The sequence below is a fragment of the Brachyistius frenatus genome, unplaced genomic scaffold, assembly GCF_029030835.1.
Source record: "Brachyistius frenatus isolate BFR_SWC_R1_liver_20210118 unplaced genomic scaffold, ASM2903083v1 Contig_89, whole genome shotgun sequence".
Taxonomy (NCBI): domain Eukaryota; kingdom Metazoa; phylum Chordata; class Actinopteri; family Embiotocidae; genus Brachyistius; species Brachyistius frenatus.
This window is the reverse complement of record NW_027210688.1, coordinates 1-102,500: the sequence shown is the minus strand read 5'-3', so window position 1 is coordinate 102,500 and position 102,500 is coordinate 1. Positions and strand designations below refer to the sequence as shown.

At 43.4% G+C, this 102,500-nt stretch overlaps 4 protein-coding genes across 7 annotated transcripts; 1 reads left to right on the top strand and 3 right to left on the bottom strand.

The window, feature by feature from the left end:
* Window positions 1-32,363: 32,363 nt before the first annotated feature.
* On the bottom strand, window positions 32,364-53,237 carry arhgef37 (Rho guanine nucleotide exchange factor (GEF) 37). Of its 2 annotated transcripts, none has more exons than XM_069710097.1 (18): window positions 53,212-53,237; window positions 51,293-51,373; window positions 50,492-50,555; window positions 48,432-48,634; window positions 47,827-47,933; window positions 44,408-44,898; window positions 43,369-43,498; window positions 42,229-42,376; window positions 41,942-42,141; window positions 41,698-41,828; window positions 41,174-41,278; window positions 40,118-40,231; window positions 39,779-39,948; window positions 39,040-39,187; window positions 38,814-38,942; window positions 37,631-37,826; window positions 36,981-37,150; window positions 32,364-33,660 (listed from the first exon to the last, which is right to left on the bottom strand). In XM_069710097.1, the coding sequence occupies exons 6-18, from the start codon at window positions 44,885-44,887 to the stop codon at window positions 33,442-33,444; spliced, it is 2,340 nt and encodes a 779-aa protein (XP_069566198.1). In that variant the 5' UTR covers window positions 44,888-44,898; window positions 47,827-47,933; window positions 48,432-48,634; window positions 50,492-50,555; window positions 51,293-51,373; window positions 53,212-53,237; the 3' UTR covers window positions 32,364-33,441. The 2 variants fall into 2 exon arrangements, with proteins under 2 accessions (XP_069566198.1, XP_069566199.1); XM_069710098.1 differs by having other exon boundaries at window positions 47,827-47,930.
* elp1 (elongator acetyltransferase complex subunit 1) lies at window positions 52,431-63,797 on the top strand. Of its 3 annotated transcripts, none has more exons than XM_069710094.1 (36): window positions 52,431-52,522; window positions 53,302-53,476; window positions 53,631-53,783; window positions 53,919-54,000; window positions 54,262-54,342; window positions 54,905-54,990; window positions 55,102-55,292; window positions 55,446-55,569; window positions 55,686-55,779; window positions 55,915-56,145; window positions 56,260-56,430; window positions 57,089-57,134; window positions 57,255-57,410; window positions 57,515-57,618; window positions 57,841-57,950; window positions 58,030-58,083; window positions 58,174-58,279; window positions 58,402-58,517; window positions 58,826-58,899; window positions 59,049-59,127; window positions 59,313-59,392; window positions 59,488-59,622; window positions 59,709-59,794; window positions 59,952-60,100; window positions 60,481-60,604; window positions 60,720-60,817; window positions 60,963-61,164; window positions 61,262-61,323; window positions 61,505-61,567; window positions 61,666-61,726; window positions 61,934-62,041; window positions 62,200-62,299; window positions 62,385-62,512; window positions 62,750-62,901; window positions 63,363-63,441; window positions 63,654-63,797. In XM_069710094.1, exons 2-36 carry the CDS (start codon window positions 53,327-53,329, stop codon window positions 63,719-63,721), a joined length of 3,903 nt encoding a protein of 1,300 aa, XP_069566195.1. In that variant the 5' UTR covers window positions 52,431-52,522; window positions 53,302-53,326; the 3' UTR covers window positions 63,722-63,797. The 3 variants fall into 3 exon arrangements, with proteins under 3 accessions (XP_069566195.1, XP_069566194.1, XP_069566197.1); XM_069710093.1 differs by having other exon boundaries at window positions 53,207-53,476; XM_069710096.1 differs by lacking the exon at window positions 52,431-52,522 and adding an exon at window positions 52,539-52,714 and having other exon boundaries at window positions 53,207-53,476.
* Window positions 63,798-64,317: 520 nt separating this feature from the next.
* LOC138627642 (probable carboxypeptidase X1) lies at window positions 64,318-77,064 on the bottom strand. The gene is made up of 14 exons (XM_069710101.1): window positions 75,849-77,064; window positions 73,234-73,343; window positions 72,992-73,131; window positions 72,698-72,782; window positions 69,154-69,313; window positions 68,966-69,057; window positions 68,674-68,797; window positions 67,172-67,368; window positions 66,885-67,064; window positions 66,511-66,708; window positions 66,326-66,422; window positions 65,609-65,748; window positions 65,366-65,468; window positions 64,318-65,192 (listed from the first exon to the last, which is right to left on the bottom strand). The coding sequence occupies exons 1-14, from the start codon at window positions 76,159-76,161 to the stop codon at window positions 64,879-64,881; spliced, it is 2,253 nt and encodes a 750-aa protein (XP_069566202.1). The 5' UTR covers window positions 76,162-77,064; the 3' UTR covers window positions 64,318-64,878.
* Window positions 77,065-77,147: 83 nt separating this feature from the next.
* Window positions 77,148-82,870, bottom strand: smu1a (SMU1 DNA replication regulator and spliceosomal factor a). The gene is made up of 12 exons (XM_069710099.1): window positions 82,777-82,870; window positions 81,780-81,990; window positions 81,097-81,249; window positions 80,730-80,840; window positions 80,194-80,322; window positions 79,975-80,094; window positions 79,747-79,863; window positions 79,507-79,634; window positions 79,265-79,391; window positions 78,954-79,121; window positions 78,697-78,849; window positions 77,148-78,262 (listed from the first exon to the last, which is right to left on the bottom strand). Exons 1-12 carry the CDS (start codon window positions 82,800-82,802, stop codon window positions 78,164-78,166), a joined length of 1,542 nt encoding a protein of 513 aa, XP_069566200.1. The 5' UTR covers window positions 82,803-82,870; the 3' UTR covers window positions 77,148-78,163.
* Window positions 82,871-102,500: the final 19,630 nt, after the last annotated feature.

The following is a 102,500-nucleotide window of genomic DNA, read 5'->3' as shown; positions in this document are numbered from 1 at the left end:
GGTCACAGTCACGGAGGAGAGCCTCATGAAATACTTTTAAAAAGCAGCTTCTTATCTACTACGAACTAATTTACCCTATTTTTTAAATGGTTTTTTTTTTGTATATATTGAGTGTTTCCTAAAGGAGCAGGATGAAGGCTTTAAATGTTTGGGGGGAATCTACGGTGACATCGGGCCTCCCGAGACAGTGTTTGGTTTGTCCCTTCTGGGCTACTGTAGAAACATGGCGGTGCAATAATGTAATGAAACCTGAATGATTGATTCCCTGCACAACTTAAATATTGCACAAATGCCCAAAATCAAGATAGTAAACGACATTAAAAGCCCTTCTCTTCTCTCTACCGACACAGGAAGACGTAATTCATGTTTTTACTAAACTTCATATAAACACATAACGGGATATTCGCTCGGAAATGTTCTTTAAAAAAAATAGAAATTGGTAAAAAAAAAAGAGTACTTTTTGCGTCCATTTTCAGCAGCTTGTTTTAGTGTGGATTAACAATGTTCGTGAAGTCAATCATTCAGCTCTCGGTCGGTCTAGAGAGTGGAAACCAGCGAAGCCTCACGAGGATGCCTGCGGGACTCCTTGTAGCTCCAGTTTAACCTTCTGGGATTAAAGCAAACAGTCGTATTTCAGTGGTTTACACTGAGGTCACAGATGAACTTAGCGGTTAACTTTTAATGCGCCTTGTCAAGCGGGAAGTCGACACAGCGTCATGACTCGCGTGTTCGCTGACCTCCCTCTGAACACTGGAAACACCTCTTTTCACTTCTCAATGACCTTCTTTCGCCACTCGCAGTTCAGCCGCAACACATGTAATTCCATTTAAAACAGACGGGGCGGGATTGTGTGTGTGTGTGTGTGTGTGTGTGTGTGTGTGTGTGTGTGTGTGTGTGTGTGTGTGTGTGTGTGTGTGTGTGTGTGTGTGTGTGTGTGTGTATCATCTTGTGTGCTAACAAGGGTCATTGTGAGGTCGCCGCTGACCTCCGAGGCTTCCTCTGATGATTTAATGTGCACACCCACGACCAGGAGGGAATTTACTGATGGGGGAAAATAATGATGAGGATATTCGTGTGGGTCCCATCGTCCGTCCCCCCCACCCACCCACCCACCCACCCTCCGTCACCCGTCCCACCCCCTTCCGTCCCCCATCTAATAAAGCCGTGACTCTTATCTCTCCGGAGGTGATTTTAAGGGGCGTGAAGATGACAGCGAAATTATTCTGCAAGAGAAAAGACGAGCGTATTGGACTGCGGAAGCATTTATAATGCGGTTTTTCCGGGTCTGTTCCGTCTGAGGTTAAACCAGGTAAACTTTAATGTGTGAACTGTGGATGGAAATGTTTTTCTTGGATTCTTGGTTTTTTTTAATGCATCTAATTGAACTTAATAAACACCTAAAAGTTGATTCACCAAAAACAAGCCCAAAAAAATCCATAAAAAATGAAAATATTTGTATCTTTTCTGTGTTGTAATTATGCGGACATTTTTTATTATCTCTCTGAAATTTCAGCAAGCGTGCAAAGATAATAAAGGTCAATTAGTTTGTGGTGCTCACATGCTGTCGCCGGACCATACACTGTATGTAAAAGTGTTCGTGGCTTCCCGGTCTATAAAGTGAGGCCGATGCCTGAAGCTGCAATACCACCGAGTGCCACTAGAGGTCGGCTCCAAAAAGCCTCCGGCTTCTCTCATAAAATTGTAAGGCAATAAAACGTATTAAATAAAACAGAGTTATCTCGGTGTTGTTCGTTGAAGTCACTCCTTCTTATTAGTTTTCTGGAGGTCCATCTGAAAATAATCCCTCATTCATTAGAAAAGAAGATTCAAGAAGACCTGTTTTGGGGGTGTGTCTGTTTGATTGACAGGCCTGTTGTTCAGTCAGGTTACAGCTATCGGTGGGCGGGACGTAGTACCGTTGAGTTTCCAATCAGATCGAGTCGGATCCCCCTGCTCGTCCAAATATGGTCACTTCCTGCTCCGAACCGTTAAGAACTAGCAAAGATGGCGACGGCTTAATTCCCAAACCGGAGGCTTCGTAACGGCCGTTTACAAACCAACAGGCGACGTCACTGCTGGTTGCTGCGCAGGACAGATAGACAAAAAAAATCTGCTCTTTAAATCAAATTATTCAACATGTCTTTGCAGAAACAATCGTCTCAGTGATTCAGGAATATGCACAGGTCTCACTCATATTAATTGGAACCAAAAGACAGAGTCCCTTTGCAAACTGCTGCCAGCGTGCTCTCTGGACATCTGTGGATATTGTGTCTGGATGGAGGTGCTGTTGAATTATTCAACTCTTTATTTTTTTTCAATGCTGTGAGCACCTCAGAGAAAATTCCATTTACCTCTTTCATACCGAGGTGGAAGCAACAAAAAAAACATTCAGAGACGGATATCGAAAAAGTAGGACAAATATGTAAATCTAAAACAAATAATGATTCATGGTGTTCACCGTGAATCATACCGTTACGTTACATTTACCATTAACGCCATTTATATTTCATGAACGATGATGTCACAGTGATGTGGTGATATAATTTGCAGCCAATAAACATGAATCATTTTCCAAATCCATTGTCGAAGATCCTCCCCACCCCCCCACCCCCACCCACCCCCACCCATTCCCCCTGCCGCCCCCCCAACACCACCACCAGTGTATTGCTCCCATACAACTCTATTATGACAGTTGGCCTGGAGGAATTCAAAACAAAAACGCCTCCAGTCTTCCCCATGGCCAGCCAACCTTCATACACACACACACACACACACACACACACACACACACACACACACACACACACACACACACACACACGCCCAGACCTATGCCTGCACGAGCTCTTATATACACAGACACACACACACACACATGCATGTAATGGTCACACAGACGTGCAAACACACACACACACACACACACACACACACACACACACACACACACACACACACACACACACACACACACACACACACACACTGCAGTGTTTTCATAACGCGGTGTAAAGGTTAAGTCTGGCTCTGCTTGTTTAACGTGCACACACACACACACACACACACACACACACACACACACACACACACACACACACACACACACACACACACACACACACACACACACACAGACGACGCCTCCGAAGTGGAAAAAAACAAAAATTCCCTGACGCTTCCTTTAACCCATGGCAGGTGTACGAGGGTGGATGTATGGATCCAGGGGGGCCGATAGGCTGCACGAGAGGCTCGGGCCCTCGGGGCGAAGGGGGCCGAACAGCAGAATGAAAGTTGAAGGCGTTCGCTCACTCGGAAAAAGAAAAAGAAAAAAAACCCAACTAAAAACACATTTTCCTGAAGCGCGACATATGCAGATAGTTTAGGAGTTCAGACTTTTACAGACGCAGCAGAGGTGATGGAGGTGAATAATATCTGAAGCTTTCCTTTGATGAAAAAATAAAATAAAACGTCCCAATTACTTTTAGTCTTCTCCAAAATAAAAACAGGAGACGGTTGCAGCAGGAAAAAGAACTGCGAGGTTTCTGCAGACGTTCTTTTATTTTTTTTGTTCCCGTTGTTTCTTGACTTCAATATTTTTATTTTTTTTTATTTCTGCGTCCCTCGTGTCTTCCTCTCCCTGTTTCTGTCTCTCAGCATGTGTCGAGGCCAGCTGGAGTCGCTTCAGAGAACAGCCTGAAGCCAGCTCCCAGGTAACACTACACACACTACACACACTACACACACTACACACTACACACACACACACACACACACACACTACGCAGTCATGAGAAAGTCTTGAGGGTGTGAGCACCTAAAATGTGCGTTGCTACTGTTCTTGAATTATTTGAGTGGAGGTCATGAGAACAGATGGGCGGCGAGGTTTACCTCCCAGTTTCACACCGGTTCTCAACACATCATCTTACTTTTTAACTTAAAATGTTATATCCGATAAAATCTTTACGAACTGCAACCAGCAGCGACGTCACCCGTCGGTTTTGTGAACGGCCGTTGTGAAGCATCGAGTTTGGATTTTGGGCCGCCGCCATCTGTGCTAGGTCGGAGCGGTTTGGAGCAGGAAGTGACCGTATTTGGGCGAGCTGGGGGGAGGAGCCAGCGGTGGATCTGAAAGGTCTGAGATTGGAAACTCAACGATACTACGCCCCGCCCACCGATAGCTGTAACCTGACTGCACCACAGGCCTGTCAATCAAACAGACACGCCCCCAAAACCAGGTCTTCTTGAATCTTCTTTTCTAATGAATGAGGGATTATTTTCAGATGGACCTCCAGAAAACTAAGAAGAAGGAGTGACTTTAGCTCTAGTGGCACTCGGTGGTATTGCAGCTGAAGACACTTCTGCATCCGCCTAATATTTTCAGACCCGGAAGCTACGAACACTTTTAAATACAGTCTGCGTGTTGTTTCACATGCACATAGAAATAGAATAAAATAGAAGCTGAATAGAGCAGAGAAGTGAGTCCCACTAGAAAAACGGGCTGTTACGCATGCTGGTGGCATTTATTTATGGTTTAAACACTGTGTGTGTGTGTGTGTGTGTGTGTGTGTGTGTGTGTGTGTGTGTGTGTGTGTGTGTGTGTGTGTGTGTGTGTGTGTGTGTGTGTGTGTGTGTGTGTGTGTGTGTGTGTGTGTGTGTGTGTGTGTGTGTGCGTTCTGAATACCTCGTTAGACATGTTGTGCCTTTTGTGTGTGCAGCTTTTGTGCGCGCGCAGTGTATTTGTCTGCATAAGCATAAGCAAATTTCAGTATCACAGTCATTGTGTGCGAGTTTTGTGTGAGTGCACAAAACGTGATAATGCATGCATGCATGTGTGTGAAGGTCAACGCGCGTGTGTGTGTGTGTGTGTGTGTGTGTGTGTGTGTGTGTGTGTGTGTGTGTGTGTGTGTGTGTGTGTGTGTGTGTGTGTGTGTGTGTGTCGTATTGCTCATGTGATACACTCTGCAAATAGCAGCGGCCCACAAAAGACAGCGGACACCAGCGGCTGCTCCCTGTGGTATGATAGAAATACAGCACACACATATATATATATACACACATATACACACATATACACACACACGCGCGCGCACACACACACACACACACACACACACACACACACACACACACACACTCATTATTCCCTAACTGAGAATGATAATGCAACTGCCAGACGGAGGGTGGAGATGGGGCAAGGGAAGATAGTGGCGGTGGAGGAAAAGATAATAAAAAAAAAATAAGAAAAAAAGAGAAAAGAAATAAAGTAGAGAAGTAAAAAAGAATCAAGAAAAGAAGCTGAAAAAATGGAAAAAGATGATGAAAGTAAAGCCTCTGTGGTCTCCTGGCTGAAACAAGGTTCTCCCCTGAATCATTTATCACTTGTATTAACAGGAAACCTACATCTGGACCAGGTGCTGTGTACATGGACATTTTACTCGTTCAGCAGCAGCATGAAACACATGAGTGTGTTTCCAAATAAAAACCTAAAGGTGATGAACGTTGTCAGGTTCTCACGTTTGCTGTAACCAGACCTCGCGTCCCAAATTTAAAAGCAATATTAAGGTGGATTTATGCTTGAAAGAAAAAAAAAGTTTTTTCTCATAATTGGACTTTGGTTTTTCTTCTTATAGCTGTCCTAAATTTAAACAACACTAAAAGTCTACAGTGATGACATGAGCTCTGTGAGGCTGTAATTTGACAAGTCCAGTATTACCCCAAAGAGTGTAATACACCCATCAGCCCACTAGAGGGTGGCGTATCGTCTCGTGGACAGAATAGTCATATTATTTTATTTGGCAAATGTAATCTCATGCAAATAGTAGTTAAAGATAAATATTCACATATATGTACTGGATGTTGTTACTGTTTTGTTTTTGTTAGTCCTCCAACCCTGACCTTCTCTTTTCTACATCCCAGTTCAAACTCTGCCGACCAGTCGTTGCCGAGTCTGTCTGGAGCAGGAAGACAGCAGGAGGCCTCCAAATGTCTGGAATGGGCTCCTCTGAATATCTAAGAAAGATATTTCAAATTGGCTTTGAACGTGTGTGTGTGTGTGTGTGTGTGTGTGTGTGTGTGTGTACACACACGTGCATGCCCCCCCACCTGGTGAACAAACTATACCCTACTTCCCACATCTCACTCAGCTCCCACTCTCTCATTATCTGACCTTGGCTCTGACTGCAGCAAACACACCTGTCAATCTAACGGGGGGGAGGGGGGGTGTCTTCTTCTTCTTCTGTGGTTCCCGGGTGACGCCGGGTCGGGATGAGCTCTGTGCAGCAGAGGTTTAATTCCCACTGTCCGATTTCACAGGCTGGTACTTGAATTACTTTGCAGTGTTTATATTCATCTAGTTTAATTAAGTTACTCCCTCGACTCCTTCACGCACATCATTTATTACTGTTACGATACAGATAATCATACCTCAACTTAAAAGTGAGAAGTCCAATTGAAAATAAAGCGATTTTATTTTTCAATTTAAGATGAAATGAAAAACACGAGCACGTCCATGAAAAAAAAAAAAAAAAAAAAAAAACCCACATCTTGCAACGATCGTTCTTTGAGCTCCTGCAAAAATAAACTATTTCATATTTAATGACGATGCTGGAATTCTGAGCCACAAATAAAATCCTCCGTGTGTGTGTGTGTGTGTGTGTGTGTGTGTGTGTGTGTGTGTGTGTGTGTGTGTGTGTGTGTGTGTGTGTGTGTGTGTGTGTGTGTGTGTGTGTGTGTGTGTGTGTGTGTGTGTGTGTGTGTGTGTGTGTGTGTGTGTAAACGCTGCATCGCTGATGGTCACAGTGGTAACTGGTGTTGTAGAAATACTCATCGGATTCTGCTGCAGCACTTCTGCACGAACACACAGAACCAGCGATGGAGGTGCGGTGTGCTGCTGCAGCTGCTCTGCATCCACCACCACCACCACCACCACCATCCACCCACCCACCACCCCCAACCCCCCCCCTCTCCAGAGACTTCATATTTTAGGCATGAAAGACACGAAGATCCCCCTGACCTGACTGCTTTTCCAACGGTGAATCACTGCACACACAAAGCCACCTCTCACCATCTCTTTATCTGCACTGATACCGAGCGGAAGCTCAAATGTTTAGCCCAGTTACCGTAATCCAGAGAGTAGAAAGAAGATTAATGGATGGCAATTTGCATAAATGAATAATCGCGTAAATTCAGGAAGGTGGAAATACTGAAACTTCTTGTTGGAGTTTGAAGCTTCTTCTTCTTTTTTTTTTTACTCTATGCTGTAAATAAAATATGTTTGGAGGCTTTAGCTGTAGGTCAGACTTTAAAAGCAGGTTTCAGACGCTTATTTGGGACATGGAAGGAACTCTGGGAGCATCTCGGAGCTTTGCAATTCAAGTAAAACGAAAGTCTGGGGTTTGAAAACGCTTCCAAAAGCCTGAATTTGCGATGACGGACCTGCGATATGGAGCGACAGGAGGTCCGCAAGAAAGACCAAATCTGGAAAAGCCAAAGGAAATGAACGTGTTGAAATATAAAGGGGAATAAATAAAGTAATTAAAAAAATTGGAAATATTTAGAGAAATAACAGTTTTGTGACGAGCTGTCAACCTGACGTCCGGTTTCTATGCCGGTGCGTAATTGAAGTTTACCGACTGATAGCCGAGCTTATTGTCCGTCTGCCTGACTTCCTTCCAGCGCGAGCACCTGCGTCCGATGAAAGGCCGATAAAACAACGCACCCTCTCTTTGTGATCCACCGCCACTTGGCGAGGCCATTTATTCTTTATCGTGGCGCTGCTATCGCTCCACGCCGTGATGGGCTCCTCATGTACTTTATTTTGCTTTTAGCCGCGTCGGTGACATCTTCGCAGCGTTTACCCGCGTCGAGCCTCCGTCCCTTTATGTACCTCTCCGTCCCCGTCTCCGAGAGCCCTGAACTTTATTGCACTAAATATTTCATCTGCGTCTTCATCTGTCTCTCACCGGCTCGGGATTTTTTCGGCTCGCGAGCGTTTAGGGCGCCGCTCATCTATCCCTTTTTTCCATCGTGTCTCCCGCAGAGTGACTCACGCAGCGAGCAGCAGAACTTCACTGTAAATCTCAGATGACTAATACAACAGCAGCGCCTGCCTTCTCCTCCCTCTTCACCTCCTCCTCCTCCTCCTCCTCCTCTTTCTTCACCTCAGCTTTCCATCACCTGCCTTTACCTTTCCGCTCCTCCTACGCCCCGATTCAGACTGACAGCGACTGGATAGAGATGAACAGCAGCACAAATGTCGATGAGGGAAAAAAAAACCCCCCCCCTTCCTCCCTCCCCCAACCCCCTCAAGCCCCCCCCTTCCTCCCACCACCACCACACACACACACACTTACAAAAGACTCAACTTTCAGCAAACATCTTACCTCATGCAGAAAATTGAGCATCTGATTTTCCACAGGTACTCAAAGCAGCTAAACAGAGAAGCCTCTTTTTCTCACCACGGTCAAATAATCCCGACGGCGTGTTAGTGAGTTAGAAATGACTTTCACACAGACTTGGCAATAATGTGCAGGGACGGAAAAATGAAAAAATAAAATAGGCGCCTCCAGATGCCAGATGCGCTACAAAGACAGCTCATTTAATTTATTTCTTGGAAGCTGCGATTTGTCCTCCAAAGTCATGTCTGTGAAACCGCCAGGAAATACGAGCGAATCAGGACAATTCAGGTTTTCAACCACCTTCTGATATTGATCTCGCTGGAGGCCCGGGACACGCTGGAGGCGGGGCCTGTTTTCAATTTCGAGGTCCGTGTTAACAGATCGGAGAAGCAGCGCCGTTTTAAAGAAAAAAACAAACACTTGAAAGGATCTGTGATCACGAGGCTGTGATTATATCACGGCGATACTTCCCTCCCCTCGCTCTGAACGCGGGTAAACAAAAACACAACACCTGTTCTGGATAATTAAATCGTGAGCTGGGATGGATGGCTCGTTGGGTATTTGTTACACCCCCCCCCCCGCCCCCCACCAAATATCATGAAGCACATCCAGCTCGGGTACGGTAGCCGCGAACTCCCTCCGCAACCTCCTCACTCAACGCTGCAGATGCTGCACACACGCACACACACACACACACACACACACACACACACACACACACACACACACACACACACACACACACACACACACACACGTGTGCAGAGTTTCCCTCCCCATAAGAGCAGTCCAATCTATTATTGAGCAGACGGCCATCATTTCAGGCCCTGAAGGTCACCGGCATCAATAACTCGGCTGGTAGCCACTCGACTACAACATACACACACACACACACACACACACACACACACACACACACACACACACACACACACACACACACACACACACACACACACACACACACACACCAGGCTGATCACATGATGGAAACTCCTCCCAGCGACCAAATCCTGATTTAAACAAAAGCAGCCAATGTAGCAGCAGGAATCGAGGCTTCGCAAGGCAACCGAAGTTTTCTGGAAGTTCAACCAAGACGACCTCGTAAACCAGATTTCCATTTTTTATTTTTAAATTTTAAAGCACGAAAAATCTGCAAGTAAAAATTCCCTTTAAAGCAAGTTTCCCTCAAACATCTTAAAACTGAAATTAGAAGCGAGACTTTAGGTGGACTGCGATTTTACTCGACCGCCCAAGAGACGCGATTGAGATTCAAATTATGTAGGAAGTGGAAAAGACAGAAAACCATTTCACACACACACACACACACACACACACACACACACACACACACACACACACACACACACACACACACACACACACACACACACACACACACTGTATAGCAGATATTACTGGTACTGAAGAACAGATGTTGCTTTAGTTGCCTTTTTTTTTGCATGAAAATATGAACAAAAACGTAATTCAAAAATAATTTACTCAGAAAAACACATTTTATGAGAACAGGTAGTTTGTGTGTTTAAACAAATGAGTTCTGATTGATTTTTTTTAAATACATAATAATAATAATAATAATAATACTGATGGTGTCCTATTGTTCTGTGTTTGTTGTGCTGGTTTTCGGCTCTTGTTTTATGCTGATGATGCTTTAATCTGAGGTGAATGTAGTCCACGTTACTTATCATCGGAGCAACACGACATGTTTGCAGCTTTTCTAAAGTTCATAACTGCGTGTGAATATAATGACTACATGTCAGAGGCTATCTGGATTCATGAAGTGAGTTATAGCTACTCTGTCCATGTTGTGTGGCGCAGTATGTCCATCTGTGTGAGGTCCAGCTTTTTACATCCAAATTTTAGACCAGTGAAGACATTTAAAAATAAATAAATTCAAAAAAGAGGCTAACAAATTTTAGACGGACTTTCAAAAGGCTGTTTGTTTGTGCAGACTTAGTTGTTTTAGGGTTTGCGTTGGCGTGATGGTTAAAGTCAGGTTGACGAGTTCATTATGTCATTCAGGGTCCTCACAAAGATAAAAGCACAAACGTGTGTGTGTGTGTGTTCAGATGTGGGATTAAAGCATTGTCATTGGCTGAAAGGGCTTGAAGGTTCAACATCTGACCGCTGCAGATTAACTGACTGACAGACTGCCCGCTTCGCTTGCATTTAATTCTACTACGACTATAATTACACCGACTGCTGTAGTTCGACGGCTGTTCGTGACGTATTTGAACTTCAGTACGCCGGTTAGCTTACGTAAACAAAAACAACAACAACAACAACTCAAATACGCCTCGAATAAAAACTACGACCAGCGGGGACGGAGGAGTTCCTCACTGGAGGAGACCATTATCACCGTCACGCCATCAGAAGCGGCGCCCGTACGGCCGACCGACAACCTCCCAGTTCATTAGTCTTTGATCCTGACATCCCGCCAGCACACCTATCGGTCATAGCCCCCCCCCCGCCCCCCCTCCCTCCCCCTCCACCCATCTGTCAAGCCTGTCAGGCCGGAGGCTGCACGCCACGCCTGGCCCGAGCTGTCAGCCGGCGTGACCTTTGACCCCCCAAAGTGTCACCCATCATCAGCTCCGCCGTCGCGGGCTTTCACACCTTTTTCATTTCACTTCCTTCTCCTCCGTCACGACCTTTTCAGCTTCACAACACACATTTCCCCCAAACGTTTTCTCCGAACTCAGCATTTCACCGGAATCCGCTCCGTCGTGTTTATTATTTATTTATTGTGTTAATTATTCTCCCTCCCGTATTGCTTATTTATCATTTCTTTGAAAGTTCTTCCTTCTTTTTTTTTTTTTCTCCTCTCTTGCGTCTATAAACTGAGGTTGACCTGCAGTTTGTGGGATGTTTGGTGACAGTTTTATTTCTTTCTTAGCTTTTCCCTCTCTTGGATCGTCTTCACATTTCGCCTCTACTTCTTATCACTCTCTTCTCGTGACAAGTGAAGGGCTGCAGAAAGACACGTTTCACCTTCTCTGCATCGCCTGCGTGGGTAAGAGGGATTCACAGGAAACGACACGCGCACGTAATCCAGCTTCACTGTTTTCAAGTTTATCTCCTGGGTTACAGCCTCTCGGTTTAGTGTTTACTCTCCTGCGGCACACCGTCGCGTTAAGCTGCAGCCAATCCGAACGCAACGCTTCCTGCTGTCCTACTTTCAGATTAAAAGCGCTAAACTGGCCAAATTTGAGGTGGCTTTTACTCTGAAGCGCTCACAGGAAGACCTCGTTTGTCCCGAGGACGACGATCCTTCTTCGGTCATTTTTTTTTTTTTTTTTTTTTCTGACAGCACATCAGCTTTAAATCTGTCGGGGAGTAATGGGAGAAGAAGGAGCAGCTGCAGACGACAGGCGGCAACACCTCAACAACTCCTTTTACTGCTCGGGACAGGAGCAGCATGAAATCACATCACATCATAATCTGGCGCTGACAGTCTGAATTAATTAGAAGTTGTTTTGGCAGCACTGCAAACCGATAAACGAGCTGCTGTCACCTCACGGGACTGATATCTTAAGAGTTATCTCTTTAAAAGACGACAATGACTCTGCAAAACCGAGGTCCTCGCTAAGTCTGCAAGTGAAGAGATTCATTTCATAAAAAAATGTTGTTAAAATTTCAACCGGCTGCAGTGATAAGACCTCGAAATGAAAAGAATACAACCAGTAAAAAGAGCACATACACACACTTAACACACCACAACACAACACGCATGTTCATCCAAACACAGAGATGTCAAATAACACACACACACACACAAATACACACACACACACAATGTAAACACATTAACACGCCCAGTATAAATACAGTAAGTATGTGTTTGTGGATACATGCATACTGAACCAGAGGTCATCGCCCCGCTCACCACTGAAGTGGAGTAGGAAAGCCCTCAAGTCTAATTTCACTATTGATCTGATAGGAAGTGGGGCAGCACGCACACGCACACACACACACACACACACACACACACACACACACACACACACACACACACACACACACACACACACACACACACACACACACACACACACACACACATTTTATATTTAATTTTTTTTTTTACTGCTATTTTATTGCTTTTTATTATTCTATTATTATCTTATTGCTTCCTGTATGCTGCTGTAGCAAACAAATTTCCCCTTGGGGATTAATAAAGTAACTACCTACACACACACACACACACACACACACACACACACACACACACACACACACACACACACACACACACACAAAGAGGGAATACAATTATACCACATCTATATCACTGATAGCTGTGATTATATTGAACATAACATTCACCGTACTCAAGTGTGATAACAAGTGGTCCCAAAATTTGAATATACGTTTGACCAAAAAAAAAAAAAAAAAGAAGACGCTTCCTGTCTAAACTCCACAGAAGATGTAATTTAAATAAGCATTTTAGTTTCAAGAAGGTAAAATTACTGAAAGTTTTTATTAAAAATCATTTGAGAGAAAAGTGGAAAAAGAAATAAATATTATTATTCATCATCTCGTGACTCAACACGCGGAGCCCCTTCGTAGGAGCGAAGGCATCGTCTTCGGAAAAAGGTACTTCTGCTTTTGATTATTTCAAGAGCATTTTGCTGATTTCACAACGTGTACTTAAGTCGAATTTTAAAGATGTTTTAAAAAAATGTAAAACATTGTTGTATGCAGCTGAACAGCTACAATTTAAGCGTATTGTTGAGATCAATAACAACAGTAGCTGCTTGAATTTAGGGGAACAGTTCAGTTGGCTGCAATAAAGTTCGATACCGCAAGAAAACTTATATTAATCACACAACGTCACAGCCAGATTATTAAAACGACATTATTTTGAGGAAAAGCAGGCGAACCTGAAATGTCCATAAAATCCCTCCAAGCAGGAAGGTCAGCTTAACTACGGGAGGAACGAGGGGTCAAAGTTCAACCAGCATGTAAACAGTGATGGACTGTAATTTATTTCCAGTGTTTGCCTGTTTTTTTTGTTTGTTTGTTTTTTAACAGGATGTCTGATCATCTGAGAGCTTTGGTTGTTTGTTTTTGAAGATCCTTTTAGAGATCACCACGTTCCCAAATCTCAGCATTTGACAAAATGTTGTCATCAATGAGCGCTACAACTTTGAAAATGCAAATATCCTTTAAGTAGTTGAGGATGAGACGAAGTAGCAGGTGTAGAGTTCATTAAGACTCTTTCAGCTCACATTTAGGACAAATAGTGAAATATCAGAAATATAAATACTATAAATAGACCTGTGGAATCATTGGCTCCAATTTTGGCACCTGAATGTGCCACAAACAGGAAACACAGTCCGACATTAGCAAAAAAAGTAGAGAAAAGGAAAGTAAAATCTGTTCCTGTTGTTGGTTCTGGCCACTTTGATAAAAAATAAAAAAAAAAAAAAATACACCAGAAAAATCATTTTTCACTCCTCTGAACTCGCTCATCACCAAACCCGGCATGTCTGCAGCTGGCAGCAGCTCGCCAGGCAGTTTAATAGCTGACCGGAGACACACACACACACACACACACACACACACACACACACACACACACACACACACACACACACACACACACACACACACACACACACACACACACACACACACACACTGTGTTGCAGGAATGCAGTGTATTGACTTTGATAAAAATCTTGGTAAAATCACAGCTTGTCCTCACCTGCCAGAATTTATGGTGGATATGCACACAGGTGCACACACACACACACACACACACACACACACACACACACACACACACACACACACACACACACACACACACACACACACACACACACACACATACACACACATACAGATACTCATAATACCCTAACATATCACAGCAAAGATATCAAACAGCATAAATCTTGACAAGGTAGGAGGTGAGATATGCGTACTTTTGACGAACTCTCCCACCGGCCGTGTGCTGATTTACATTTTGCGCTTCCTAAAAAATGAATACCTGAATACACACAAGACGTGCGAACACGTAGTTTGTTGAAACATGTTCATCCCAGATCAAAACGCAAGTTGCAGCCTCAGTGCAGAGCTCGACATCTGCACGCCAACAGCAGCTGACTTCTACTTAAAGCAAAGAATAGCTGAGTCGGTTATTCGTGAATTCGTGAACCAAAGTAATGAAAACAATTACAGTCAGCTGTGTGTGCGTCTATCTCCAAAACATACATTCAGAGACATCACTACACGATCTTTTACACTACTTCAAACTGGATTTCCCATCTTCACTCCACCTAACTGGCACAGGGTCCTGTGTGTGTGTGTGTGTGTGTGTGTGTGTGTGTGTGTGTGTGTGTGTGTGTGTGTGTGTGTGTGTGTGTGTGTGTGTGTGTGTGTGTGTGTGTGTGTGTGTGTGTGTGTGTGTGTGTGTGTGTGTGTGTGTGTGTGTATGTGTGTGTGTAGGCAGGTGTGTTTGTAATGTCTCAACACAGAGTGTTAATTGTCTGTGCCTGAAGACTGAAACATCACAGGATGCTTGCGTGTCTCCCATCAGGGGAAGATAAGACAGTAAGTACAGGATTTTACTGGCACGTGTCAATCTGCCAGAGGGCAGGAATTCTTTACGACTCCTCGGAGCCCCCTAGTGGCGACGGCCGAGCACAGCAAGGGGGACAGAACGGGAGCCGGAGGGAGGACAGCCACACTAACTCAACTAAGAAACAGATCTGATGTTACACTATCTCTAACAATTCGGCAGGTTAGTCGAGTCCTGAACGAGCTCATCCGTCTGTGTCAGAGCACGGAAAACACACACACACACACACACACACACACACACACACACACACACACACACACACACACACACACACACAGAGAGAGAGAGAGAACAGAGGGAGCCAACTGCCTGTTTAAGACCTACCAAGCAAGGAAATGTTTGTCTTGTCTGCTATCTGCTGTGATTCTGTGCGAAAAAGAAAAAAAAACAAGACTGGAAGCACAGGCTCCAAAAAAATAAATAAAAAACATCCCCGGTGTGTTTCCAGAACAACTGCTTTACCCTGCTGGACGACAAAACCACTTATTCACATGTTCACCTCGGATGAACGCCGCAAAAACATACATCTCAGGTATCTGTGGTGACGTCGGGATCTTCGGAAAAATCATTTGAACGGTAAAATGTCCTTATAACTGTTGTTTAGCATAGTCAGCCATGTTTAAAAAAAAAAAAAATTTTAATTATTTTAATTTACCCAGAATTCAAAGCAAATTAGGGGAAATTAAATCCATGACTGAACAGCTTGGTGCAACAGATTCATCATTCTGAAGTGTGAATATTGAACTGAAGCTGCTCACAACATTAGCCAACATGTTGTTTTTATTTGTTTTTAATTACAGGAAATCTTCTAAAATACTGTAACTATATGTAATTATAAGCAGTAAAATAGAAAATAGAAGAGTGCCTGTTGTTTTCATGACTTTCTGTGCAGCGTTTCCAGTCACTCCACCAGAGGAAGCTTCCATATTTCCTCTTGCGCCACGTGCTACAGGTGTGATGAAACACACCTGCTGCAGAACGACGACTCGGCATCACGGAGATACGGCGAAAACATAATAAACTAAAACATAATAAATCCACACAATAACAACGATGATTCACCCTTTCACGTCGAGGTCCTGTTTTTATTTCTTCAGGAAACGTCGGCATCATCATCATTTTTTTTTTTTTGCCGCTTAACCTGTCTGACAGAAGCAGGTGGCATCACGTGACGTTTGCTTGTTTTGCCGTGGATTCAGTTGAGTAAATTGTTGAGTCAATATTGCGGAGCTGCTTCCCACGGACTCCGATTAGATCAGCAGCTCCCCCATCGCAGCTCGGAGCTGTTTGGGGTTTTGCTTGAAATCCTTCATGTTGGCTGCTTTCACTGCAAACAGTTTAGTTGTTTAGTGACAGAGTGTAAGTCGGCGTCGCTGTTGACATGTAAGCTTTATTATAACAGACTCTGAACGGCAACTGTGTGCACAGTGTGTGTGTGTGTGTGTGTGTGTGTGTGTGTGTGTGTGCGTGTGTGTGTGTGTGTGTGTGTGTGTGTGCGTGTGTGTGTGTGTGTCATCACATCTACAGGAAGGTAAACCGATGGAGGGGAAGTGTTTATGTTGGTCAGTGTTCAAGAAGTCGTCCCTGGAAACTCGCTTTATTAATGATATTTTCCACGTGCACGCAATAATCTGCTGGAGTTCATTATTTCTGTATTTCTTATTTTCCCTCTCAGGTGGGCAGAAAAAAGGTGACGTCACTCGTTCTGGAGAAATACTACTTTAGATATTTAATTTCTGAGCTGTGTTTCTTTTAGTTGCTCCCTTTTAAAAATCTTTTATCAGGTTTATACATTTTACACGTCCATGTTTTTTTCTTCTTAGTGTCCTTTGTGTATCATTTAAAGCACTTTAAATCATATTTGTGTCTTAAATTGACTATATCATTACACTTTTACTGCTTTTTTGTTTTTAACCATTTTGTAACAGACGTTTCAGTGTATTGTTCATTTTATTTTGCAGAAGTGCTCAAATGCTATGAATGAGCACGTGTTTATTGTTTATAAAGTTGTGTATCTGCTGGTGTACTTATATCTATTGCATGTGTCTATTTATTTGTGTGTGTGTGTGGAGTCTGGCCGGCAGCCAGAGGAAGCATGTGCCGCGGGCTCGTTCCAAAAAGGCCCTCCGTAAGGAAAGGGCTCAGATTTAAAACACTTTGAGGTCCAGCTCAGAGACTGCAGTCACGCTCTCAGAGCAGTTTACACCTCCGTCACCATCGCAGCCAATAAACACTCGCCGGGAACTAAGAGTGAGACGGAGAAGACTGACCACGTGCTGGGAGGTTATAAAGGAATCTTTTGTTTGGAAAAAAAAACAACAACTAGGAGCTAAGTGCAAGCTGTTGTTTTATATTTTTAGCCGGTGTTGTTCTGCGGAGTCGCGCCTTGTCTGGAAAAGCGCGGCGATGTGGTGGAGGATCCAGGTACGCTGACAGATTGTGCTGACACTCTCGTCTACGGGCGCCGATCTGATAACGTTCTCCAAACGGGTGCGATGAGTTTAAAGAGTGCGATCAAAACTGCACGAGGGGCTGAAAATCCATCTGTCTCGTCAAGATAAAGCTTTACAGAGACGCAGATCCTCTTCGGATTCGACTCGTTGGCCCACATTACGTTTCGATGGCACGTAATGTCGTCTAATGGGTGACGAACCAAACTTTGAGAGCGAACTGCTCCATGAAAACAGCAAGAAGCGGGAGTGAAACCAAGGTTTTCTTCTGTGTTACATTTTCATTTGGTAAATGCCAGCGGTGACGTCACCCGTCCGGCGCCATCTTTGCTAGTTCGGAGCGGTTTGGAGCAGGAAGTGACCATATTTGGACGAGCTGGGGGAGGAGCCAGCTGGTGGATCTGATTCGATCTGATTGGAAACAATACTACGTCCCGCCCACCGATAGCTGTAACCTGACTGCACCACAGGCCTGTCAATCAAACAGACACGCTCCGCCCAGCTGTTTTATTTCACTAGAAATACATGACGTTGTAGAAGCTGTAATGCTTCAGGCCTTTTGTAAAAAGCTTCACAGAGTTAGACCAACTTGGTCATTATAAATGCATTTATAAATGCGTCCATTTGCGTAAAATGAAACAGCAAAAGAAAAAAAGAAAAAAAATAAAGGATGCAAGGTGGAAATAAAAATGCCTGGAAACGCATTTTTACAGTCACATAAATTTAAGATCTAAATATGCACCGAAGGCCACGAGGGAAGGCTTTTATGTACATTTTACGATGGGGCCTGTACTGTAATAACAGTCTGCAAATGATTTTAGATAGGTGGACTCTGACCCAACAACACCGAGGGATAAGTGCCCTCGTCTGGCGCATCTCTCAACGCCGTTTTAATTCGAGTTTTTACAGCCTGGGTTACATCATGAGACATTTCGAGGCTGCTTTATGAAGAAGCTCTGTCTGCCTGACATGAAGGTGCATTGGACCAGTCGTGTCCACCGCTGCGAAGCTGTTACAAGCAGTTTCTTTAATATTCTCACATACGGCTGTTTCTCTGCCTCGTCTTTACGACTTACCTCTCGGAGGCGCAGCGCTGCAGAAGAAACGCGTAATAAACACAACGTTGTAATAGTTATCCAGTGCAGTAGGACAATCTGCAGCTACAGCCCGAGCAGTCTGGGAGTCGGTGTCCTGCTGAAGGGCAGTCCAACAATAGATGCAGGGAAAGGAAGTGTTCCTCCTTTCTGACCTTGGTAGTCAACCCAACAAACTTAAAAGTCGTAAAAGTATTTCCCCAAAACACCTGCCTGCCTGCCGTTGTTTACTGATAAAGATATTCTTTGTCGGAGCGACCGGACGTGTTGAAGCCCCCCCCCCCCCCCCCCCCGTACATGACTGAGGGTCATTATCAGGGTGTCGCCCACTTGGACGCAGAGCCGAAATAAACACAAGTGAAGAGGCGGCTGGTGAAAGGACGCGAATGCCGCTGCCGTGACGGCTTCCTCCACTCGTCCTATCTGCACCTCGACATGCGCGCACGCCTGTCGTCGTACCAGCTGAGGCGGACGCACCAACACGCGTGTGGCGCTGCGATCTCCAGTTATCTGTCCACAGCATTCTCCGTCTCGCAGGCGTCTTAGGGACTCGACCTTCTCCGAGTTATTGACCTCGAAAGACTTCGCCGGCTAATCGCCGAAGCGCCTATCGTGGCTACGTCGGCTTTGCAGGTTGACCGTGTGGTTGCTTGGCAACCGGGAAGCAGCATCGTAGGGAAGACGTGTCACCGACTGCGCTGGCTGTTAACAGCCTGCGTCCTCTCGACTCACAGCGAGTGATTGATGAGATCGGTTGGCACGACGACCGGAGGCCTTGTTTTCCGCGCTGGTTATTTGCGGCGCGGTAGCCTGTCGGGGGCGTGATGTGTGCGGCCCGCCCGCCCGCCCGCCCGCCCGCCCGCCGGCCGGTTGGCGTCCAGCGCGAGGACACGGTGGCGGGCTGGTGGGCTGATGCTCTCAGTCTGACGTCTGCCAGTTTGCCGGGTAACCGACTGGTTGACTAGACGGCCGGATGATTGGACAGCTGGCAGCGGCGGTAGAAGTAATCAGAGAGGGAGGTGGAGGGGGGGGCAGTGGGGGTGGTGGTGGTGGTGGTGGTGGTGGTGGTGGTTCTTGATTGCGGTGATGCAGTTTGACATGTGGAACACTAAGTGTATTAATCCAGCGCACTGCAGCCCTGTCAGCATGCATCTGTCTACTCGCCTGACACAGGGCGCACACGCACACGCACACGCACACGCACACACGCACACACACACACACACACACACACACACACACACACACACACACAACTATATGATTTTCATTGACATCGTCCCCGACTGTGTGTAACGCATGAATTACATGAGGATCAGATTATTGCAGCGCCGTTTGCTAATTTTAGAGTCTTATTCTGAACCCTGCTTGTATTTGTTGTTTCTGCATCTTCACACGCAGTCAATGGAGATTTAAACGCATTCAAAAATGATGAAACGCGTTCTGATCCGGAGAGATTTTGTCTTTAGCGAAGCAATGACGGCAAGAGAAATAAAAATTTAAAAAAACCTGATCCCAAAAATAAACAATTGGCAAAATTGCCAATTATTCTTTAAGATCATTATTTATGAAACACCTTGCGGACCCATTTTTTATTCCTTGGCAGCAACTCAAGTGCCTCTTTTTTAAAAAAAAATTTTTTTTTATGTGGTGTAGACATAAAAGCAGAACGGCGGGCGGTGTTTTTTTTTTTTTTTTTAATGTATTTTATATGCAGTGAAACGGTTTGACCTCCTCCCTCTTCGCTTGCTGTAATTTATCTGCGGCTGGTTAAAGGGACAGCTGCGAGTCAAGGCCGCGAGAAGAACATCTTATTGACGAAATCACTTAAGCTGCCGCTCTCTCCCTCTTTCATATTGATATACTTGAAGAGCTGCTCTCCTCTTTCTTGTCGCCTTGCAGCCTATAACCTTCTTCTTCTTCTTCTTCTTCTTCTTCTTCTTCTTCTTCTTCTTCTTCTTCTTCTTCTTCTTCTTCTTCTTCTTCTTCTTCGTCTTCGTCTTCGTCTTCCCTCCTGCCCTGCGGTCCAGCCTCATCTTTACATCGACAGGGTCTTTAAGGGTTTAGTGATAAATGTGACCTTTTTCTTTCTGCTTCATCTTCTGCCTCTTTTTTTTTTTTCCTCCTCTTCCTTGCATTATTTTACTTTTTTTTTTTTTTATTCCCCCCCTTTTGACTCCATTGTCCTTCAACTCCTTTTTTTTATGTCATCCCTCCTCCTCCTCCTCATTTTACTCTTCCTCTCCTTTTTCCGCATGTTTTTTTTTTAGCCTCCTTTCCTTTTTCTCATACTCCTCATCCTTTTTCTCCTCTTTCTTTTTTCCCCTCCTTCACTTTTTTCCTTCTCAGCCTGCTTTACTGTACCTCCTCATCCACCTCTTCTTCTTCTTCTTCTTCAAAGACAGATGGCCAGTTATCCTATTTTTTTATTTCGGTGTTTTACAGCTCAGGTGGATCTGGGAGGGGAATCGAAGCAGGTGAAGGTCGCCGCTGAGATTTAGCTCTTTCTAGGAAATAAGGGCCGAGAGACTGAGTCCAAGCAAAGGAGGACAGGAGAGAGGGGAAGCGAGGAGGAGGTCGCGACCTCTAGTTATTGCCTCGCTGTCTGTCTGCAGCTCCACGTGTCACAGATTACAGGTAACAAATCATCCGGTGCCGAGAACGACCTGTTGTTTTGGTAAAAGATTAAAAAAAGAAAAAAAAAAAGAAACTTCCTTTTCAATGTATGCGAAAAAAAATAAAATAACAGCTCTTTCTTTTTACGAAGCTCAGGCTCTTATCCGGACAGAGGAAGTAGTAAATAAGGTCAAAGGTCAGAGGTCACATCTCCTTGCCTTTTGCCTATCTTTGTTTCGTCTTGACATGTAAGAAGATTTAACACGTAAACCTCAGGTGTTTTATAGATGCTCAGTTACGATGGGTGCGGTCGCATATAAGACCGCAATAAGGAGATCAAGGTTCAGAAGCCTGGAAATAACCCACATATCATTTCATGGGAAATAAGATCTGTGCAACACAAACAAAAAATGTCATAAATGGAGATTTTTAGCAAGCTACTGTACATGAAATACAAGTTCAACCAGATGCATTTATATGATGTGAAAATGTGGCAGATATTTTTACCCTGATGTTAATCTTTTCTCATCGTCACCCTTTCTGCAAGTTCCCTGTTCGAAGCGCGCAGACAGAAGTGGGTCAAAAACACGAAGTCTGTCTGACATATAGCACGCTGAGGATTTCGAAACCCTAAAACGCCAAACGTAAACAACGACGTCGTCGCCCGATGTTTCTGGCAGATTTGTATGCCGTTGTTTTGAATCGAGTTCAATTCAGCTCAATTGCAAAACTGATTTTCGTCCGTCGAGCTGAAAGTCAACAACGCAACACACGGCGACGACTAAAAATAAAGCCGGCAACGTGACTCACTGCGGCTATTTTGAATATTCATTCAACGATATCAAATAACATAACAGCATTAAACCGGGTCTACATTTAGCTGCCTCCGCCTTTTAACCGAGATGCCACTCATCCGTGCTTAATGTCTGTGTATGTAATGTAACACACACGAGGCGGCCAATGAAGAGTGACAGTTCAGCCTGTAAGATGATAAGGGTGTGCGTGTGTGTGTGTGTGTGTGTGTGTGTGTGTGTGTGTGTGTGTGTGTGTGTGCGTGTGTGTTTGTTTGAGAGACACACACACTCCATACCTAATGTCAAATGCAACAACAACAATCACCTGATGTGTGTGAGATCAGGAGGGTCTGAATATAAATGGCGACACATCACCAGGCTGCAATTTTTTTTTTCGTTGCAGTGTGTGTGTGTGTGTGTGTGTGTGTGTGTGTGTGTGTGTGTGTGTGTGTGTGTGTGTGTGTGTGTCAGAAGTGTAACATAATGAGAAGGTGTTTTTATTTTCTTCATCTTCATTTAATCCTCGTAGCGCTGTACTATGAAAGAGAAAAGTACGCCTCCACGATATGCATAAGGGGGCGGGGCCACCGACGTGAAGACTTTTCAAATTAAACTGCAGCTGTTTGCAGAGAATCTTCACGAAGTGTTTATTTTTCAATAATAATAATTCTGTCCAGCAACGGTAGTGAAAAAAAAAAAACTGTTTCACTGCCTCGATGCCTGTATCCATTTCAAATTAAAAGCCCTCATTTCAAAATAAAAGCCCTAAAGCATTCCATACAAAGTGCAGCAAGGTTTTTACCTTGTTTTTTTTTTCTCATACAAGCAAGTCTTTTATAGTGAAACTTTGAAGCTGCAATAATCCGTTTTCTATCTAAAACTCCACAAAGTTTAACATATGTAGTGACTTTATACGTTTTTCAAACTAAAACGACGAATCAGTGCAGCTTTAAAATATGTATATTGATTGTTATACTTTAAAACTCACGATGGATTTGTGGGTTGATAAAGATGAATTGTGTGAATGACCTGTTAAACTGGGACATATTTCTTGCTATAGGGATTAATATCCCAAAAAATTATGCTTGCAGAATCAGGGAATTATAATTTTTGGGACTGTTTGAATAAATAAATTCATTTTCCAACCAGCCGTGGACGATGCGCTCTCTTTCTTATGCAAATAGTGTGCAAATAATCTCTCCTTTTTATTTTTTAAACCCAAACACAACATTATAAACACGCTGCTGCGGTGCTCCACTTTCAGTCGGGTATTTGTTGCCTCATTTCCTCGTTTGATGACCCCGCGAATACACACAGGAAGCGTTCAAACAGGGTTGGCTTTTCTTTCCACACGTGTCGGCGTCTCGGTCTTGTGTGTGAAAAAAAACAAAAGCGTGTGTTGTTTGTTCTGTACACACACACACACACACACACACACACACACACACACACACACACACACACACACACACACACACAGGATACATAGTGCGCAGGAATGTAGAGTAGGTTCAAACTACTGACCTCGTGCACTTACATTTATAGAGGGAATGTGTAGAAGCCACTTTTAACATGATACCCTCCTCCCTCCCCTCCTCCCTCCCCTCCTCTCTCCCCTCCTCCCTCCCTCTCCCCACCTGACCTCCGCCGAGTGTCACTACAGCTGCTGTGTGGAAACAAACTCGCATCTTGAGTCGGTGCTCTCACGGAAAGCTTCATACCAGCGAGGCTAAATTCGACGAGACAGAATATATAAACGGTCCGATGGGAAGTTTTTCCCAACACAGCGCGTGTAGAACCAGTGACACAACTGGTTATGAAGCCGGTTCGGAGCAGGAAGTGACCATATTTGGACGAGCTGGAGGAGGAGCCAGCAGGTGGATCTGACTCCATCTGATTGGAAACCTCGGCGATACTACGCCCCGCCCACCGATAGCTGTAACCTGACTGCACCGCAGGCCTGTCAATCAAACAGACACTACGTCTCACCAAAAAAACAACAACACGTCTTTTTGGGGCTTATTTTCTAATAATTGACAGATTAGGGAGCTAACGTGTCAAATAGCAGCGCTTGAAAACCAGTAAACCTGAAATAAAAAGCCATATTAAGTGATATTGCAACACCTGGGTGAAGTCATGTATTCTGCTCTATCTTACAAAGATGCCATGACTTCATGATGCACTAGAAAACCTGTCGTGTGGTATTAACTTCAATTTCCTACCTGATGATGAGTTTATAATGAAACTAAAAGCTTTGTGGTGGTGGTGGTGGACAGCGGAGGAGGGACTCTCTTCTTATAAGCTCGGCCTATCGATGGCTAAAGACCAAAAAGAAAACTAACAGGAGACTCACAGAGCTGTCAATCAAGAAAAGACGGTAAATATGCCAATCATCTCTGGGTAACAGAGATGTGCACTGACATTATTGCAAGCAGCGGCTTTAATAAAGGATCGACTGTCTATAAAGCGGTGGATGAAATGCAGGTGTGAGAGGATGACATTCATCGTGTGGAGCGCCGTTTTAAAATGGGACCAGTTTCCCTTCTCGTACGATGACTCATGGAGTTTGGAAATATGAGTTTTTCTTTTGTATATGTTAAAATGTTGCATGAATCATCGTTTTAATCCTGATGACACCAATGTGTGTGTTATATATAAATATTGAGTGTGTGTGTGTGTGTGTGTGTGTGTGTGTGTGTGTGTGTGTGTGTGTGTGTGTGTGTGTGTGTGTGTGTGTGTTTCTATGTGTGCATGTGAGTGTTGTGTCAACTCAACACAGCACCTCTCCAACTCCTCAGGGGGTTTGACTTTGGCTGCTCCTAATTTCAGACATCAGCTGTCTCTCTCACACACACACACACACACACACACACACACACACACACACACACACACACACACACACACACACACACACACACACACACACACACACACACAGTCATGTTTCCACCTAACCGTTGTGAGAACCTTAAACCAGATCTTCACCCTAAAATGTAATAAATTATTTTTTTGGAGATTCACGTAAACAGCTCGATGTCGCTACAACATAAGTAACACACACAAATTACGTGTCACTGTCACAGGTGTGTTTGGATATTTAGATTATGCAGCGTCATAGACAGATGAAAATATGTGTGTGTGTGTGTGTGTGTGTGTGTGTGTGTGTGTGTGTGTGTGTGTGTGTGTGTGTGTGTGTGTGTGTGTGTGTGTGTGTGTGTGTGTTTTCTTTCTTACGTTCCTCTTCTTTGATTATAAATCGTGACTTTTAGGATCAGCTGTAAATAAGGCAGCCACCATGCAACACATACACACACACTCACATACGCACGCACATTTACGCACAAACGCACACACACACACACACACACACACACACACACACACACACACACACACACACACACACACACACACTTCTTGCACGCAGAGGCGCAGATGGCTTGCTCTCAGCCTGAGGCTGCCATTAGCAACATGAACAGTTTGGTTGACCGTTGTTGCTCTGAAAACACACACACACACACACACACACACACACACACACACACACACACACACACACACACACACACACACACACACACACACACACGTGCAGAGACAGGAGGAACGACCACAACGAAGACAATAAGTGGAAACATAGAGTTTCCCGTATACTCCCGTTTAAGGATGCCATTGTGATGTCATATATCGTGTGTGTGTGTGTGTGTGTGTGTGTGTGTGTGTGTGTGTGTGTGTGTGTGTGTGTGTGTGTGTGTGTGTTACATTTCGCCGGCCCAACGGCTGATTTTCGATGCCGAAAGATTCCCGAGAGCCACACGACTAATTCATCGACTTCTCTGCAGCATCAGAACATGACAGCACGTTCAGCTCTCAGCTTTAGTCCATCATCCGCATGTGGAAAAAAAAAAAAAAAAAAAAAAAAAAGACTAGCAAACATCGTTTTTATATAATATATTTCTCCTTCTTGTATCATTTTACGTTATTTTTGTTGTTTTTCCTTGCAGCTTTCATCTCCTTATTGATTCTGCAGACATTCGATATTTTCCGCACCGCCTACCATCTTGATGCCCCCCCTCTCCTCCTTCCTTTATTTTTTAAAAAAAAATTTTCGGGTGAATCATCTTTCAAATCCCGGCAGAGTGCTTTTTACCCTAAACACACACAGGCAGATGCTGGAAGCTCTAATTTATGATTGCGCACAGGAATAAATCAAACACAATCTCTGTGTTGAGACTTCAGGCCCCGCGTGCAGTTCTCCTGTCGTCCTCTAGGCGACAGCGTGAGCCCTGTGTCTATTTTTAGCTCGGCCTCAGCTGGAGGACGAGATATTTATAGCTGGAGATCTGTGCACTGTTACACCGCTGAGGTTCAGCCACACACACACACACACACACACACACACACACACACACACACACACACACACACACACACACACACACACAGGAGGCATCTACATGCACACTGACAGCACACACACACACACACACACACACACACACACACACACACACACACACACACACACACACACACACACACGGTCATTTAGAGGCTATCAGGCGCCTGAAGGAGTTTTCCTGCAACACACAGAAAAAAAAAAGAGGCACGCAGACGTAAGCATGAATCACACGCATGTTCAACGCCACGTTTAAAACCACACGTGAACAAACGCAGGCCATTCTCGAGTATAAGATATTCCTACATACGTACGTCCATTTTTTTTTTTTCTGTTACGCACAAAACAAAACAAATAAATAAATAACTAACACCCGAGCATCTGATCTTTTACTCTCGATGTGAGTTTGTTCACTAAGTGCCGCTTCACAGTCCAGCGCCCGCTGCAGCCGGCTAACGCTCCCCGCGGACACGCTCGCATTCCTCGGGAAGCTCCGGCCTCAAACACATCCGACGACAAAAGTACAAAAAAAAGCAAAAAATATACAAAAGACATTCGATGAACCGAAGTGAACTCCGGTGCTGCGATTTCAAACCACAAAAGCAATAAAAAAAAAAAAAAAAATAAAACCTCTTAGTGACGTTTCTGCTGAAAAAGGCAAGTAAACAAATCAATCAATATCCTATTAAAGACTTCTGGAAAAATCCAGCAACATTTTGTCACGGTTGTGTTTCAATATGAGGAGCAGTGTGTAAATCTCTCTTTCCAACAAAGCAGCTAAAATTGTAGTTTTAATCATCTAACATGCAATCCTTTCAAATATATATATATATTTTTTTTGCACTCGGGTGCACTCATTTCCATAAACAAATCCGCACCAGGATGCAGAATCTGTGGACGGCGTTGGTTTTGTGCGGGTAACAAGTCGGTTTACGGAGGTCAAAGAGGTCATAGAGGTCAAAGAGGTCAAAGAGGTCATCTGTTGTTTCAAACCCTGTTTGCTCATCAGACTGAAAAACAAGGACCGGAGCAGGGAAGAGGAAGTCTTACCCTGCATTACAATATCCATACGGCCGTATCATTTATAGTGTAGTAGTAATAATGCAGTATGTTAAATGTAGTATGTTAAATGCAGTATGTTAAATGCAGTATGTTAAATGTAGTTAAATGTAGTGTTAAATGTAGTATGTTAAACATAGTATGTTAAATGTAGTATGTTAAATGCAGTATGTTAAATGTAGTATGTTAAACATAGTAAGTTAAATGCAGTGTTAAATGTATGTTAAATGTAGTATGTTAAATGTAGTATGTTAAATGCAGTATGTTAAATGCAGTATGTTAAATGTAGTATGTTAAATGTAGTATGTTAAATGCAGTATGTTAAATGCAGTATGTTAAATGTAGTATGTTAAATGCAGTATGTTAAATGTAGTATGTTAAATGTAGTATGTTAAATGTAGTATGTTAAATGTAGTATGTTAAATGCAGTATGTTAAATGCAGTATGTTAAATGTAGTATGTTAAATGTAGTATGTTAAATGTAGTATGTTAAATGCAGTATGTTAAATGTAGTATGTTAAATGTAGTATGTTAAATGTTAAATGCAGTATGTTAAATGTAGTATGTTAAAATGCAGTATGTTAAATGTAGTATGTTAAATGCAGTATGTTAAATGTAGTATGTTAAATGCAGTATGTTAAATGCAGTATGTTAAATGTAGTATGCCAAAAAAAGTACCAGGATGTCCGATTACTACTTTCTGACGACCCACAATCCCCTGCGGCGCCGAGACAGTAGGTGGTGCTGATGCTGACAAAAGAAGATGACAAAACACTTTGATTAAAATGCATTTAAAAAAAAAAAAAAAAAATGCTTTAACCTTCTTCGAGGTCAATACAGTCTAAAATAGTCTGGAAAACTTCTTCCAGTCTGCTGCAGTGCAGAATCCGTCTTTTCTTTCCCCTCCTCGTTTGGGTGTTGGGAGTCATTAATATTTGTCATCTTGTGCTTTCCTCTCCTTCAAGCGCGGATCAATAATGGGAGTTCTTCTGTCTCACTTCATCCATTTAGCGTCTCCTCACCTGCCTCTTTATCAGCAACGTAAACAAAGACTCAGCCGAGGAAACGGCTTAAAGCGACGCTAATGACGGACACGCGAGACATTAAGAGGACACGTGCGTCCTGGATGTCCGCCGTCAGTCTGGCGACAGTAGAGAGACAGCGGAGGTGTCGACCCGGCAGACAGCGTGACGGGCGGGAGGAAAACAGGAAGTGGTTGCGGTGCCTCGCCAAACAAAATACACATTTTGCTGGGAACAGATAAAAAAAATAATAATAAAAAAATAATTAAAAAAATGCTGTCAACACTTTTATTTCTCTGAGAAATATTTGCTGCTTTTCCATTCACGCAGCAGGTGAACGGAGCACTGAAGGCACCGCTGAACTCGCCCTCAAAAACAGACACGCAGCTTAGACAGCCTGGAAATGTGTGTGTGTGTGTGTGTGTGTGTGTGTGTGTGTGTGTGTGTGTGTGTGTGTCCTCTCCCTGCAGCTTTCCATTGTGTTTATTGTACACCCCGCTGAGCTGAAAAGGTGCACGAAGATGAAAGAGGTACCTGTGAGCGGTTAAAAAACTCACACCTGCTGCAGTGGAGGGAAAAAAAACAACAAATACATTTAAAAAAAAAATGTTTGTATCTGTTTTATTCAAAAATAAGAAAAAAGGGAGCAGATCGGTTGTGACGTCAGACAGCTGAGTCAATCTCCGCAACGAGGCAACAAAAAGCCGACAAAACAGGAAGAGTGTGTGTGGGTGGGGGGGGGAGGTGAGGGGGGGGCTACACGTAAACACCACCTTCTCAATGAACTTGCAAGAAGATGTAGTGACAGCTGTTGTGCAAACGTGGCGGGGCGACCCGGCCCGTTCACGCTGCCGAGTCAGAAACCTGCGACGAGGCCGTTGGGTTCCCGAGCCTCGCGGTGGTGGTCGGCGCTGAAGGAGTAAGACGATATCGTCGTCAACATCGGGGTCGTCAGACTTTGGGGTTAAAGAAAAGATGACGGTTTGACCTCCAGAGCATCTTGAGGGGAAAATTAAAAACAAGTTCGATGGGCGGGATCTTAACCAAGAGTTGCGCAATGGAATGAGTTTTAATCGGACATTATGATGGAAAAGCGGTCGTTTTTTTTTTTTTTAAATATGAAGGATATATATTAACGTTATTTCAAAAATATTTAGCATATAGTCGATAGAGTGAAACACAGACGGCGATAAGATTTTATTTCTTTTTTTTTGAGGGGGGGGTCTGTACTCGTGTGAAATGACACAAGGACACATAACAGGTTTCAATTTAGTTATTTTTATTGAAGCCGCACGAACGAGCGTGAATACGCGAGTTCGACATCGTTAAACTTTGTCAACACTTTCAAAAGACTTCATCAAAATAAGTTAAAAACAACAATTGGGACCGAACGCAAATCCCCCCAAAAAACTATAAATTATAAAACAAGAACTACTGCTGCTACACTGTAAAAAAAAAAAAAATCAGGTCGTCAGCGTGTTGGCGTGACGGGAGGTTAATTATAAAAGAAAAGAAAAGAAAAAAAAACAAATAAACAATATTAACAGAATGTACAGAGTTTGGCTTGACTGTTCTCTCAGGGGTTTGTCAGGATCAATACTGACAAAAGGTAATGATGGCGGTCTAACACACACACACACACACACACACACACACACACACACACACACACACACACACACACACACACACACACACACACACACACACACACACACACACTTTTTCAAGTGAAACACAGGCTCTCTCCTCAGCAACAACCAACTGAAGTCTCCAGGTCCCTCTAGTGGTGGAGATGTGAACAACAGCCTCCGCTGGTAATAAATGCAGACACGCTTATAAGGACAGTTTATGGCTCTTAACATTTTTCTGATCAAATACTGGAAGTTTGACTGTTTATCCAATTTTCCTGCAGTCACAGTATCTACATTTTTGGCCAAGTTTTTCTAAGGGGAGCAAGAAATACTTAAAAAAAAAATAGATTAATAAAATCTGCAACTTGCAGCTGTCATGGGGAATTACAAAAAAAAAAATATAAAAAAATATACAGTTGAATAGATCTCAGAATGGGAAGTTTGATGGCGTTGCAGTCGCTGTTCGTGAACACATTTAAACGGCTGAATTGTTCCTTTCACCTCGACGCGGCCGTTGAGGAGGTGAAAGCAGGTGAAATGTTCTCGGGTTGAGGGATTTCTGTGTTCCTCGTCTATCCTCGAGGACATTTGGTATTTCTGACGTGGAAGTACCATCACACACACTCTCTCTCTGTGTGTGTGTGTGTGTGTGTGTGTGTGTGTGTGTGTGTGTGTGTGTGTGTGTGTGTGTGTGTCTCCTGCTGCTCTGCTCCATCCTGACATTCAGACTGATGGCAGCAGCTGAGCTCCAGCTGAGCAGCTGAGTCTCAGCCTCCCTTCACGTCGTCCACAGCAGCTGATGCAGCGCGATCGGACACGGAAGAAAAAAAGAAATAAAAATGCTCGAGACGAGCTGGTGGAACAGGAAGTCTGGTCGTCGACGGGAGGCGTAAAATTGTGTGAACGTACGAGTCTGGTCGCGCTCCACGGAGGATTAATTCCAGTCGTGTCATCCTCGGGTTTAATTTTTGAAACTACTGGAGAAGCTTTAAACCAATCAGCAGTGACCGTTTCTGTTCAGTCTTCTGAGCGAAGACTGAAGCAGCAGATGGGCGGAGCCAAAGCTAGCGCAGGCGGCCCTGTAAACGTAAATATCAACGAGTAAACCGAGTGATCAAAATTAGACGGCCGGTCAGGCGACTGCCTCGACTTCCTGTATCCATTTCAAATTAGAAGCCCTCATTTCAAAATAAAAGCCCTAAAGCATTCCATACAAAGTGCAGCCAGGTTTTCACCTTGTTTTTTTTCACTGCAGCTTTAAAATATGTATGTTGTTATATTTTAAAACTCACGATGGATTTGTGGGTTGATAAAGATGAATTGTGTGAATGACCTGTTAAACTGGGACATATTTCTTGCCGTAAGGATTACTATCCAAAAAAAATGTATGTTTGCAGAATCAGGGAATTATAATTTTTGGGACTGTTTGAATAAATAAATTCAAACTTCCAGGACAATCACGAGCAAGTTTAAAACGCTGCCGCGGCTAAATGTTTTCACGGTCCGGCCGACTTGAAGAAAATGCCACGGAGAGACATGACCTGCATTGACTGAGCTGTCGCCATGGCAACAAGCATCATCAGGTGCTTCGGAATGCAGAAGTAGGTCGCTTCCGAAAAACCTGCCTGTACTATTTCAAAATCTTTGATTTAAATACGTTTCCGGGGGGATAAACAAAATTAAAAAAAACAAACCACAATCGTATTACAAATACGGAGAGATAATATAAGAAGGGACGAGTTGAGCTGATTTAAATTAAGTGCAGAGAGGAGAAAATAACGGGAGAAGAACCGCAAGATTCAAACTAACAAGATAACTAGTGTCTCCTTCCAACTCCTTTACGACTTTGGCGAGTGCCTTCGTCTTCTCCTTACATCCCCTCATCCTCCTCTTCCTCGGCCCCGGAGACATTTTACATTTACATCACATTACACAGTCTGAGATGATGAGAGCGCTGTGTAGCTGTCAGTCTCAATACAGTGCTGCTCCTGCCTCCAGGTGAGGAGGAGGACACACACACACACACACACACACACACACACACACACACACACACACACACACACACACACACACACACACACACACACACACACACACACCATTTTCTCTGTTTCCAAGTGTTGCAGTTACAAAAAGACCCTCTAACGATAGAACATGCAGTCTATTGTTTTGTTTTTTTTCCAATTCGAGTGTTCGTCTTTGCCGCTGAGAATCATGGGAAATCAGTGAAGGGTACGCCCCCTCATCCCTCCACCCGCCCCTCCTCCCCTCACACACCGCCTCCACCTCCAATGAGTCTCTGAAACAATTCCTTCCTCGTCTCCGGAGCTTTTTTTAACAATAGTAATAACAAGTTTTTCAGTGCAACTTTAAGCTCGTCCTTCAGCGTCGGTCCTTCCCGAGAGTCCACGAGCAAGACGCCAACTAATAATCCTTCATTTTGGTTTTTTTTATCCAGTGTGTCCTGGTATTTTATCCTTCGTACAAGTCAACGATTGTGTGGATCAAAGATGATCCACCAAAACTTGCACTTTCTGATTGTTTGATAGATTTACTGTCCATACCAAAAAAAAAGAAAACCGTAGGAACGTAAATATGTCTTGTATTGCACACATTCCCCTCATTTAAACCAGCAGCTTTCAACCAGTAATGATTAGTTGATGGACAGAAAATTAATTTTGACGATCAATTCATCATCGAGTCAAAATTCTTTGATTGCAGCTTCTTAAAAACGGGAATATCTTCCAGTTCCTTCAGTCCTTCATGATAATAATAAAGTGAATATCTTTACCCTCAATAACAAAAATGCACATTAGTCGCAGATCTACCATCTATTCATTATTTATGTTTAGCTAAAGCTAAGGATTCATCTCCACTCATGTCACAGCTTATTAAAGTATGTTTTTGTTGCAAAATGCAGGATTAGATTGTTGTTGTTGTTTTTAAATGTTGGAGCAGAAACAGCCTGAGAAGTCTTTACTTGTAAAAGCTGATGATGTTGAAACTTTTTTTTTTTAGATTTTTTTTTTAGTTTTTTTTAAAACAGGTAGTTTGTGTATGAAGAGAAGTTCAAAAATTCCAGTTGTAAAATTGGATGCAGCAGTTAACTACCAGAATTTAGCATCTTTAGTGGACACACGGTGGCCATCGCATAATTATAGATGAAGAAACTGCTCTGGTGTCTCTTTAAAAACACTGATTTGTAGATATATGCTACTGTAGAAGTTGGGCTTCATGAGAACAACAAAAAAAAAAAAAACGAGCATTTCGAAATGCAGTTTTTGGAAAAAAATCCTCGTCACCCGGCAAATCATGCTGATGTATGTGTTGTTGTTGTTTTTTTTGGGCTACTTCCCTCCTAGCAGCGTGGGTGGTAGCTGCCGGGCGGACCCATCCCCAAAGGCATAATTGCGAGGTAGTTGGAGGGCACGTAGCCCCTCTGCCCCCCCCGCGCCTCCACCAGGCTCCAGTCACGATTCCCTCGTTTGTCGTGGGGCTCCAGGACACGAATTGGCTCCCCGGCCCGAATAGAAACTTCGTGGTTGCCCTTTGCTGTAAAGTCATAGGCGGCCAAAACCTGGAAAAATTAAAACGCTGGATGAAATACAAAAAGTACAAGTCTGCTCGGCTGCTTACGTTTTTTTTTTCATTCCTTGAATGTAAACGGGTATGTTAGCATTGTAGCTTGACAACTTGGTCCTTTAAAGTATCAAATGGAACTTTAAAGTTTTGAACTTCATCTGATGATGTGCTTTATATGCGATTTTACATTAATTCGATTAATACTTATATCAGCAGTAATAATTCAGGATATGATGTCAAGATCATAATTATTTTATCAATATCAGCCGGCCCAGCTGGTGTGCCAACAAGCAAACGTTTCACATTCCAGTGTGACAAGCTGACGTTAATTAAATGTTAATGTGCATCAAGCTGACAAAAAGTCAGAAAGAAAGGAATATTTTCGCAAAGTTGAATTGTAATCCATTCGTTAATAATAGAGATAATGTAAGGTATGAATACTTATTAATATGATACAGGCATGTCCCCTACATTTTTATAACTGCTATTAAAAAGCAAAACGGCCTTAATTCACGTTCACGACTTCGAAAAATGAAAAAAAAAAAAAAAGTCTGCACGCAGGTACAAATGTAGACACACAGACTCACACAGCCACAAATCATTGTAATATTCTCTGAAAAGGTTAAGCCCACTAGTTATGTCTTGACAAATCCCATCTCATCACCCCCCCCCCCCCCCCCCACACAGTCACAGAATGAAGGCTTCCTAATGAGCCTTGTGTTGGTATGACAGAGTGGCCCAGCAGTGCTAATAGCCGAGTTTAGCCGGCTGCTCTGTGTCATTAACAAACCCTTCACCTCGGCTCACCTCTCCGCTCCGACGTCAGCGCTGCCCTAACGGCCTACACCAATTAGCATTTAATTAGCATTTTGCCAGGCGGACACGGAGGAGGAGGAGGAGGAGGAGGAGGAGGAGGAGGAGGAGGAACAAAAAATAAATAAACGTAAAAGTGAAGAGAGTGTGGCCGTCGGCTGAGGAGTGATTCATGTCGGGGAGGCCGAGGAGAGCATTTTCGCTGCGGCTAAGTTCCTGATGGAAATGAGGAAAGAAAAGAAAAGAAAAAGTCCAAGACGAGCGCAGCGTGGCGAATCAGCACCTCTTTGTGTCAGCATATTGTCATGACAACCGTGGTGCTGAAACAGTTAAAAGGAGACCTGACAGGAAATGATGAATACTTGGCTGGGATGTCTAAAAGCTGTAAAGGCCCCCTGCTTTTCTTTTCTAGGAGTTTTGACAGAAATAGGACGGAAATCTAAATGTGCTTCGTCCAACATAAGCGAGAGGATGAAAGTCGGCTGGAGAGCGAGGGCGCTCTTCACAGCCCACCTGTGAAACATCGAGGTTTAACCTGTTCCCGAGCGAGCCGACGGTACAACCACGTCTATCAAAAATGATTTGTCCTTAAATATCCCATTTCTTACACATCGCTTTCATCATTTTCTTAAGGTTACACAGTTGGTGGTGTTGTGGGTTTTTTTTTTACAGCAATATGCTGCTGAAAAGAAACACTCTGCTGCAGGAAGTTTTCTTGTTTTAACACAAAACCTTTCACATCAAGATATTTTTCATTTTATAAACGACGTCACAGATCGCAGAGAAAGTTGCTATGAAGCTTAAATGTTGCTGCTCCACCTTCATGTCTTTTAAGGACAGCCATACATCTCCTCTATTTCTCCCACGAAAGAACAGCATCTGTTTTTCTTCTTTCTTTTGTTGTTGTGTGGAATACCTCCATTTTGTGCAGTGGAGAACATGTGATTTAGTGTGAATGAAAGAACCCAAAGACGTGAACATTTGTGTGTTATCTGCCGTAATGTGGCCGGGGCCTGAGGGAGGTACATTGTTGTGTACGGGAGCAGACTCAGGGTCATGTGGGATGGACACGAGGAGGAGGAGGGGGAGGAAGAGGAGGAGAAAACGATGTGTATAAGGTCAGTGGAGCAATCACTCATTTTAAAAGGCAAGGCCCTGTGAAGGCATATCTCTCACACACACACACACACACACACACACACACACACACACACACACACACACACACACACACACACACACACACACACACACACACATCTCCATCTTTCATGCACAAATACTCACATAAACCATCACAAATTTACAAGCTGCGACACTCCTCTCCCACTCGCATGTTGCAAATGTAAATCAATGTAGCCACGCACGCACGCGCGCGCACACACACACACACACACACACACACACACACACACACACACACACACACACACACACACACACACACACACACACACACACACACTTTATCGCAGCCTGCAGCTCTGCATCGCATAAATTAACTCACGACCCCTCACAGTAACCCACTCATAAGGTTAAGCAGCTATTCATGGACTTTCCCATATAAAAAAAAACACAAAAAAAACGCATGCACACACACAAACACATCTTTCTCTTTGTGAGGACACTCATTGATATAATTCATTGCATAATCTGACATAGCTATAACCTTAACTAGCACAACTTAGTACCAAACCTCAACTCTAGCTCTACCTGACTCTAACCTGTCCAGTCCTCACAGTTCAGAAGGTTCTTAAGGTACAATACTATTGATAGTCCTCACAAAGATAGAAGAACAAGTAACCCCCCCACACACACACACACACACACACACACACACACACACACACACACACACACACAGAGTCAGGCATGTGACAGGCTGACGCTTCCGTCACTGAATCCTGTCACATCGATCAGTCAATTCTTTGGACATGGCAAGTCTGTAGTGTTTAATTAAGGAAATTAAACACACACACACACACACACAGAGAGAGAACACTTGGTACACCTGACATTACAATCAAATAAACCACCAAGATAAACAAGTAAACAAACAAATCGCACGTAAAACCAGGAGGCGAAGAGCCGAAGCAACACGCGTCGAACAAAATGAGACATCCTCGTTTCACTCAGCCAAGTCGTGACGTACTTCACATTTCGAAGTTCATTCTGGAAATGATTCGACCGACTGATGTTGTCACACAAACTTTGAGGTGCTTTTAAAGGAAAACAATTAATCCACTTTCTTGTGGAGTAAAGTGAGATTTAAAAAAAACATGTCTAAAAAAAAAATCAAATATAAATGATATTGTATCCTGAGTTAGGTATCATAATATTATTGTATTATGTTGACTCCCACCCCCGCCCCAAAAAAAAATCAACCATACATTCATTCACAATTACCAATTATTAATTCATTTAGTTATAAATACCCCCAACATGCTGTATTTTTCTACTTTTATCAAGTATAATTTTTCTAACGTTTATTATCTGGATTACCTGGAAACAAGGCTGGCTCATGACTTTGAGCGGCTGGCTCTCCGGGGTGTAGGAGTGTCGTCTGATTCCGGTCACGCCGTCTGGCAGGGTCAGGTGTGGCGAGGGGGGCGGGGCCTCCGTCGGCTGGTGGTAGCGAATGAGCTTCGAGGAAGGAGCGTAGCCTCTTCTGCCTGCGACAAGTTTTTACTGTTTTACGAGCCAATTCCATTTTCACTGTGTGCACTAAATATAAAACACTGGTTGGTTGGTACACTGATCAAATACTGCTCAGTAGTTGGTTCATTGTAATAACATCGATTGGCCGAAAGATGGCAGCGATGAGCTGCATTTAGGACGAGCTGCACTGGAACCGCAGTATTTTGTATTCGGAGATCAACTCCATTGCTTTGGTTTTCCTCCCTAAACTTCGAGCTTCCAGACATCTATTTGTACCTCATACATACTTTAGCTCTAAATCATACACAGCAGGAATTCTTCCTTCTTTTTAGCCATTTTCCCAGATATACTGCTCTTCCTCTAAACTTAAGACATCAGAATAACCTCTGTGCTCATCTGTGAGCCGGCTGAATTATGTGCTGCGTGGTTTAATTTGTCGTTTTGTTAATTAACATGGTAAAAGATGGTGTTTTAGTAAATTAAGCTTTTTCCACCTCCCGCATCAACCAGCCATCTCCGTTTGTCTCCGCGGGTGTCGGCCTCGCTGATGACGGCCACCAGCTCCCCCTTCGCCAGGTTCAGGTCCAGGTCCCGGCTGCCCACCACGGCGCCCATCACCTGGTAGATCTTTCCAGAACCGTGCTTGTCCATCAGCTGCTTCAGGCGGCGCTGAGACGACGGGCTCAGAGGCTGACGGAGGAACAAAAATCACAAGGAACGGGGAAACATAAGGTTAAATACAATAAGCTGGGAAGTCATTAAGAAAGTTGCAGAAGCACATTCTGTATCTCGTCACTGATGACGGATTTGTAATGACACAACGAGTCGGCAAATTCCTCAGTGATCACTGTAACCTCAAACAACACGTCAGTGGAGGATTTATGAAAGTTGCCTGGCGAGTTTGAATGTCAACGTGACCCACTTTAAAGGCACACGACATGCGGTAAAACAGGAAATACGAGCAGCAGTGACACATGTCAAAAGGATTTTTTTTCTTTTTTTTTTTAAATACCAAATCGTAAACACAAACACTCATCACTGCTCACACACTCCAGACGCAACAACAAACAAATGGAAAACACCTGGAGCTGTATTATATTTTTGCATATTGTCAAGTTACATTAGGAAAGTAAAACCAGAAGAAAATGAGTCTTTGAGGTATTTTTATAACAATGATTAAGTCCAAAGTGTCACTAGTAATTTCTGGCTTTTTGTCTATTAAATATTCCAATTTAAAGCGTACATGAAGTGATGTGAGCTGGGTAATAAAATCTGCGTCTATTTTTAGACTGCTGTTATGGAGGACGTGTTTCTACTTTGACATTTTTCCTCTTCACTGCTTGGAACAACTGCGTGTTGGAGAACTCGTGTAAACGTATTTTTTTTCTGGACGTGTCAATGACGAATAGCTCAAATTTGCTCTGCGCTCTAATCTGAGGCAGAAAAGAAATGTGACTGAGCTTATTTTTCTGACTGTCGTGTTAGTGTGTTTGTGAATTTACGGTCTGTTGAACAGCATGTTATCATTTTAGAAACCTTGTATTTGTAGTTAACCTGAGTTTTACAAAAAATTTGAACTAAATTATTGAAACAAAACACACAAGTTCTTCCCAGTGTTCCTGGACAACAACCCAGAAAAACCACAAAGTAAAAAAACAACACTCTCTCAAGTCCAACCTGGACGACCGGTGCGTTGAGTGTGTCCTCCACACTTTGACATAAAGTCTGCAGCCTCCTGGCACCTTCCAGCACGGCAGACTCCGCCCACTCCCAGAATGCACCGGGGTGGAAAGAGCTGTGAGGGAGCTGGAAGGAGACGGATGAAGAGAAAGGTAACAAGACACATTTATCACAACCTGCTATGGAAACTCATCTTCTGCTTGGGCTTATTGTGAGGTCGTACCTGTTGTGCGAAGCTCTGAAACAGCTGCTCCATGTCGGAGGAGAGGTCTTTATGCAGACAGCTGAACGTCCCCAACATGCTCCAGATCATCTGCAGAGCCAGACCGTTGAACTGAGGGAGCTCGTTCAGGAGCAACGTGTTGATCGTCCTGACAAGAGAGGAGGCGAGATGTTCTCAATTCAAAATGGAGGCCGAGCTCAGTCAATCTAAACTGCTCGGTAAAACTAGTAAATGATCTAATCTTGCCCGCTGGATTAAAGTAAAAACCCAAATCTTGAAACTACAACAAAACTTCTTGCCTGGCAATAACTCTGCCGTTTTAAATATCGGTAGAAATTCTAGTTACATAAATAACACAAAGATGCCGCAATACAACAAAGCTAAAAAAAAGAAAAAAAGAAGCGGTTTCTGGTGATCATCTCAATATCAACAGTTTGTTCTTAGCAGCCTGAATTTAGTGTTCACCACCACCAGAAGTTGTTTTTCTTCATGTCAGAACCACTAATTTAGATGTATTTACTGTATGTGACAACATTTCTACCTTGTTTCCCCAATATTGGAACTGCCTTTTGTCATGTCTCTTATGTCCCAGTTGAATTTATGGAGTATTAGATTTGGATTCAGTGTTTTGTCGAGTCCATACTCTTAAAATCTCAAACAAGCAGCCCTTTAATTATTACCCCAGCCTTTCCAACCCATCCAATGACAGTCCTGCCTGTAGTTTTAAATCTCTCTGTACCTGTAGGTGCTCACCACCGCCTGCTCCTCGTAGCTCAGGTTGGATTTGGCTTCCAGCAGTTCGTAGTCGAGCAGCTTGTCCAGTCTCTTTCTGATCAGGTTCCTCGGGCCCACCAGGAGGTCGCGGAGGGCACACAGCGGCTTGTGGATCAGCGTCCTCATCCTCTTCTCCTGGATGGAGGAAGGAAGAGGATCACGTGATCATGGAAGCCCAGCATTACAAAACCGATGTGTTTAACGTATTCATCATTTCTGACAGGTGGGGGTTTTATTGTTGACATTGTTTTTGGTTGTAATGATTTTTGAGAGCATTTGTGGATTGCACATAATGATGACTCACAAATGTAGGAAGGATCCACTGTCTGAGAGCAGTAGTGATCTCCTTGTAGCAGATAGGCGCCTTCTCTCCATCCATATCCAAGTCAAACTCCTCCGTCTTGCAGGCCAGGAACCCCTACAGACCAACGACAAAGAGCCGAGTATCACACGGTCAAAACGTGAGCAGGCTGCGACGGTTCATTTTGATCAACGACCGAGAAAGAAAGAAAAAGAAGGAAAATGTAAAAAAAAAAAAAAAAAGTGGGAAAAGAAGGAGAAAACCAGCTTGGAGAATAATTTTAGGGCAGAAAGTTACATGGAAATTCATGTGTTTAACTTCAGGGACTAAAAGGAGCTCCTGAGTTTACACAGTGTGACTCATAAACATATGACATGTTCAGAAATAAATATCCAGTTATGTTCCACTTCTCCACCAGCGACTGGAAAGACATCAGTCATAGACGGGAGGAATGAATCAGATGTGCTGTTCATCCGTCATTTAAGACATTTAAGTATACGACTGCGGATCTGGCAAATTGTTGGTTGTACTTACAGTGAATATTAAGGATTAAATGAGTGGAAAATGCTGACACGTATAGGTACATGAAGAAAATGAACTCCAGACACGACCACATGTCTCGCAGATTGGATGTTTTTTTTTATTTAGTGTATGTGGCAAATTAAACACTGTTAGGTTTCAATATTCTGTTCGCAACAGACGTTACTTGAAAAAGAAAAACACGTTACATTCATGTTTCTCAGGCCATCTGGGGTTTTACGCATTAAACACGGGCAAATAATTCCTCACAGAGATGTTTATTATGCCAAAGATTCAAACCAGGAATTGCGCAAAGCCTCGAATTCCCATCTTTAGGCGTCTGGAGCCAAAACGTTACGATTCTTCTTCTTATCAAAAACAAAAAGGTCAAAGCTGCCGTTTCATTTAACACTCGACAGGTCTAACGCTCTCTTTTCCTCTTTAATTTAGTTATATTTAATAGAAATAACAGTGTTAGGTTTAAACTCGCAAACAGCAAATCATTACCGGTAAATAAACCCGGGATGTTTTGCAGCGTACCTGTAGGTGGTGCAGGTATGTCTCCACGTTCTCCAGAAGCTCCAGGATCCCGTTCTCCAGGACGTAAAAGAAACCTTCCAGGGCGTCAAACTCCTCGTCCACCAGCTGTGACACCCCGCAAAAATGTTTAAGTACAAACAAATGGCTTTAAATATGTAAAATGAATGCAAAGTCAGATTGTTTTATATCTCGACTACACGCAAATCAGGCCTAAATATGACTGAAGCAAAAGATGGAAGCTACGGGAGACGTGGAAGGACGGACTGGACGTCTTTGATCAGACCTGGAAGACCTCATCAGACTGTAGCCGTGCTTCGGTGTAGCAGAGTGAACAGATCACAACGCTGTCTCTCTCTCTCTGCTGGTTAATCATTGATTACTGAGGTGCAGCTGAAGGAGGTTTTATTTACAGAGGTTGCTTCACCCTGAAACGTCACTATAAATGTGTTGCTTGGTGTCTTGTGGAGCGTTAGGTCCACCTAACCCGGCCGGTCATCTCACAGGGTTACAGGACAGCGTCCTACCTTAGCTGCTATCCCGGTCTCGTGTTTGATCTGCTGGCTGAGCCTCGCCGTCTTCTTGGCGATGCTGTGGCTGTTCAGGCGGTTGATCTTGTCCTTGATGGTCAAGGTTTCCGTCTTCTTGTATTTGTCAGCTGTAACACAAGAAGATTTTATCGACTTTACAGCGGAGCTTCTTTTGTCACAGCTCCCCCCCCCTCTGATGTCGCCACCGCGAGTTAACGTCACGGCAGAAAACCCGTCTTACCGACTTCTCTGAAGCGCTTGTACTCGTTGATGCGACAGTTCAGAGCGATGGAGGTGTGAGCGGTCTGCTCCAGCAGCGGGTACGCCGGGTGAGTCGGCTCCGTGTGTTTCTGGATGGTCTGCAGGAGGAGCGGGTAGCGGGCGATCCGCTGCACCGGCATCACCAAGAAGAAACTCAGAGAGGTGGCGTTGACTTCAGGCCTGGAGGGAAGTGAAAGTAACATGTTGTTTCTGCAGTTTATCCAGTTCGCTTTCTGTTCCAATATGAAAGATGATAAATGAACCCACGCGGAGGCCTTGATGACTCTGACGATCTCGTTCCAGAGGGCCTCCTTCTGCTTGTAGCTGTTCTCCACCACCGTGACGTGATTGTAGTTGGCCAAGTATTCCTTGTAGGCGGCTTCGATGTCCGAGGACAGGCTGAGGAACGAATCACCTGTCAGAAGGAAAGAAATATCGATTTTACTTCTTTACATGCAGGAACAACATTAAATACCGACAAATAATCATACATTATAGATTAATTGTTATTGAGTGACCTGTTCTCTGCATCTATTTGAATTATTAATACGTGCGAGAAAGACAGCTCATGTGAAACACAATTTCGATGATGACTGTGATAGACTGTGTGTAGAAAACAGCCCTCTCTTTTGTCCATTTAATTGTGGGCATGGCCAACAAGCAAATTTAATCAACAGCCTTCCTGCGGAGAAACTATGAATGTTTGTCCTCAGAAGAGACACGTCTCGACATGTCCTGACGGAGGCAACCTGGGATTATGCATTTTATGTTTCTTATGCATTTTATCTGTTTTATCTCATTTCTTTTCTATATTTCTAAATGTTCCTTTATATCTGTTTCTATGTGAAACACTACATGTAATTATCTTGCTGTGAAGCACTTTGAGCTGCATTTCTTATATGAAAGGTGCTATACAAATAAAGTTTATTATTATTATTAAAAACATCCTTTATTTTCACCATCTTACAGGGAGAACAGTGGATGTTGTTTTTAAAAACATTTGAGAAGATTGCTCGTGAGGTGAACACATTATTTTACTCTAACTTTGTTGTAAATAATGTAACAATAAAAATAATCCCAAAATAATATTGTGGCCTCTCAAGTGGCTGTAACACATGCAAATACGGCAAAACAGTATAGCAGATATTTCTGGGTATAGAGCCTTAAGAATGAACTCTCCTACGTGGATCTTGCCTCGACTGAACTTCTCACCTGAACGTGAAAAGCCACAAATCCAACAAACAAAAGGTTGTTGAACGTGAATTGTTTCCTGTCAACGAGTGGGGATCGAGAAAAAAACCAAAACTGATCTGAAACCGACCTGTTGGAAACGTGAACAGACTCGTGTCATCAAATAGAGTTTTGGGGGATTAGACATTGAAGAAATAGGAAAGCGTCGACCCTTACACAGCGTCTCCAGGAAGTCCGGGTCTCCGGACTGAACCTGCTTCTGGTCCAACAGGCTGAGGAGACGGCTCGACACATCGATCACCTCCTCTATGTAGAGGAATATGCTGTCCAGGTTGGCTAGAGGAGGCTGTGGTGGGCATGGAGATGGAAAACAACAGACAAAAGCAAATTCATTTTTCTGTCCTGCAGGAATTTACTGTCCAAATGTAGACTGGATGGAGAATATGTGGGTCAGATATGGCACAATTATTAACCCTTATTAAAAAAGAATATGCAGTCTCTCGTGCAGTGGGTTCTTCTGTGACTGAGTACTGGTGAGAACAATTTTATCATATTCAACCGCCTTGCCTGAATATAATCAATCAATCAATCAATCCAGCCCTTTTATGTAGAGCCCTGTGGAGGTATAGTAGGTCATTTAAAATTAAACAAAATATAGTTGGTCAACTGGAAAGGTAACCAACAAAAAGCAACTTTGGAAATGCGTCCAAATACATAAAAACATGATAAAGCCTACATAACATTGCACATTTTTTCCATAGTCATCACTTAATGCCAAGTTTGAGGTTTATCGCAGTGCATAGCACAAAGTTAGCTATGTATGTGTTTCTGCTACCTATTCCTTTTTTATTTTAAAACAGAAAAAAAAAATGCTAATGCAGCTGATGAACATCCATTTTGTTCTCCTCCATTTTATTCTAATGAGACAATAGTGGGCACACTAACTGGTGGGAGACGGAACAATCTGCACATTAACACTGAAAACAATCCAGCAACTTTTCTGCCTCACAATGCCACTATTCATTCCCATTTATTCTGGGTTTCTCTGCTCGGCCCTCCTTCGCGCTGCTGCTTCTCTCCGTCCGTCCTTCGTCCATCATATTCATTCACACGTATCTCCGATTCACCGCCATCTTTCATCTTATTTTACACATTTGCATGCAATGCCATAGAAAAAAATGTCTGTCCAGAATCATTGTTTGCGCTACACACACACACCAAGGTAATTCCACAAGTGTCCATGGTTGGTTGGTACCTGTAGTTGCTGCAGGTTGTTCCTGATGGTCACCGTGCTGAGCTGCAGCAGTCGGAGGTAGTTCCTCTCCGAGTGGACCAGCTCCTCTATCGCCAGCTGCTGTCTGTGGGCTGCTCTCTCTTTAGCCGCGGCTTCCTCCTTTTCGCACTTCTTCCGGGCCTCCTCGGCCTCCTCCTCGGCCGACACCGACCTCTCCTCCTCCGACACCGACCTCTCCTCCGAGAAACTGTCCTGGGAGGAAAGTCTGGAGATGGCCGGTACGGCTTTTGTATCCAAGAGTTCTGAGGAGTCGGCCGGCGGCTCCGCGATCACGGACACGTCCGACCCGGACGTCTCCGTCTCTTCTCCGACTTGATCGTCCTCCTCCGCCGGAGCTTTCTTGGCGACCTTCTCGACGGCTCCCGCGGGCGACGGAGCGGTCGAGGCCGCTTTAGGGAGAGTCAGGGTGAAGGAGGGCTGCGGCCTCCTCGGCACCTCCATGCTGGAGATCACTGTCCAAGAGAAACACTGTTGTTGGTTTTTCATGTTTAAAACCTTTTTTTGGTTCTAACAAATATCTCTTCATTTGTAATAGCATCTTCATTGACATCTTTCCAATTGATGAAATAATTTCAGTGACATTTAACAGAATTTTTGGAGGGGAAAAGGTTTCCCTTAAACCCATTTGTTTGTCATTTGGAGGAGGTTTTTTTCTTTCTTGAAACCGTTCCAGTCTTAAAATCTAAAATCTTACATTATTGATCATCTGAGTTTTAACTGTGAGCGGCAACAGCTGCGTGGTGTCACGACTTCGCATCCCAACAGTAGACCAGATGGACCACACTGGATGGACGGGGACACTGGAGGACGCAGATGTCATTTGTATTGACTGGTTTCAGCGTGACTGAGCAGCAACAGTGCAAGAACACATATTTGATTTATTGATTCGTTGTTGTTGACTTGACTTGTGTTTCTAAATCAATATACCTTTGATCACAAGACATATTTGTCCGTATTTGTGTTATATCGTTTTTCTTAAGTTTTTTGGGGGATTATACATTCATATTGGGCTCGTGTTGTTCGTCATGATTAAACAGGTGCGTCATTTCTGGTTTTTCCTTTTTGGGATCAAGAAACAGTTGTAATTTACGAAACTTTTTTTTTTTTTAAATTGGGCAGATTATTAAAGCAGTTAAAAAAAAGTTGTTGAGGATTCAAAAAGAAATACCCCAAAACTGAAGTAGTAGTTTATCTTTTGGAAAAACATTGGCTTAGAGTTATGATTTGAATGTAATGAAAACATGTGAGAGGCCGAACTGGGATGCAGCAGTGGAAGTCCTCGCTGTAAGAGTCCATCTTGTATTTGCTCAGCTGTGTTGTCTAAAGAGGACGTGTCAAAAGTTGCACCTCTATCAGGACCGACATCTGGATATCGGTTCTGTTCTGTGTAACCCAGATCATAAAACAATTTTTGAACTAGCAGACAATTGTCGTTTAAAAGGACAGTTTACAACATCTGTTATTCAGACCACAAATGTGAGTAAAGTCAAGAAACTCAGGAAGGAGAAAAAATTCTTTAAACATCTGTAGACAGATGAGGAATCTCCCACAGAAAAACTCCAGGAATGTACAGACTGATAACGTTTCATTCCTGCATTTGATTTAATGTTTCGCTTTAGAGACGGACAATAAAATAAAAAAAAACAACAACAACGGGTGCTTCTTTTAAAAGCCAAAAGAAAAAGAAAGAAGAAAAACATGTTGTGGATTACCCCTCGTGTTAACACGGTCTTTATAACTGCATAAAGCAGCAGATGTGATGGCTTTGTTTATATTGCTTACATCACACTAACACTCAGAGAGGGGAGATGCATTGTTGTGGACCCTCTGAGCTGGAAGGCCACGTGTCGGCCCACCGGGAGGCTGGCAAGCTGCTTACCGACAGACTGCCGCTGTGACGATTAGCCGGTACATGGTTGAGCCTTCTGTGGCTTTAAAGGAATCGACTCTGATGACAAATGTATTTTTGACTCGGTGATTTAATTATAATGCGTGTGTGCGAGGAGTTACTCATCACAACAGGCTCAGAGTTTCTTCAGTGCGTCCTGAGTCCATCGTGTTATTTATATCAGTTGTAATGCCCGGGTTTCATGCCTCATACCAAAAACAAGACATTTTGTGGTGAGAATATTTCATAGTGCTTTTGTAGGTGATGTTTTTGTTGGGTCCAACTATCCGATGACACGTTGCACCGCTTCATTATTAAAGTTTCAGCTGCTGAGGTCTGTCCTCAGCTCTGCCGTTTGTCTTTCACTGTCTGTTTGACTTCGATGTGAAGTCCTGTTGCTGTCCACACCAGATGAACTGATAAATTCCTGCAACAATCTCAAACCTGATCTGACCAACGAGCACGTACGCAGAGTTTCACACGCGTTTGCACATTTTGTGACAACTTCTGTTTGTGCTTTTTGATACTCGCTTCTATGGAGATATTTTCGTCTGTGCTGAAATGTTTTGATATTCACAGCTGTAACTGAATACTGTAACTTTAAATGAGACAAACAGGGTAAATGCACCGAGGTTGACATGACAACAACACCTTGTGTAGCTCTTAAAGTTTGAATTTGTATTTGAGGTGCTGCTTGATATTTCAAATTTCAATCATTTTAGTAGTTTTAGCTCGGTGTACCTAATAAACTGGCCATTGAGTATATATGAAAAGATGTTGCGTGTTTGCAAAACCTTTAAGTGTTTGCCATGTTTTTAAATTTGTTGATAATATTTTCTGGACACCACAGGACTGCATCATATTTCCAGATGTCCACCGACGGTCAATATTAAAGTAGATTACAGTGACTGTGTTCATTTAGTTTGGTCTGATCGTAACTAAAAACCTTCCTTCCAACAAAAGGTTGAGGGTTTTTTTTTTCGCAGCATGTGGCGACCCAGAGTTGGAGATTATTGAGATTTACAAGCTTGACAACCTGACAGAAACCAGAGTGCACCAACAATCACAAACTCTACCAAACATCTGGCATCACACACCTGGTTGAGTCACTGAAAACGCTGCTGGTATTCAGACAGAATTTCACATTTGAAAACTTCAGTTTTTAATAGAAAAAGCAGGTTTTAAAAACTCTAAATGTAAAGTATTGCTACAGCAAAACACGTATTAGGTGCGATTAATAAACTCTAAAGAAATGACTAACTACGGCCCATAAACACATCAGAGAACAGACAAATCTAAGTCACAAACATCGCACAAAAACTATCCATCTCAAAACAACGGTGTCAGAGCTGCAAGCAGAAACCTCAGCGGCTCACGAGCTGAATCACAACTAGTGCAAAGTCACCGCAACCCTGACAACAACAACAACAACAACACCGAGTCGGAGTGACAGAGGAGCATTAAAAAAACATTTAGATGAGGCAGTCGTTACCTCGCGCAGGATCCTGAATTCAGCTGCGGTGAACCTCGAGCTCTCCTCTGTCTGGCTTCTTGTGCTGCGACCCGACTGAAGCAAAATCTGCTGCAGAGGAGACGCTGCTGCATGGAAAACACACACACACACACACACACACACACACACACACACACACACACACACACACACACACACACACACACAGTGTAACTGCTGGGCCTCATGTGGCAGGAGTGTGTGTGTGTGTGTGTGTGTGTGTGTGTGTGTGTGTGTGTGTGTGTGTGTGTGTGTGTGTGTGTGTGTGTGTGTGTGTGTGTGTGTGTGTGTGTGTGTGTGTGTGTGTGTGTGTGTGTGTGTGAGAGAGAGACACACAAGAGTATAAGTGTGTGAGGAAAGGGGGGATGGGAGTGGAAAGGAGGGTGGGATGGCTGTTTTGTAGAGGAAAAAGAGGGGAGGGCAACGGAGGGGAGAGGGTGGCCACACACACACGCACGCACGCACGCACGCACGCACGCACGCACGCACGCACGCACGCACGCACGCACGCACGCACGCACGCACACGCTGCTGAATAAGCTGATTGACTGCAGCAGCTGGTGGGAAGAGGAAGTGGAACTCACCCAGACGGAGGCCGATTGGCTGGCGAGTCTTCACCGTAGACCGACGGACCAATCGGCGCGACACCTCGAGAGGCTTCATCAAACGGTGGACGGACCAATGAGAACGGAGCACTGAAGTGATTGAAGTTTTCCTCCCCCGGGAAACAAAAGCACGGTGGGACGTCCCATCCTCTTTCCAATCGCAAAGGGATTGTCCGGATTTCCTGGCAGACGGCAGCAAAGAAAGAAGATTTACGCCTCATTCCTTCAGGATTGGTTTCAGCCAGCGAGAAAAGATTTACGCGGAGTTGCGTCTCAACTTTACGTCAAAACGATCAAACAAATAATTAAAGCGAGGGCGTGTCCACCGAGCGCTCACTGGTTAGCGCAAAGGAATTCAAATTAAAGTTAAGGAGAGGACCGTGTTGAACATCTGGAGAGTCCACGGCAGAGCAGAAGACATAAAGCTCATGCAATCATCTTTATTTAATATTAAGTTATGCCCACTGAGCAACCGCTGATTACTAGTAAAGGGATTTTAAATTAAAGTTAAGTTGTCATGTCCACATAGCCAGAAACATAAAGCTGATGCATTCATTTTAATACAGCATCACCCCAAATTCAATTACAAATTGAAATATCGACGCTTAAAGTTAAATGGAGGATGACAGAATTTCATTGGTGATGCTAAAAGCATAAAAAAAATAATAATAATAATAATTCAACCTCATCAAACGTTAGCATCGAGGAACCGTGAATGTCTGTCGAGACGTTTGTGCCAAACATAATAAAAGAGAGAACTTTGACCTGCTGGTGTTTGCCAGATGAAAAATAAATCAATCAAGAGATTACCAAAGTCCGAGGGGGGTTTTCATCCTCGACATCAAGTCTTATCGTCCTAAAGCAGGTTTTTATTTCAACATACATAAAAAAAACAACAACTGTTGTTTGATTACGTGCAGACAGTCGACGTCGCTGCAAATCCCCCAAACAAGCACCGGGGTGGAGGTTTGGTACCGACGGAGCAGGCAGGACGCAATCACAACTTCATTCAGATGATTTAATAGAAGAAGAAGAAAACGAAAACTTGACTTGTTCTACTACTAAAAGAATATTCGGTTTTATAGGCGCAGCATTTGAAGTGTTTTATTTTATTTTTTTTGTGTCTTATTTGTTCTTCTTTCAGGGAACCAAACGCACCAACTGGTGTCCGTGTGTGTGCGCCGCGGAGACCCGGAGAATAATTAGAATAAGATGTTGGCGTGAAGCCGGCCGGAGACAATGTCGGTATTCAGAACCGCGGTCCGGACGAGGGAGGCGAGCAGCTCGTCTGGTTTATCAGATCGGTATGTGAGGGAGGAATGCGGCGAGGCCGGACTTCTCTCACCGGCTTGACTCGGCAAAATGACATCACACCTCAGATATTTAGCCGTGAAATTCTTAGAAAGCTTAACTTAAAACTTCGGCAGAGCGCTAAAAAAACCCCCAAAAAAACCCAAAACCGTCCCGTCTTTCGTGTCAGTAATGTAATAAAAGGGTCGGAAATGGGCCACTTTGGAAACCCGCGGGATCGAAAATGGTGAATCTAATAACTGCTCGAGGTCGTAAACCGCATGACCTACTGCAGATCGAATCAGGTTACTGCTGAAACAGGCTCCTCTTGGGGGGGGGGGAATAAAAAACACTTTAATCCTGCATCAGGACAACGTTGTGATTGACTGAACTGTCTATTAAAGTCTGTTAAAAATAAAAAACACTGAGGTTTTTTTTTTCCCTATACCACGATCAGCTGGAGCTGAAAGCGGTTGATGTTCCCAGAACTGTCTGCTCACTCAGCATTAAAACAAACTTCCTGTCAAAGTCTGTTAATTCAGCAAAACTACAACGCAACGGGTGGAGAACTATTTAAAAGGAGATTTCTTGTTGTTTTATTAGGCTTGGTTGAGTTTTAAAAATCTACTTTACGTCACGGACTCGCAAGCCGCTTTGACTATTTGGTATATTTTCTTGAACGGGCTTCGTCCGCTACGGCTTTACGCAAAATAATAATAAAGATAAAGCATTATAAATCGCAGTATTACCTTCACGCGACACAAGAAACAGCAGAAAAAGAAGATGGGAACATCTTGGTCAGCTTCTTCATTCCTGGAGAAGACACACACACAAAAAAACCAATTCACACAAATATTTCTCTGTTTAAACTTCCTGTGTAATTTACTTTAAATCAGACAGAAACGTTGATTTAATCGGTCACACATGATGTTTAGTGGAGATCTTACAGGTAAATAGACGTGAATACGACATGCAACAGAAAAATACATAGATTGTGGAAATGAAAGTGACATTTCCGTCATTCTTATTTCAAGTATATATATATATATGTGTGCATTTATTTCATATAAACTGAGCTCCACGTACAACAGGTGGATTTGTGGTTTTTATTCCCGTTATAAATTAAAAAGGTGCAGCCATGAAATGGTTGTATTTAAAATTGCTCTGGTTCTTTAACGTAGTGTTTGTTTGGGGGGGTTTAAATGCCAACAGCCCGGTGAAGAGGAGACGGGGGAGGAGGAGGAGGAGGAGGAGGTGGGAGGAGGAGGAGGTGGGGGGGAGGCAACCAAACAACACGATACTTTGGTGTTTTTGTTTTTGTTGACCGTTTCTCTTGAAGCACAACACCGACACGACTCGTAAATGAAACACGACGAGAAGCGAGAAATGAAGGTTCAAATAGAAACCAAGCAACGTCTGGTTTAAGGTTGTGAAGGAGGAGTAAGTAATGCGGTCCGTCGGGCTTGCCTGGTGTTTTAGATAAAACAAACAACAACAACAACAAACCGAGGGCGGCAAAGAGATGCGAGACAAATAAATAAGACGTTTACCTTCGTGGGAGCCGTCCTCTCGTCGTGATTTTCTGATCGTGTGATCCTGTGGAGGTGTCCTCACCCTGAACTCCCGCTCACCTGTTGTCAATCACAAAGCCGTTTAAGTGTCGACGCGAACAAACAAATAGAACATCCGGTCACTTGCGTTACAAAATAAAAGCATGATTTCAAAAAAAAAAAAAAAAACCGGTGAACATCCGTTTTCTTTTCAGAGTAAAAGCCGATAGACTATTTGACCGGTTGGAGACTGTCTCTCTCAGCGTGCAAAAAAAAACACAGACATAAATAGACCCAGCTGAGAAACTCATGATGAATGAATAATACTTGTTGTCTAATATGATTTTTACCATAAAAAAGTTTTACTGTAAGCTCAGTTTGTAGGTTTCCTTTTTATTGCAAATTCAGATTCCTACTCGACTCCATTTCAGAGAGAAATATTGCACATTTTGACTTTACTGTATTGATTTATTAGTTTTACACACTACTTACTTTTCAGATAAAGACATTCTATTAAAAAAAATATACACTGCTAAAAAAAAATAAAGGGAACACTTAAACACTTAAACAACACAATTCAACTGGAATATTTAATTCATTGAGATCTAGGATGTGTTGTTTAAGTGTTCCCTTTATTTTTTTTTGAGCGGTGTATATCTATTTCATGTTTATATTTATTGTTTTGTTGCCTTAAAGTCATCATAACGACATGGCTGTTCATGCCTAGAATAATAAATGTCTTGGGAAAGGTGTAAAGAAACACGTTCAAGTAGTTATAACTATTACTCTTATAAATCCTGTTGATATTTTCCTCCAGATGAAGATCAGAGAGAAAGACAGTTTTCGGGTTTTTATTTTGTGTGAATGGAATTGGCAATTAATCTAAGATTTAGATCATAATCACGACATCCTGATTAAGTAAACACATCCATTGCACCTTGCATTATTTTCAGAGCATTCAAATATCTGCACATTTGAATATTATATAATTTGTTTTAGATATAATGTCAATTTACCCCGTTACTGTATAATAATAAACTAATAATAAAAAGTAAATACCTACTGGATGTACATGTACTCCACGTCACCAGGGGGCAGCACCGCTGTTATCCCTCATGTAACTCCGCCGTAGGTCAAAGGTAACAAGTATTTACAGTGCCACATGCGTGTTGTTGTGGTGTTGATGTTGGACATTTAAAACGGATCATTTCTTCAGCTTGTGTCTTAACGGTGGTTTTTTTTTTCACAGTTTCCCGGTGATTGTATCAAATGTCGAAGCTTCCGTTTTCTGATTTTGCAGATAAATATCACGTCGCTTCTTCCAGTTTAAAGCTAAGCTATCACATCCAGTTCCATTTTCGGACACCCTGTATTTGAGTCTTTATAACCTTCAGTTTCGTCTAAAACCTGCAACCAAACCAGGTAATTAACATGTTAAAGCACGTTTAAAAGGCTTTTTTTTTTTTTTTTTCGTGACGTTATGCTTTTTCACGGTTTCGATTTAGTTACTGATGTCCTGCACACAAACAGCAGGAGGCGGTTCGGAGGACACTTGTGATCAGATGTCTTGAGGAAATATATAAAATGGTGTTTGCACTTCGTTGCTAGACTCTTGAAGTCGCATCAGAGAGAATAAACAACATTTTACAAAAACTGAAAGTATTGAAGCTGAATGAGAAATTACTAAAAGAAAAAGAAAAAAATCATTGATATTTAAGTGAATTGAACTATAAAAACACAGCTGGTGCGTTTAGTTATTGTGTCTCAACATAGGCGAATGGTAAAATAATAATAATAATTTAGGAATGTTTATTGGCACTCAAAAGAATATATTTCACTCGAGGAAAAAAAACCTGTAACTGTAGTTTGTTTTACGTTGGTGGAGACATTTTCTGCTCGTTTCATGTCACCAAGTTCACCCGAAGACGTGTTTCCAAACCACGTCCATCACGAGAAGAACATCTGGATCGTTTCCTGACTGGCCGCGTTGGATATCCTGTCCGTTCCAGGTCTTCTTCAGCCTCCCGAGGCGAGATGAGGAATCTGAAGCTGCTGAAGAGCCTCCGGAGCTCCGAGCTGCAGGCTCCGGGCTCCCCGCGGTGTTTCTCCGTGCGGGCCGACACCGGCTCGCTGCTGATCGCTTCTCAGTTCTCCATCACAGAGTACGACCCCCGGACTCGCCAGGTGAGCTGTTGACTGATGGGGGGGGGGGGGGGGTTGTCATCGCCGGCCGATGGGTGGGAAAATATATTGTGCCAAAGTCGTCGATGCTCAGGTTTTTTTTTTTTTAATTTTATTCACTCACCATCGACTTACCTTCCACGTCTTTCTTCTGCAGGTCGTCAGCGAAGCCTCGCTGACAGCGGACGGTTTCCTCCCCGAGGACGGCGGCGGGGTGGTGGTCGGGCTGCAGGACCTGGCCGAACTTCAGTCCGCGTGTTTGGCCACGGCGGGCGGCGACGTCGTTCTCTTCAACCTCAACACCTGCAAGGTTTGGAAGGACTGAGAAGTTGGAGAGTTTTTATTTTCAGGTTTTAGCTTTTTTCAAGTTAAGGTCGGAATAAAGTGAAAGAAAATGCGGGTTTTTTGTTTTGTTTTGTTTTTAATGAGCGTTGTGTTCCAACAGTTGGAGTGTGTTGGCAACGTCGACAGCGGCCTCACCTCGATGAGCTGGAGTCCCGATGGAGAGCTCGTCACTCTCACGACCGGTCAGTGTGTCTAAAAACATCTTCCATCCATCCAACTTAAGTCTTCGGCGTCATTTCTTAGTTTGGAAAACTCTTTAAAAGAAGAAGAAGAAGAAGAAAAGTTTCACATTTCTTTGAAGATAGACGAATAAAAATGAGTTCGGTCGACACGCTGCGTGGCTTTAGATGGACATCTGTAACCGCGACGACAGATCAGATGTTCACTGCGTAGACATATTTCGCAGCGTTACAGGTGAGTGACATCATAACTTGTGTTCCCAGGTCAGGAGACGATCATCATGATGACCAAAGACTTCGAGCCGATCACCGAGGTCAGAATCCACCAGGACGATTTCGGTGAAGGTACGTTGGGCTCCAGATGTTCAGATTTCAGATTCAGGACCCAACTGAAGTGCAATAAATTATTTATTAAGTGTAAAAAAAAAAATATATATATATATATATATAGTTTTTTTTGTCTAATGATTTGATGGAAAAAAAAGATTAGTCTCTTCCTCTTGTTTGCATTGTGGCTCCGGAAAGTCTCTTTTGTTTTCTGTCTTATTTGCAAGTGATTCCTTTTTGTTTTACTTTCCTCATCTAATTGACGACTCCCCTTGTGTCCTTATCTTGTGACCTGCAACCAACTCAGTATTACCATACGAAAGCAGATACAAAGGGAATGGGGGTGACCGTCTACTGTTTGTCACACTGTATAAAAGCTTCCCTACGGAGGAGTGACGTAGAGCCCTGCTGGGGGGAGCAATGCTGGACACCTCTCTTTGAGGGTGCATGTAGTTGCTCCTTCTTGCAAGAATTAATGCCCGATGTGTTTGATTTTGAACCGAGCCTCTGAGTAATTTTTCCAACATGATTGTTTTAGTACTTCCTGAAATGTGTCAATCTACATCGCTGACTTTTGCAGGGAAGTTCATCACAGTCGGCTGGGGGAAGAAGGAGACTCAGTTTCACGGCTCAGAAGGGAAACAGGCAGCGCAGAGGAGAGTCCAGGTCGGTTTCTGTTCACTCAAAACAATCGGATCTTTTATTTTAGAAAAACGAAGAAAAGTTTGCGTCAAATATGAACACATTCAGAAGTGCGTACAAAACGTGAATCCGCAGGAAGTGCAGCCGGCCGTGTCCTGGGACGACCGCCGGCCGCGGGTGACGTGGAGAGGCGACGGTCAGCTGTTCGCCATCAGCGCCATCTGCCCTCAGACCAGAGCCAGGAAGGTTCGGGTGTGGAACAGAGAGGGCGTCCTGCAGGCCACCAGCGAGCCCGTCAACGGCCTGGAGCAGACGCTCTGCTGGAAGTAAGAAGCTCTTTGAAACGACAACTTTATTTTTTTTTTAATCCATTAAAATCAGTTTGTTTGATTTTAGTTTTAAAAACAAAAAACAAGCAGCATCAGCAGTTTTCCCGCGACACGAGAAGCCGAATCTGAATCTCGTTGCTGTCGTTTCAGACCTTCGGGGAGCCTGATCGCGAGCACCCGGCGTCATCCCAACAAACACAGCGTGGTGTTCATGGAGAAGAACGGACTGCTGCACGGAGACTTCACTCTGCCCTTCGGCGCAGACCGAGTCAAGGCCAGTTTCGAGTTTATTATTAAAATAAGAAGAATACTTTCTCACTGTGATTCTGAGCGTCCTGAGTTTCGAAAAGGAAAGTGTTAAAGGACTACTCCACCCGCGTGTGTTTTTAGGTGAAGGAGCTGCTGTGGAACAGCGACTCCACCGTTTTAGCCGTCTGGTCGGAGGACACGGCTGCTGGGGAGGACGGACGCGTCAACAGCTGCAGTGAGTTCAGACAAACACAAATAAACATTCGCCGCGGTGCCTCGTGGTGATGAACAAGAAAGCTGCAGACATTTTTGCGCAACAGACGATTCGTCCTTCTACTCCTGTGAATGATTATCATTATCGTCTCTGCAGTCCAGCTGTGGACGGTGGGGAACTACCACTGGTACCTGAAGCAGAGCCTGAACTTCGGCCGAGACCCCCAGAAGGCTCCGGTGTGCGTCTGCTGGGACCCCGAGCGCCCCCTACGGCTCCACGCGGTGACCCGCGGCTGGACCGCCACCACCTACGACTGGGGCTGGGCGACCGAGCGCAGCCCCGGAGTGGACGCCGGCGACAACGCCAACGTGGCCGTGATCGACGGAGGTGAGGGGGAGGGGGGGATGTGGGGCGTGGGGGAGCTGACGGGGGGCACGACGAGACGAGAGGACGCCCGAGTTATTCTAACGCGACGTTAATTCCTGGTCTGAACTCTCGCAGATAAAATCCTGGTGACGACCTTCAGGCAGAGCGTGGTCCCTCCTCCCATGTGTTCACTCGAGCTGCAGGTCGGCTCGCCGGTCAACCAGGTGACGTTCCTGTGTCAGCCTCAGGGAACCAATCAGCTCGCGGCGCTCACAGATAGTGGACGAATCTTGATCTACAGACAAGGTGGGTCTATTTTCATCAGAATAATTTTGATTACTGTAAAAAAAAAACAGTTGAATGTTGTAATTTTTCCCTTCCAAAAAAAACAGAAGGAGAATTTTCATCTTATTAACACTTAATCAGACCCTCCAGGATTGCACAACGTTTTTTTTGTGTGAATATTGTGTTAAATATTTTGGGATTTTGTGGCAAATCTTCTCAAAAATTGCGACGTAATTTGCAGCGTTTTAAACATGTTTATTTTGCTGTAAAATGGAGATAATTCGCAAGTCGAGAAAAAAAACATGATTTTTTTTTTTTTAAGCACCAATTACTTTCTTTGATAATAATCATGCTCTACATGACAGACATATTTTATTTCTAATTATTTTTTATTTTCTTCAACTTAGGGAACCGTGGCGCTAAAACATAGGCCGACTGTATTCACAAAACTAATTCAACATACAGTAATATGTAATTATATATGTTATTATGCCGCAATACTTTCAGCACAATTCAGGAAATCTAGCCAACTTTGAAATAAGGGATTTTACTGGGATACTGAACCTGAAGCGGATTACACTTGATTCAATATAAACACAGAGGATTATCTACATGGACCGGTTTCTACATAATGTCGTTTTTAATTTTTAAATATGTATTTCCCCCCCTGTCAATCCAGATTCAGGAAATCAGGCGGGTCCGCTGGTCCTCCAGAAAACCATGAGGTGACGCAAACAATCTGCAGCGCTGCACATGATGCAAACGCGCATTCAGTCACTTCGACAATGTGTTTTAATTTGAATTTGTTTCTGTTCTTACCACGTTTTCGTCCCATTTTCCTGCAGACCGCTCGGTCTGGAGTACGACCCTTCGGCCCTGCGGCAGCTGCTGTGGGTGGAGGACGAGCTGTTCATCGGGGTCAAACCCGGTGCGCAGCCGACCACCTCCACCCTGGTGAAGCTCCGCCCCCCTCGGGACGACGGCGACGCGCCCGCCGTCCGGTCAGCAGTCTCTTTCGGACACGGATTTGTCCGTTAGCACAGAAATCATTGACGTAAACTGTTCTCTATCCTTTTTTTATTCCTTTTTTTTTCTGCGTCGCCAGCGAGGTGGAAGTGAGCGGGATCGTGGTCGGTGTGGTTTATCGCTCGCAGACCAAAGCCGTGGCCCTACAGCTGGAGGACGGACAGATCAGGAAGCTGCACTGGGGTCAGTGAACACACCGAACACGATTCTTCTTCTGCTGCTCAGCTGTGTGCTTTCTTTATTGGAGGGGGGGAAATATTACCCCAAAACATGCGTGTTTTTTTTTCCTCAGTATATGACTTCAAAACGCCTAAAATACTCAAATAAAACACAACAATTTAATAAATGACACAATTCCGACCTGTGTGTTTGACCAGTGTTTTGTGTTCTTACCTTCCTGTGTAGACGGTCCCGACGAGCGCTTATCGGTGGAGGACTGGCGAGACTCCAGCGGCTGCAGCGTCAACTTCCCGGTTCCCTGCGTCCAGATGTCCCTCTGCAGCATCGGAGGGGAGGTAGAAAAAACAAACACGAACGCACAGTTACAGGATTGTTAAAACAGCGAGACACACCCGAATGTTTTCCCTCCGCCAGGAGCGTCCTCTCGGCCTGACGGACAGGTCCCACCTGTACGCCGGAGACACGCAGGTACGTCTGTCAGCGCTTTGTTTCGTTGGGTAAAACGGGAAGCTTTACCGAGCAGCGACGAAATGTTTTGCGTGTCCGTTCCCTCGTCAGCTGGCCTCCAACGTCGGCTCCTTCGCCGTCTGCGACGACTTCCTGCTCGTCACCACGCACTCCCACACCTGCCGCTGCCTCCGACTGAACGCGCTCACCGTCAGAGGTGGGACGGAGACAAAAAAAAAACCAACGTCGTCAAAATACAAATACACGATCGCGGTCTTTCTCGCCGGTATATATTCGCTGGTACGCGTCGAGTTAAATCGAGCTTCTGACCCCCCGCAGGGCTGCAGGCGGCCTTGGCCTCAGACGGAGATCACAACGACGAGACACTCCGGCGAGTGGAGAGAGGATCGAGGATCGTCACCGTGGTGCCTCGAGACACCCGAGTGATTCTGCAGGTCACACACACACACACACACACACACACACACACACACACACACACACACACACACACACACACACACACACACACACACACACACACACACACACACACACACACACAAAAGCGCTGACAATGGTGGTTTGGTACTTCAAACTAGAAAAATCTATTTTTATGGAAATCAAAATATGGAGCCTTTTTAAAATGACAAATTTAGAGGTTTGCTCCCTCTGATTTATTTGTGTGTGTGTGTGTGTGTGTGTGTGTGTGTGTGTGTGTGTGTGTGTGTGTGTGTGTGTGTGTGTGTGTGTGTGTGTTCAGATGCCCCGCGGTAATCTAGAGACCATCCATCACAGAGCGCTGGTGTTGGCTCAGCTCAGGACGTGGTTGGACAGGTGAGTTCGTAGCCAGTTTGTATCCTGATGCGTGAAGACCGGCGGACTCTCTCTCTCTCTCTCTCTCTCTCTCTCTCTCTCTCTCTCTCTCTCTCTCTCTCTCTCTCTCTCAGTCTCGCTTGTTTTTATTTGTTGTTTGTTTCTCTCAGTCTGAGATTCGGAGAAGCCTTCGGGTGTATGAGGAAGCTGAGGATCAACCTGAACCTCATCTACGATCACAACCCGAAGGTACACACCGTAGATTCTCACCAAGCTAATTTAAAAGGTGTCCCAGTGGAGTTTCTTTTCCAGCTGAGACGGGTAACATTTGGAAACATGAACAGAAGAGCTAAAACACTGGAATATTTCTTCTTTTTTTTTATGTTCCTAAATTTTAAACAAAGTGTTTTTTTCTGTTGTTTTTTCTTCTGCAGGTTTTCCTGGAGAACATCAAGACCTTCCTCACACAACTCGGCTCCATCAACCACATCAACCTCTTCCTCACTGAGCTCAGGTCAGACTTCATCACAGTTGATTCTCACATTAAAAAAAACAACACACAACTCTCTTCTAACACCTGTTGTTTTTGTTTTGGTCTTTGGTCCCCAGAGAGGAGGACACGACCAGCAGCATGTACCCCCGTCCGGAGAGCAGCAGCCCGGTGCAGCCGGCCTCCGGCCACAAGAAGGTGGACGTGGTTTGTGACGCGTTACGGAGCGCCATGGAGACGGCGGATGCAAATAAGTCAGTCCAAACTTCTACAAACGATTAGGTTTTAAAATGTCCATTTATCTGCATTTTTATAATCGATCTCGTCGTCTCCGGTCCAGGTTCTGTCTGTCCATACTGACCGCTCACGTGAAGAAGACGGTTCCAGAGCTGGAGATCGCTCTGCAGAAAGTCCACGAGCTGCGAGGTGAGCACACACACACACACACACACACACACACACACACACACACACACACACACACACACACACACACTCTCAATGCAGACGGCAGCGATGAGCGGCAGGAGGATGCCGTCTCTTGTCATTCTCATCGGGTTTTTTTGTGCGTGTGTCCGTTTAGAAAACCCACCTGCAGCTCCGGGCGGCGTGAGCGCCGAAGAGGCGCTGAAGTACCTCCTCTTCCTCGTCGACGTCAACGACCTGTACGAACACTCGCTGGGAACGTACGACTTCGACCTCGTGCTCATGGTGGCCGAGAAGTCCCAGAAGGTACCGAGACGGCAGAGGAACGACCGACTGTCCCGAGTGTTTGACTTCTCTGGGGGGGAAAAAAAAAAATACAAAGCGTGTTACATCACAAAACTAATATTTTTTTTTATACATTCTGTAATCCCTGATGAGGTGATTAATTCAGTAATTAGTCTTAACAGCCACAAATTTCCCTTCAATTAACAAAAAAAAATCTGTTTATATTCTTGAGAAAAATGATGTTAAGTACTTTGTACCCAGAGTTTTGGGATGTTTTTCCGGATGTAAAAACAAGCAAGAAGGTCCGTCACTTTTTTTTCTTTTACAACGAGTTGTGATGTAAGAAAGCTGCGATCGGAGGATCGGATTTGTCTGTAATGTTTCTCTTCAAACCTCTGCAGGACCCCAAAGAGTACCTTCCCTTCTTAAACATGCTGAAGAGACTAGAGCCCAACTACCAACGCTACACCATCGACAAACACCTGAAGCACTACAGGAAGGCTCTCGTCCACCTCAGCAAGTGTGGTCGGTCTCAGTGATTCTCTGCTGCTCTCAAAAATGAAATCTTTCAAGATATCGAGTTACTCTGTAAAATCCACAAAGTGTTGACCTGATATGCGTTGTGTATTTTTGCGTGCAGGAGATGAACATTTTCCCGAAGCTCTGCAGCTGGTGAAGGAGCAGAAACTCTACAGCGAAGCTCTGAGGCTGTACGCAGTTGACAGCGCTCACTACAAGGTGCAGACTCGGCAGTTTTTTTTGTTGTTTTTTTAAACAGATTTTTTTTGTTTTGTTTTGTTTTCAACAGCGTAACACTAAGCGCTATATAAAACCTGACTTTGACCCCCCTCCCCTCCCCTGAACTTTGCCCTCTGACCTCAAGGCCCTGAGCTGCATCTACGCCGAGCACCTGGTGGAGCAGCAGCAGGCGGAGCAGGCCGGCCTGTTGCTATGGCGATGCGGAGAGCCGGTCACCGCCCTGCAGGCGTTCGCCGGCAGCTCCAGCTGGAGGAACGCCATCTGCGTGGCGCAGCAGATACCGCTGCCGCCCGACCAGCTCGCTCTGCTGGCCAGAGACCTGGCAGGTAACCATGACAACGGGCAGTCGGGACCGACAGACAGAAAGTGAAGGTAGACAGTCGGGTGGCCACGGTGAATGTTTGTGCTTTCCTTCCCTTATAGAGAAGCTGATTGAACAGAGGCGCTACTCGGAAGCTGCTCTGCTGTTGGACCAGTACGCCAAAGTAAGAACATCTGCAGCGACGGCACAGCTGGATGAAATGATTTCTGATGAGTCAGCGTTTCTGCATGAGCAAAATATCAAGCAGATAAATGTGGAAAAACTCTTCAGCATTTGATGTTTATAGTTGTAACACAACCCAGCGTCTACAGGTGTGAAAGTATTGGTTCCTCTGTTTCCAACAGGACTGTGAGGAAGCCATTTTGGCTCTGATCACCGGTGCAGTCTGGGAGGAGGCGCTCCGATTGGTCAGTAAACAAACGGACCCATCCTTTCCTCCTGTTACACTTGTCTTTGTTTTTGTGTTCAGTGCATCGTGATGAAAAATCTTCTTTTCCTGCTTCAGATTTACATGCACAACAGGCAGGATATCACTGAAACCAACCTGAAACCGGCTCTGTTAGAAGGTAAGAACTGTTCAGACATGTGAACATGTTAAAGGCCTCAGAGGATCGATGTCAAACTGGTCTGAAGTATTTGGAAAAAAAGGAGTTTTGCAAAAAAAAAAAACTGCTGAAAACGTACTTGCAGAAGGAGGCGAAGAGGAAAGTCGTGAACAGACGTGTCATCGAGGGGGCGGGGTTAACGTTGTCCTCTCGTTGTCTTTCATCAAGCTGCCAACACCCACGCCTCCTTCCTGGAGGCTCAGGTAGCGACGTTCACCCGGCACAGGACCCGGCTGGCTGCGGTCCGGGAGCAGAAAGCCAGACTGGACCTGCTCGGTGAGAATCGGTCGTATTCTGGACCCAAACGTGTGTCGGGTGACTTTCAGGAGGACTTCCGTATTCGTTTTCAAAACATTTCCAAATGAAACTGGTGAAACAAAAACGGCCGCTACAAGCCTGCAGTTGTTTTTCCAGTAACTGTGTTTCCTCATCAGACGAAGACGGTCCGGACTGTCCCGACGCCGAGCTGTACTCCGAAGCCAGCACCGCGATGACCGGTTCCAAATACTCCCACAGTAACTCCCGCATCTCCTCGTAAGACAAAAACCCCACCCCGAGCTTTTAAATGAATCCAGCTGTAAAAGTATCTCCGCTTTTAACGTCGACGCTCCGCTCGCAGGAGATCGTCGAAGAACCGGCGGAAAGCCGAGCGAAAGAAGCTGAGTCTGAAGGAGGGAAGCCCGTTGGAGGACCGAGCGCTGATGTACGCCCTGAGTGACATCATCACCACCGTGGACAAGATGAAAGGTACGAGACGCCAGACGAGAGCGTCCAAAAATCCAGTTAGAGGATAAGTTCACAGTTTCTTTCTCCAAACAAATAATCAGAAGCAGAAACGGAATAAATTGCAGACTCGTCCTTTTAAAGTAAAAAAAAAAAAGAAAAAAAGAGATGAGCTCTTATTTTTTGGTAAAAATCGCAACTTTACTGAACTTAGAGATGATAATACACCCACGGCTTATTCTGTGGTCTCGTCGCCTACAGAGGAAGTCCACAGCCTGCTGAAGGCCTTGGTGCTCTTCCAGTTCGACAAACAGGCCGAGAAGCTGCAGCTGGGGTACGAGGCGGCGCTGCAGACGATGGAGGCAGCGGTTCCCGAGGTGTGGCCCGACGGCCTGCAGAACAGCCAAGCTCCGGTAAAACCGAAAAATACTTTGTCGTTATTATCAGCACGGTAAAATGCCCTTTTTCACATTTGGTTTTATCTCGTTCACTCGTCGTCTTTTTGTTTTTGTTTCTTTTGCTGGTTTTCGTGTAACACTTAACAGAGTTGTGACAAATTACAGAGTAAAGTTCAGAAGAAATTTTCAAAATAAAAGTTGAAGTCATGCTCTTGTATGCAGAATTGACCTTTTTTTCATCCACTATTTCCTTTCCCCAAAAAGGAATAATAGCTTGTATTTTAACAATATATATTGTTAAAATACAAGCTATTATTCCTTTACAAAAAAAAACAACTAAAAATTTTAAATATCCCTCCAAAAAATGAGTTAAGAATGGAGATACGTGCGCTCACGTGCATGTGAGAGGAGTGAGAAGACGCCATTGTTTGTGTTGATAATTGAGGATTTTTCCATTTCATTCTCCTTCCCTGCAGCTCACCGGGCCGAACTCCACTGCGAACAGCATCATGGCTTCTTTCCAGCAGCAGCAGAGACCTGCAGCTGCACAACAAGGTCGGCAGAATTCGTAGCGTTGAAATTTGCCGTCTTGACCTCTATTCAGCACGTAAACATTCAAGGTCACCGCGTACGCGGCTTGATGGCATTTTTTTTGTAGTGGACGTCTAATCAAACACTCAAGAAATGAGTCGGCCGAAACGGGTCTCAATGCGTGGAACCATAATTTCTCTTTTTAACCATTTCTCAATTTACTTTTTTTTTTGTAGATGCTGAGATCCCGACGGCACCAAAGATGAGAAACGGCGTCAAGTGGAAGCTCACTGTTCTGAAGTAAATTAGTTTTGTTTTTGTAATTTTTAGTTTTTGACTGTAAAGTTGAATTATGTTATAAATAAAGATTCATTTATGTCTTCCGTTGTCAGATTTTGTTCATTCTTTGGAGGTCACAAAAAAAACCCAACAACATGAGTTCACATCCATTTATTTCCATTTATTTATGTGGCTCTGCTTCACAGCAGAAGATAAAACTGTTCTTTTCTTAGGTGTTTTATTTTATTTTTTTTACAGGAAGAAGAACTGCTTTATAAAAAATTAAAAAAAATAAAAAGGTTGGCAACCTGCTGGTTTTGTTTTGACAAATAACAGCAATTAAAAAATAAAAAAACTGACATGAATCCAGTGGAGGTGGATGTCTGAACTAAATCCTGCTTTGTTGTCAGATGATCTTTAAAGTTTGACACTTTTCATGCGGACGTCCACTCGGTGTTGATGCTAAATGTAGTCCATCGAAGCAGCGCTGCTGTATGTGCTGAAAAAGTTGCGTGTTAATGCAAGCAGAGCTTCGCTGCAAGTCCCTACATGCACCAGGATGCATTTGCACGTGACGTCCCCCCCCCCAAAAAAAAAACAAAACAACAACAACCTGAACCTTTGATAAGTTCCTCCTCTGGCAGCGCCCACACAAGAAAAAAATAAACTCACAAGCAGCCAAGGCGATAGCGTTCGCAAAAGACAGGAAGGAAGATGCAGCTACTAACACTGATCGTATCAGCAGCTGGTAAACACTTCAAATCCAGAAACACCCATTTAGTATCAGATGACCAAAAAACACTCACTCGGTGATCGGCAGACTTCTCGGCCTTCTGGTTTCAATTTGTCGTTTCCGGTTCAACTTCGGTATCCTGAAGAAGTTTGAGGCGAGAACACTCATGCATAGTATAAAACACACACACACACACACACACACACACACACACACACACACACACACACACACACACACACACACACACACACACACACACACACACAGAGCTGTCTCAGGTTTAAATGTACTACATATCTGTACACCACAAATAATGATGCTGGTGCCAGAAGAAAAACATCCAGCAGCTGCTTCCCAGGAGATGTTTTAAGGCTTCATCGCTTCAGTTGACTACATCTGCCATCAACACTGATTTGGACAACCACATAAGACACTTCCATCTTCCATCACACTCTCTTAGCCCGTCTGGCGGCGGCGGCAGCGCGCCTCTGGTTGATGGCCTTGGTGGTGACGCGCAGCTTCCACATGCGCAGCTGCCGCAGCCGCAGCCGCAGCCGCAGGTCCTTCGGGAGTTTCCCTCCTTTAGCCAGAAAGTCCTTCAGCCTCCGTTTGGGCATCTTGGTGAGGCGGAGGTCGCAGACGGTGGGGTAGTAGTCGTACATGACCTGGCAGGTGCGGGAGGAGGGGAGGTAGCCCTCGGCGCTGACCGTGACGCGGTACTCACCGGGATTCAGCAGCCGCCAGTAGTCGCCATCGGCCGCTGAGGGAGGGTGAGGGCGAAACAGAAAGCGCGCCGCGTTCAATATGACATCATTTTCGAAAGTGTTTATTTTGGACGAGAAGCGAGAAAAAAAGAGGCTGCGATAATAAAATAAGTCGGGGTTATTTTTTTTAAACCTGGATTTAAAATCTCGCGTTGGAATAAAAATGCACCTGATCTAATGTGATGATCGATGTCGTCCACTTTGATGATGGCGTCTGCGATGCCGGCCTCTGTGACCTTGTCCCGAACCACACCTTTAATTCCACGGTGGACCTAAAAAAAAAAAAAAAAAACAAACACGAGGAAGCGAGGAGCAAACAAATAACAAGATTTTGTTCTTTTTTTTGGTTTCTTTTTTCTTTTCAGTGAGGAAATGTTTACGGATTACAGGAGGAAGAATAAGAGGACGATACCTGCTCCATGTAAACCAGCAGAGACTCCCTGTTGTTCTCCCACTCGATGGGAAGCTCGCTGGCGTGAGGAAACTTATCGCAGGACAACTCCACCGTCACCTCGAAGCAGTTGGTGTGCAGGTAGCTGAAATCGTTAATACCTGCAGATCAAAAACACAAAAGGTCAGATTTATTCAACAGTTTTATTTCCCAATCTGATGAAATATTCAGTTTTACCAGTGTTTTAGTTTCAGTTATTTTTTTCCCCCATTTCCCTACATTTAAATCCGTCATCACACCTTTACCCATCCACTATCAAAGAATGCAGTGACATTGTCATTAGTCAGCAAAAGTAAAGTCTTTTTTTTTTTTTTAACCTTATTAACTTTGAAAAAAGCCTCTTTATAAAGTTTGAAATAGGGACGTATTAAACGTTTTATATCTTAAGAGTAACGAGACCTGTTTGAAAGAAAGAAACATTTCATAGTCTGACGGTTGTTTAACTTTTATAAAAGATCTTACGTACATGAAGTTACCTGGACAATTAATATGAACAGCAATCCAAATCATCTACGTTGCTATAATAATAATAATAATATGTTAATTTAAATGTTTAATGTTTAATGTTTTTTCAGCTTTAAAACACACACACACACACACACACACACACACACACACACACACACACACACACACACACACACACACACACACACACACACACACACACTTTCTTACTTCCTGGTACGTTGTGCCAGTCGGCTCCGTTGATGATGTTGTTGTATCGGAGGAAGTCCTTGTTGTGGCACGGCCGGCGGTCCGGGTTGGACATCACCTGGTCGGATTGGATGGCGAGAACACGTTAAGTCACGCTGATCCGAGCGACGAAGAAGAGGAAGAAGAGGAGGAGGAAGAGGTTGAACCTGATTGGTGCTGGCGTACGCTGTGGCCAGCCAGCGGAAGAAGCTGTCGTCGGGGGTGGGCGTGCGCTCGCGAGGCGCCCAGTCCCGGGTCATGTCGTACGGGTAGGTGACCACCAGCTCGCCGCCGTGGAAGCTGGCGCTCAGGACGAAGGGGATGTTCTGCATCCAGCTGATGACGGCTCGGGTCTCTGAGGCCACCTGGTGATGACGGAGATCGATACACTTTTTCAAGACTTTTATTTATCATTTTTGCTTCCTTGAAGACTTGAAGTAAACAAAATATTCAGGTCACATCCAGCAACAGAAATAACACCACAAGAGAGGATGAAGATATGAAGCTGATTTTAAACAGATAAACAGATAAACAAACGCACAAAGGCCTCCTCGGAGGTATACTGCTCGGGGATGGGAAAGTAGTGGTTGATGAGCTTGGACCGGTCCGTCTCCAGCTCGATGGCGGTCCACATCACCGAGTTGAGGTCGGCGAAGTTGTGGTTCATGTCGATGCCCTCGTAGCTGTAACGTCCCAGGGCCCAGCCCGCCAGCTCCGAGCCCTGCGAGGAGGACCGACCAAAACGGGGAAAGAATCCTTTCTTAGTTACGTTCACCGAGATCACAGCGACAAGAAAATCTCAGAACCGATCGCGGGTTCCCTCGGCACCTTTTTGAAGGCCATCTCGTATCCGTCGGGGTTCATGGAGGGCAGCAGGTGGATGCGGGTCTCCTCGACGAGCCGGACGACCCGCCGGTCTCCCCGTTTGTACTCTCGGCACATGTACTGCATCAGGTTGAGCAGCAGCTCCCGGCCCAGCACCTCGTTGCCGTGCATCCCCGCCACATAGCGGAACTCCGGTTCTCCTGCAGGGGGCGCCGCAACACAGACGCAGGATCGTAGTTCAGCACGCAGGACGTCTGACGTTATTGTGCTTTTAAAATATGTCGTAGCTATAATTAAATATGTTTGACATTTAAACACAATGCAGGGCACAGCGGGCGAATCAAATATCCTTCACGTGTGCGGACGATACACGGCCGTGTGTTGCTTTTAGTTTTTTTTGTACTTTTGCAAACTTCAAACTCCTTTCTGTGCAGCAACGATGAAGTTTCCGTTGTTTTGGAAGCCCGGTCGGCGTCTTTCTCTGAACCTGGAACCGTTTCCTGTTTGTTTCCTCACGTATCTCTGAAATCTCACACGTCCTCCTGAAAAGCTGTTGACGAGGAGGAGTTTGAGTTCCTCACACCGGGGCTCTGAGAGTCGGCCGATCCGGGGTTTGTTCGGATGTTTTTCTGGCACAAGTTCGGCGTCTGAAAGTGGTTTTGAGGCTGAAAAAGCGCATCATCCTTTTTAACATCGCAGCTCTGAATCACCGGCAGCTTTTTAGGAATCCAAATAAACGGAATGAAAACAATTTTGTTTGATTATCAAACTGCTGATGGGAGGAATGATAATTATTCTGCATTGTGTCACTCCTAATAAAGACGGGTTTCACTTTAATAACTGAAGCTGGAAACATGACCAGATATCTCGAATCAGTTTGGGTCACTAAAATACATATCTGAAAAAAAAAATCGGATTGGATTGGACACGGCCCTCCAGTTTTTTCTACTCCGCCCGCACCGCCGTGTGTTTTGGGCGGGAAAAAGTTTCCGCTCCGCTGCCGTGCGGGCCGAAAGGAAAACACATCGTACGCCTCGGAGCAAATGAGGAGGAACTCCAACTCTGTGCAGGTTTATGTTTTCACACAGCGGGCGGACTGTCTGCGTCAGGAGGGTTGACATACAGTGGAAACCAGTGTCCCCCCCCCCCTCCCCACCTCTACCCGCCACCCCACTGACCCTTTGACTGCTGTAAATACTGTAGGATTTAAAGGAGCCGCTCTCAGCGGTCAAACTGCAAAAATATCTCACCGACCTTCGACTCGTGAAGAACGAGTGAAAGACGAGAAATCGCAGGCAAAAAAGATTTTGAGTTTTTCGTCCCGGATGATCTGGATTTTTTTTTTTTCTTCTTGGTCCTCTCTCGTTTTGTTGATCTCGTTCTGAGTCTTATTTACTTCCTACAGTGGTAGAAAAACCATGTTCATTTTTCACATCTGTCAGCGGTCAACGGGATTTAAAGAGCAACGGTCAGAGGAAGAGGTTTTTGTTTTCAAAGCGTGCCACCTAGCTCGTGTTTGCCCGGGTTGTCGGAGATCTCCATGACGTAGAGCTTCAGGCCGGTGTAGCTCTTCCCGATGCTGTAGATGCGGGTGATGTCGGGACACGCCTCGTTCACCGACTTCATCAGCTGGGGAAACAACGCGAGCGATTAAACGATATCTGCTGACAATTTATCGGGATGTCGGCTTCTTTTTTTAAGCCTCGTCAAACTCGTCAAAAGAATTGCGTTAATTCTCAGATAAGACACCAAAAGATACGTCGGGCTCATCTTCGGTATGTCCCCACTCTGTCCTACCTTTCTCATCTCCACATAGTTGTGGTGTCTGAAGTCCAGTTTGTCTCTGGACCCCGCTGGTTCTGTCTGCCATGGATAGATATTATTAGGATCTGTAAAAAAAAAAAAAAAAAAGGGGATGGGGGTGTGTGTGTTATGGTGAGTGTTAAAAACATGGACATAAAAACCTGTTTCCAGCTTCACGTTACCTGGAACCGTGCAGCCCAACACCTCGGCTCTCAGGCAGATGTCCCCCTGCGTCCCGTTCTGGTACCAGGTCTGCGGGTTGATCCGAATGTACCGGGCCACGGCGGAGGTGTTGAACAGGGCGAGGACGGGCGTCTCCGCGTCCTGGTTTCCTTCAAATACCTGCAGCGCAAAGCAAACCTGCTATAAAAACATGTTGTGTTTTTTTAAGTCTAGGTACACGACTTGTTCTTGTGAAAGGTCCTTTCAGGGACACTGCATCATTAGAAACATTCATTTGGGATATACTTATCACTTTTTCCTCACTTCGGTTTTGCTCCCCTAAATTAAGCTACACAAAATACAACAAAACCAAAAACTGAATAGTGTTCAAAAATATAAGAGTTGTGTCGCTGTAAAACCTTGAAGATCAAACTGACAGCTTCTAGGAAAGTCGGTTTGGTAACGGAGCAGGTCGCTAGGAAGAAGCCACAAATGAATCGGTGAATGATTCACTGAATAATTCAGTGTACACACCAAGAATCATGTTTTGGTTTTTTTTTTAAACCTTCTTCCTGGTTTACCTCATCATAGTAACCAGCAACTACTGTAAGCTGTTATTGACTTTTAAACCAGCGTCTCTGTCAGCTTCAGATGGAAACGTGTGATTAAAATCACCAGAAAATGAACAAATATTGAAGAAAAAAACAGGTGAGACTAGAAGTCGTCAATGCTGATGTCTTTTTAATTCAAGGGGTGATTTCACGGAGGACTTTTTTGGGCCGGCTGAAGTCGAAAGGGGTCGTGGTTGCCGTGAATTTTGAACATTTAACTCCTGAGGGAGGCTGTGGGGATGAAGGTGGAAGTGAGGGAGAGGAGGGTGTGGGGTAGGACGTTTTTTTTTTTTTTTTTTTTTTGGGGGGGGGGTGGGGGGGGGAAGAGCAGGTTTAAATGTTAAAATGACTTCGTCTGTTTCTCCTGCCGAGGTCTAATAAACCTCCTTAACGCCCGCCGCCGCTCTCCAACCCTGCCGGCACCCAACACCCATCCACGTCTGCGAGGAGCTCGTCCTCGGCCCCCGGCGCATCACACGCATCCTCGGCGTCCCCCCCCCCCGCGCTCGGCTCGGCGGCGCTCTCGGCAGGAGGTGTGGGGGGGGCGGGATCGGCCAGGTCGACTTCCCCCAGCGCGGCGGTGGTCGAGGACGAGGCGGCGGAGCCGTCCAGCGTCTCGGAGAGATTCTCCTCGTTGCTGTCGGGTCCCTCCATCACAGGGACGCCTCTGCAAACAAACAAACAAACAAACAAACAAACAAACAATTGTTTATGAGTTTAATCAGACTCGGCAACTTCCTCAATGACCGTACAATTTATATGTATATCTGCCAATTTGTGCATTTTTACACACAGTAGACTTACTTAAAGAAAAATAGAGTCCCAGCCTCAATTTAAACAAATATTTGCAACAGCACTTTTTTTTTTCAGGGCCAATAATTTTAATCACTTTATTAATTGTTTAGTCAATCAAATAAACCGGGAAATAGCCAAGAAATCCTTTAAAAGTTTCCTAAACCTCCGACAACATTGTTAAATTGATAATTAGTAGAATATATATCAAAATAAAGAGAAAATACACAAAAACATTAAACCTAAAGTGGTATTAAAAAGAACTAATCAGCTAATTTTCACACAGGAGAGCTGTAAGCAGTAGATGTTCAGCTTTTTTTTTTTTTTTTGCTTAATAAAGGAACACAATAGATTTTTTCCATCATTAATTGAGACACTATCCTCTTTTAATCTGTACAATAACGACTCTGCAGAGCAACTCGTGCTAAAATGAATTATTCTCCCGTAAACATCATCTCAGTTTTTCACTTCAAAAGGATTTAGAAAGAAGATACAAAAAAAATAAAATAAATAAATAAATACTATTTAGGACTCTTGGAAGTCTTGGACTAACTTTAACGACTCCTTTTGCTGCATCCCACATACAGAGACCATTTTAGTTGATCACATGCGGCTTCAACAAAGATTTGGATGAGATCAAACCTAGAACGCCAAAAAGACGAGGCGGATCTTCCTACCTGCGAGACATGAACTCCTCCTCGAAGACGGTGACAAAACTGCGCAGCCGCATTATAATATATTGAAGCTCTGTGGTCGCGTTCTCGAGCTCCCTCCGAAGCCTTTTGCGTCTTTTAAGCAGCGGTTCCAGGAGTTCCTGTGGCAACTGGAAGAGAAATGCACCGTGGGAAATATGAACTTCACTGGACACGAGATGTTCTCCAAAAGCAGAAACAAGTGGACTTCGCATATGTTAACAGCAGCTGCACGTTTTACACCTTCGAGCACTAAAACGATCAAATTAAGGTGAATTATTTATGTGTGTGTGTGTTAACTCAAGATTTCTTTTTAGAAAGAGTTTTCGCTCAAAAATAAAAGTGTTTACTTACTTCTTCTCGCCATCGTTCATAATCCTCCTGCTCGTTGAACACGGCGGTCTGCAAGCCGTGAAGCGCTGGAGAGATGAGGTGAAACAGCTGCAGGTAAACCTGCCCGTGGAAATGGGATCTCGCTAAGAGAATCTGGTCGTTGTCGATGTCGTTGTCGATGTCGTTGTCGATGTCGGTGTCGGTGCCCCGAGTTTCAACATTCCTCCCTTCGCCGCTTCCTTCCATCTTGAAGAGATCTGGACTCAACTACACCCGTTTTGTTTTTTCCGTTGTGAAGTTGTTGTTTTGGTTTGGGTTTTTTTGTTTTGTTTGTTTTTTTTAAACGCGACCGCTCCGTAACGTTCGCAAAACACGTGCATTATTGTAACCGTGGCGACGGACGCTGAATTAGAATTAGCAACGTACGGCCAAAAGTAAACGTGCTCATTATGTAGAATGGACAGAAGCCACCAACAAATATATTAACAGGAACTCGAGCCTTTATTTAAAGTTCAACTATTATTCAAACTGACAGTAATTAATAACCTGTCCTTTTTTCTTTTTTTTTTTAACTATTTGTTACCTAATTATAGATGATAGAGAATTCCAATACAAGCAAGCTTAGCCTGTATTTATTACCAATTTGAGTTAGTACAATTAAACACTTTCCCATTTTACTTTAAATTGCAGTATTGAATTAGGACTTTCCAATACAACAATACCCCAAAAAACAGTCAATTAAAGGCCACAGCAACTTAAAATTCCCAGCACATAAATAAGAAACAGAATAAAGTGTCGAAAGCATTTTTAACATACCTATGGATACCAAAGCATCATCTAATTTTCTTTAAGAAAAGAACTCGTTCAATGAATGCAATTGAATCATTTGAATATCCTCCATTTCCATCTGATGACATCAAACACAATTAGCCCTATCTTGATTACGTCATGACCACATGACATACGTACATGTAACAAACACAATCACAGTGTTTATTCTTATGGCTTTAAGTTAATTCCGTTCCAGCTTTCTAATTACACTACAAAGTGAATGTCTTAAGTTTCTAAACTTATACCATTTAAGGTTTGAAATGTACAAAGGAGGAGAAAGATAAGGAGTTGAGATGTTCACTCACGGCCTCTTCGCTGCCGTTCATACACGGCTTCCAGACCAGCGTGTCGTTACTGAGCTGCACCTTGTAGCTGTGCACCACGTCCCAACTGTAAGAAACGAGACATGAAGTTGGTTTCAGTCAGGCGGAAAGAAACCTGCTGTTGATGCGTCTCGAAATGATGCTTTTGCACAGAAGAAAAGAAATTGGTTTTGGTGTCGTTTTCTATTTGACAGCGATGTTATTTTTAATTTTTTTTTTAAATGCAATCACAGATTTTAGGAGTAGGAGTTTCCACCTCTTTCTACACGCACTGACCTCCAGATGGAGTTGCGGCCCTGCAGGACGACGCCGGTGAAGCGAGTCAGTCGGAGAGCGTCCACCTCCAGCCACTGCTTCTTGTCTTTGTACTGAGCGCACCAGGCCCCGTCGTAGATGTCTCCGTCCTCTATCCCAGACTACAGCAACACACACACGAATGAAATGCACAGGGACCGTGTTGCGCTGCAGGTACAAGATGACCTATTTCTTGATTTATTTTTTTGGTCCGTACAGTATACCTGGATGTTGAGTCGGCCGCGGTGGGGTCCCAGGCCGCGGCGCCGGTAGGACGAAGCCCTCAGCTGAGTGTCTTTGACCTTCAGTGACTCCAGACCCAGTGGAGGACATTCTGCCACTTCACTTGTAACTTTTATGATCGTGTCATAACAGGAGCAGGAAGAGCAGCAAAGTAAGAGGGAGCCCAAGATTTTTCATTTTTGCACAATGACCAACGGTTTAAAGGCGTTATAGGTTTGTCCCACGTCACCGAGACAGAAAAAGGGCAAAGTTGTTGGACCGTGCGGATACGAGTCCATTAAAAGTCACAATTTCAGAGAAACTTTCGGTGGTTCATTCGGACGGTGGTCGAGAAAAATTCAATTTTTTTTGTTTGAATCAATTCACTTTTGAATTTCAGGTCAATTTTGATGGTCAGTGTTTGTTCAGAATTTGAAGATTTTTCCCTGCTGGCTGGTCTCATCTCCTTCATGACGAGTGAATCTTTTACACATTTATTTGTAGTATTTAGTGCCATTGGACATGAAAAAAAAAGAAAAAAAAAAAGACTGGTAGCCAAATCTCCACAGATTTTTACTCGTAATTGAATGCTGTTAATTTTGAAGTACTGACACTTTTACGAGACTTCTTTCAACACTGATGGGTTTAAACGTTTGAGCCAAAGAAGGAGTGCAGGAAACAGAGAAAGCAGGATTCGTCCTGGAGCCGCTGAAGTTTCTGTAAAGCTGCCGGGCGTCCGTGTTAAAGCCTCAGACAGGCTCTCATTGTCTGCTCGGTTCAGCTCAGTTCAAACTGCCTCTTCCTGTCAGGAAGCTTTACTGGCCGCGGTACAGAAGCAGCATAAAACCGATGCTGTAAAGACCCTTTACCTCCCTTTTGCCTTGTAGTCCTGCAGGATCTCTTGTGACTCAAAAAATGTCCTTTTGTTGCTGCTGACCGCTGGATTTCTGCCAAATCAAGGATTTCTCCTGAAATCAGTGAAGCTGAACTACAGATAGTTGAAAAGGTGACAATGATGAAGAGAGTTCCCATAAACTACATTAAACTCAGATGGTTAACTGTGGAAATAAAGTTAAGGAGAGAAAATAAATCAAGATTATTTGTTGTTTTGGGGGAAGATTTTAAGAAAAAGAAGAATATCAACACTGCACTGAAAAATAATTATTAATGCAAATAATCCTGTAAAAAAACAACAACTGCCAATTGTCCAAAGGAAATGAAAGTGTCAAGAGATTAACACTAATCACAAAAAACCCTGTTTTGAGATATTTTTGTTGTTGTATTATTTGCATAAAGACAGAATTGTGACCACCAAACTTCTTCACTGTCAAGTAAGAAGAGGGAATATCAGAAGTTTGACACTTAACTTTCCCATCATGCAACTTTCTCTGTCATATCACTCCTAGTTAATCTCACTCCAGCACTGTCTGACAGGCCTGAACGGATTTTAATGAGCGTCAGCTCTGATTTGACTCGACAAGTTGCCGACTAAGCATTTTTATTTCTTCCTCTCCAAACCCCCGATGTGCTATACTACCCTGCTTCGACCTTTCCCTCCATATACGCGCACATTATACCGTACATACAAACGTCCTTGGCCGGCTCTATTTTTTTTTCTTCTATGATTAGCTTCATTACATAATAATGTAAAAGAGTCAGATATACAGTACGACTCACATCAGCACCGTGGCGAGAAAGGAGCTTTATTAGGAGCGTTACAACCCGTCGGAGTGGCATACTGTATATCCTCCGGATACGTACGTGGGACTGTTACTGCGGCCGCTGACTGGCGTGCACTCGTTTTGACCCGAGCTTTTGCTTTCTCAGGAAGCTTCGGCTTCTCGGTGACGGCTTTGGGTTTCTTCGGGACAGTTTTGGGCTTCTTTGCCACCTTGACGCTCCTCGTGAACCTCCGAGCTGCGAAAACGCAAAACACTTTGATCCCCCCCAGCAGAGCGCACATAGACCGAGACCGTACACGTGTTTGTGTCTACATACAATATGCCACCATTTTGAATAAAGATACATTTATGGTAGTTGGCTTATCTTAAGACAGCAGCCACGACACCCAGCTAGGAAATAGTCCACCAGTACACGACCATAATTCATAATCTGATGATCGTCTCTAGTTTTTGTTGTTGTTGTTGTTTTTTTTTCCTGCTCTGAAGGATGTGATGAACAACATTTGGTTTTCATCAGTCGGGAAACACAAAGTCACACTTACATTTAAAGTTTTGGTGACTTTGTCAGCGTGACAAATTAAGAGGGTTTTTTTTTTTTTTTTTTTTTACACCACAATTGCTGTTTTTTTGTTGTTGTTTTTTTTATGGTAAAAGACACATGAAAGCAATGCATCATTGGAGAAGCTGTAAAAAAAAAAATTTAATAAAAAAAAAGGCACTTCAGCAGATTAGTGCAACTGCCCTCGTGAAAGTTTTTCCATGAAGGAGAAATCCAATACAACAAATATCACATTTGAAAAACTATAAAACCTCACAGAAATATCATAAAAACTCTTTCATGATCACTTGTAGACAATTTTTCCCTTCTAGATAAAGAGCATTAAAGTACTAAAATATAACGAGAAATGGAAATGATGAGTTTAACATCCACTCACCGAACTCCAGAGGACCTTCCTCTTCCTCAGCCTCCTTCCTGGACGCCGTTTCCCCCGAATCCTCGGCCGGGCGTCGAGTCGTTGTGGCGGTTTTAGTCGTTGACTCAGTCGACCTGGTTGTGAATCCTGCGGTGGGAACCTCAGCGGTGTTGGTTTTCCCTGCAGAAAAAAGCCTCTGAGTCGTAGTGAAGGCTGCGTCTGAAACCTCAGTGGGTCTCACTGCCGTTGTGTCATCAGACAGCGAGGCTGGAAGAAGCGCAGACGAGCCACGACTCAGCAATAAAAGCAGAGAGAAGTGCAGAAAGCCGGCCATAGTAACTGTTGAATGACACTAAACACTCATTCAACCTCTCTGACCTGCACTTCAGAAAACCAAGTCAAGCCCTCAACAATGGCAACACAACTTCCTGTTACACACATCATTTAAAAAATAAATCTTAGGATGATATATTTTTGTGATAAGAAACCCTCATAAGGAAAATAGAGAATATATACAACATAAACTGCAAATAAATCCTCTAAGATGTGAAGATTTGCTGCGGAGTATAAATCAGTTGTGAGCAGACGGTCCAGTAATACAGGACGTTTAAAGACGAAGATTTAGGTTGTGTGAAACTCTGATTTCCTTACATTTCCAAAATGTTTGTTATTTCGAAGACAAACCAACAAGCTGAGAAAATAGCTGACAACTGGGCAGCCCAAAAATTGTTGTTGTTTTTTTACCAAGAAAGATACAGAAACTACTTCTCCAGAAAATACCGTGTCATTATAATACAGCAAAATCACGAAGAAAAAAAAATCCCTTCAAGACTGTTGATTGGCGTCTAAATTTGACCACATTAACACAGCGTGTTGTCATCATTTGGCTCTACGATCTTCAATCTACTTTAGGGTTTAAAAAGCTGGTGAGAAAGGTTGCAGGAGGCTTCCCTCAGTACATATTACCCTCAAACTCGAAGACGCTTTAAACTGAGTATGTAGCGATCACTTGCTCTTATTTTGAAGGGTTTTGCCTCCTCTTGTGTTGCTGACTTGACTCTCCTCTCTGCAGAGAGGCTGAACTAACAACCATCAGACCAGTTGATCCAGGGATTAAACTCAGTCAACCCTCTACAGACCTCTTTCTGGGGACACAGGAAGCAGGCAGCGACAAAAAAACAAACACTTAAAAGATATTTGTTGGAGGTTGTACAGTGACTTCTTAAAATTCCTTTTTCATCTGAAGAATTTGAGATAATGTTCTGTCTATAATTATTATTAGAATAATTCTGTCTCTCCAACGTAGGTGACATTTCACTGTTCTGGTTAAATAGCTTTAATGGCACAAACAGGAGGAGTTACAGATGACCATTTTTTTTTTTTACATCCAATAAATTATCGGAGCCTAATTTGTGTGAATTATTTGTAATTCATGCACATACCCTGGGAGAAGCTTCCAAAATGAAAAGCCCTTAACATTTGGTCACGTGAAAAAAAAAAGAAGAAAAAAAAGGCGTGCGTGAAGGTGGACAAAAAATACCGGACAATAAGATGTTACAAAATGATTATTCACATTACTGAAATGATGTCAGCGTGAGTCCTCTGATGACAACAGAAAAGATGCTGTTTGAAACCCTTCACTTCTTTCCATGACTGAACAAAAGACACCAACACACTATTTAACCAGGTTCTTCCTGAAAAAAAAGCAACAACAAAAATGCTATTAAAAAATATATATACAAAAAAAATTTGAATTTTCAAAAACAAGAATTGAATCTACTATTGACAGTCATCACCCCGAACATCCGACAGCTCCACAGCAGAACCTTATTTATTCACAGCGACTGAACGCGTCTAATAAATGACAGCACAGCGCTTTTTTTTAACCACGAGTAAAGTTACGGATTTGTACAATTTGTCTCTTTCCCATTTTTAATAACTTTGAAAATCTTTCCTGCCACATTTATAAATCACAGTAAACAAATACTGCTTTGTAATATACGCATTTAAGGATTTCCATGTTGCACAAATTGAAAACTATTTGATCGATTGAACATTTTGAAGTCCAACGCTGACCTCGCAGGTCGAGTTAAAACAAGGTTCTGCTGATTAAAAACAGCCGTCAGCTGTTTGCTTTTAATGAGACGCTCTTTGCTGTTTTTTTTGTTTTTTTATACATATATATCCCACGCATCTCAATCTTTCAGTCCCATGAGGACCTGGGAGGGATTAAAAGGACAAAAAAAACAACAACAAAAAAAAAACAGGAAAGAGATCCGAGTCCAGAAAGTGAGGAGAGCAGCGGCTGAACGTCAACGTGTCCTCGTCGCGCTGCTTTAAGGCTTCCAGAGCTTCAGCAGGCCGTCCTCGCTGTAGGTGGAGATGAGGTTCTGGTGGGGGTGGTGGGCGATGCCGATCACATCCTTCTCGTGCACCTGGAGACGGGGAGGAAGACCCATAAGCAACATCGAGTTAATAATAATAATAATCATAATAATAATAATAATAAAGTTTGTTTGTATGGCACCTTTCATACTAGAAATGCGATGTGATTCACGGAGAAAATTACACGCAGTTTCACATAAAAACAAGACATAAAGGAACATTTAAAAACATATAGACAAGAAATGAGATGCTTGAGAACAGGTAAAATGCTTAAGAAACAGACAATATGTACAAAATTAAACAAAAGTAAGAGTTCAAATATAAAATAAGCAATATACATTTTAAAGGCACGGTAGTTCAAAGTGTAAGAGAGCTTCAAGAGTAGCTGGTTAAAGGCTAAAGCAAAGAGATATGCTTTGAGCTTTCTTGTAAAAGTATTAACGGAGCAGCTTCCCTGATATCGAACCGGTGCCGAGCGACGTACCGTCAGCGTTCTCTCCAGTTTGCCGGTGACGGTGCTGAAGCAGTAGAGCACGAAGTCTTCGCCCACGCAGTAGATCCACTCGCCGCGAGGCGACAGAGTGCAGCACACGAAGTCGCCGCCTTCCCTCTTACCGGAGCTGAAACTCCTCACGATCTGTGGAAACGCAACGAAAGCGTGTTTACATTCATATTAATGTCTTCAAATGAAACATTTCAAGCAAAAAAAAACCCCCAAAAAATAAAAATGTCAAAACCGACCTGTCCCTGCATGTTCATGATGACCACCGTGTTGGAGCGGTTACACACCACGAAGTGCTCCGGGTTCTTCGGCAGCAGGAGGACGTTGTTGACGGTGATGTCGGTGCCGGCGGACGTGCCCAGAGGTTTGAAGGTGTTGGAGCACTCGGTGGTCTTCACGTTCCACACCTGAAGGTTGAAGGTAAAAAAACAACAAAAAAAGGGAGCAAAGATAAAGGAGTCGTCGTGAAGGAGACGTATAAATAAGAGATTAAAAAAAAAAGGGTGAGAGGTGAGGAAAGGCACGGCTGCCGTTGTTTTCTTTCTCTTACCTTCACGGTGCCGTCGGAGGAGGCGCTGATGACGTGATGGCCGTCGGGAGTGAACGCGGCCTCGTTGACGAACGACGAGTGGCCGCGGAACTCCTTCAGAGTTTTACCCGACTTCAGTCCGTGGATTCTTGTGCAAAAAAAACAACAACACAGTTGACGACCTTTATTTCAAACACATTGACGGGGGGAGGGGGGAGGAGGGTCTGAACAGGAAGACCTTAAAAGCTCGTAGGTGTTTTTACCTGATGGTCTGATCGAAGGCGGCGCTGAGCAGCTGGCTGCTGTCCTTACAGAAACTCAAACATGTCACTCCTTTGCTGTGGGCCCGTTCGAATCTCCTCAGACACTGACCGCTCTGGATCTTCCAAACCTTCACGGACACAAGCAGCACACACGAGTGTGTTCAATGACAGTGTTCGAGAAAATGAAAACAAATCGCAAACTGAGACAGATTAAGTCAATTTGAATGTCTTGTCCTCTACCTTGATCTTTCCATCCTGGGCTCCGGTCGCCAACATCTCCGTGTCCCGACTGAAGCACATACACAACACCGCGTCGTCCATCATCATGAAGTTATCCTGAGCCTGGTACTTCAGATCCTGTGGGACACGACGCGTAAACAATTACCACAAGTCAAGAGAAGTCATCTGAAACAGGAAGTGGAAATAATCAGGCAGTAGATTCTGGTTTATCTGGTTTTCTTAATATACCTTTCGGATTTTGCCGGTGGTGAAGTTCCAGACCTCGATGAAGCCGTCCACAGAGCCGGTGACCAGATACTGGCCGTCGGGGGAGAACCGGGAACACTCCACGTGAGATTTCTGCCCGAACTGTGCAGGAGAGGAAAAGCGAGTTAAGAACACTTCGAACGTTAAAAGTCGTGAAATCAACCACATGATTTGAATGACCAGCGGGGGGTCTGGAGGTACCTTGATGTGTCTGCTGAGCTGAGTGGGGAAGCGCTCCTCTTCCACATCTTTAACGGCAGCTTTACCCCTGAACAAGTCGATGGTCATACCGGGAGGCAGGAGGCCCTGATGCTGCTGCCACTTCAGAGACTGGAGGAGGAGAATGGCCACAAAACAGTTCATTGTTTCTGATCTCTACGTCCTTTTCTCTCTCTGCTCTCCCCTCATTCCCCAACCGGTCGAGGCAGATGCCCCGCCCACCTCTGAGCCTGGTTTCTTCCTGTTAAGAGGGAGTTTTTCCTTCCCTCTGTCGGAGATTTTTTTTCACCTTTGCTTATGTGGGAATTGTTGAATTATTGGTTTTCTCTGTATGATGCTGTAAAGTTCCGCTGTAAGGACTTTAATGTGCCATGAAATAACCCGTGTTGTGATTTGGCGCTCTATAAATAAACTGCACCACTTCAATCGAGAAGCACGGCTACGTGCGGACGTTGAAAACACGTCGGGATTAAGATGCGAAATTCGTCCCTTTTACTGACGAGCTTCAGGTCGCTCACCTGTCCCAGCAGAGCCATGAGACGAGAGGGCGGCACCACGCTGACCTCTCCGGCCAGCGCCTGAGCGATGGCCGCCCGCCGCTTCTCCTTACTGCTGCCGTCCGGGTACGCCTGGATAGATAGAAACCAACGTCAGTTTAAAATGCAAATACATATTTGCATTTTTTTTTTTTTTAGCTTGCTTAATGTTTAAATCACTTGTTTTTAAATGTCCTTTTCTTTCGCCTGATGTTTTGATGCTTTTAATGGTTTTAAGTGAAGCACTTTGAATTGAATGTTGTCGAAATGTTCTGTACAAATGAACTTGCCTTGCTGCATGAATAAATAAACGTCGCATCTTTTGTTGCACGTTGGGGTTCGGACTCACCTCTCTGGGATCGAAGTAGGAGCGAGCCAGCAGGTTCTCCAGGTGGATGTATCTCTCTGGCTGCGTCTGTTTCAGCATGATCATGGGGTCCGTCTGTCTGAGGAGCGAACGGGCCGCGCCGAGCTCTCTCAACTCAATCAGCTCCAACACAACCTGGTCAGAAAAACAACTTCAGGCACTTCCACTCTGTTCCTGTCTTTGGAGAAATCTGCCCGCATGACAACAGCAGAAAAAAAAATAATTAAAAAAAAATGCTGGGAGCAAAATGTATGAATCAAAACGTGAAAAACATCTGGATTAAGAATGGATGAGCAAACTATCCTCATGAACTGGAAATCAAGGAACGCCATACACATTACACACTGGAAAAAAAACAACTTCTAGTAGATTCCTTCTCTATTCAAAAATTCTGCAACACAACCTGAGACAGTCAGTTTGGTCGCATCAGTCATTTCTCACAAACTCGATCCCATCTATCCTGTTATCTTACTTTAGTTTTCTTTTGCATATCCACAATCGTAATTTAACACACTCACGCTGAAATTGACACTCAGACTGACTGATTCATAAACACACACAACAACAACAACCTGTAACTGTATTGACTGCTCTTATTGTCTTTTTGTGTTGCAATTAATACAAAACTACGACACAACTCGATTAAAACCGACCGCAGACCTCACCTGTTCATAAAGGTCTATCAAAGTCTTGTCCGGCAGCTTGAGGGACTGGATGGCTTGCAGGACCGTGTCCCAGTGGCCGCTGTTGATGTCCGCCACAAAGCTCTCGATGCTGTCCACCGTGTTCAGGGACACCGTGGTCTCCTCCTGCAGGGTGGCCAGAGTCCGGTGCAGACTGTTCTCCTTCAGGTACTGCATGATCAGACGGATCACGCTGTGGAAGACACCGGATGAATGTCAAAGTCATTTGGATAAAGACGGCAAAAGCTCAGCAGTCGGTTTTACACCTCAGACGTGAAACAAGTGGTTAAAAGACAATAACTTGTCAAAATGGGTCAAATTAAGAAGTTTTCCAGCATATTTTCAACCCTGAGCCGGTACACGTGTCTAATTTCATGGATTTCTTCGCAAGAAAGATTTCTGACTGTAGAAATATGTTTAAAAATTAAATAAATAAATAAACTTGCAGGATTTTAACCTCAAACCTGCAGCATCTGTTGGGATCTGATAGGAATCAACTATCTTTCTGCTATTTAGGTCTCGTGCAGAACTGACACTAAATGAGGTATATTTAACGTGACAAAACAAATTGCAAAAACTTTAATGATTTGTTTGCACCTTAAATTTCGGATAATTGACATTGAGAGCAGAAATCTACTGGACGTGCAACGTTAGCTGATGCTAACTTACGCAAACTGTCGTCTTTCAATTTTGTTTTGACTACTTTAAAGTAATAAATATGAATAAAAACAACAACGTGACCTAACACGCCGAATAACAAACTTAAAGTACATCCACTTCGCCCAAGCTAAAAAAAAAAAGCGCAAACAGTAGTCATTGTAAAGCTAGAAGTTAGCTTGTTAGCTTAGCTTTAAGTGCTAACGGAGCTAAGGATGAAACAGGCCTCACGACCAGAAATAATGATTAAATGTGGAGGAATTAGCGGACGGTTTGTGCCAGAATACACGTTGCTTCGACAATAATTATACGGACTACTCACTCTGCGGATTCCACCTCCAGAGACATGATTATTTATCTCAAAACAGCAGCGACAAAACACTCCAGAGTTTAGCAGCGAGAGCGAGAGACACGCAGGGTACACACGGAAGTAGGTGGGAGGAGCTACGGCCCTTCAAATTAAAAGTCTCCTCCGAGACGATGATCACACCGATATAAATAATTAAAACAATCCCCAAACGCGCTCAATGATCTACTGTGATAAAATAATCAAGTTCTTATTCAGATATCTGAACCAGAATTTCACAATTTTTTTTTAGGTGGTAACAAAAATAAATAAATAATATCAACATATATTACCAGATTTTCAAAAAAGGCCCCCCTAAAATGTCTCAACAATTAATTTACATCATAGCACTATATGAATGGACGCAATAAAAGCAAAACCTAAATAATGCAAAGTGACCGAGTTAGCTTTTGCAACCTATTTACATATTAAACGTTTTTTAATTTATTTAAACTGTAAAGTGTCATTTTCAGTCTACAATCTGATATCTAAAAAGTCGAGTAATTATTTTTTTTTTCAAATGTAAGCATAATATGTATTACATTTATGTTAATTTGGTTCAGTGGAGTTCAATTATATTTAGTTTAATTGCACTTATCCGCCCATCAACTCATCCCTCCCTCCCCGATAACAAGCCTTCGTGTGGTTTAATCATAATCAACCCTGACATCAGTCATTCTTAAAATCCCAGTGGCCCCCGGTGGGATCCCTGAAGGGACTCAAAAGGACATTATTCTCCTGCCAGACTAGTCTGATGTGTAAATATATCAAGATGTCTATTTCGCTGATAGACTGGGGTTTCCCTCCTGCCTCCTTATTTGAAAGTCAAAGCACAGGAGCATCAGTGTCCCCAGGGACTCCATAGAGGATCCAATAGAGGATATATGATGTAATCTTTATGAGCCTTTAAGTCTTCATAAGCATCAGTGATGATGTTATCCTTTGCTTCAACAGGGGGTGCTATCTGCACGGCTATGACTCCGAGGCCCCTCTTGACTCCCATCTTTTTGCCAGTGAAGGTCTTTCAAGGTTATGATGATGATGCACGGTGCAGCACCACTTCAGTCGGCGGGCTTGGGTTTGATTGTTTCGGGGCAATCGTGACATAATCCCAAATGCGAGCTCCATCCACACCAGAAAATGAATTTTGGCAGTGAGAACACAGCAGATCCCTGGCTTGGTTTTTATTTGCCTTTTTTTTGCAGATGGCGGGAATATATTTGGGAGGTGATGAGGGGGGAAGCGGAGAGGATGGGGGGGGGGTGGAGGAGCACGGGGGGGGGAGGTGTTTCCACACAACAACCACAAAACCGCAGCCGTTCTGAATATATTAACATAAAAGCAGAATAAAGACGTCAATATAATTTTCTTCTGGCATGACAAAGCAGAGTGCTGTTTACTGAACGCTCTCCAGCGAGGTAGACGCCACCGCGCCGGAAGAGTGACAGCAGCACAAAAAGGCTGTAATGTAATCACTTCTTCCGTCCCAAGAAAAACAAAAAGCTAAATCTAAATTTATAAGAGGTGCCATTTTTATTTTTGGTGGGAAACAAAAGTTACCGCTTTTCCAGCATAATTAGAAAGCATTACCACCACAAAGATACTTAGCCTTTCTTTGGTCTGTCAGGAAGACAAAAGCATTTTGTGGGAAAAAATAACAATTAAAAAAGCGCTGTGTTTTACCCCTTTCGGTGAATGTCGTCAGCTACTCTGAGACTTTCCAAATGTCTTGTTTTCGTGCCCCAAAAATAACGGGAAAACAGAAAGTACTTTGACAGTTTACACTCGACACACTAGAGAAAAATTACTAAATTATGACATTCATGAGCAAAACCGGTCAGCTGTTCTGCAAAAATATAAGCACTTGGACACAATTCACTGCTTTGAAATCTCATTTTTTGTGTGCAAAAAACCCCCCACCATACAGACTGTGTTGCATCACCACAGATACGATCTGTAGTGTTCTCATGGAAACCATTTAAAATGCTAAAATGAAATGACCACTCGGCCACGCTGAATACTCACAGTACTCACTCGCAATAATGACAAATCAAAGCAGAGAGTCCTGTTTAAGGGAAGGATATCAGGAGATGAAAACACTTCAGAGAGAAGCAGCAGGGTTGAGAGGGATGAAGCTGAGGAAGACGTGGAGGAAGAAGAGCGTCCAAGGATCCATGCAGGGTTAGATCAGTCATCTAAGACCATTTTCCCAGCAGAGAGAAGCGACTGTCTATAATAATGCATATGACAGAAAGTCCAGATTTAAATTGTTGCTGTCTTCACTTTCCAAATATTTACTGCATGTTGAATTTGTAGTATTGACCCTGATGTACACAGTATTTACTATGTTCTTAAAAGCTATAATAGCAACACATGCTGGGCTTTAGGTACTTTTCTGCCAGTTTTGTTTTATTCCATGTGGAATATGTCTTGAGGAAAAGGACCAGTTTCAGACACCCTGAGGTTGCCAATTATTACAAAAACATGCAAACAAACTCAAAGGGGTAACTAGGAATGCCTGCTGTGTGTCAGCTGAAATTCAGTCGCATTACTTTTTTAATGGGGATAAAAACCAGATAATAGAAATTTCTCTATTTTTGCAATGTCTTGTAAAGAGTGAATGGAGGGTTGTGTGCCATCTTTACAGCATCAATGTTGGGAGGGAGGGGATTTATGCAAGCAATTTACTAACTTGCTGAAATTCCAACCCAAAAAAATGTCACTGCAATAGAAAACGGGTGCCTAAGTTTTAGTGCATATGTAGATCTCGCACAATTAAACCTTACTGCAGCACAGAGGTTGTCAATCAAACTGACAGGCCCCCAAAAATGCTGCTTTTAATGCTTAAAATATCTAATTTATGATAGGATTATTTTCAGATTGACTGCCAGAAAACTAATAATAAGAAGTGACTTTAGCAAATGACACCAAAGTGACCCGCTGTTCTTTTGAGGCAGCCCCTAGTGGCCCTCGGTGGCGTTGCATTTTAGGGGCACTTTTGCACCGGCCTCATTTTTCAGACCTTGAAGTTACGTCCACTTTTATATATAGTTTATAGCACACAAAAAAATATTTTCTCTCCATTATTGAGCGCCTTACGGTTAATGATGGTTTAACGTCAAGCTACTTTAATGGAGAGCGAACAGTCAGTACTTGCACGGGTAGAAGCAGAACTCATGACCAAGGCTGTAGTTTTTCTTCATTAAACAAACTCAGAGGTAAATGGACCACAAGCAAGTTGCTCGAAAACAGCGCATACCAGGCTGATGTTAGCATGAGCTGGAAACAGAAATCTGATTGGTTGGAGTTGAAGGAAAACACATCCACATCTACGCCACACTACTTACACGGTCTTATTTCTATAATGTTTCTTTAATGTGAATATAAATAGAGAATGGACATTAAAATGCTATTTGTGTTTTTCCCACATTTGATCATTTCACAACACTTTGCCGGCTGAAACGGAAATACATCCCAAACTAAAAGCTCTGAATGGCAACCTGCTAAATCAGATGACAAAAGTCTCGTTGCTTTGTTTGGTTTTGTTTACGTCTCGTTGAGAGCTTTGCCCTTGAGTGTACCTGGCGGCCAAACACAATGAACAATGGTCCATTAATTTGCTGCGGAGAAGCTACTCGCAGCTCCTTGCTAATGGCTGATTTCTCCGCCAGTCAGTCAGCCCTCGAGTAGTAAGGAGTGGCTGTACATGTGTGTGTATGTGAGCAGTATTGATAATAGGAGGTGGTGGGGGGTGGTAGTGGAGGAGTGTTATTGTCTAAGCAGTAAATCTTGATGGATCCTGCCCCTGCAGGCTGTTTGGCGCTCAGGTCTGGGAGTCAGTCCTACATAGGCGTGTCATTATTCTCAATGGATGCATTAGAAAAGCCAAAAGGGACTCATTTTGAAGCCTTTATTGATATTTTCAATCTTCTTTGACACAAAAAAGCAGGAATAGAAGTGAACCTGTAGCTGCAGAACAGCATTCAATTGGTTGGAGAGGAGGCGCACGAACCCACACAAAGACTCTGAATTGAGGTTTGTTCGTGGCGTATAGCGCGCTCGCATTACAATTACAGGTCATCAAGGTGATAAAGCACAGAGCTGGAAATGGGATTGTTGCCCGTAAGGCGCCATGTACAAGGCGGCACACGTGTGAGCTGATATATGTTGGTCCCTGCGTGGTCTGGATAACAGAGATATGCAGCAGAGCGCGGATCTACAATGTAAATGGAGGCTATCCACTTACTGGGTGAATGCTGAAAAGCTCCAGGAGGCTGTGTTGTATTTAAAGGGAAAAATAAATAAATAATAAAAAAACATCCATAAAGTGCTGACACAAGTGGATAATTTTGAGTGGGGTTCTGTTTTCACTTCACTGGCCTATCTCTGCTCGCTCCAGCGTCTGAACACACGTATGCCGACAACATGAAGTGTCTTTTTTTTTTTTTTGTCAGTGAATTCAATGGAGGACTTTACGGATATTCAAGAAACATTCTTTCAGCTAGAATGTAGATCAAATGCGGCGTGTGATTGAGACATCTGGGTGCTTTTTGGGGGGTCGAAGTGGATACGATGAGCTTTGAGGTGGGAGATAAAAGCCATTGCTTTAGTTGTTCGCTTTTCTTATTGGAAGACGAGAAAAAAAAAAAAAAAAAAAGTCCCATTAATACTGTGATGAAATATGCCTCAAACAAACTGAGCCATAAAATGTGTTATTTCCCTGCATATTTGTGTGGGCGTAAGTGTTCGTATGTCCTCCGAATGGCCCCAAACGGAGTTGGTGCGATGAAAAGCCTTTACTATTAAAGCCTCCTCCGGATATTACAACGAGAACTCAAAGTCCTTAGAGTCTCAACAAGCTGGAAATAATTAAAATAAGAGCACACACTTAAAGAAAGTCTCTCCTTGAGGCCGTTCATGGTGATGCGCTTGATTGCACACAAGAAGTGTATCAATTGGGTTAAGAAGGAAAAGGAAACCATGTCAACACAACATGGCACCAGACCCAGCCATTTGGAGAGAATGCTAGAGGCACCACCCATCCATCGAGGTGCCCCAAAACGAAGGAGGAAAAAGAATTACTACTACTACTATTTTAATACTATTATTTCAAAATATTACAAAAATAAAGCCTTTTCTATTATTGCAATTATTTATTGATTTAAATTTTTTTTTATCAATGTAATCTTGGTCACTCTTCAAAAGCACTCTTGAAATATTTTAATCCCACCCTTGCAAATCCCAGGCCCCCTGCTGAGACCTTCTCTATGAACACAATGAGTGGTGGTGGAATTTGCTGCAATGTCAGTTGCACCTGCTAAAATCCTGCCGATGGCACCGAATTGGTCAAAGCTGGCTCTGCAAGCGACAGTTGCCAGCTCTCTCCAGAAATGCCAGAAAGTGGAACACTGTGGCCTTTTTCTAAACAATATTTGCATCATATGACTGTATTGTTTTAGAATTTTCTGACCAGCCTTTTTCTACCTGAAAAAAAAAAATCTTAAACATAGGAGAAAAAAAACCCAACAGAAATAGGATACCAGGTTAGAAGATTAACTAAAAACTTGTAGCATTTTTCTTATTTGGTTTATAACATAAATTTCTTTTTTTTTTTGCTCCGCCTCATGCACACTATGAGCTCTAGCACTTTTAGTATTTATTCATCATTAGGTTTCTCCAAAGTCTGAAAAGGAACAGCATCCTTCTGATCTCCGACACTGTTGGTCGCCACAATAACCCCCCCCCCCCCCCCCCCCCGTGACAAAGATAGGAGCCATTTGGTGAAGGGGCAAATTCTCCTAAATGCAAGGTGATGTTATGACTAAAAGGAGATTCTCTCTTGTGTTTCAAGATGAACCAGGTTTCAAGGGTGAGAGTTAACACTTCTAAACACATCTGGAAATGTAGAATAATTCAATGACACAAGTGGCCAAGGAGGAAGTTCGGAGGTGAAAAGGTTTGGTGCAGATCTGCACATAACAATCTGATTCTCCTCGATTGCCAATGACTGGTTCTGCTTTAGATATCCGATTCTCTCGTGAGGTAGTAGAGTTGGAAACGCACTTCGCGTACGTGCTGTAATAGAAGTGATAGAAGTTATAGAAGTGAAAGTTAAAGATAGACATCCTAAACTGGGATCTGTCATCCAATCATTGATTGGTGGAAACCGGGGAGTTGCTTTTCTCGCCGTTACCTTCGAAAACCAGCATCAAGATTCAAACGGACAACCTTCTCTCACCATCAGAGGATACTGTAAAACCCCTCCGAGGTGCAGAGCCACAAAAGGCTCTGATCATTCTATTGACGCCCACAATTAAAACCTAATTGTGTTCAGGAATCTATTTAACAGAGCTCACGGAAGGCAAATCTGGCACGTTGGAATGAGGTTATTATGCAAAACATAGAAGACAAAGGAAGGCTATTTGCAGTTAATTAACGTGGTAATTTTCGTAGTAACTGTCTAATAATTCATACAGCAGATGGGATGAGGATACTTTGGCTTTTTTCTGCTTGCTTTTACTGGAGCAACAGCCTCGTTTGTAACCCGGCTTCAGCATTCATTTGTATGGCCCTCACTTTTCCCAGGGAGATATTGATTCCACAGGTCTTGCTCATTGGCATGCAGAGGCACGGTAATAAGTAAATCCATCTTGTGTTATTCCCTGCAGAGGGGAGTGAGGCCCTAAAGGGAGCTAGGGCAACATATTCAGGTCCAATTTTTGCTGTCTTTTGTGAAGCATTACCATCATATTGTTGTCTCCTTTACGGCTCCACCGCAGCACCAACGCATGAAGCGCAAAGGGACCCAGACACATTTTGGGATACTCGCAAGCAGACAGAAGCCAATAATTGAATATATTCGTCCGTGGTGGTTTAATTAACGGGTGCTGCTGGAGTGGAACAAAGCTAGTTGATAGGATATAAACAGTCATAAGTCAAAAGACATAAGTGCAGTTCATGAGAAACTTACACCCAAGCTAATGTACAAGGGGGATCATTTTGCATTCTGGCCCAACATGCAGCAAACCATGAAAAAAAAAGTAACAACAGTTCATGTCTTGGATGTCTTCGCTGTCCTGTTCTTTCTTTTTGCTCCCCTCAACCCAGTCAGACTGTCAATACCAAGTTCTACTGTCACTTTCTGAAGCCGAAAAACATTCAGTGCATGAAACCTGAACTGTGGTTCACTCCAGTTCTCCAGCAATTTGCCAAGTTCTCACACACAGCAACAAAAACTTCAGTCACCACCACCCACCACTCTTCAGCTTCGGCTCCAAAAACTTCCTTCAGTTCCCCAAAAATGAAGTTCAAGCTAAAAGGTTGCCAAATTTGACACTCTGGAGGAGATCCGGCACAAATCGTAGGTCGGTGCTCGGTGCACTTAGAGAACGGGACTTCCAGGGAGTGTTCCAAGTGTAGCGGGAGTGCTGGGATGGCGTCCAGATTTAAATCAGGCACAGTTTGTTTTGGCTGCTATAAGCGCAGTCTCTGAACTTTTCTATCGCACATGTCAACGGTCCACTTGGCTTCTGACACCCCATTGGTTTTTAAAGAAACTCCCAGATGTTTCAACTTTTACTGATTGTAGCTATTTCCACTGTTCGAAAGGAACATGTCTCAGCATGGGGCTGGTTTCAAGCTGAAATAATGGGCCGTGGGCTGTCACTGTGTCAGTTGTCATCTACAGAGACAGGAAAGGCGTGCATGGTTCCTTTTCAAATATTGGATTGGGCGGAAAATCACTTGACTGTTCTTCAGGGGGGGGAAATGGTACAAAAAAATCTGAAATGTCACTGCCTCTGCTCAGGGCCATTCGAAAGGTCAAAGCCTGATAATGAGAGGCAAGTGGCTTCTTTTTCGTATCTACATTTGAAATTTATCATTTATTATGGATACTAGAACAAGGATATGATCAGGTGAAGTAACTACAAGTCTTGTCTTTAGCACTACAGAGCTATACTGAGATGTTTTGTATTTACCTCTCAGGGTATTCATATTCAACCCGGTGTCACAGCAAATCGGGAAATAGAGACACCAGTGCACTACAGCAAACGCTTTGGCCTCTCTAGGCGTGACAGTTTCACGTTTTCCTTTTGTGGACGAAAATGAAACCTACTGCACGCGTACAGCCATGTGCTTTACAGGAAAATTAAACTTTTAGGAAAAACACATCGTTGCGATTGGGATAAAGAACAGTTGGGGTTACAACAAAATCAACATGGTTGGAGTTAGGAAACAAAAAAACCCTCAAGAACAATGTTGTCACCTCCTAGATGTACTTGGTCTCATGATCCTATGTTACATTACTTTTACGTGCGTGTAAGTTGCACACATATCAAAACGTGAAACTCTCACGCCTAGATAGGCCAAAGCGTGGCTATCTCACGTTATGCTGTTGTAGACCGGTAGACTGATCCTGTTTTTTCATATTACAACACTGGCAGACAGTAAAACCCTCTAAAATTGACAGGAGTGAAACAGGGACATTGTTCCTCTAGCAAGACTTCAAACTTGACTTCTCGTACTCTACAATAAATCTCATTTGCTTTGCAGTGTACAAAGAAAAGGTCAGTCTGGATTAATAATGTTCCTGCCATCTGGTTGTACATTTAAGATTTATAAAGGATATAACAATGGATGTGATTTGTATGCGAGTGCGCCGCTATAAATCTTATACACCTAGAAATACAAATGTAGGTTTTTAGAAGTATTACAGGAACCATCTATCTGTAATGTTAATAACGTACAGCATATTGACATGTAAAAATTTTTCACATGTTGTTTATACTCTGTTTTTAGGGATTAAACACAAATTCAAAAACAAGCTTCTGACTGAGGGAGACATTTTTTCCTTTCCTGCGTTTTTGAGGATGAATGCTCACTGATGCAGAGAAAAACATCTGCGAACAAAAACGTGGCCTCGTGCACCCAGATTTCCTCAGCACACACACACACACACACACACACACACACACACACACACACACACACACACACACACACACACACACACACACACACACACACACACACACACACAAACACAGGTGGACTGTAGTGTGGAGCAGAAGAAGCGGTGTGTGTGAACATCCGTCAATCTCTCCCCTCCCCACCCCGGAGTTTCAAAGGGGAGCCCGATGAGCAGGACGTGAGGAGAAAGCGAACACGCCGGCTGCCGCATCATGTGGTATTATCTTCTACAGCTGTCTGATGCAGCCGGGGAGGCCGCAGACATCGATCGCTTCGATCTGATCTCACGTGGCTGCCATCACATTGCAATGAATCTAATAGCTTTTTGATATCTGACTGGAAACAATGATTTTTAACTCGGGTTTTAAAAGATTTTGTTGCTGATATTTTGCTGTTTTGAATGTACAATGTGCATCATAGTTTTCTACATTTGTTTACTTATTTATATGAATTAAAGTAGTTCTCAAGCCACCCTTGAAGCAAATACTAATAGATAGTGTATATTTTGTTAATAAAATGAAGCTCAGGTGGATTGTGTGTTCATTTATTTTGTTTTGCTCAGTCACTCATGAGAAGCATCATTACAAAAGGTTTCTGATGCAAAACCATTTGTCTCCTGGCTCATTGAACGCGTGGAACAGACTGGGCTTTGTTATTTCGAGCTTTTGCAGCTTCGAATGCTAATTACTGACTGAGAGACAGAATTGGCTGGAAGCTTCAGAAAATGTCTGAAAGTTTAATTGATTGTTTTAGTCATTATATGGATGTTTTTTTGTTTGTTTTTTTTAATCTGATGTGCCTTAGAGTTAAAATCATAGCTAATCCTTTAATCTACTTTTATCTAAATCTTGTGGACCTGTGGAAGAGCAGACTGAATTCTTTTTAAGTAAGACACGTTAAGTATTTGGTATTTGTATGTGAGTGGATGTGTCTCTACTCTGTACTCACAGTGTACATAGAAAATCCATATTGAGTTACACATTCTCAGACATACAGAATTTATAACCTTTGTGACTATTTTTTACTCTCGTTTATCTTTTTTTTTTTTCTTGGCTGTAAAGTACTGTATGTAAAAGAAAAAAGTGGCAACTCACTGCAATTGTTTGGTGAACCGTTGTTTTGAGGCCTTGAGTCTGGCATTTTGGCGTCGCCATCTTTTGGAGCTAGAAGCGACCATATATGGACTTGAGGGTGGGGCTTGGAAGGAGCAAGGTGTGGATTTGACTGAGAACCTGAGGACACTATGCCCCGCCCACCTATACTCAGCAAAGTGACTGCACCTCAGACACGTCAATCAAACCGGGCATGCCCCCAAACATACCTCTGTTCGAAGCCAAATACTAATGTTTTTTTTTAAACGGACCACCAAAATACTGATAAGGAGTGAATCTAGATAACGACACTAAGATGACTTGGAGAACATCGAAGACATCGGAGAACGACTTATTATTTTTAATCAGAAAAGTTGACACTTTTTTAATAGGAATCTAGCTAGATGTTTTTATTTTTTGGAGCCAGCCACTTTTCAGATCCATAGACTATGTCCATTTTTATACAGTCTGCAGCTACATGGTATTTTCCTTTGTTTCATTTTTACAATAAAATAAGAAACATTTTAAATATATAATGTTTACAACTGGATACAGGTTCAGACACTAATATATGTAAAAGAAATTGACATGTCACGTGTTACTTTTAGACAAGACATCACTAAACACATCAGTCTTTGCACTTTTCACTCCTCACTGATCTACACGGCTTCCCCTTCAGGCTGCACTGAAAATAAAGAGCGGTGCACAAGCTGCTGCAGCTCCGAGCGACTCTACATTCCTTGTAGTCAATATTTATTCTGAAAATTATTATCCATCTCGTTTTACTGATTCGGTTCTGCGACGAGGCACAAGAAAAATATCCTCACGCTTCTTCTGGGAAAGATTATGTAACACTAGACATCTTTTGTGGCCGAGGAGAATGGAAAAGGAATGAATGATGTCAGAGAGCAGAGGTGTTTCTAAACCTCCATTCAGTGGAGTAAAACAGCTTATACAACATGAGAACCCACGCAGCCCTACACTGGAGAGCTGGTAAAAACTCTAGAGCAAATGCAGTACAGTAGGGTGCCACTGTTGGTTTCTTCCATGCAGAGAGGAAAAAAGCCTGCGTTCCCACAAGTTTATGACTGCAAAGTTGTTGGTGCAAAGCCTCTGAATCTCATGTTAGCATGAAAACCTAAACTCATAATCGTTTGTAGGTTTTCAAGTGTCGGCCTGCATAGATTAAAGAAATGTCACCGCTTCCTTTCTCCGTCCCGTGGCTCTGCTGTAAACACTTCCTCCTAAATAAAAATGGCATTTTGTCTGCGGGGGAACGAGCCCTGCTGTCAAAAATGAATGAAATCTACCAACTATTCTGTTTGCAATGTTAATGAGAACAGGGTGGCATTTACAGATCCATCGTGCAATTCCTATCATTCATTAGGCTCTATATTCTTTGATTAAGAGAGTTATATTATGATTTTTTTTTTGGACAAAAATAATCCTCAACTCAAGATGCACTTACTAGCTTTGTCCAGAACTTCCCACAATTTCTTCATGTCTGTATTGAGTTGGTTCAGCTGTGAAGCAAATGTTTTTAATCTGTGTTGTCTTTTATTTGAGCGAGAGGGAGTAATTGCATCAATGGAAAAAGGTGGTTTGACAAAACTGCTTGCCGTCTTGTTTTACCTACAAGCTTTTTGTTTTTCCTCTAAACTTTAAAAAGCATTCATGCAATTTGTATATTCTACATTATATGAACTCCTATAAAATCAAACGTTAAAAACTGTGCGTATAACAACCAAAAACTGAACCTGATTTCAACCTGGCCTCCGTCCCCTTTGATCGTGCAACGATCCACGGCTCTGAGCGCTCCTGAAGTCCTGTAACTGCCTCGGCTTCATCTACAAATCACGGTGGATCTCCTTCACAGAGTCCAAAAATCGACCCTCCAGCCTGACCGAACGTTTTCCCTCAGACGCCTCAGAACGTCAGTCGAACTCTATGTTGACACTCTGACTGTGGGGGATGAATTCATGGTGCACAACCCTGAAATGAAACCTGCAAGCAGGCTTTAAAGTGGCGCTCCTGAACCCGATGTGCCCTTCTTCAATATTGGACGGCGGCCTTCAGCCGCTTTCAAAACATGAATGCCCCTCAAAACACCTCTTAATGCTTGCTCTCTGCTCGAGTATCAAGACCTGTGAAGTGAAATGGAAAATGTTCATGTAACTATGGTCACAAAAATGAAATGTGGACATCGCGCACTTTTCTGTTGCTCAACATAAAATCGTGTTCCCGATAACCTGCTGGCAGTGAGAGTGAAGGCAGAAATCGGTGCCTCGGAGCTAAATGATACGTTCTGTTGACTCCCAGTAAAGCCCGGCTCAGTATCCTGCAGGGAGCAGGAAGTCTCTCTTGTCCTCATATGAACCCACTCCGTTCGTAGTTACAGTGACGTCATACCACTACATTGACTTATTCCCCAGCAGTTATTAAACATCAGAAAGATCTTTAATATACTTCCTATTTTATTGCCTTCCTTATTTATATCCTCCCCCTGACTTTTCATTTGTTATTTCTTCCTATCTTTAGATCTGTTTCTCCGTGAGTCTGACGTCTCTATTCTTCGCTCTTGGAGTGAGCTTCTTCCCCCCTCAGGGATCAATAAAGTTTATTTAGTCTCATCTTGTTTCTCTGGGGAAAGTTGACTGAGCATGCATTTCTTTTTTTATCACTAATGTGATCAGGCTCAGTCATAGTTAAATGAAATCACACCAGGATGCTACCCAATAAAACCCCGGTCTGTTGAACAGTGACTGAATGGCTCCACTGGAGGACTTTATTTTTTATATATTTATTACTTTTTTTTTTTTTAGCTCATTCTGATGGAGTCGTTTTTGAGGCTGAGGGAGGAAAGTTTTTCTTATCCATGTTTTTATTTTGATATATTTACTTGTTCTCTCAAATTAGCTTCAGTAACTTACAGTATCCAGAGACGGGCTTTTTTTTCTGCAGGGTTGCTCAATGCCGTTCGTTTGATTTGGATTTTAAGTATCCTGCCACTTTTTTCTTTTCATTTACTTTATATTTCTGCATCATGGTGTATTAGAATCTCATTATACACGTCTTTGGCCCACGAAGTCATTTATTTATTGGGTTTCACGGCAAATAGCACAACCGCAACACAAGATACATACTGTGCATCACACATTGACCTTTACCTTAAATATTAATTTTGTTTTTATTCGGGTTTGGTTCTATTTTTGTATGATGGTTATAAGGTTTTTAAGAGTGCATAGTGCAGTCTTCATTATACATAAGTTCTGCTTGTAATCAGTTTTAGCAATGCTGTTTATTCATGATTTTACCATTATAATTGTGTTTAGGAAAGTGCTGTAGAAATAAAGTAAAACATTTACTGAGTAAAACATTTTTGCAGCTTTTGCTGAGAAGCACATTTTGCCAAAGGCATGAATTTGAACTTTTTCAGCTGTGTTTGTCAGAGGGCAAGGAGAAATGTTTCTGTTTTGGTGGAGAGTTTGCTGTGTAGTGGCTTTAACAGCACCCTTCAGTAACGTCCTGGTGTGCTGACTACACTCAGAGTACACTTGTACATCACTGCTGCGAGATGAGAAGTCAAACCACTGGAGGTCAGCAACAACAAGACTTTCAGCTGCTGCTACATTTCTCTTCAAACTAATCTGGGTGTATTTCTCTTTAAAACAAGTTGCATTTAGCAAAGAACTGAACTTTATAGGCTCCACCTACTGCTCCTTCTCCTTTCTCCCTCGTAAAATAGCTTTTCAGAGTGCAACTCCTGAAATCCTCTCAGTGTTCATAATTTGTGAACAGATGTGGATTTTAAACGTGGTCGGGGTCCTCCCAGCACACTTCAGTCTTGCTCTGTTAATCGCTGTCTGAGCCCAGACAATCTGGGAGATAAACAATAAGAGACGCATTCAGGGAATCACAGCCGGGCGGTTAAAATGTTCCCCGTGATCATAAACAAGATTCCAGTCAAATAGCATCATATGTAAGTCATTATAAAAGAACCAACCTTCATAAATATTCATCAAATAGACTAAATGCATCTTTTATTTTGCCTGTAAATTATCTTAAAATTCATTTTATTTCCACATTTTAGCCAATTTGTCTTTCTAGCTATAAACAAAACAAAACAAATGGGTTCCATTACAGATCATAAAGGGTTTAATTGAATTTTAGGGTGGACTATAAATCTGAAAAATGAAGTATTATAATGGAATATATCTTTCATTATAGTACAGCAATCCCTTCCATTTTTACCCACAAAACCCACTGAAATGGCACGTTGTACACACACACACACACACACACACACACACACACACACACACACACACACACACACACACACACACACACACACACACACACACACACACACACACACTTTCCCGACCTAAACTTTTTATCTCTGTAAATGAGATCGAGCCCCGTCGCTCTCTACTTGGCTTCGATCTGACCTCAGCGGCGTGACATTTCTCCGACTACTCAAAAGTGTATTTCTAATTAACCCATCGCCATTTAGACTTTTTTGGGGGGGGTTAGCGGTTCCCTCACAGCACAAACTGTATCAATAATTCATAAGTGGGAGATCAAATATACACCTGGGCCCAGAGTTAGATCAATGAACTTGAACTGATGTATCAACACATGAAGCCGGAACCGGATGAAGCGTTTTTTCATTAAAATAGACCTGTATTTGAGTTTGTCAGCAAATCAATCTCATCTGAAGCATATCTACATACCATTTTATCTGTGAAATGCTATAAAGGAAAGGGTTTTGACTTTGGAGATATGTACCTATTTGCTTTTTTTTTTTCTGAGAGTAAGATGAAAATATTTACACCTCTCTTTTTGAATGATCGTGAAATTTCAGCTGTGAGGCGTTTATTACTGTAATATACCGTACATGTAGCAGAAAGTGTTAGCTGTTTACTCGATCAACCTTTGCTGTGTGTGTTAGGACCCTGTAAAGTCTTGTGAATTTAAATTGGTGAAAAACAGGAGTAAGGGGCAATACTTCATCTTATGTATTTGTCTTGTTTTGTGTCAAACATATTTTATTACTTTCTGTTTACAACAAGCAGCAACCAGCAGTGACGTCACCCGTTGGTTTTGTGAACCGCCGTTACGAAGCCTCGAGTCCAAATTTTGGCCGGTGCCATTTTTGCTAGTTCGGAGAGGTTTGGAGAGGGAAGTGACCATATTTGGACGAGCTGGGGGGAGGAGCCAGCGGTGGATCTGATTTGATCTGATTGGAAACCTGACGATACCACGTCCCGCCCACCGATAGCCGTTCATTAGCGCAGATGTTTTGGAACGCATGTGAGAACTGGAATCAAATGACATCTGAAATGTCAGTGGAAAAAAAAATAAAACAAGACTTATTCTTGAATTTTTTTTAAGCAACATTATATATTTTTTGTGTCAGCTGTTACTATTCAAACAACAGCAAACATGCACGGGCAGCCACATCTAAACAGATTCAATGAGGGATTAAAAATGATTCAGAGCTTCCTGGAAAGCACGGCTTTACTCCACTTGCTTCATGTCACTCCGTCCCCACCGAGGGGTGAAACGTAATATTCACCAGAAAAATAAACCAGTCTATTAGATGACACTTTGGAGCCAGAAAAAAAGGCACAAAACAAAAACGCTGCAGCACTTCGGTGACAAATTGGCTCCTTTAGCTTAAGCAGATCTTATCTGAAAAGGACCAGATCTCATCATCGCGCTTCTTTTATCGACTATCAAACTCGTTCTCCTGAAGGCGGCCTTCTCCGCTGCCGGTCCGCAGAAACCCGACAAACACAATCAGAGAGGTTCGGCGGAATTTCGGGGGAAAGATTCGTCATGATATTAAAGGTCATCTCATTTTGCTCTGATTAACTCGTTGCTTTGTCTTTTATCTTTTATCCTCTCGCATGGCAATACATCTTTTTGTCCTTCTTCTTCCTGCAAGCACACACATTTTTAATCAATCTTCTGTCTCGTGAACTTAATAGGTTGGTGTATCTGAATTACTGTTCCCTCCTCTGTGGAAAACGTTCAGGTAATGCACCCCCCCCCCCCCCTCACATCTCATTTTCTATAGTGGAAGAGAATTAGTTTAAATCCAAACAGAGGAAATCCCTCTCACAGCTCCAGTGGAATCAGGCCTGGCTGTATGTTCACTATGCCGCCACTCCATTATGCTTAATGATAGACTCCTTATATCCGTCTTGTTGAAAGGCACCTTGCGATAAAAGTATGGATTTCACAGTGCAATTTATACCGAGGAGTCAATGGGACTCAAAGTAGTCCCAGAGACAAAAATCGATGGGCTGTGCTTTGGTTTGTGGTAAATTATGGAACATTTGATACCGTTCGTCTTTACAGCTGATGGGTGAGAAAAGTCCTAAATGCAAGTTTTAGGTCATGCAATAAAAAAAAAATCTATTTAGATTAAAATACAGCTTCAACAGTCTCCAATGCATTAAAATGTATTTCATATACCTGGAATGATTTCTTCTTCCTCTATAGTCAGTGATATAGCCCTGATCCAGCAAAAATGTATAGAAATATAATCTATAAACATATTGGCATTTATTGTAATTGTAAATCAATATATTGCAGTACATTTCTGTGTATAAAACAAACGTATTGCAATTTATAATATTACATTTTGAAATATATTTGCTTTCTGACAACAATAAAAAAAAGAAAGAAAAAAGGGTGATGTAGTATATTCAGTTAACTGTTAAAATATATATATTTGAAGTACACTGGCACGTAATGCAGGATACCAGCCAGGTATCACGTCACAGCATGTGATACACACGTCAGTCCACTAGGGGGTAGCGTGTCAGCATCACCTTTTGTCTCGCCAAGGCATGAGAAGGTCATGTGAGTTCATGTGACCAAGTAGAGGACTTTCTCCAGAGAGAATTTGAGTCTGCAAGAAAGCAAAACTCAATGTGGATTTCTTTAAAATAACGTAAGAAACTTGCTTACATTACGTAACATATTTCACTCACCACACGTACGTTCAGTAATGTTACTTGGGTACTATTTTAACCCAAACATCGATCGTTTCCGAATCATAACCACGTGCTTTTTGGTGCCAAAACACACCAAGACCAAAAGTGACACTGACAGTGCCCTCTAGTGGACTGATGGGTGTATTACATGCTTTATCACTGTACATCGGTCCTATCGTTAAGGATAAAGACGGACCGCGCTGATGGAAAGAAGCCTGTCGCTGGTAATACGATTACGTCTTCACTCAACTGCTACAAGACAAAGTGGCTCACCATTATATTACATTGCTTTTCTTTCCCACAAAATATTGACCAAGACTTAATAGTCCACTGCATTTGGCTTAAATGTGTTGCCTGCTACAAAAAAAACAAAAACAGAAATCACCTCACTTTCAAATCTTGTCTTTTCTCTGAGGAAGTCTTTCTGAGCCACACTTGCAGGGAGAGAGATTTCAGAGGGCATCAATATTAGACCATTAGTGTGTGTGTGTGTGTGTGTGTGTGTGTGTGTGTGTGTGTGTGTGTGTGTGTGTGTGTGTGTGTGTGTGTGTCCTCTGTATCTCCCCGGTGCAGGTAAACAGCTCTTGTCACGGACGAAAGTGTTGTGATGCTTCCTGAGCTGTGACTTTCCTCCCTGCAGCTGGTCCTTCCCCGAGGATCCGCAGACTGCCCCCCTACATCCCGTGTCCTCTCGTTCCGTGTGACAATAAAATAATGGCTGTCGAATAGCTAGTTGATAGTGTAATCACATGCTGCCTTCGGGATGCTGCGCACACGGCGGCAGGTCTCCGGTGGCGACGTCACAGCGGCAGATAAGTGAATGTGTTCCCATCAAAATAGAGCCCAGGATGCCGATCGTGCTCGCAGCAGAAGGGGACATACTTTTATCCTGCGGCGGGACGAAGAGTCGCGCCGTGAAATTCACTCGGCTTTTTAACCGAGTTGTGATGAATTTTGTTTTCATGGAAATTTGGAACACAGATCTTTCGCTGCGATCGTGCGATTTCACAGACGAGAGGAGTTCACAGCCGTCCCGTGAAAAGCTTTTATTTATCGATTCGCCAGCGGCGGATTAAAAGTGTCATCTCAATATGTGCTTCCAGAGATACATGGCGTTTAAGACTTTCACAGTAAAAATCTGACTTTTTTTTTTCATGACTTTCAAGGCCAAAATAATTGCTGTGATTGATTGGTCCACTTCAGCCTTCGGGTCTGGGGTCACAGGTTGTGTCTTTGTACTTCAGCGACAGAAGCGTTATGTTTTCAGGTCCTCTGTATGTACGTACGTACTTACGTAGGCTGTGAATGAAATTACTCACTACTAGATGGGCAACTTGAGTTCCCCATTATTGTCCAAATTTATTGTGAGAAATATAATACTTTATATGGTGGACTCAAAGTATCCCACAATGCATCTTCAAAGCAGTGTACAGACGATGGTGACTAACCAAAGCTTGATTAAAAAACAATCAAAAACAAATCAAAAATTGATCAAAAACAACAAAACACAAGAGACAACAGCGTGAGGAGAAGGCCAGTGGAGAAGAGGCAGAGGCTGTCAACGTCATTAGAAAAGATTGTGGAAAAATGTGAAAAAATAAATCACAGAAAATGGAATGTTTCAAAAATAATAAAATTGTTGTTAAAAAACGACAACTGAGGAGCTCTTTCCACTTGGTTTAACAATGTTATGAAGAGGTTTCAGATCACAGGCTACGTTGTTGTTTAGAACTATTAACACAATTCACAATATCAAATTAAATGATTTAAATTTACATGAACGCGTCTATTCTCTCCTTCATAATCTGGTCTTGGCCACCGTCGCCTCCTCCACAGGCTCCAGTGTGTCTCCATCTCTGAGGCAGATGTTGAGCACAGCGGCACAACAAGAGACGACCTTCACTGCAAACGTACGGTGAGCTTTCCAGAGCCTCGGAAAATATCGATCGCCACCCGGTCTTCATAACGCCGAATGCCCTTTGGATCACAGAACGGGCCTTTGTATGGTGCCGGTCAAACCCCAGAACTTCTCACTGATTCCAGGTGAGGTGTTGTGTGTGTGTGATGGGCTGTTACATCCAGGGATATCCACCAAAGCACTATTTTTAAAGAACTCAGGCATCACGGACTAACCCTCGGTGTCTGTCGGATATGTCCAGAAACTGACACCGGTGGTCACACAAGGCTTATTTTCTGCACAGCATAAAAACAGCTTCCTGTTAAAACAGCACTGAGCCTCTGCAATCAATGCTGCCAACAACCCAGGCAAATGATGCAGATCCAGCTCGACGTGCAAAGCCGTCACCAGTTCTTTGAGCCTCGTCAGGTGGTGGAAAGCAGATTAGCCTGTTGTTTGTTTTGGAGCCCGACTACATGGACATGGATGTCGTTCACCGAGCGACGTGGGATGCCAAATACTCCTGAGGCGACACGGTGAGAGGTTGCGCTTGGCCAGCCAAGATAGAAACACAAGACCGTCGAGGTCGGAGCCGAGCCGGGGTCGAGCGGAGAGCGGAGGAGGTGGAGGTGGAGGTGAAGGTCAGTCTGGATGAAGCACGAGGTCAACGTAGGCACTCGGTAGTTCGGTACAGTGTGCGAAATGTCTGTTTACACTGTAAATAAAGCTATT

What these genes read in the sequence shown, in the direction of transcription:
- arhgef37 (XM_069710097.1), bottom strand. Translation starts at nt 44,887, where the DNA reads ATGGAGGTGCCGAGGAGGCCGCAGCCCTCCTTCACCCTGACTCTCCCT. An exon ending in CATACCTGCACCACCTACAG is followed by an intron (nt 40,232 to 41,173) that starts GTACGCTGCAAA and finishes GTTGGTCTGTAG; the next exon opens with GGGTTCCTGGCCTGCAAGAC. An exon ending in AGTGGATCCTTCCTACATTT is followed by an intron (nt 39,949 to 40,117) that starts GTGAGTCATCAT and finishes TCCTCCATCCAG; the next exon opens with GAGAAGAGGATGAGGACGCT.
- elp1 (XM_069710094.1), top strand. Translation starts at nt 53,327, where the DNA reads ATGAGGAATCTGAAGCTGCTGAAGAGCCTCCGGAGCTCCGAGCTGCAG. An exon ending in ACGACCCCCGGACTCGCCAG is followed by an intron (nt 53,477 to 53,630) that starts GTGAGCTGTTGA and finishes TTTCTTCTGCAG; the next exon opens with GTCGTCAGCGAAGCCTCGCT. An exon ending in TGTACGCCGGAGACACGCAG is followed by an intron (nt 58,084 to 58,173) that starts GTACGTCTGTCA and finishes TTCCCTCGTCAG; the next exon opens with CTGGCCTCCAACGTCGGCTC.
- LOC138627642 (XM_069710101.1), bottom strand. Translation starts at nt 76,161, where the DNA reads ATGGCCGGCTTTCTGCACTTCTCTCTGCTTTTATTGCTGAGTCGTGGC. An exon ending in GGCCGCAACTCCATCTGGAG is followed by an intron (nt 72,783 to 72,991) that starts GTCAGTGCGTGT and finishes CGTTTCTTACAG; the next exon opens with TTGGGACGTGGTGCACAGCT. An exon ending in ACTATGTGGAGATGAGAAAG is followed by an intron (nt 68,798 to 68,965) that starts GTAGGACAGAGT and finishes TTGTTTCCCCAG; the next exon opens with CTGATGAAGTCGGTGAACGA.
- smu1a (XM_069710099.1), bottom strand. Translation starts at nt 82,802, where the DNA reads ATGTCTCTGGAGGTGGAATCCGCAGA. An exon ending in AGCTCAGCAGACACATCAAG is followed by an intron (nt 80,095 to 80,193) that starts GTACCTCCAGAC and finishes TCTCCTGCACAG; the next exon opens with TTCGGGCAGAAATCTCACGT. An exon ending in AACTGGAGAGAACGCTGACG is followed by an intron (nt 78,263 to 78,696) that starts GTACGTCGCTCG and finishes CCCCGTCTCCAG; the next exon opens with GTGCACGAGAAGGATGTGAT.